The sequence below is a fragment of the Chelonia mydas genome, chromosome 16 (genome assembly GCF_015237465.2).
Source record: "Chelonia mydas isolate rCheMyd1 chromosome 16, rCheMyd1.pri.v2, whole genome shotgun sequence".
In the NCBI taxonomy this organism is placed as follows: Eukaryota; Metazoa; Chordata; order Testudines; family Cheloniidae; genus Chelonia; species Chelonia mydas.
This window is the reverse complement of record NC_057857.1, coordinates 24,271,376-24,415,554: the sequence shown is the minus strand read 5'-3', so window position 1 is coordinate 24,415,554 and position 144,179 is coordinate 24,271,376. Positions and strand designations below refer to the sequence as shown.

The 144,179-nt window shown below is 46.6% G+C and overlaps 1 protein-coding gene across 21 annotated transcripts; it reads right to left on the bottom strand.

The window, feature by feature from the left end:
- Positions 1–23,576: 23,576 nt before the first annotated feature.
- Positions 23,577–123,872, bottom strand: MVB12B (multivesicular body subunit 12B). 21 transcript variants are annotated; one of them, XM_043530137.1, is made up of 10 exons: positions 123,760–123,872; positions 110,285–110,407; positions 100,569–100,676; positions 97,483–97,579; positions 93,677–93,806; positions 93,246–93,368; positions 76,741–76,838; positions 40,896–40,951; positions 38,454–38,513; positions 23,577–29,504 (listed from the first exon to the last, which is right to left on the bottom strand). In XM_043530137.1, the coding sequence occupies exons 1-10, from the start codon at positions 123,847–123,849 to the stop codon at positions 29,418–29,420; spliced, it is 972 nt and encodes a 323-aa protein (XP_043386072.1). In that variant the 5' UTR covers positions 123,850–123,872; the 3' UTR covers positions 23,577–29,417. The 21 variants fall into 21 exon arrangements, with proteins under 21 accessions (XP_043386072.1, XP_043386073.1, XP_043386078.1 ...); XM_043530138.1 differs by lacking the exon at positions 123,760–123,872 and adding an exon at positions 123,016–123,318; XM_043530143.1 differs by lacking the exon at positions 123,760–123,872 and adding an exon at positions 122,744–122,801.
- Between the last annotated feature and the right edge of the window lie 20,307 nt (positions 123,873–144,179).

The window sequence follows — 144,179 nt, the reverse complement described above, 5'->3', positions numbered from 1 at the left end:
GATATTCTTGCCCCTTCTGCCTTTCCCAGATATTTCAATAAAACCCGTTCAATTTTTAGTTTGTCTCTAAATTGGATGAGATCTTGTTCATGAGAAGCACTGTGAAATCATGAATACACCATTAGAATTGGCTACAAGAAGAGGTGGGGATTATTTTAAACTTGTCAGTAAACAGGAGCAGATTGCATTTTTCTTGGAAAATAGATAATAGCCACAGGCTTATTACTGTGTAAAACAGCCATGTCCCCAGATCCCAGTCAAGGCCCCTTTGCACCAGACACTGTACAGACCTGAAGTAAAGAGACAGTTCCTGCCCGAAAGAGCTTATGGTCTTGGTAATGACAAGGTGCCACAGGCAGACAAAATTTCTCTTCTGCCCCATGGTGCAGCGTGCTATGTGTTAGTGGTGGGGGAAAGAATGGCTGCATGTACAAATGCACAGTCTGTCAGTGCTTCGGGATCCTTCAAGATCCCAAATGGACAAACCCCAGTCCCCGAGATATCCATTCCTGCACGGGCATGCCATCAGAGCTGAATTCTACCCTAGCAAGAGAGGCAGGTGGGCTAAATAAAAGCCAAGATATAAGTGACTGGTGATTTTCAGTGTTCAGCTTCAGACCCCTTAGAAGGGCCTGACTCTCACAAAACACGGAGTGCCAGCTCCCTGAGAATCTGCCCCCTCGAAGGATTTTCAGGGTAGGCACCAAAATCACCAGTCACTTTTGGAAATCTTGGCCAGTAGTAATAATGGGCTACCATTATTAGCAGTTTTCTGTCACATCTTATGGTAGAGACTCCTAGGAGCGCCGGGTCACTAGACGCAAGAAGGGGTCGGCTCATCCTCGCCAGCTAGTAATTTTTCTCAAGATTTCTGAAAAATATTCAGACTGGAACACATTCTATCTGCCAGCAAGAGAAATGTTTGTTATGCTAAAGCATACTCACCCTCCAGGGGAAAAAGGGAGGAAAAAGAAACATTTATTCAATTTTTGTTTTCCATGGAGGGACCAGTCCTGCCAGTCCTTTATGTGTCCAATGGCTGCTAACCCCAGTTAATAATTCTGGGGCCTGGAGGATCAGGTCCAAACAGAGTAATTTGTATTTCCTGTCAGTTTGAGTCAGTAGCTTTTTAAAGAGATTAAATAGTAGGAATGAGATCTTCAAATAAAGAGAAGGTATTAACAGCCTCTTTCAGGTTTCTGGAGCTGCCAGTCACAGAAAGGAGAAAATCTTAAATAAATTCACTTATTTTATCTACGCATTAGCTTCATTTTCCACTGTTTTGTGGGCACTTGTGATTTCTGAATTATATTGACTGTTTTTCCAAATATTCTCCCAAAAAGGCCGGGTATGGTGTTTTTATGTTTCATGTTAAAAGACTCTTAGTAGAAGGGGAAAAATATTGAAACAGGAATCATAAAGGCAAATGTAATTAGGAAACATATGAGAAGATTCAAAAAAGTTCAAAAGAATATGAGAAAGGAAATGGATAAAAAGTAAATAAAACACATTGTTTAAAAATGTTTCATATTAGACTGTTCCTATAAATGTTTTAGCTTTTTATTTTATAGATTTCATGCTATTCTAATCAAATTGATTTTTGTAACTTCACAACTGAAACTGCAAACCGTCCAGCCTGTTTTCACATTGCTGGGGTGGCCTGTCACGCTTTTATATTTCTCTTGCTGGGGAAAAATAAAGTCAGTGAAGTGAGCCAAAAAATTCTAATTCCAAATCTTTTATAGAAACTTCTACTGAAGAAACTCAGGCACCACCTCATGGAAAGAGCATAACAATTGGGTCAGAACAGTTCCAACTCCCGGGCAAATCAAAGCCTGACTTAGTTTACTCTTGTTCATGAAGAGTATGTAAACTTGTAAAAGGTAGTAATGAAAGTATAAACTCGTACTGAGGAAAAACAAATCTTTGCTGGAGAGGATTTGGGTATTAAAAATAAAGCAAACACTGTGTCAAAATAGTAGAATTAGAGTTGCCAGGGTAATCTAAAAAACAATTTAGAGATGCAAGGGTTTTGCTGGCCAGCAGTCATCTGGACGAAGGTCCAATCTCATCTTTACAATCAAAGAGTTAACTGTGATGTCCCAGCACACAAATAAGTAAATGTGGTATAATTAGGAAACAAATTCTTCAGACATCTTGAAAGGGGCTAAAGACCTTTGATCTTTATAGAAAAGAAAACATTACAATACAGGCTAGCTTTTGGGCTCTGTACACATTTTATACCAAGGCAGAGGATGGTATCTTTCTTAAAAATCAAGTAACACCTAATTCCATCATACCCTAATTATCGTAACTGATTTCATATGTCGAAAGGTATTTTACCAGAAGATTAGAGTAGAAAGAGGGACTGACAAAATAATTAAATATGCAATTTGCCAACCTTGGGCAATATGGCTTTGAAATCACCTTTCCAGGAAGGTTTACAGCTTGTTCAGTGACATATGTATTGCAGCCTTCACATTCTTATTTAAGCTCTTTTGATTACTTTAATGGGTTAATACCTGAGTACCATCAGCGTAAAGACTAATACTCAAGCCTGTTTCTAATTTGACAGACGGCACTAGTTCCCTTCTGGTGTTATGACAAAAACTATATATGGACTCCTGACTTTTTTTTAAATCACAAAATTCCACTTTCCAAAATAGTTCTCTGAATATAAAAGTATGCCTCTATCTAGTGTTGTTTTCAGTTAGTTGACATGCTTTCCTGCACTATAAGGTTTCCGTGACCTACCCAGCATGCACACAGCCAAACGCAATATGTGGCATGGTACTTTCTAACAGAATAGTGCAGAATTGCCACTTTAATCCTTCTGGATTTATTCTGGGTGGTAGCTTCTTAATGACTCCATCGCTTGAGCTTTGCAGCAATTCACAGTTCTAAGGCACGTGCCAGTATGAAAGTATGCTGATTGTGCTGCAGTTTATCAATACGCTACTGAAAGAGGGAAAGAGTCATCGTATGGGAAATTGGTTCTGTTTCTGTCTGCAAAGGGACGTCACTCAGACTTGGCTTACAAACAGGCTTGTCTTCTGGGATTGAGGAGACCAACCCACAGCTTCCCAAATCAGGCGTATTTTCATGTTTTGTATTAGGGAGTCTTTCCAAGTCTGTGTTTGCATTAGAGAAGGCTAGTCACAGTATACCCCTTGTATAGCTCAGAACAGTCCCGGGGGATGTACAGCCGTATTTTGCCATGTGTTTTCAGTATATTCTGAGCTTTGGAACCTGAGAGACAAGTGGGAATGTGTAAAGTATCTTGTTTTCCTTGTCTGTGAGCTTCTGATGAGTGTTTCTCTGCAGATAGATGCTGCGATATGGCCACCGTGGCTTTGTGCCATATTAGCAGATTCTGGCCGTCAGCGGTTGTATCCAGTTCTGAGATGATCACTTCAGTACAAGGGGGATCCTCCAGTGGCAAAGAACCAGCCCCTGGCTCCTATGGCGTCCCCCACCCTGCTGCCAATATAGCGGGCTTGGCTGGAGGATGCGCCGATATGGCACCAAGCCCTGGCTGCTCTCTAGCCCCTTGGGGCTGTTAGCCACTGGTCTCAGTTAGACCAGCCTGGGGTCTGCTCTACCCTGGCCAGGGGCTGGCCCTGTACACAACATATTCAGGACTGGGAGAGGGCAGAGGGGAGCTACAAGCCACCTTTCTACCCCAATGCACACTACACACTTCTATGCTCTAGCCAAGGATCTGGCACAAAGGTGTCTTTTGCCTCTCAGCTGGCTGGTAGCCCCAGATTAAAAATAACAATTTCATTTTGTATAATGCATTAATTGTACGAATAAAATTTTGGTAGAGTTCCTGCATTTGCACGCATGCCCCCTCTCCTTCCCGCCACAAAATTATGTGCACAAGTTTCATTTATTCAGTGTCCAGAAAACTGTTTTTTCCTGAATGTTATATAACTATGAAAGAAAATGCTAAATGATAGAAGCTGATAAGAGTGAATGTTTTCTTTTTTGTGCCAAGGACATTTAGAGATAAAGATGTTTTTATATTCTTTTTAAAATGAAACTAAAATATTTAGCTATGTCCCCCCACACACTATTTTTAGAGAGAATAAATTTGCCTCCATCCTTAGTTGTGATATTGCCAGGCTCCTCTCTAATGCTGGGCATCATCAGTTCCCACAAGCTGCCCAATCAGCCTCTCAGTTGTGTGTGTAACTCCCAGGGATGTCTGAGGGCGCTGCACATCCACAACTGGGAGAATGAGGAGGCCCAAGGCATTTCCAGGTCAGTTCCCCAGTCTAGCATAGAGAGAGCGTCTGCTGTAAGAAGACATGGAGTTTCCCCAATACGTGTAAGTGGTGGAAACACAGCATTTCCGGTTTTTAAATTTTGTATGTTTAATGGCACATTTGCAGAACAACAGCGTCTTTCACTCAAAGATCTCAAAGTGATTTGCTAACAGAGACTGCTCACGCATTACAAAACCTCTGTGAGGTGCAGTTGGTCAGCATTATTATTGCATAAAGGGCCACATTTGGATCTCATTTACCCAGGTGAAAATCAGGCCTAACTCTTCTGAAATTAACAGGGGACAACTAAGCGAGAGCAAAATGCAACCCCAGAGGCGTTACGTGATTTGGCCCTGATCACCCAGAAAGTCTGCAGCCAGAATAGAAGTCCTGAGTCCCAGTTCCCAACTCTGACTACCTGACTGGAATTCAGGTACAAAACCAGATAAACTAGAGTAAAGGGAAACATGCTACTAACTTAAAAGTAATTAAGTAACAAGGCTCACGCTGTGGTAATTAACACACCTAGTGAGGCGTTCACTCTGCACTAGATGAAGATACTAGTTCAAGCCTCTCTTGGAAACCAGCCTTTTGCTCCTAGTGCTCGTCTTACAAGAGCCCCCTGGGCTACTACTGGTCTGGCCTTGTGTACTCCAAATGCTGGTGTTTCCAAGGGCCCTCAGAAAACCAGGCTCCAGGCAAAAGATGCCCTGCTCACAGATCAGTTCAGTTTGGGTTTTATGACACAGAATATATTGGGCCATTTATTGTTATAGTTTTAGGATGGAAAGAGAATCTTTAAATATTCCATGTAAATAGCAAGTGAGCTCATGTTTGAAAATTCACAGAGTTCGAGTCATTAGAGATGGGAAAGTCCTCCTACTTCAGCCATTCCACCCAGCAGCCAGCACACACTGTTCTCTAACTTAGCCCAATGTTAACGTCCCAAACCATGGGACTTCCACCTCTGTTCTCAGGAGACCATTTCCCCAGCCTGAGGGAAAGTGGCAGGCAGGGTTTCCTGATCTTCCCACCTCTGAGAACACGCTCCTGGGCACTCAGAAAAGGGGAAGACGTCAGCGTAGTTCAGAAATACTTACTGGTTTGAGGAACAGAAGATAAGAACATAAAAACAGCCCTACTGGGTCAGACCAAAGGTCTATCTAGCCCGGTATCCTGTCTTCCAACAGTGGCCAATGCCAGGTGCCCCAGAGGGAATGAACAGAACAGGCAATCATCAAGTGATCCATCCCCTGTCACCCATTCCCAGCTTCTGGCAAACAGAGCCTTGGGACACCATCTCTGCCCATCCTGGCTAATAGCCATTGATGGACCTATCCTCCATGAACTTACCTAGTTCTTTTTGGAACCCTGTTATAGTCTTGGCCTTCACAACATCCTCTGGCAAGGAGTTCCACAGGTTGACTGTGCGTTGTATGAAAAAATACTTCCTTTTGTTTGTTTTAAACCTGCTGCTTATTAATTTCATTTAGTGACCCCTAGTTCTTGTTTTATGAGGAGTAAATAACACTTCCTTATTTACTGTCTCCACACCGGTCATGATTGTTTAGACCTCTATCATATCCCTCCTTAGTCATCTCTTTTCCTAGCAGAAAAGTCCCAGTCTTATTAATCTCTCCTCCTACGGAAGCCGTTCCAACCCCCTCATCATTTTTTTGCCCTTTTCTGAACCTTTTCCAGTGCCAATATATCTTTTTTTGAGACGGGGTAACCACTTCTGCACGCAGTATTCAAGATGTGGGCATACCATGGATTTATATAGAGGCAATATGATATTTTGTGTCTTATTATCTGTCCCTTTCTTAATGATTCAAAACATTCTGTTTGCTTTTTTGACGGCTTCTGCACACTGAGTGGATGTTTTCAGAGAACTATTCACAATGATTCCAAGATCTCTTTCTTGAGTGGCAACAGCTAATTTAGACCCCATCATTTTATATGTATAGTTGGGATTATGTTTTCCAATGTGCATTAATTTGCATTTATCAACATTGAATTTAATCTGCCATTTTGTTGCCCAGTCACCCAGTTTTGAGAGATCCTTTTGTAGCTCTTTGCAGTCTGCCTAGGTCTTAACTATCTTGAGTAGTTTTGTATCATCTGCAAATTTTGCCACCTCATTGTTTACCCCTTTTTCCAGATCATTTAGGAATATGTTGAATAGGACTGGGCCCAGTACAGACCCCTGGGGGACACCACTATTTACCGCTCTACATTCTGAAAACTGACCATTTATTCCTACCCTTTGTTTCCTGTCTTTTAACCAGTTACCAATCCATCAGAGCCCCTTCCCTCTTATGCCGTGGCAGCTTACTTTGCTTAAGAGCCTTTGGTGAGGGACCTTGTCAAAGGCTTTCTGAAAATCTAAGTACACTATATCCACTGGATCACTCTTGTCCACATGCTTGTTGACCCCCTCAAAGAATTCTAGTAGATTGGTGAGGCATGATTTCCCTTTACAAAAACCATGGTTGTGGAATCTCCATCATTGGGGATTTTTAAGAGCAGGCTGGACAAACCCCTGTCAGGGATGGTCTAGATAATACTTAGTCCTGCCTTGAGTGCTGGGGGCTGGACAAAATGACATCTCGAGGGTCCCTCCAGTCCTATGATTCTAGGCCTGTGTATCTGCCTGGCTTAGTTTTACTCTGTGACTCCTCGTTATTCCCCTGGGGACCCAGCACAATTCCTCTCTCTCTGTGGTGTTTACCCAGTTCAGATATCTGGAGTCTATGGTTATGTCCCTCACACTGCTGGCAGTAATCAAATGGGCTGTGATTGTGCAAACATGCACATGCTTAGCTCTAGGCAAGTGTCTTCACATTGCCTCCAAGGGACTGGTCTCATGCTTCAGGTTGGGCACGTGGGTAGGTGTTGGCAGGCCCTGGGCCTCAGCCCTCTTAGTCCTTCTCCACAATCAGGCCCAGCATCTGATCCTTTTTGCTGTTCTTTCCTGACTCTTTCTAGGGCAGGGGGTCTCAGACTGGGCATTGGGCCCCCTCAGGGGGTCGCGAGGTTATTACATGGTGGGTCGAGAGCTGTCAGCCTCCACCCCAAGCCCCGCTTCGCCTCCAGCATTTATAATGGTGTTAACTATATAAGCAGTGTTTTTAATTTGTAAGGGAGGTTGCACTCAGGGGCTTGCTCTGTGAAAGGGGCCACCAGTACAAAAGTTTGAGAACCACTGAACTAGCCTCTTTGCGGTTGCAATGGAGCGGGATTCGGACAGCAAGAGAAGCAGAATTTGTTAACATAGAAGCTGCACTGCAAATGTGGCACAACGGACTGCTGAGCAATAAGGGTAAAGCTCGTCTGCGCCAGGGACAGCGCTTTCTCGGGGGCTGGTCCCAGACTGTGGAACAAACTCTCTAGGAACTAAGGACCATCACAAACCTCCCCTCCTTTCACACCCAGTTCAAGGCACAGTTCTTTGCCCTGCCTTCTCAAACACAAACACATAGCCACATGTGTGTATAATTCATTATAAAATAATTCCTGAACAAAACTCTGCACACACTCCTCCCCCAGGGAGATGATGAGAGACCAAAGACGACACACATGCTGGTCCCATCACTTAAAGCATGGCTACGGAGTGCTCAGCTACTACAGTGATGAGCCTGGTATAAGCAGAGCCCTGCGTGGATACAAAATTTGTATCCGCATCCAAGGTCTGTGGAGATAAAGCAGATTTGCAGGGCTGTAGGTATAAGAATCTCCACAGAATAGAATAGAATCATCCCCGTCCTGATCTCTACTGACATGAGAAGCCCCAAATGCTTTCATCCATCCCAGGATTGTTTTCTTGCTTTCAGGAAGGATGGGTTTCTATTAGTTTTCTTTGTAAGTTGCCATGAAAAGAAAGAAGTTAAAATCCTCCCCTCCCCTCACAAATCGCAGCCCCAGGAATGGCCACTGTCTGGGTTAAACCTGTAAAAGGAAGGACATGTGAAGTGATGGCTGACCTGTAGCTCATCAGGTTGGGTTCCAGGTGGAGTATTGGTCACCCAGATCCCGAGGAGCCATGCTGGCTCAGGGAACGCTGCGTGTTAGTTCTCAGTGCCAAGGGATTTAACAAAGCAGCCCCAGAGCTTCGGTGATATTTGTGGCAATGCATGTGTTGCCAGGAGCCATTCTGCTCTGAGCACGGAACATCAGACACACTCAGAGAGAAGGTGAATCTCTGTTCAGCCTCTATTTTTTCTCCTTTCTCCTGATAAGCTGCCACTGAGCTGACAATGGCTCTCCTGGCACCATGAATGATCCCTGGGAGACCGATACCCATCAGCCTTCAGCAGCACTGTACTTCCCTAGGGATGGAGAACCTCAGGTGATTTAAAGGTTTGCCTGGCGTAAAGCATCCTGCATCTATTAGATAAACCAGGCTGGATCTAAGGGACCACAGTGGTAAGCATCTTCGGAAAGCCATGGGTGGGTAGATCAATAGCTCTTAAGGTCAGACTGCCGCAGGGGGGTTGCAGTATGCCTTGTTCTCCATGCAGTCAGATTTCATGAGAGCTTCACTAGCTATATTTCACTTTTTCTGCTTCCAGACCTGGCTGAAGCCAGAAGGGGCAGAGGATGGGGAAACCGAGAAAAACAATGACACTTCTTAGAACTCTGACAAATATTTCGGGTTCTGTTTGGTTCTGAGTCACTAGGTACATTTAGTCAATGACACAGATTAGGATTAAAAAGAATGGAATGTCAGAAAGCCCTCTGAGAAGCTGCAGTGAAGTAAATAAACTGCCGCCTTAAAATATGAAACACCCCCCTCTTCCCCCGTTTTGGTGACACACAAACAGCCATTGCACCACTGCCCCAAGACCCAACTGTTTTAATCTTTAAAATCAGAGACAAACAATTTAGCTGAGCGTCAATTTATCACAACATGCCCCCTCCTCACTGGCGCACACACAGACCTACTTATCAGCTGTTGTAAATATAGCCATGCTAAAATAAATCCACACATGATTATACAACCAAGTGATGCATGGCAGGAGGGGAAGTGTCGCAGAGATGCTGGACCACGGAATCCACAGCTAAATCGTTCGTGTGGGCCCACATTCCTCAGGGATGGGTGGGAGCTTTCGAATGGGGGCCTCTCTCCCCTCCCCAGCGCATGGGCCAAGCTCAGTTCAGCGGGATGGGGCTTAGGCTTTTCCTATTTGAAAGTTGCATAAGTGAGCAGGCAGGGAGAGCTGGGTAGTAAAACTTGCCCTCTGCGCACCCTTTTCCCCTTGAATATTCCCCTTAAACTTTATCTGGTCACATTTTGAGCATAAAGAACCAAACTTTACCAGGCAAGTTTTTCTCAGCTTACACTGGTCGGGTCTTGGGTCTCAAACTCTTTTAATATGACCTGTAAAGAACGTAAAGAAATGCCCCACTGTCCTCTAGAGATTCACCAATAACGAACGCTACCTCGTCTCAAAATCTGACCTGTCATCAGTTTACTCTAATCGAACTGACAATGTCTTCCAGTTTCTAAATATCCCTTCAACTAAAAGAACTAACCAAACTCCATGCACACTCCCCGATGTTGTGGCTGCCATTCCTTCCCCTCCCCTCTCTTTATAGTAGGAGCAAGTTGCCAGCCAATCTCTAGGTATGGATGGGTCCCGACGTCAGCCTTGCCAATGAGGCTGGAGCAAAGACAGAAAAGCCACCAGGGATACTTTCTATCAAGGCCCCTTTAGGATGCCCACCTTTGCATATTTTGGCTCCTGCCAGACTCGGAAAACGCCTGAGGATGAAAGTATGCCAAATGGAGAATGAAAAACGATGGGGGGTAGCGCAGGAAATTGGGTTCATTTTCAAACGAACGACAAAAGGCTAAAATAAGGTTGGGAAGTGTGTAGATTCCTAGGAGTGGAGCTAATGCGAATCATCATGGAAGATCTGGACCCAAGGAATACAGAGAGCATTTTGAATGAGTTTATTGTGAAGAGAAACCAAGTATTTAGCAGTTAGAAATGGCAGCAAATGCTTCAGAATTAGAGCTGCTAATGTTTCCCAGCAGTACCACTTCATAACCCACCTAGTCCTGTGACTGGATGGTCAGGCCTTCGAAGGACATACTGATTAAAGAACATTTTGCAACCTATAAACTTGGTGCAGTTTAAAAGAAGTCTTTTAACCTTGGAGGTCTTATTTTCATTACTAAGAAGTTGGGAAACACCTTGCTTTCCGCAGTTTGATCCGCTAATTAAGGAACTGACAATATCTCAGGAGCTGCTGATACTCAATGCTTTTAATAATAACATCTGCTTACTTCCTTCGGGCCCTTTTTAGAAGAAATTAGGTACAGGTTTGTATGCCAAGGAAACCAGGGATGTCATGAATCTGCACCCTGCTGGGAAATGCATACGGGCTGCAGAGCTATTTTTGCCAAGCTCCACAGTTGTCTCCCAGAAGAAGCCCTGGCAAGAGGAGGCAGCTTTCATTCTAATACCTGCCTCCCCTGGGGAGGGAAACGAACCTGCAGTCGCCATTCCCGTCCCAAAACGGAGCCTTCGCACTGTATTGGAAACAACGTTTTGGATGTGGCCTACCAGTGATCTGGGGATCACAGAAAGATCCAGCAGAGCCGGGCCAGATGCTGTGAAGTTTTTCTACCATTTACTTTTTGGCTTTGGGAGTCTGGGTTGTGGTTGAGGGTCTGAGGGTGTTTTGTGGGCATGATCAACCAGTTCTAACCTACAGAAATTTGTCTTTTGTCAAAGCAAAAAACATATGAGGCAAAACAACCAATGCTTTGTTCTCTGCAGTTCAGCAGAATCCTCACTAAGAGTCTCTGACTGCCCTGCCCATCCTGTCTGGGGCTTTGGGATCGCTGTCCGCTTTGTGATACCTGGCATCCCACTCCCACCCCTGCACTTTTCCTGTCTCCTGTAATCAGCAGACGAGTTCCTTTTTGGCTTTGTAGCTCTTTCTGGGGAAGGCCAGTGTTGTCTTTGAAGGGGGGGGCACTTTTGGTGGCCCACAGCTGCTGCTCAATAATCCACTTCCTGGCTATGGGGAAGGGAGCTTTTGAATATGATGCTCCCTATTGGTAAGACAAGCCAAAATCACAGAAAGTTTTACTCTAAGAAAATTCCCTCCAGCAGCCAGTTGCATTCTCTTGTATCTCTTCATAGGTTGTACCCAGTGCTAGGAGTTTAGATTCTGGTGATGGAAGGTGTGCGGGGGACACACACAAATACAGACAGCGGTTCAAAATAAAAGTAGAAACAGGCAGTGGCTATTGTAATAAAATAGAGAATAATTCAGACCAGCCCAGGTCGGTGAACTGGTGACCATACGTCTGTATGAGCATCCCATTTCCTCCCTTGATGTCCCTCCCTGTCCCCTGTTGTTGCTTGCACTCGCTTGTCGTGCCTTTCTGTAGCATGCAGCCTGCCAAATGGATCCTGGCCGAGGCCTTCGGGTGCTACCGCGATAAATAGCAATTAGTAATTATAGGCTGCTTGTACTTTATAAAGAATAATTCTTGGCTGACTCTTGCCAAGTGGGACAGTCGTGCTTTGGCAGAGGGATGGCCTGCAAAGATCGAATAGCTCATTAGCTTCGATAGCTTCACGTCCTGCTGCCGCCAGGACTCAGCAGCTCACCCCCAAGCAGAAGACATACACAATGATCATGGGAAATGTTTATAAGATGCATCCAACTTGGGAATAAAGCAAACGTCATGCAACATGTCATTTGTCAGGGACACACTCTGTATACCAGGATCACAGCTCCTTCATGGTAGACATTCTGGCCTCTCAGGCGCCTCGTGTGCGGCCCGGGACAGCCTGACAGCCCATCAGCTTCAGTGCCTCTAGTACAGTCGGTTGCACAATCCAAGCACAGTGTTCCCGCAACCTTGGGCAGTCGAAAAGCATCGAGTGCTCTGCGCTCAGACATGGACTTTGACACCTGCCTAATGCAGCAGCCTGCACCGAAGGTTTTACATGTGAAGGTGAAAATGAAACTAACACGGGCATAGTTAGTCCCACCCCAAACTGATGATACAATTTAAATTTGTTCAGTTCCACACTCTGGGAGAGTTCGTGTCCTGTGTAACACGGACCCAGATTATACTCTCGAAACAAAAGGCTCTAACTGGCAGCTCCCAAGGAGCGCACAGCACCTCGTGTGCGAGATATTAGTTAGCAGGAAAACTGCTCGTGTGCATGAGCAGGGTGTTGTGTACCTACCAGAATGTCCTTGATTGTTTCAGGGAGCAGCTGTGTTTGTGCTCATTGACCTCAACTAAGCTCCACACACACAAGTCAGTTTTCCCACTAACCTGTTGTCAGCTACAGGCCTGCTCCCCCAGCCCAGAAAGCCCTGCCACCACACCCAGAGACTGGGCAAGGCCTTTTTTCTCAGGGCTTCAGCTTTATTTCTTCTGCATAAACCTGGTAACACAAATCCTACATCGATCACCCCTTCCCCCTAATCCAGGGTCTTCAACAGGGGCCTATCGATGCCCTACAGATTTCCACACTCCAGGCCCCCTGCCTGCAGGTCAGCCACAGGCTGTGCTCTTCCCCAAGCCCTGACCCAGAAGCATCCTGGAAGCTCTTTTCCAGTCCTCCTAGAGACCTTTTGCCTGGGAGTCACTCTGCTCCAAGGCCTGCCCCAGACACCAACCCCCTTTCCCTCAAGCACTGTTCTCCAGCAGAACCCTTCCAGCTCCATGCAGCCCACAGCCCTACCTGCTGGCTTTGATAGCACCAGATCACTAGCTGATCTGTCTCCGCTGGGAGGCAGCTGATCCATCACAGGTGAGGCTGGGCTCAACTCCCGTAAAAGGCCAGCCCCACTGTGACACCCCTCTTTTACTCTTCAACCTGAGACACAGAATTTGAAAGGGGGAATTAATTAGTCATGTTGGATCTTTGGGTTTATTGCCTGCACCCTATGTGTATCTGACTCTGCCCTCACTGCTCGAAATGCACACACACACATTTTCCCAGCTCTCTCTCATGGGCAGTGGATTGCTGAATGGTTTTTCATTGGCACCCATTACAATAACAGGGCCAGAATGTGCAAATATAATATGTCAGAGACTCGGCATGAGAAGTAGCAGATGTGTGATGCATGCAGCAGAGGTTTTCTAGGGAGGAGACACAAACTCTCCCACAGCAGCCATCAAATTTCATTGCCTGTCCTTCCACTCAGTGTTTTCCCTTTGGGTATGCGCCAGACCCTTAGGTATGTAAGTAAACCAGGTATATTTATGAAGTGCCCATTTCCAAAGGGTACAGGACTGGGTTTCTAGACACAGTTGGTACTAAGCAGTAGAATTATGCTGCTGCTATTTGGCTAACATTGTTCTGAATTTTAACAAACACGTAATGTAGCCTCCCTCACTAATATCATTTCATTCACCCTGGGCATATACCTAGGCAAATACAACTAGCTACCCCTAACAAATGTATCAGCTGGCTGCCAGACAGCCAGACTGAGCCCCATTGCCTGGACAGGCATCTCCCCTTCAATTCTGGACCACAACTAAGTTAAAAAATAAAATATGAGCAAATTGAGTGAGACCTTTTTTATCAGTCTGCTATTCAATACTGAACGAGTAAGGCCTGTTTTCTTTCTTTCCTTTGTGCATGTGTGTTGATGTAATTTTCTCATGAACAGTCCAGAACTCAGGCAGCCACAGAAAAGTGCAGGCCTCCTGCTGCAGAAACCAGAAGAAAATCCATTGGCAGCGGCTTGATGTTCCTCCAGTCCACAGCAGGAAAGTTGCCAGCTCCACAAACTGCTACATCCCATTGCAATTAAAGACTTCAGTTGGAGATACTTCTACTCCCATATAGCGAACTGCTTGCTTTCTTTAGCTTGTCTCATAGGACACTCTAGATGTCTAATGTGTCATAGACAGCAACAGCCTGTCCTTCACATAAGGTTCTGCACGAGCCACGTACATTGTTTTATGTGCAATAAATAGAACATGTTGGAAACTAACTAAAAATATGCCTTTTTTTTATAATTCAAGTTTTCTTTCTTTTTTCTTAAATCCTATGTTGTTAGTGGGCTCATCAGTACTTGCTGGAGACAGCATTCTGAAAGCCCTACCTCTGGGACCAGAGACACTGGGATGGGTTAGGTTTAAACTTCATCACAGACACTTGCTTTTAACAGTTGCTCTTACAGCCCACAATAGCAGGACACAAATAAGTCTAGCAAAATAATGTTATAATATTCAAAATACCATCTAAAGGCATTTCCTCTTACCTAAGCCACACAGTAGTTCTTGCTTACACTGTGGGCTTTGGCAAAGGTAAAGAGAAGATGACTCAAGAGTAAACAAAGCTGAAAATATAAAAGCTGTGTAATGATATGTGTAACCAAAGCTCCAGGAAACAGCAGAGAGCACAAGCAGTGACTCAGCCAGAACCCCCAGTACAGGACAGTAACAGACACAGAGAAAGGTTGCCCCTTTCTTTTTGTTTTCTTCCTTTTTTTTCAGTAAGAATTCCCAAAATAATTGAGGACAATGGAAATGTTTCCCTGAGAATTTCCAGTTAATCCAAAAGCCATTGTCTGTCAGAAACATGTGTCAGTGAACCCTTTGATGGGCTGTAAGATCCCCTTGGGCATGGCAGAAAGGGTCACGGGGATGAGGGAAATTCCACAGGGCTGACCCCTCTGAGCTTCCAGATCATGATTTGCCCAGGTCGGAGGGATTTCTGAGAGGGGCTGGGGAGATGGGAATAAGGGAGTATGAAATGGAAGACTCTAGGCATCCATTGGGAAGGAGACCTGCAGATCTGTCTTGGGTAACACCATTCTGAGCAGGACCTCTGGACTTGTGGAAATTGAAGTCCTAGTTATAACAGAGAGGGAGAGAAAAACTAAATAAGAAGGGTTTTGCATATGGGGTTATGTGCATCGTGTTAGTCACTTAATGACAATGGTAATTTCTAAGAGAGGTATTGTATTATCACTAAACACGCCATCAGTACAATCTCTTAGGCCTAACACCCCACATGCGCCAAAGTTATCTGGTCCTACTTAATGTACATGCAAGTTGCCCTGAAAGCCCTCTTTGCTTTCCCGTGATAACCGGACTGCTAATAGACATAAATAACTTTAGCTTCAGCTGCAGTAAAGCTGAAGCCTATAGATCACGTCATAGGTCCCAACAAATCCTGTCTGATCTATCACTGTTTAGAACCAAAGGAGGTCACATTAACAAACAGGTGGTCTACATAAAACGCATGTAGAGTGTGCTGGAAACAGTGAGCTTGTTTGTGAAATGGCCTATTAAGGGGCAGCTTTGTTTTAGTGAGAGTTCCCTGGGCTTATGGCGCTGAGCACGGACTCAGACCTTCCCACTAATGGCTTGAGCACCCTTTGCTCCCTGGACCAGGCTGCAAGAGCCTTTCGCAGAATTTCTGCTTGATGTATCATTGGGATTAATTAATCTGTCACAGTTCCATCATTTGCTTTGCTACAGAGCGCATCAGCTGAGATGTTTTACCCTTTTGTGCAACATATTTGTTTTAAGTCTCTCCAAATGGTCATGATGGGTTTGGATTAAAATATGAGGGCCTGATCCAGAATCCCATTAAAATCAATGGACATTGGATCAGGCCCCTATAGTATAATCCTATCGTTCAAGGATCTTTGCTTCACTCGTTGCAGAACATCCAGCATTTAAAGTGGGCATGCCAAGAGTCATTAAAGTTGTGCTAAGAAAATTACCTTGGGTTTGTTTTTTAACCATCACCGCATCTCAGCAAAGTTTCCTGAGGGACATTCCATTACCTGCGCGCGTGCGTGCGTGTGTGAGAGAGAGAGAGTGAGAAACCTGCACCATGACCAGTTATTCAGCATGACAACAAGGACAACTACAATACAGTACAGGCTCCACAGTGCAGGTTGGTGGGAAGTGTGTAAAATGACGTCTGGCAGAGCAGCTGGATGAATACTCATTTTAATTTAGATCCAACACTCATAAGTCAAACTACAAAGTGGTCCCATTTGGGGTATTCTCACAGTTTTTGGTTTAATCAAGCAAAATTCTAGAGGTCAAATTTCACCTTGGGAAGAAGTATGTCATTAGACTTCCAAGATTTCTGGTGGAAAAAAAAATAACATGAACCTGTGTTCTCTAGAGAATTACACCATGATTTGATTAGACTTTTTTCCCTGACATCTAGCCCATTTTATTAACTTCTGCTTTGCTTTTAAAGGAGGCATCTACTGTTATGCTTCTCTGAAGAAGCTCATAATGTTATAATTCAAGTGTCAGGACAGATTAGGTTAAACGTACTGTATAATTCCCAAAGGAAAACAAACTTCAAAACATACTCTATTTGCCTTGTAACATGTCATGGATTGCATTAGAGTTGAACGTGTAATTCTGTCGCCTAATGTGTTAAAGTTGGCATGGATTTTATTCTGTATGCAAGGTGAGAAATTACTTAGCTAACAAAACATTTCGTTTCCCCCTCTTTGCGTTCTTTCTTTATGAGATTCTGAATGTGACATTTTCACAAAAAACCCCTGCACTTATTTGTGAAAAATGTATATTAAAACCAAAACACATCAAATGGAAAGAAATCACAGATGGTTTTATTCACAACCAGTAGAATTAATGGCCTTCTCTACTCTTTATAAATATTGGAAGCAGATGAGTTCATTACTATTTCACTCTAATAAAGAAAACCTGCTTTATTTTGAAAAAGACATCTACTTATCTAGTGTTTCTATTCAATAATAAATCTATTTTCTTTGAAAATAAAAGAAAGGCTATGAATAAACAAAAAAATCTACCTGCATGATTTGTCAACTAAATTTAAAAAATTTTCTTCATTTCTTAAAATGGAATTCAAGGGATTTTGAAAATGTCACTAATTTTCAAAATAGAAAGTTTTGAAATGTTTACTTTGTGGTTGTCTTAAATTTTTACATCTTTCAACAAAGCAAGCAGAAAAGTGAAAACATCTGAAAAGGCTTTTGAAAAGAAGAGAGTCAGCAATAGCTGGGTAAAGCTGTGGGCTCCTTTATCTTTAAGAAATCTGCACACATGGAGTAGAGTTTAAAAGTTTTTTATTTTATTTTTTTTAACTGTGCATTCAAACATTTCCTAGTTTTGAACACAAGTTATATTGAGTTTGTCAGACCTTCAAAGTACTGTTGGCAGCCTCTCTTGCAATGGAATAAAACATCTTACCCTAGGGAGGCAAAAGCTGAGTCATTTGTAACCCCAAACAACATTCACTGATGTGGTCATCTTGTTAGTCATGGAAATCCTGTGTTATTTCTATTTATGCTTCTTTCAACACTTATTAACTGAGAAGTGAGAGCGTTTTATATTAAACTGCATAAGATGTTTCCCTCTCCAGGGCCATGACAATCAGTTAGGTGGCTTATCAATCATTTCAGAGATACGTGCTAAAAAGGAAAATATCTGAAAAAATTCCCAATGCAAGTTAATTTTTAATACTATAGGAAAAACAAACAATAGTGAAAAACAAAACCAACCAAGCAATCAAATCCCCAAAGTGTGTGTCCAGGTTTCTAGAGTCCTTTGGCTGGCTGTCTCTCTAACTTTCATGCATGTAGTTCCTTGTTTTTTTTTTTACAAAACAAAGACTGTTTTGGGGTTAAAATTTGCCAGGCAGTGACATTTTTGAAGACAAATTGCAGCTCTCGGTGGTTTGAGTATTAAACAGAGCAGAAGTCTGCCTTCAATGTTCAAATTCATTTATTACATTTCCTTAGAAAGCAAACTGCAGAACCATAGACAACTCAAAAGAAGCCAGCTCAAGTCTTACTTTGTAACACTTGCTCCAGGTACAGTTCTGTGCAAGGAGAATGCAAACAAGTATTTTTAAATACTGGTGGCAATGTGGAAGATAACTAGTTCATTTGAATGCAATCTTCAATTCATTATATCTATTGATTATGGAAACTCAGAGCATTTCAGTTTTGTGTCATTAAGTGCATAGCAAGTTGTGGTATTTTGTATGCGTGCCTGTGTTTTTTTTCCCTGGCAGCTAGTATGAGGATTGCCAAGTTCCAGATCCACCAGGAGTGGAATGTGAACTGAGTTCAGCCATTTCCCTCCTGTCCAACCCCCTTAGGCAGCCACAGACTGAATCTTCCCTGATAGTTCCAGGGGAAATCACGCCTCTCACCCAGCAACTGAGCTCTGCATTCTGCTTCAATAAATCCCGCAGGGTGGAGTTTTAAAGTCTGTAGTTTGTCTACGAAGGAAGGAATTGAGGAGGAGTAATTGAAACATCAAACAGAGAATAGCAGCTGAAGGGGAGAAGATGATTCAATGCGCAGAGATTTATGGAGCAAAATGGCTTATGTTTTTATAACAAAAGACAACTTCATTCAGAACTCTGTATGTTTGCTGAAGGCAGAGAGCAGCATGGCAGGCAGGGCTCTGCAGCCCTTGTCCTGGGGTTTATCATCCCCTGCAGGTTATGTTTGCAGCAGACAGGAAAGTACCTTCCTTTCAACAGTTACAGCCTGATGAGTGTTGCACAAACCCCCATCACTATGGGAAGTATGTGACCTCACATCAGAACACAGCCACTCAAAGCTTTTCTACCACCTCACTCTGCCAAGCAAAGGACGAAGGCAGCACCATCCTTCCAAGGTGTCTCCTGCTCCCACGGAACAGACGTGCAGTTCCTAACCATGTGGTGTTGGTTCCCACTGTAGGTACCTGCCTCCCAGAAATGAACCCAATGACAACCGTAATTTCAGAACAGAGCCTCGGGGCTGAAATTGTTTCAGGGGGAAGTACTGGGCATCAGTTACTTGGGAAAGGCAGAGAGTTTTGGGTTGAAAAAAACTTCCCTTTTTTGGACGTTTCAACAAAAATGGCAACATTTTTGATGAACTCTATTGGGAAATGAGAAGAGCAGCAGGAGACTAGGAGAAGCCAGGAGAACAGAGATTTTGGTAAAGTCTAGGGTATTGCATCCTGTACGTGCGTGCAAACACAAATACAAATAAGACTTTGAATGAAAGTGACTTGCCCCCTGGCCTTTGGAGACATTACTGCATGATTCTCTGACACTGTCGTTCTGATAAGAACATTGTACTTCTATTGCCCAGAAATGCAGAACCACACACTTTGAAGGGCTATAGAGCCTGGCCACTTAAAGTAGCAAGAGCAAATTACCCAGAGGTGCTTTGATGTTCGCAGTCATTACCTGAGCACAGCACTCTTCCTAAAAAAGGTCTCAGGTTTAAAAGCATCATACGGACAGTAGGGAAGAGCTCAATCATGGAAGCGTGGGATGGGCTAATTCTGCTTTACATCCAACCCACCACCTCCTCCCACTGGCCTCCCCATTCAGCAGGTGCCAGGGAGGCACCCACAGCAATTCTAAGATGAAGTTTCTTATTTTTTGGTTGGGGAAATGGTGCTGATTTGAAAAGGGAGGTTATAAAACATATGCCTGCAGAGAATCTCAGAGAGTCAGGTAATCATCTGATTGAATTCAAAGATGACTAAATATTTGAGTTAGCAAGAGGAGTGGGGTGAAAGAAGAAGCCAAAGGTCACAATTTACTGTGTCAGGTTGGGTACAATTTAGAAGTAAATCTCTAGCATGAAAGGCAAACCTCTTTATTTGGCGTGTCTTGAAAATATTCTTGCTCTGATTCTGGGGCAGCCTGTCTCTCCAGTCCCCCGAGGTTGGAGGTTTGCTGCTGCCCATGCACAGACATGTTCCTATTATGGCCAATATAACTGATACCCGTCAGGTGGGCTGTAGCTGTGAAAGGGGAGGGATTAAGCCTGTGATGCATCTCAGTTACTCTCTACTGTCAGCCTCCTGGCTGTTCACTTACTCTGCAGCGGGGGGCTGCGGCGCCAGTGCAAGCTGTAAACACTTACTTCCGCTCAGAGCCCGGATGGAAACGGTCGGCCAAAGCGTGTCACCGGCAGGTCACCCTGAGCCCGCTGAAACAGCCCTGGCACATTTCCCAGGCTGGGTTCTGGAGCTCACCACCCGCACGGTGCCAGGGGGAAGGTTCCACTTGTTCTGAGAGCCCTGCGGACGTTCATTATCCACCCACAACACCGGTCCCAATCCAGACAACTCCTCTGTGCTGTCCCAGCACTGGGTGAAAGGACTCCGTGGAGAGCGATAGGCCACTAGCGAGGGAGATCTCCTCCCAGGCAGGGGAGAGCGTAGCCAGCGTATGGCTGTTAGTCCTTGTACTTCACAAAGAGAGGATGCACATGCAGTGCCCCGCGCATAAAGCCCTCCACCACACGCAACTGGGCCACCCCCCGCTCTGGGAGACGTAACTGCCACCTGCAATTCGCACTGCCGAGCTGCTGGCACCGGAAGCACCTGGGGAGAGACCTTCTGGAGTTGCTGGAGCGACACGGGGCTCTCCCTCCCTCTGTGACCTGGGCACGTCGTCTCTGTAGAACTCCCAGTTCCTCAGGACAAGGGACCAGGCGTAAGCACCAAGTTCTGGGCAGGCGTTACCATAGCTATTGACGGGTGTCACTGCCTGGGCCCTGGTACTCACACACCAGGGTGCTGGGACCCCTTTGGGGACAGGCTCCAGTGACGCCTGGCTGTGACGTGCCAGCCACATCCCCGCATCGGTCCCAGCTCAGGCACTCTGTTCAGGCCAAACATTGTCTGACCCCACAATCGCCTTCCAGAGGGAGGTCAGCCGGGACCTGAAGTTCCTTCTCCAGCCACGGGGACACGTCAAGCTGTAAGGTTACACTTGCCAGGCAGCGCAGCTGATCTACCAGTGCCGTGGAAGCTCTGGAGCAGCTTATTCCATTACGCTTCCTTGGGAAAACATAGGATGAAATCTGATAATCCCAATTCGAGATAAAAGATGTTAGCACCCCTCTCTCCCTCCCCAAGCAAGGCAGGGCTGTTCCATACCATGGATTTCTTTCAAGGCTTTGTTCCAACCCTGGCTCAGCAATGGGGCTTCTCCCCACACCCTTTAGGAGCCAACCGTCAAACAGATCTCACATTAGGAAATGTCCCCGCCTCTCTTCGCTCAGTGCCAGTCCCAGCAATATCCCTCTGGTGCAACTAAAACATTTTTCACCGGGGTAGTCAACAAGCAAAGTGCAGCCCAGCTCTGTGAAGCGGAAGCAGTGAACTGTAGGAGCCGGGTACTGCCCCATAACTCAGAGCGGGGCTGTAGTTCAGAGTTAATTATAAGACTCTGCAGAATTCCAATTTATAACATTTGTAAAAAGGCTTTGGAACTGTGAGCTGATTAGAGCAGCCCTTGGCCTGGAGAGAGCTCTCACATTCTGGCAGGGACCAACCTGGAGCCACCTGCAGCCTGGATTCACCGTGTCTGTCCAGTTTCAAACAGGAAACGCGGGAACAGAGAGTGGCTCTGTGGGTGGCCATTTGGGTGAGGAAAAGCCGCAATGCTGCCAAGTCACTATGTGCTGAGAGGAAGCAGTGACCAGGGAACTGGAGGAAGGTTTAAAGTTTGGACTTAGCGAATTCTTGTTGACTGAGCTTTCTGGAACGGTGACAAGCGAGCCCACCCCAAGATGCACAGAGTGCTCCCTAGTCCTTTAATTTATGTTCCTATCGAACACGCTCCATACGGAGCATGATGCATCATGCCACTTCAGCCAGTAGAAATCTTTGGCACTGTGAGGCTTCCCCAATGGGACACATCACCGTGAACTGCATTAGCGCTAATCCTGGAGCTCTGGATACAGCAAAGGATTTCAGTACAGGAGCGAGGGATGCATAACATACCCACACCCACAATGACAGAGATGCTACGTTAGAAGATTGTTTCAATTGCAAAGCCAAGCCCTGAAAAGTTTGGAAAAACCAGATTTATGGTTGCCTGTGCAACCTTAATTTGGCCCCCTTTTGGGTATGCTTTATAATACAGTTTTTAATTACAAGGACTTTGAGGTCGCTAAACTTTGTAATTAATGAAGAGACTATGCACTGGAAATACTCACCCAACACAGTTACAGCTAAATACATCTGGGACATGCCCAGTGACAGGAAATATGTAGAGGATTCACGTGATTCAGTGTTTTTCCACAGAATCCCTAAACTCTGACTTTTCCCAACTTTTGAGTGTTTGATTTTTCAACTTTGACAGTTTTTTGGGGTGCAATTTCTAAGGTTTTAAAAAAAAAGCAAATTGAAAATAACCCAGAAATTCCATCCTGCAGAACCATACTGACCCCACATGGGTCGTCAGCGGGGTTGGGACCTTTAGATCCACAGCACAAGCCTCTGCCATTGAGCTCAATGAGTAACTGGTGGCAGTAGTTGTAGGCTGTTATCAATGTAGAGCTCAGCAGCCGGAGAGCGGCGGCTGCTGGCCGAGGGCCCAGCTCTGCAGGTGGTGCCCCACGGCAGCACAGAAGAAAGAATGGCAATACCCTGACCCCCCTACAATAACCTTGCAACCCCCCCTGCAGTGCCCTTTTGAGTCAGGACCCCCAGTTTGAGAAACACTGGTCTCCCCCATGAAATCTGTATAGTCTAGGGTAAAAGCACACAAAAGACCAGATTTCATGGTCTGTGACGCGTTTTTCACAGCCATGAATTTGGTAGGGCCCTACTTATAATGTGCCATGTTGATTTGGTATAATTCTGGTTTATCAAAATGTTGTGTGGTGTCAATGCCTTACAGAAGTATTTTACATCAACACTACTGCCTTTATCAACCCAACTTGAATCTCATCAAGAAATGATAAAGGCAACTCCATGGAGCAGTGCCAAGAAATTTACACAGTGGTTCAGTTCAGAATAAGTGTAAATTCACTTCACTGCTCTCCTTGGTTTCTCTCAACTATTTTCAGAGCATTCAGATCTGGACTCTGATGTGAAGAGCGATGAGACCGATGGAGTGGAGGCGGAGAAGTGGTTTGGCACAACCTGTCCACCTTGATAGTTAGAAGAGGCCAACTGCCAGCAGCTGCAGGACTAGGAGCCTCTCACTTTTAGCGCACTGGCCCAAATGCACTCAAATAATTTGTGACCTAAAGTCTTTATTATCTGACAGCTTTTTGGAGTGGGAAAGAGGAGCTACGTTCAGTTCAGATGGCCTAAGATGTCCTCATCACTGAAATCAACACCACCACAGATGGCTCTGTGTCCTACCTCCGCAGCAGGCCGACGGTCACTGGATCTTCATGGAGCTTGATGACGCCTTCTCACACTTCAGGTTGGTTCTTCCAGGCCAGAGTCGTGCCACACGCACCTCTGTTTCTAAGGGTGGGTTAAGTTTCTTAAACTTCATATTTGAAAAAAAACAAAACATCAGGGAGAGCGAACCAGTTAAAACAAACTTTTATTTAGCAAATTATATTAAGAATACAGACTACGTTATCACACAATGAAACTTCCCTTTGTAAAATACAGGAGGGTGATCTAAAATAAATATAAAAAGTCATAACATTCTTCAGATTAATGCACAGTAAATTCACTTCCAATAGCCCAACAAAAATGCAGCATCTTAAAAACATTTCACAACTGCATAAAAGGTTTTTCTTTTCCATTTCTATAACACGACAGTTAAAATTGTTGCTGTTAGGAATTCGTTTCACAACAAACAACCCGGAAAGTTTCAACCAGTTTGGTTTCCCTGTACCAAATGAACAGACAAAATTGAGCAGCACCGCACTTTCCCTATTGACAACTGTGTCTGACTTTTATGGCTCAGAATTACCAGTGCTGAAGTGTGTCCTGTTATCCTCTCTCTTCATTGCCGCAGAGAGAGCTTTACCTTAAAGTGGTTCTTCAAGGCTCAAAGGCTGAGGTAATAGTTAATGCAATGATATGAACAAACCCTTTGTGATGGGTAGAATTCAGCCCTATGCAGAAGATCCAGAGAAGACTTAGGCACCACTTATGTCCCACTTAAGCTATTTGGAGGACATGTAGGCCTACTGCTGGCCTTCAGCACAGGGTTGATTCTGCCCTAAATGCATAATGTGAAACTCATAATGGGGACCATAAATCCTGTAGGAGTCAGTGTCAGGGACAAGGCCTGTCTCATCCTGTGGAAAGCTGGAGTTATTCTGCTCAGCTCCATGAGGTGAGAATCCACCAGCAAAGCTCCTCTCACTCCAAGGCCGTTGCACTTTTTTAAAAAAAGGGGTAAAGCCGAGTGCAGGAGGCAGCCATCTTATGGAGCTGTTTGCTCTCAGCTCTTGGGAGCTCAGGGAAAGGGGCCACAAATCCAGTTCTATTAGATTCAACAATGGCTTTGAAGTTATAAAAAAAAATCATTTTAAATACCAAACCTCACTGTTGTTCTTCAGATGGTTTAACCCCATCGTAGAAAAGCTTGGAGCTCAGTTCTAAGCCGTCTCTATCCCTGGCTCCCATCCATTATGTCGCTTCCCAGCAAGATGGCTGCCCCTGGCCCACACTGAGCCCGGCAGACAGGATCTTGCTGCTGAATGCTGGTGAGAAGCACGCCCCAGCACGGGGGCAAGCAGATATCTGGGATGGACAAAACAGGCCACAGCTCCCCTCCCATGGGGCGCTGCCACTTGGGATCAGCAGAATATCCAGTTCCTTAAGCAATTTGTTTGGAAATTTAATTCACAAAAAGTGGAGTGTGAAGGTGCAGGCCAGGTGAGGCCTGGGAAGAAGGAAAGGTGAGGGGAGTGTGGGGCAGAGGGGAGGAAAAGCAGAGGGAGACAAAGGTTGCTTGGGGGAAAGCGGCTGAGAAATGACTTTTGCCAGCCACCCCCAACCCTACCTCTCTCACGCTACACACCCCTTTGGAGATACCGGGGTGGTGGCGGGTCATGGGATTTCCGAGGCTCCGCTAACAAGCCTAAAAACTGTGTAGTGCTGTGCCCGAGTCCACTGAGACCAGCTCGGCCTCTTCTGTCTTTGACAGTTTTGGTTTTGAGAAATTAGAAGACTGGTGAAAAACCCAAATAAACTCAGCACCACAGAATACTGATCTCTAACTAGCACAGCGGGGTCACAACGGACTGTCCCTATAAAGCACCTGCTCAGCGTGAACTCCGGGCAAGGGACGCAGCAATGGAAGGAGGGTTAGGAACAGTCTCATCCCACATGAATATGGCTATCAGCTAATTAACCACACTGGCATTTATCACAATGTTCACAGGCTACATCACTCTGGGAATAAATCCTTCCCTCTCTATTACTACTACATGGGATTTCACAATCTAGTTACCTGGCTGGCCCAGGAGCTACCGGCACACATTACTGCAGTTCTGGCCTTTGCCAGGGGAACATCACCCTGGGAAATCCCAGGGCAGTGCATCGCTGTGAATAATTCATCTGACTGTAAGCAAGCCCTGACTTTCCCAACACCATCTCATGAGTAGTGTCAGGAGATTTCATGATTATTTGGCAAAGTAATTTCTTCTTCTTCCAAGTGGATGCTGCACACTCCTCAGCTTGCTCTGGGGACAGATGTGGGCTGACCAAGACACACTCATTACAGGTGGGAGGAACCAGCCCTTCTGTTTTACATCCACTCACCCCCATACCTTCTGTCAAGGAGGCCTGGTCATGACCCCTCTGCAGCCACTCCTACCTCAATCTCAGGGCTCAGTGCAGAGCAGCGGACACACTCCCTCCTCTGGGACTGTGCGGGCCAATGCTGGAGAACTCACACCTTGCGTGGGGAGTAAAACACGTAATGGGAAATCCACTTGCCAGTGGAGAGCAGCAACCACTAGGAACCAGGGCCAGCCCTGCATGGAGTTATTTTGAATAAGAAAATTACTGTTCAGTAATTAAACCTGCCTATTGAAATACTGATGTGATGCCTGCAGAGACAGAGGGGGGAAAGCGCCCCATAGCTCATGAGTTCCAAAGGAAATCACTTGCACTATTGTCAATCTGCTTAGACTGCTCCCTGCATTGCACTCTCAGCCCTCTTGTCTAAGGAAATACTCACAGCCATTCGAGCGGGTCTGAGAATGCACGAGAGGTTCTGACCAACCGTCCATGGATCCTGACCCAACAAACCCCACTTGCCCTACACACTTGTGCAGGTCTGCAGCTGCGCTGGCCAAGCCTATGGCACAGAAAATCTCTGATGTGTCACTGGCAAACTGCAAAAGCACAAATGTGAAGGTCAAGTGTTCATTTTCAGCTTTTCTTTGCAGAGGCAACCCTGAAACAGCTCTGCAAGGACTGGGAGAGGGCGGGGAGGAGGAAGCCTACATTGAACAAATCCTTGTCCCAGGTAGACAGCCTGTCAGCACCTGGAGCGATCCAGTGTTTGGCATGTATCGTGCAGGTAAAGCTGTGTGTATTGTCTCTCAGAAGGTGCTGAGGGAAAATGCACTGTCACTGTTGCGAAGCAGCTTATAGCATCGACTCTAGTTTCCGGGAGCGAAGAGCTACTGATGCACTTTAAGCTACTCCCACAAATAAGAAGGCAAAGCTCCAGATCGGTTTTAAAAAGCTGTCCCAACATTTGAGCTGCACCAGAGCTGGACGGTTTCCACAGCTCAGTCTGCTGAGCCGAGTGCGGCAGCCTCTGACAGACATTCCTAAGGGTGCCAAGAAAATGATCGGTGGCCCCCAGGATCGATCGGTGTTTGAGAACCACAGATATTGGCTTAGCTCTGATTTAGAGCAGGAGTACCCAAGCTCTATCCAACCTACAGGGCCACTGGCCTGCTCTCAGCAGCCTGTGCTGCCCACTGAAATGTGTCTACAACGGAGCAGCTGGGTCTGGCCTCTCCTGGAATGAGGAGAAGCTGTCCATTGAGACGACAGCTCCCATGTGAGACACTCCACCTTCATCTGGTAGATCTACATGGCAGAACTCTGGACCACGCACTAGCTACCCTGGTGTTAAATCACAAGCTCCCAATTCTCCAGCTTCAGTGTGTGGGGAGGGGCAGCTCTGTGACACTAACTTTCATCCTTACGCTAGGACCAACATTGCAGAAAACCTTGATCTACCTGTTACTATGTCCACAAAGCTGCCCTCAGCCAAGGAGGGAGATACAAATTGATCTACAATGAACTACAGGACAAATTACAGACAGCTGAAAGGCAGAAAACACAAGAGAGATGGATGGGATGGACAAACGACTGCAGCGTGGAGTGAATTTGAACTTCAAGTGAACCTGAGCAGAATGACCAGGCAGACTGCGCTAGCTTCCGTGATATGTTCATTGGTTGATGTCAGCACCATCAATCTAGCCTCTGTAAAGCTTGGCAGTAAAGGCTGGCTTTGCTTTCCTGCAGCAGAAAATAAGAACTAAAAGCCACTTTGGAACCCTAAAAGAAAGGAGCACCTTCTGGGAGTCACCCAGGCCTATACCAGCTGATGCCAAATATTACAGGCCTTAATTCTTGTGCTCAGACCTGACCCTTTTATAACCATATACTCCCATTCTTCCAACAATAGAGCTGGTCTCTAAGAGGCAGTTAGTAAAAGAGAGACTGGTCTGGAGAGTCAAAGCAGAGACCTGGAATCAGGTTCTACCCAGAATGCTATGGTGTTTTGCACCTATTTCCCCCCAGCAACACGGTACAGTGCTTTGAAACCAGAAATGGATCATTGGACAAGAAATATTTTACATATGTACAAATACAAAATACACAAACCAACAGTACAAAACCTACTATTAGTCAACACTCTGTTAGACTAGAGAACTCAGGAAAGTCAAAAGCAGTGCAAAGCGGGTCCGAATAACCCAAACCCAGAGCTACAATACCAGTATTTGTTACTATGGCAATTGCATTTTAATAGGGTTAGACAACCTGTCTTCTACAATACAAGAAGATGCACACTTTAACACTTACTTTTAAAAAAATGCCATTTCGCTGCTGTAACGTAGTTTTGTTCCACAGCAGACTTGAAAAGCAGCACAGAGCTAAGATGAATGCTTCTAAAGAACTTATTACAGCAACAGACTTCACCAAGACATGCACTGGACTCAGGAGTGAGTCAGGGACACCACTTGTAAGCATGCTGAGGTCAGGGTTTAATGCATCATACACTTGCCCAGTGGAACTATCTCAGCCTTGTCCAACATGGTCAGGTTTTAGCATTTCCCTCCCTGAGTGCAGCAGTGTGCAGGGACGGGGTGCACAAATCTCTTTCCTTTTAGCAGCCAGCAGGGGCAAATGTTTGAAAACTGCCAAAGTAACTGGCAGGTTCCAGTGCCGCTTTATGCCAAAGCCATGGCAAAGCTTTCAGGTGGCTGGGAGAAGTCAGGATGGCCTTGCAGAGGTCTCGCTGGCTCTCCATAGGCCAGAGAGAGCTATGCAACATTTGCCACGATCCTCTACTTCCAGGCAATGGACATGCAGCCTCTTTGTGCCAGAGAGAGGTGCCACTGAGATCCCTGTGCTCTTTGAGCTACTGCACTTTGCCAGCGACTTGGGAGAGAGCCCTAAGTGGAACTGAGCGAGCGACCCTGGCTACATGAGCTGAAAGTAACAAAAACCATTAAGGTCTCAGGTGTATTCTGGCCACAAGTGAGCTGAGGGCAGTCTTGACTTGGAGAAGCAGATGAAGGGTTTACCATAACTCAGGGTTAGCTTGCTAATCAAAGGACACCCCTGGACTGCTGAACTGATGGTTTTGTGACCCTGCACAAACCAGAGAACGCTGCTGTACTGAGCGGGGCAGCTGGGGCAGTTTATTCCGCTGCACCTCAGTTCCCAATTTAAGCTGGTGCATTTTGTGATTTGTTGACTAACTGGCTGTATCTTTAGTCTCATTTCCCCAAATGCTCTAACCCTAGCAGGGCTCGCTGCTAGGAATCTCTCCAGATTCCCATGAGCTGGGTTCATGGCGTGCAGCATTTCACTTCAGATCTGTCTGGAAGTGAGCATGCTGCGGCAGGAGCTATAAAGCAGGGAGAACGGAGGAAGCCATCTGCCAGGCTCTTACTAAGGGACTCCTGACCAGGAATTGTCCCAGCAGGGCTAAGGGGTGAGGGTGCCTGGCAGAAAGGGTTAACACAGTCCAAACCTCAGAAACAACATGTACAAAATGATCAGGGAAAGCGCAGGAAGGAAGGCAAGTCATTAGAAAAGTGTCCTGTCTGCCGAGAAGGGTTCCAGTAACACTGCTCATCAGGGCTCGCCTCCCATCAGTAGTATCTGTGCGCATGCGCCGCGTCTCCAGGGAGCCGGCCTTCCCTCGCTCCTCAGGACTGTGGCATCTGCTGACATCTAGTGGGGCTGGGGGGCAGCCGGGCAGCAGCGCTTTGCTCTGTCCTGAAGCTGTAGTCATACTAGAGAGCAAAACAAAGAGAGAGAGACCAACACGGGAGTGACAACGATGCGAGGGAGCAGGCTAAAGCTGCATCACTAGCACTAGATGCAGAGAGCAGCACGCAAGCTCTGGTCTCAGACCCAGCCTTCTCGCCACCCGGTGGGGGGCAAAATGGGGCACGCCCTGCTCCCTGGCGCGGCACTCAGAGCTGTTAACGCAGGGCAACACATTGTACCTGGGTGAGCAATGTGCCCCTTGTCTCCATGCACGCCCACAAGCCCCTCTGCGTTCTTGCACAGAGCTCTCCCAGCCTGCCCACAGCCCTGCTCCCACCAGTGCTGCCCAGTGCACTGGCCAGAGGAGGCCACTACAGGATGCTGCAAAGGGTCACACTTGCTGCCCCTTCCACCACAAACCAGCCCTTTAAGTCTGTGGCAATGCTATCTGCTGCCAGCTCAATACGTTGCACAACATTCATGGAGAGAAAGCAGGGGTGTCCCCCAAGCCCTGCTGATTCTTTGCTTTTCCTCCAAAAACTCATTTTTGTTTAAAGTGTCGAATTATAATCCAGATCTGTGCTAAGGAATAAATGGAAAAGCAATTCTCAGTTAGTGGGAACAAATGCTCTTTAGCATTCCACGCACTGCTCCATAGCCAAGCTCCCAGGGTGATGCTGGTGTGGCCAGTGGAACCAGTAGGAACACTGTCAGTGGGGATGCAGGGAATTCCTTCCTCCAGATTAAGTAGCTCCTTGTGCTGAGATAAATTGGAACATATTATCTATCACGTAAAGCATCTGGGAGCAATATTTCTCCTCTCAGGGAGTAGGTACACGAACTTGCACCAGTTTAATTAAACTGGTTTAGCTAGATGGTGCAACCCTGCAAGTAGATGCTCTTGTTTCACCATGATGCAAGTAGATGCTCTTATTTCATTATTTCAGTTTAGCTTAAACTTGTTCCTAATCGATTTAAAATAAACAGAAATAAACCGGGTTTAAGCCGGAACAAAAGAGTGTCCATGTGGAAAATCAAACCTCACATGAAGCCAGCACACTTCTGGGCAGGGGGGCCCTGGAGAGCTTTGCCATTGATTTCCCTGAGAACAGGGCCGACCTCGGCTGGGTGCGGCAGAACTCAGGCTACCCCGCAAAGAGCCGCTTTCCAACGTCAGCTCCTGAGGCCTTTCCAGCAGAGGCCTTTCCGGGGCAGTGATTTGCTCCGACACCCAGTGTGACTGTCAGCAGGATTCAGCTTGGCCGGCTGGCTCGTCTCCAGGGCACTTGACTCCAGAGATGCCCTGCCTGCACAGACCAAAGGACACTGCGCTTCCCTGCCAGAAATCCATCTTTGAACAGCAATAACAGCCACAGCCCAGGGCTTTTCCTGAGGATTTATGGCTGGCTGGGATCCTCCAGTGAACCTCTGGCCATCAGCTCCTCCCAGCCAGCATTAATCCCCAGGAAATGCCCTAGGCCTGACCATTAGTGCTTAGAGGTTTTCACTGAGAAGAGCTGTAAGTGCATGGTAGCACTGCCATCTTGTGGCAAATCATGGCTCATACACTTCCAATACCAATCAATTGAGCACATGCTCTCTCATCAATACTGAAATATTTTGCTGTTCTGTGGCATCTTTCAGCCCAGGCTCCCCAGGCAATTACAATTAGTTAAGTGGCTTAAGAACGATCATGCTAGTTGGACACACAGGAAAAACACAGCACACAGCGATTAAATGACTTACCCTACTGGCAGTTAGGACTAGAACCCAGGAGTCCTGACTCCCTTCCCCTGGCCCTAGCTCTGGTCACTAGGGTCATTCATACCCTCTTCTCCAAAGTAACCGAACAGGCAGATGATGAAGAAGCCATTCCAGACCTCCTAGTCCAGAGCAAACACCCCCCTTGGCCCCAGGCACCTAGTTACACAGCTTAAGCAGTCCCTCTACTGCGGCCAAGAAACATATTGAAGGAGGAAATACTGAATCATTTAAACTGAACCCTCACTATCACTGCTCAGTAAAATAACCTCGGCCCTGGCTAGTACATGTGACGGTCACACGCGAAGCACACAGCTAGTTCACCAGCACGCCAGCGAAAGCCCTTCGCCCTGGCTAGTAACAGCCTTGGAGCAGAGCGGAGGGCACTGACATGGTCGATAGAGGTCTGGCAGTTAAAAGTGGCTTTCACCCCACTCTTTAAAGGTCTTCTTCCTGCTGCGATGCTGGAGGGGAGCTCAGCTCAGAAAGCCCCACAGCCCCTCAGGAAGCGCCGGGATAACAGTCACTGAAACCACGAAACTGCAGCTCAGTTCCTCACGCCTGGTTCTGGGCACGTTTCCGGTCGGATTATGCCTTTCAGGCCCCCAGCTCAGAACGACAGCAGGGAACCTGCATGGACAGCGGCTCCCCCTTCCCTCAGACAGCCCCTCTGAGTGACTCTGGGAGGGCTGTGCCCGCAGCACCCCCCCCGGGAAGAGAATGCACTGGGTCCATGGGCTGCTGGCCTCGCCTCTGGCAAACGCAGACGTGGAACCAATGTGGGACACGGTGCCGTGGTGATGGGGCCTGGAAAACATGATGGGCCCAGCCTCTGGTAATGAACCAGCCCTGTGCACGTGCCTCATGACGGGATGCGTATCTGAGGGCAGGAGACTCACAGCATGATCCAGCAGAGGGGCTAAACTTGGGAAAGGCCCTAAACCTTCATACCCACAAACACCACTATTCCCCGGTGTCCGGCTGCCAGCAGTACTCAGCCAGTAACCCACAGCGCATGGTGCAAGCTGAATGAGCTAGACCCTCTTTGGTCACACACTGTCAGCCAGTTTATGCTCACATGGGAATTTCCCCTCAGCCCAGGTATTTGCCAGGCACTGTCTGCAGCTAGTTCTTTGTCTGTATCTTGTGTGTGCGTGGCTCCTCCCTGTGACAGGACAGAGCTCACACTGGGCTTCTGTCCCCCAGTGGGATTAGCATCCATCTAAAAACCAGCTTTCCAGTCTGAACCCACCAAAGGAACCGTCTCTTGCCCTGCGTCTGTACAGCGCCGAGCACGCAGGCCCTGTCAGGAGAAAACCCAACCAGTCAGTGTAGGGCTGTTTCCACAGGCACTCGAGCCAATCGACTCCTTCACTGGGATATCTGGAGGAAGCCAGCACGAAAGGGCCAAACTCACATGAAGCAAACTAAAATGTGCGCGGAAGCAGCTCTGCCTGGACGCTCTGTGGGGACAGCTGCCCAGTTCTAACTGCAGCCCTGCATCGACATCCCTGTGGTGTCTGTGCGGTGGAGCCACTCGCCTCTACACACACAATGGGTCGTTCGTGAACGTGCGGACAGCAGGACGGGCCCATTCGGGAAAGCACCTAAGCACAGGGTTCGCGCTCGACCTATGCTCGCGCTGCGTGAAGGGCTTGGTTTGTCTAGTCCACGGTCTTAGAGCTCAGTCGTGCTGCTTATCGCCGTGTGGGTGGGGGCGTTCCCGGGTTTGTACAGCTGGGCATGCACAGAGCTGGGGACTGGCCCAGCTCTACTGAACCCACTGCATCAATCCCACGGGATGACTCCATGCCCCTTCCCCTTGGCCCTCACTCACGGGTCATAAAGGCAGATATGCAGCCTGCCCTCTTGGCAGAGACCCCACTGACAAGAAGTGCTCAGAACTGGGGCAACCGGCCACAAGTACCGCCCCCCCTCCAAGCCATTGGGGGGGGGGACCCATCCTGGAGACCATGGGGGCCTGCTAAGGGGGCGAAGGGGCAGGGAGAATCCATAGGTACCTAGACTCATTTCTAGTTGTACTTGTTGGAGAGGCAGGTGTTCCTAGCATTGGGGAAGGGATGGAGATGGCTCCTTCTATCCAGAGCTACCAGCTCAGGGCCTCGTGCTAAAAGGACACTGGTCATGGGTCAAAAGGCAAGGGATACTCAAATCTCCTCCCCTGCTTGTCCATGGCCTGCCCAATCTAGAGAGGTCTCCTGTGCACCAGTATGGGCCCGTGCTGCTGGAGAGGGGGGCAGTTAACATCCCCTTGGCAACGATGCCATCACCGGCCTTGCCAATGAGCTAGCCGCTGCACAGCCCAGGGTCAGCGCCTCCAGGCACAGGGAGCCGAGCCACCCGAGGACCGACGTGGGAGGACAATGCCTGTGTGCAGGAGCTCTGAAGCTCCTCGCTGGGCTTTAGGGTTTGGCCAAGCCCAGGGGCTCAGCTGGCTGGAGCCTGGGATGTATGGGCCCACACGCTGGGCATGGACCCCCCCGCAAATCAGTGATTTCTGTTAAATCATGCAGCGTGCAGCTCAGAGCTCAGGAGCACCCCGTGGCTCCCCTGGCCTAGGGCCGGTGCTGGAAGGGTCTGAGCGCAAACAGCCTTCGCCATGCTAAAGCCACCTCTGAAGGCAGAACAGAATCATAGGACGGGGAGGGACCTCAAGAGGTCATCTAGTCCAGTCCCCTGCACTCTTGGCAGGACTAAGTATTATCTAGACCATCCCTGACAGGTGTTTGTCCAACCTGCTCTTAAAAATCTCCAATGCCGGAGATTCCACAACTCCCTAGGCAATTTATTCCAGTGCTTAACCACCCTGGCAGTTAGGAAGTTTTTCCTAATGTCCAACCTAAACCTCCCTTGTTGCAATTTAAGCCCATTGCTTCTTGTCCTGTCCACAGAGGTTATTCAGAACAATTTTTCTCTCTCCTCCTTGTAACAACCTTTTGTGTACTTAAAAACTGTTATGTCCCCTCTCAGCCTTCCCCTTTTTAATCTTTCCTAATAGGTCATGTTTTCTAGACCTTGAACATCACACCGCCCTACCTCTGACAAAGGCGCTTCCATCAGGGGATCTCATAGCACTGAATGTAAGAGGGTGGTGTCATTATCTCCATTTTACAGACAGGAAACTGGGCACAGAGAGGGGACATGACTGGCCCACGGCCACTCATCAGGCCAGGAACAAAGTCAGGACTAGAACCCAGGTCCCCGGACTCCCAGTCCAGTGCTCTGCCCACTAGATCACCCTGTTTCTCTGACACCTAAAGCCACACAAATGAAAACACATTTTTGCCATCACATCTAGATGACTGATTCTGTACAGTAAGCTATTTTCATCTGGACTGTAAGCTCTTCTAGGCAGGGGCTCTTCTTCTGGGTAGCACCTGGTGTCCTTTAGATAAAGAAATAATCATGTAGGCTTCAGGTATGCTTGTATCTTTTCTATGCTTGTATCATATCCAGCACCATGGGGCTCCAGTTCCAAGAGAAATTTTTGGGTGCCACCATCTTATAAATATTTACTACTGATCACAGAAGTGGCAAGCTATTATTTTCTAGCTGCAATAAAATGTTACATCACTAGATGGAGCTACATGACCACAAATTACTTTGTGACAAAACCTGTGATTCTTTAAAGTTAACCTTTACAAAAGGCAGTTGAAAAAAAGAAAAGTGAATACAGACAATACGGGGCTAAGGAAATTTGCTGCCTTGGCAACTGAGAAATGGGTATTTAGGTGCCAAAACCATAAGGAACTCCTGCCTTATTCACCTTATAAAGAAAGTGATCTATGGCACGCAGCTCCCAGGTGCAAATGGAATCTGTGCAAGGGAGGATGTGTCAAGAAGTCATCTTCTCCACGAAAGCTTTTTAATTGGCAAACATGTCTTCATTAATTTTACCTCAATGTCGTGATGTCACAGCCAGCACTATCAGCCCCAAGCTAAATAAGCAATAAGCCTCATTTTTCAATACACAAACACATAAAGATGTCAGCTCAAACTGTTTACTAATTAACACTTAAAAAGACACAAATTAGATATGCGTGGCTAAGAGCAATTATAATCAAGACGAATTTCTCTAGTCATTTGGGAACAGAAAAAAATGCCTAATTGCTGGAACCAATGTTTTAAAAACTGAAATCATGCCAGTTAGCAAATATGTTCATTTAAAGAACATTTCATGTGACTACACTCTGGAGAATTGACTACAAACAGGAGAACAAGGAAAAATATTTCTGTATAAAATTAAGATTTTAAACTCTTGTAGATTTACAACTTCTTCATTAAAATGTTTGCAAAGAGCAGCCTATGAAAACCTGTAGCAATTAAGTGGTTAAATAAACTGCCTTCCTTGTCAATTTTAAGAGAATGATTAATATTAGATGTTCACTTTACTAATTAGACTCTCACTAGACTTTTAGCTAAATGCCAAGTTAAAACTGAGTGGTGCATTCTGTCGAATGCTTGCGCTGAAAAGAGCTGGGAGCCCAATGGTCACACTTTATTGTTAACTATGTTACAGCATGGAGGTTTAAGGCAATATTGAGCCGTCTGATAAATTGCTCTCTACGGTCTGTGGTGTTCTGGGCGTGAATGGGGTTGAGGGCCCTCTTCACTGGCCGTAGGTGTCACTCTGACCTGTACAGAAGATGGTTTAACTTCTTGAGACCATCGCCTTCTGGGGATTTCGTTACCAATGCATTACACAGGTCTCGCTATGCAGGGGCACATGCAGTGCATGACAAACAAGCACAAAATCCCTTCCTGGACCTGAAGGCGGGAACAGCAGGGACTTTTCCGAATGTATAAATGCCCCTACAAAAGAAGTAAACTGTGCTCTGGTGACTAGGACACTCTCCTGGGTGTCAAGAGATTTGGATCCACTCCTGGCTTTGCCACTGACCTGCTGGCTGACCTTGGACAAGTTGCTTCTCCTCTCTTTGGCAGGCGACCCTCCCACCCTTTGGTTTGTCTTCTCTGTTTAGAGTGTAAACTCCTTGTGGCAGGGACTGTCTCTACAATGCCCAGCACAACGGCACCCTCATCCAGGTGGGAGTCTCTAGTCCCCAAAAAGCTGAAAGTTTGGGTTTGTTCATGTAAAGGAGAAGGCTGTTATCACAGCCTGGAGAACGGCTGGTACAGTTGGCATATTCCACTATATAAAATGAATAATCATTCCTGGAATTCTTTGGGAATATTTCTGTGTGGCATGCAGCTCCAGGGAAAATGCTCTTACTGCGGTTGGAAATCCAGCAGGTTTGCTGTAATGGAGCTATTGCTTGCAAGGGAAATAAAGCTACACAGAAATTCACAATATTTATATGCACATCTCTTTGTATGCAGACAAGATGCTTCATCAAGGAATATGGGCTGCATAATTAAACTTTTCATTACTCTGAAACACATGCGGCCTGTGATGGGAGTAGGGGATGTTGGGATGGAAGACTCCCTTTCACTGCAGCACAAAATGAGAGTGACACTCATGTTCCCTCATACAAGCTGGTTGGGGGTGGCACACTGAAAAGGCTTCTTAATCCATGACTCTTTGGAGCAGTGCTTCCATGTCTGGAGGGCTCTCCCCCATCCAAGATCTTGCACATGGTGCTGGGCTTCAAACCTTGACTTTGAAATCTAACATCTTCTTAATCTGCCACTCTAGCAAGATAGACAAAACCTACCAACTAAAACATTGGTGCTCAGTGCTGATCCTAGCAACAGATGCTAACAGGTCAGGTCCACGTCGGGTAGAGCAGCAGCACCCGACACCAATCAGGCTTTGCATAGACCAAGCTGGCCTTCCTTCTGTGGTCTTTGTGATACACAATTAGATGCTGTTCTGCTTTTCACCCAGGGTACAGTTCATCTCTGTGCACCAGACCCTGTGCACCAGTGATATCCCAGGTATGCCCTCAGACAGGAAACTACTCTATACCCTCACTCTGCCATTTCTCAGTAAGAAAGGGAAAATAAACGCATTAACCTATTATCTTATATGCTATCTGTATGCAAGTGCCCCGGAGGAGCAAGTGACTGATGGTACAGAACAGCAAGGCTCTAGGATTTGAGCTGGCTTGTCACTGATACACATTTCCATGGGGGAAATGACGCGTGGGATACTCTGAGATATTCCACAGCCAGCTCGCCTGGCTGCTAAACCCTACTATGTGTCAGGGCAAGGAATTATTCACAATCTGGATTCACCTTAAATCTGAATAACTTGTTCCTGAAGATTTGTTAGCTTATAAATAGAGTCTTCCTTATTATGGAAATAAATATGAGAATTCCTAACTTCCCATAAAAATACTTGAGTAATAAACCACTGTGTTTTGTTGTAAAGTCACCTATAATCTGCATGTGACACTCCTTTCATTTTTATGACATATTACAAATCAAAGACAAAAGGATTAGTCAGCTGTGTTTCTGCGTTGGCTACGATAGGTTCAGAAATTTTGCTGTGCCACATTGATTCACTTTGCCTTCATTCCGGCCATCCTTCAGTACAGGAACCTGTTAGCTGATAACACAAAAAGGGAATCCCAAAGGAACATGGTTCTACCAGCTCCATTTTTAAGACAAATATTCCTCTCAAAGGGAAGCTGCCTCTGAATAGCTGACGGCTTACCATCCTGCGGTACAGCGCATGCACACACTAAAACACTGCCTTAGGAAAACAGCAATTACACAAAACCAGAGGTGGACACTACTCTGGTTTGATCCTCTCTCTCTTTTGGAGGGTTCACAGTCTCTAAAATCTCAGCCTATTTGTTCCTGGTGACAAGTTATGTTCACCATCAAACTGAAAAATTATGAAGCAGTTTACCTGACACTGCTTAACTGAGTTCAATTGCTTCCTGAAATGGAAGAGGCAACCTCACACAAACAGTGCCCTGTTTGGGGAAACGCGCAGTTTGTTAATAAGCGAGAAAGAAAGGTTAAACAAAAGAGACATCTGGAATTAAATGGAGGGTGCAGATTTTGCTGTTAGATTCAACACTTAAAGCTTCTTCTGGCACAAATCACAAAAGGCATTTGTAATTTTGAGCTTACTGTTTGGCTTAACTTAATGTTGACTTTACCCACCAGCAGTGACCTGGCAAAGCGAGCTAAACTCTTTCCATAAGGGAGGGAACCTTACAGCTACGCGAGCACAGATTTGGCGGTGCCTGTGCTCAGAGTCCCACAGGGCCACTTACCTCCTTTTCAATTTCTGCCAGGGACTTGATTGTGATGCCCAAGAGATCAACTTGCTGCATCTAAAAAAACAAAAACAAAACAAAACACCCCAAAGAGCCCGGAAACATGCTATTTAGTTTTTAGAATAATTCAGCAGATACATTCTGTCACTGGAGAGTCAGAGGCACCAGCTATAAACGTGTGTGTGAAACCCTTTCCCCCAGTACACCACACCAACATAGAGGCAGGTGGACTATGGGCAGTGATTGCAATGCTTGCTTGTAACTAACCAGGATTATTTGCCATTCTTGACAGGGTCATTTTAAACTGGTAAATCCTTCGCTGTCTTCCTGACATAGAACAACGGCTATTGCATCACTGTGTGTAACACACCCTGGATTTTAGATGGCAGTGGGGACATAAGCAGGAGAGGCATTAGTTGTGGAAAAGCCTGACCACGCTGACCATCTGGTGGCAATGGTGTCACAGGAATCTTAAGGAAGGATTAGCATGGCCTAATGGCTCTCTGCATTTCTCCTAGCAGCAGGGGGATTCCAGTTCTCTGGGAGCGTGAGTGGAAGGGATGAACAACGTACACACAATCCTTTCCAGACAGCAGTGGCTACAAAACCATCACATTTTACCTGGAGTTTCTATAATCACAAAACAAAACAAAAAAGATGCAACACCAGATGCAGGACGTGAAGAACAAGACACAGAAGACAGTTCTGTGTTTTCAGTTATAATTTCGTGTTCATTGATTTTTAAAGAGATATTGTTTGAGGTACTGGCTGGATTAGGGGAATTGTAATGGAATGTGGAGCTTTTCAGCTCTAGATTACAGTCTTAAATTAGTACCAGGCAAGCAGTACTCCAAAGTCCTTAAATGGCACTTATTTGGGACTCTCCAGGAAATCCATTCCTATGGACAGGTGTTCACAAAACACACCAGCACATTAGGAACTAACCAGCACCTGCTGACCATCGCAGCAGATACACCCTGGACTGAACAGGACATGAGCCCTCTCCCTTCAGAAACAGACACAGGTCAGAGTTTAGAAACCTCAGTGCAGGGCAGCGTGAGAAGTTAACACGGTCACTGCCGGTGCCGAATCAACAGGGCTGTCCGTGCAGACCCTGAATTCACCACCAGCACGACGTTCACTTCAGAATTCAGCTGACAGCATCCTGCACATGGAAATGCAATCTCGCGTTGCTGCTGCACTTGATACACTTTGGCATATATAATCTCTCAAACCAGAGGGAAACATGAATACTAAAAACGTTTTTCTAGCCACGTTTCTATTGCCTGGACCCCAGCGGAGGTCCAGCTGTTGTATCATTAGGACATAACAACCTCGCTCAACTTTCTAGGCTGGAATTGGTAAACAGGACAGCACAGCCTCTCTCCACAGAAACGGGAATCCTGCCAGCGTAGCCATGGCAACCAAGCTACCTTGGGTCAGCTAAAGTTACTTGCACTCCACGTGCAAAATCACAAGCATTTTTCAAGATTAAGCAGCTTCCAGAAAGATGTAAGTGATGCATATTGTGTTTCATTGGAATGGAGGCACCGCCCAGGACTCTCAGCTGTAAGTGCAGTCCCAGAGCAATATTTCTATGACCCCGCGACCAGCATGTCAGGTCCTGGGAAAGCTGAGCTGCCGGTTCTAACAAAGATGTGGATGCAGGCTGGGAACAATTTTACTTTGGCTCAGCAGCAACAGGCCAGACCCACAATGGACCGTCCAGGGCTCCCACCAAAGAACTGAAAACCCCTCATTTTTAAACACAAATTACAGTAACGTGCTGGTTCGATCAAGTATTCATGGGCGATGGCAGCCCTGCCACCTTTGCTCCCGGGGAGGGCTTGAGGTGCCTTACCAGCCTCATACCACACTTGTGCAAGGTCTCACCGCAGCTTGGCATGGCTCTCTGCGGAGTTATGAAGAACAGGGATGAAAAGAACCCTGCAATATCTCTAACTCCCAGGGAGTGTCTGCAGTAGCCACAGTCGTCATTAGCATTGCACTCAATTTCTGGGATCTGAAGGAACAGGGCCACCTCTATGCAGGGAAGGGACAAAAGATTTAACCTAGACTTGGAAAATCAGGTATTTGCTCTTTTTTTTTTTTTTTTTTTTTAAACATATACAGACAGTCTCAACGCAGCCAGGAATTCACTCATGATCACCTCTATCTGGCGGTGATCGAGGGTTCAGCTAATAGAGGAATTTACTTTTAGAAATGATTTGGTGAAACAACCTAAACAGCCACACGCGTCAAAGGAAAGTATTCTCAGGTGCATCTACGGTCACTATGGTGAAATTCACCCTTGTGCGGGTGGCCAGCACCAGGACTATGCACCAGTTACGTTCCACAAGCTTAACTGGTGCCTATGCCTTGTGAGCGCCCTCCCCATGCGGGCGAGCTTTACCCTAGAGAATGACGACAGTAACTTACCCCTTCAGGAGCGCAGGCAAACTTATCTGAGATCATAAAAGGCACTCCATCCATGGCTGAAAAATACAGATGAACAGAGAGTTGAAATCTTGCATCAATATTCTGATGTCCAATAACTTACTGCGTTTCCAGAAAGATACCACGTATGAATCGCATCGACATTTGGCAATAACATAACAGGGTGCAAATCAATCAGGGCAGACCTCTCTGCTAGCTCTCCCAATTGTACTGCCAGTTCAAAGCACAGGGGGGCAGTCAGGTATATTCATGATAACATCCAATATCATTCTGGCCATTGGCACAATTTCATAGACTGTGTTCTATGAATCTGCTCCCAACTTGGTTGGAATGAATACAGAACCAGCCTCTCAAGCAGGACAGCGTCTGGGGCCCAAAACAAATGCAGCTGGCTTAAAAGGACAGACTTCCACTTGCCACTTACTGTGTAATAATAGTTTGCATATAAACTGCTATATAAAAAAAGAACCCTCATGATGTAGTACGTTTTCCTAGTGAGAGAAAAATCAAATGTTTGGTTCAGAGGACAAGATGTTTTTTGCCCCCCTAGAACACCAGGCACTAAGCACCCCTCAGGCAGACTTACAGGGGGAGGTTCGGAGAAACTTGTTTGCAATCCTTTTAAAAAAAAATCCTGACCCTAGAGATGAAATGGAGTCTCCCAGACCATCAGGATAAATGACCTTCCCTTGCCAGTCTACTACTGATGAAAACACTAGACAGCAAATAACCAAATGCAAATATAATACACTAAACACACAGTCCCCTGGAAGCAGATGCCCATGAAATCAGAGTATCCAAGACACCGGGAGTGGGGTAGCTGTGCAGTGGGCAGCCTTGAGTCACACTGCCCTGGCTCTCTTGGTTGCAGCACAACCTTAGGAATAGGTAGCGGGTTTTGAATATGCTTTGGGTTGTCTTCTCTTTTAAACCAGGATAAGAATCTTCATTGTACTGTCACTGCCTTTGCAACCCTCAAATAGAGCTCTGAAAGGCACCGTAGCCCAGGTGAGCTAGTTTATTTTTGGAACCTGCATCTCTCAGCAATTCCCATAAAATTCTGAAAGAGGCACATTTCCAAGCCAGCACACTGAGTCTTGAATAGGCTTTACAATTTATCCACACCGCTTATTTGCGTCAATCCTTCCTGCCCCTTTCCATTTCAGCTCTGAGAAAAAGAAGACATGACCATGTCCCCAAAACAAGTTTAATGCTTGCAGTGGCCTCTACCCTAATTCCAAACAGGTTTTCTTCCGAAAAGCATCAGACCCAGGGCAGTGTTTCTTGGGCTCTCATTTGAAATGCCCAGGATTCTCGCAACTCTTTGGTTTGCGTGCCTCACATCAGCCAACATGGGCGAGTTCAGGTGTTGGCTGTAGGAAGATTTTCATACATTTACAATTTTACATGCACTTTATATAATTGTTCTTTGACAAACCAACTCAGATGGAGGCAGGGTGCTGTGTGGCAGCAACACACAGCCGCGGTGTTACAACCACCAAAACATACAGAGGAGAAACGGTGCCACAGAGCCAAGCAAGTTCTCAAACCTGGGAGACTGGCAGCTCTTCTGCCAGGGGCAGAGAGATGCCTTGGTCAGCCAGACAATGGATTTTGTTAAATAAATTAAAGAAATAACCCAACACTCGTCTGTTTGTTCCTCTAACACAGCAAAACAGCCACAGAAAAGCATCACTAGGCTCCCTTAGTCTTTGAGACTGTCGTTAAAAAAATGCTGATACACAGTACAGAGAAACCCAGCAGATGAAAGGAAGGATGTGCCAAAGGCTCAGTAGCGCAATTAGCATTCTCCTAAACAAACGAGCTTCAACAGAGCTGTAATTAAGCAGGCCTGTAATTAAGTATATGCCCTTTATCATAACGATCATGCTTAAAAATGGCATGATGCATGGAAGTATGTTATTAATGCTGTAATCCCAAAGTGAAAGCAGCATACATAGGAATCAGCGTGTCAGGCCCGTCACTAGGCTGTTTGTAAAATACATTAAAGGAAAAAATCAGAAAACAATGAGCTCATTCAGCTGTTCTTTTTATAGGCAGGCACTAGACGTTGAGGATTTGAAATACTTACTGATTCAGGAGAGTTTAAACAAATAACGCACTAAGCTGTCATTGCCTGTCCCTCCACCAGTCCTAGACTGGGGGCAGAGAAGGGGGAGAAAGTAAAGTGTTTTTTTCCTACCAGCCCCGTACCTGTGTTTGACACAAGGGTCAGCGGTTTGGAGAGTGTGGGGCCAGTCCACAGAATGCACATTGTTTGGAACAGGACTGGGGCCCAGCTGGAAGCAGGCTGCTCTCCAACCAGTGTCTGTGTGGGAATTTCTCCTAACAAAACGAAGGGGTTTCAGCTGGTATCTTTACCCTGACTTCACACCTGAACTATTCTGTTGCCTGCCAAAGTAAATGCTCCGATGTGCGTCACCACTGATTTGAAGAGTCCTGCACCTTGCCCCCCCCCACCTGTTGATTTCTGTAGGTTGAACATCAGTACACAAAGCACAGGTGGGACCACAACTGTTCCAACATGAGACACCATGCGAGAGAGATTTAAAATGCTGGGGTTTTTAGAAGCACTTTTTCCAGTTTTGTGAGCGTTTGTAGCAATTTTGGGGACAAAAGCCCAAATTTTCTTGCAGGAATCTGAATCCAGATGGCTAAAGCATGTTTGATATGGGGATATTTGATCCCACCACAATATTGAGTCATGTTCAATGAATGCTCACATTTACATTCTGCGGGCAAGGATTTCCCCCAAGCACTTCCCCCGGCACACCCTGGGCAATACTGCAACCGAAATAATCATTAACAACAAAGCACAAGGGACTGCAGGGAGATGGGGAGGCAGCCAGAATGTGGGTGTGGGGCAGAATGGAGTCACTGAATGCAAGAGTCACCCCCACTTACCGAAGCCTCCCTCCCTTTTCCACAGCACAGTGCCCCCTAGTAACCCTCAGGTAGCCCAGCATGCCAGCCAGTCTCCTAGAACTTGGCAGCTGGAGGTTTGGTGGTTTCAGTCTTGTTTCCATCGAACAGGCAACCAGGAGACATGGCGCACCATCACGCTGGGACCCATTGCCACGTAGGGCCAGACTCTACCCCAATTACTTCGGCTGAATAAGGCCACACTCTGCGAGTAGCTACCAGGACGTTAGTGGCACTGCTTTGCCCAATTCGATGTTAGTGCAAGTGTGGGTGGCAGAATCCAGCCCTCAAGTGTTTTTTTTCCAAATCATCCAAAGTGAAGTTTCCGGTAACTCACAAGGGAGGGGGAGGGTTTAATCAATGTGGATGTTAATTCCATATGAGGATGTTGTTGCAACACGATGACTGAGCAGAACAAAGACAAGGAAACAGTCTTCATGACCAGAGCTGCAGCGACTATCGGCTTGAGAGGTGCAGCGTATCGGTACCTGGCCACGGGTGCGATTCACTCAAAGTGCAGCGGGAGACGATACTGAACTGTGATTTACTAGCAGCCCGTTCATTTCAAAATGAAGTAAAATGAAATCAGAAGGAGGCTTTTAATTCGATGTCCCCTGCTCCAACACTGCGCTGAAAATAATCATAATCCACAACCTTTGATTCTCTTTTCCTGGTGCTTTTCTAGAGCTCTTGGCAGTCTGTGATTGGAACAGTGCCGAGCGAAGGGTCTGCATTCCGATGGCCACTTTCAAAAGTTGTTAGCAACTCCCAGGCCAAGCCCTGCAACGTTTGCTTTCGTTCTGCCAGAGGCTGCTCAAATGTTCCTTACAGACAAACTGTGCTACAGTCGACTGTATCCAGCAACACCGTGAAGGGACAAAACAGAGGGATGCTGGAGGGTGGACAAGGAAACTCTTTCCAAAGCTAAAAGCTGGTGATTCACCATAAGAAGGGGACCCTAGGCTGGATGGTGTAAGCATTATTCACAATGGGAGGGTTCCATGATCTAACTTCCAAGTATTTATAGCCTTTATAAGGGATTCAGTTTAAAAACAAAGGAAACACCATGACCCTGCACATTGGCTAACGGCATTTAAATCACTCTAACAGGCAAAGCTTTTCAGATACCTAGATGCTCCTACATATTTTTCAGGGCTGCGTTAAGCTGGGAATGGAACAGCTAAAAAGTCAAGTAATTAGAAAAATGAAGGTTCCCAACAGCAACATAATCTCAGCCCCATTGCACACAGGACGTACAGAAGTTTTGTGTATTGCTTCTTCTGTTAAAAGGTTGCTTAATATACAGTACATGCACATGAGTGAAATTCTCCCCTAGCGCAAAAGATGGGGCTTCTGTGAGGCATAGGCCCTGGGAGAGTCTGAATCTCCCTCAAGGTATCCAAGTTAAGAGTCGTCATGGGAACTTGACCTTTGGAATTTCAGTCCTGTTTTGTGTTGCACTGGTGCAGGTTTTTAAAATGTGCATAGGCAGTGCTGCGGATGATCCTCCTTATAGCAAAGTTCTTCACAATTCTTGTTAAAGATTAATATTTTCCTTTGCTACATTTGTAGTCTGAGAGGGCACTGTCTATTCTGACAGGATTGACCCACGTCTTCCATTCCTCCTTGGCTGGCTGTTGTCGATGTTCCCCTAAAAGAATGTCAGATATCAACTCCAGAGAATCAGTTACCAGCCAGCCATCTGCTGAAGGGTTCATTTTAACTCAGACAATAGAAGGGAAGATCTAACAAATTATAAGCAGCAGCAAAACCTTAAGAATGAATTAACATCTAAGACTCTTGGATAACTGTAATATTTCCCATACAAGACAGACCTAAAATAGAGCTTATTTTTGTGCATTTCTACTTCTACTTCTTCACCCCCCAAGACTACCAAGGAAAATCATCATCACCTTGGAGATGGCATTGTACAAAGAAGGTATGGCTCCCTACAGCAGCCATTCTGGGGACAAATAAATGGCAAGTATTCAAAGAATCATAGAAGATCAGGGTTGGAAGAGACCTCAGGAGGTCATCTAGTCCAACCCCTTGCTCAAAGCAGGACCAACCCCAACTAAATCATCCCAGCCAGGGCTTTGTCAAACGGGGCCTTAAAAACTTCTAAGGACGGCGATTCCACCACCTCCCTAGGTAACGCATTCGAGTGCTTCTCCACCCTCCTAATGAAATAGTGTTTCCTAATATCCAACCTAGACCTCCCACACTGCAACTTGAGACCGTTGCTCCTTGTTCTGTCATCAGCCACCACTGAGAACAACACCCTAGCACCATCCCCTTCAGGTAGTTGAAGGCTGCTATCAAATCCCCCCTCACTCTTCTCTTCTGCAGACTATATAAGCCCAGTTCCCGCAGCCTCTCCTCATAAGTCATGTGCCCCAGCTCCCTAATAATTTTTGTTGCCCTCTGCTGGACTCTCTCCAATTTGTCCACATCCTTTCCGTAGTGGGGGGCACAAAACTGAACGCAGTACTCCAGTGGCCTCACCAGAGGGGAATAGTGGGGGGACGGATAGCTCAGTGGTTTGCGCATTGGCCTGCTAAACCCAGGGTTGCGAGTTCAATCCTTGAGGGGGTCATTTAGGGATCTGGGGCAAAAATTGGGGATTGGTCCTGCTTTGAGCAGGGGGTTGGAGACTAGATGACCTCCTGAGGTCCCTTCCAACCCTGATAGTCTATGATTCTATGAATCACTTCCCTTGATCAGCTGGCACTGCTCCTACTAATGCAGCCCAAAATGCCATTAGCCTTCTTGGCAACAAGGGCACACTGTTGACTCATATCCAGCTTCTTGACCACTGTAACCCCTAGGTCCTTTTCTGCAGAACTGCCGCTTAGCCAGTCAGTCCCCAACCTGTACCAGTGCATGGGATTCTTCCGTCCTAAGTGCAGGACTCTGCAATTGTCCTTGTTGAACCTCATCATATTTCTTTTAGCCCACTCCTCCCATTTGTCTAGGTCACTCTGGACTCTATCCCTACCCTCCAGCATATCTACCTCTCCCACCAGCTTAGTGTCATCCACAACTGATGACAAAGGGAGAGAGAGACCATCTATTATGTATGGTAAGTAAGTAGAAATAATAATAATAAATAATAATAATAATGTAAAAGACTCATCAATAAAGTCTCTGCACTAAAACATTCCAAAATATCAATTAAAGTTATTAGCTGAGAGATTAAATATTAAGACCCAAATCCTGTATCTGTGTGGCTGGGACCCACCAGGGTCCAGCTGCATAGTTGCAGAATTAGGGCCTTTGAGATCTGTCACCTGATCTATAGCATAGCATCACACCCATTGTAAATAGCCGTGAGGGGTGTGACGACTTGGTAGAGGGAACCAGCAGATCAGATAACCTCTACACAAAGGAGAACCCTGGTTTGTATGAGAGTGTCCCTAGGAATAGCCCCCAAGGGAAAGAACTAGAGAAAACAGGGTCTCCCTTGGCAGAATAAAACATTTCCCACATTTTTAAGGAGGTGCCAGCAGCTCTCTAACAACCGCAGTTCCAGGGCCTGTGCAGCCAGTTAATTCCATCACATTTTCTTTCCCTTGGGCTGGTTGCAGGAGAAACAGAGTGGCCTGAACTGTTCCCTCGGGGCATGGAACACATCTGGTGTTTGACACGGCCACCGAGAAAGACTGCTCCCACATCCGAGGTGACGTCTTTGAGAAACCAAGATAGACACTCACCCAGCGTGCTCTGTTTTGAAAGACTAAATAATCAGCGACCAATCTATGGGCAGACTGAATAGGAGAAACAACTAAGCCAAAGTTCCCAGAAACCAAAACCAGAAACTTTTATTTCTACAGACCATGCCTGTTGGCGTCACCCTCTCACCCGTACACTACTCTCTTCCTCCGCCCATCACTGGGTGCTACGTACATTTGGAAAGCTCCCAAGGAAAGCTCCCAGAGTTGTCCAAGGATCTAGTAAACTCATACTAAGGCAGTGACTGACTTTGCAAACCTTCCGGGTTCAAGCGATTCTCAGCCAACACTTGTTGAGGAATCATCGCTTAGTTATATACCTGTCTCTTTTGGGAGAGTGCTACAGAATTTAAACAGGCAAGAAATCAATAGGGATCTGCCAAAAATCAATTCTAAAGATCTGCAATATTTAACAGAGAATGGCGTTCTTTCTATGGGTTTTTAAAACTATCCTATAGAAAGCTACAGTAGGGATACCTTTTCCCATTAAATTCCTCAGGGTGATGCAGAAGTCCTACAGAAAGATTATCATTCTCTATTAAATTCTGTAGGGCTTTTCCATAACTGTGTGAAGTTCATAGTAATCATGTAGATTTGAAATGTATTTTGAGATTGTATCAATTTCAGGATCTAAACAATAACCCTGCCCAAACCCACATGTAAAGTGACTGGAATAGTGTCTTCGTCCTCAAAAGATCCCAGCAGTTAGTACAACCCCCGACCCCGACACACCCGACCTCTGAGTGTGCCAGCAACAAGTTCACTCACTGTCCCTGGACAATTCATGCCTTCCTATTTAAGCTGAAATCATCACCATGCTGGGATGGCTAGTTCACTGATGGCATGTGGCTCCCCTGCACTGGAGAGGGACCAACGCTTTTCATATATGGCAGGCTTCCAAACAGTTGTGTAAGAGCAACGACTTTTGGTTATTACTGACCAGACATGGATTGGAACCAGTGACCCTGTCACTAGAGGTTTTAAAGAACAGGCTGGACAAATGCCTGTCAGGAATGGTCTAGGTTTACTTGGTCTTGCCTCAGTCCAGGGGCTGGACTCGATGACTTCTCAAGGTCTCTTCCAGGCCTACACTTCTATGATTCTATGACCTAGCAGCGACACATATTCTGTATCCAGACACCATTTCCCTGCGTTGCCTAGTCTTTGCCTAGGTAGATCTGACAGGCATCAGTACAATATCTCTTCCTATGAGAAATGGACGGGAATAATCTACGGCTAAGGGTTTTCCTTCTGAAACAAAAGTCACTAGAAACTCTAAAGCCAAGAAACCCAATTCTCTCCTCATAACAGTGCAAATCAGGAGCCACTCCATGTGTGAAACCAGCTTGAGAAAAGAAACAGTCTCACGGTATTGGAAAACAGAGAATTTGAAATGCAGGGAGGGAAAGAAAGGATAGTTGTTTTCTTCCCTCCGTGTAACTATGTCTATGGCATCTGTATCAGACTAGTGAGGTGCCTGCACCCTTCTCAGATTAAAACTGAAAAAGCAAATAGGAATTTCAGAAAGAAAAATGTTTTCAACTGTTGTTTATTATCTCCCAGGTGTAGCTCCTCCCCAAGAGTCACATTCAATTAACTCATCCACTGGAACTGGATACAGGAGGAACAAGGAGCTGGAAGTGAGAATCCCACTCCTACAAAACACAAAATGTGATGGACCGAATTTCCCAGAGAATTCCCCCAAAAGGAAGTAGCAGATGACAGAAGCTAGGGCCAAAATGACAATCTCATTTGATGTAGAACTGCAGAATAGTGAACTCATTTTTAACGGATCTGATACGTCTCCAAGTGCAATTTGTTGTAAATTACAAAGATTTAATATTAACCTTTAAAGGGCATGTCACAAAACTATATCCTATAAATACAACTTGTTAGTTCACTTAGAAATTCTCTCTTTAATATGAAAAACCTCACCTCCCACTGTCACCCTTCTTTGCTTGCTGTACGATAGATGCTGCCTTCTTCCTAATGCTGTAGATTCCAACTAAATCTCAGTTGTCAAATTAGTAATTCATCTTCCTAGAATAACGATATTTTTAGCAAAGCTACCAGATTTAAATAATCAGATCTGCCAATGCTACCCTAATTTAACCAGGCTGACGAACTTTCATAGGCAGCATCAGCTAACATAATGAGTTTCTAGATGACAAAGAATTTAAGACTGGAGTTCACTACACTACTCACTATAATAAGCACTTTTTCTTTTCTACAATGTGCACATACAAGAGGAATCTAAATAATAATTGCTCTCATTATCTTGAAAAATATGTGGTGATTAATAGCGATTATAGAAATCTGTATAATTGTTCACTGAAACCTCCAATGATCAGATGCATTCTTAAAATGTCCATTAATAATGAACTTTATAACAAAGAGCATCAAAACTCAAGCCAAGCTTTTGACCATTTAAAAAATGATGAACATATGATTTCAAATATTTTAAGTTTTAACTCTTTTTATGTCCCCTCTGTGAAAGGTTCTGAGATACCCTCGATATGATACATATGTCATTGTGGTTCACAGCACCAAGTTCAACCTGTTATTTATGCAAATAATTAATTACTCTTGTAGCCATCTAGCAGTTTGTCATGACACGTTAATGACTTGATAGACTTCTATGAACTAGTGAACACAGAGCAGCAGAGCGCTTTTATCGTCGTTTAATTTAAAAACGATCCTGTGTGAAATTATCTAGTCGTGAGTGATGGAAGCATAAAGAACAGACTCAGCAAAGCTTCTTTTGGATCATTGCTTTATTAATGGTAACGTCAGGGAAATGAAAAATGCTAACATTGTCATATTTAGCTCCTGGGTATAGATGAATAGCTGCTTTAGTGCTTGGAGGGTACAGTGTGCACACTGCAGTGAGCACTAATCCTTCACACCACTGTGGAGGGAGATGCAGCCACGGAGGAGTTTACGTCCCTAGAGTCCCAAGGAAACAACAGCCACTTCTGCACTGAAATTCTCACCCTAGGATTTGATAGCTTTGAATTTCTTTTATTGCTTCCTTTTCACAAACTTTTATACAGGAATTTTCAACAGCTGATATTAAAAACCTACAAAAACGTCCCTCCTGATTGCGTGAAAATTAACCATTAAATTCAATTTAAAAAACCAACAACACTGAATATATTGCTGCCACTTTTAACACTTAAGTTACCTTAGCTTCTACAACCAGCTTCCTGCAATAGTATAACAGTCCGCAAGCCTCTCTCCAGCTCCGAAAGCACCGTGCAGGGTTTGTGTTTCACGAAGATGAGGATCTCAGAAAATAGCTTCAAACAGTCTCATAAAAATGGCAAAGCTCTCCTGGCTAAAGACCACATCATTTTCAGCTGAACAGCTAACAGAGGGAAATAATGTCTTCACTGGTTCCCCCGAGAATTTGGGACTACGTGGGAACAAGTTAATGATTGGCACAGGACGCGGGCAACCCAGGAGTTCAAATCTGGCAGCTCCCCACACAAAGGGATCACTATCCAGCGTGAAATTAAATGAATATACATTATATATTATTAAATAATATATATTAAATAAATATAAATGAATTTCATCATCAGAAAGACATGATGCTGCATTTGCGGATACCTCGGACAAATGCTAAAAGATACTGTATCGGATACGGTAAAAGACCGCAAACTCAACGTATTGCCCAAGGACTTTGGGGTAAGGACTTAATATGTTTGTGCAGCGCCCAGCACAATGTGGTCCAGATTTTGGCTGGCATCTCTTGGTGCTACTGTCATATAAATAATCAATCCTATTAATATGGAAACTTGGCCATGAGTTGTCTGAGGCTTGGATTTTCAATGGGAGCTAAGGGCACTATGTACTCAAATCCCACTGCAATTCAAATGTGAGCCAAACACCTAACTCCCTGAGGGTCCTTTGCAAATCTCAACCTTGGCGTCTATTCTATGGGCAACCAACAGCAACGGCGTATGTGGGGCGTGTGCAGGATTCAGGGACAAGTGCCACCTCCTGATAAATCTGCTGTGAACATGCAGATGGTTTTCCCTTTAGAAGATATATACTCTCTGTAATTATGATTATTAATTATGGGGTAATGACAATGGGCTCAGTGCTTTACAAGGAGCTCACAGTCTATGGGACAGACCTGCTGGGGACTCAGAGGAGGAGGAGAAGTGATGTTTCCAGTGTAGAACAGGTCGGCTGCCTACAGACACATGCTAGGATAGAATTGTGTGTGTGAAACCTCGCTTCTGCTAGAGGCAGAAGAGTCTGACAAGCAAGGATACGCCAAAGCCGGGCCCGGAGTAGTCCCTCCATCTGATGCCAACTGTGCCCTCTCTGCTAGTTTTCACGCACACCATTCCAGCAGTGGCGGTTATTGGCACTGCTACTGGAAGGAGACCAACTAGCCTGTGTTACCAGCTGGAGTTGAAAGTGAAGTTAGCAGTGTGAATGCCAAAGGGGAGCTGGAGAAGGCAGGAGCTCTAAAGGGCCAAGTTCTGCTCTCAGGTGAATGGCACAGACCCACTGTCTGGAAGTAATGTGCCTGGAGCGCTAGTGACCCTTATGAGCGGGCTCGGGGTAACAGGGTGTCACAACACCGCCCATGCTCACCTTGCTAAGGAAGCTGCACTGTATTCAGTGTGTCTTGCATCCTCTGCATTTCTGCTGCTTGATAATTATCCTTGCACAGCATTATGTTTCTCTAAGAAACAGAAATGTCCTGTCCTTCCTCTCCAATGCCCTCTGAATCCTGCAGGGCCACGAGTCCTCTCAATTGCAACTGGACTCCAGGGAGCTGGGGTCATTCAGTACCAGGTAGGATCAGGCCCCCTGCCAAAGCAACGTTTTAGCAGCAGTAAGAACAACAGGCTGTGCAGGGCAGGGGAAAAGGAGCAGGGGCCACCCCGTAGATCTGGCCATCACTCACAATTTTAGAAAATGTTTTGTTTTTTTCTATTAGCACATGAGGTTTTGCAGTTGGTGGGCGGAAGCCCCTCACAGCATGGATTGGGGCACACTTGTACTTTATGCTTTGGCTCGTTCTTACCCACTGCCCTGTAGCTTTTCGTCATTTAAAAGACTGCAGGACTCAGCAATATTGCTCCACTTTGCCAGGTGAGTATTGTCTGTCGAGAAAGGCGTGTGACAAGACTGATGGGAACGCTTTCCTTCTGCAGCATTCCTGGAGAATGCAATAGGGACAAAGCCAATAGGGTTCTACAGAAACTACTTTGGAAAACCATTAGAATTTAATGGAAAAGAATCTTCTCTGGATGATAAGCACCTTGGGGCAGGGACCATCTCTTTGTTCTGTGTCTGTACAGCACCTGTGACAAACAGGTCCTGGTCCATGACCTGGCTCTTATGCCCTATGGTAACACAAATACTAAGAGCTTTCTTTTCAAGCCATCCTAGAGGATTCAATAGCAGAGACATGATAATCTATTAAATCCCAAAGAATTACTCAAGAACTGAGAAAGAGGTTAAAATTCCCATTGATTTCTATAAAACTTCTCTATAATCCTTGTCTTTTGGAACAAAGTGTTTTATTGCTACGTCTGACACTTTATTTAACTTCCAACATACCCAAAACTTTGGTTCTCATCAGTGCATTTCTACCTCCTGCGCAGAATCTCATTTTTAGCAGAATGTTATCCTTTTTACGAACAATGCTTTACTAAACACATGGGAGATTCTGCTGCACACCAAGGTAAACGATGGGCAAAATGTCATGTGATCTCTGTACAGAGGAAAATTATTCATAAATGTGGAAAAACACTTTACACTAGCCTGCAATGGGTCGCGAAGATCACAGGAGTATTTTGGAATGAGCCACATTTTCCATCCTGTACAGAGAAGCCCCCTACCTTTGAATTTCTGTCCATAGTGGTCAGAACATCAAGCCTGAAAAGTAACACATGTGCGTACAGGATGGAGAATGTGGCTCATTCCAATTGCACATTTGCACATCACTAACTAGAGCAAAAGAGCAGCAACCTCCACCAAAAATCTGGCCCAACCCTCTCCCAATAAATTCGCCTGTCATTGCCAGAGGCTGTGTTCGTTGATGGATGGGCTGAAACACCTCCCCACCCCCCACCTTCAGCTTTTTTTTTTAAACAAAGAAAAGTCCCTACATGTTAAGAAACTGACCCCTGTTTATTGTGGCCTGTCTCCAGCTTCTCTCCCAGCCAACAGAGCAGACATACTGTAAATAATTTCTCAGACCAGGAGACGGAGGAAAGACAAAGTTACTCCCTAACCCAATAGGCTTCCATGACATGACAAATAAGCTGCAGCCTGACAATGTCTCCAAGACATATTGTAGTTTACTTTGCCGTTCGGGCCGGCCATCTGTGCCATTCCAACAGAGGCTGCCTTCACAGGCTGCTGGAAGAGGACTAGCGAGAGTCCATCAGTCCCCGAACAGCTCAGTAGACTCCTCCAGTCATTAGTCAAATGGCCTAATGAGAGCAAGTGAAAGCAGCCCCCTACCACCAGGAGCATTTTGGGAGGGGAGGAGCCCGTGACCTGTACTAAGAGAACAAGGACAGCCCTGTGCTTTGCATGGTGAGGAGAACAGGGGGTTCTGATCAGACGGGGGATGCTGGTGAGCTGTGAAAGGGAATGTGAGGTTTTCTCCCGGGACACCTGGGTTCCTTTTTGTTCTGGAGATATGTAAGGCCAGGCTGAGTTACTGATGTCCTGGCCCCAGAGCTTGCTGGTCCTCTGGCCCCAGTGGAGGTTAGAGCAGCAGGGCCAATACCCTGGCACGAGGTTCACAATGGACAGGGAAGGATCGGGGGGCGGGGGGGGGGTGAAGTGAGCTCCACAAATCCCTCTCCTGTCCTGCTTATGTCCCGCCTCTGGAGCTCCCCTGACCTGGCCTCCCTCCCTTTACGCTGGGGTGGCACAGCCCTCCATGGGCAGAGAGCTTGCCCATGCAAGGGGAATTCCCCACTGGCTATTTCAAGTAGTTGTGCATGGCACAATGTGGCCTCAGTAGACCAGACAGCCTGGCCCCAGAACATGAGTGATAGAAAGAAGACGGTCAAATCCAGACCTTCTGTTCTAACCCACGGAGACAGGCGAGCATTCAGAAGGGGTTGGATCACTACAGGTTAAGAATCTCTGCATCAGAGCACCAGCCTGCTCAGCTGGGGGCAAGTTGGCAATCTGAGATGGGGGAGAAGGCATGAAATGAAGCAGCTTGCAGCTCCTGTGGAGGAAGAGGAGTGTTCTCAGACAGTGAGTGTTGCATGCTCGGATCCCCCCTCTCTAAAGAAGGTGGCCAGGCCTCTCTTGTTAGAGCAATGTGGGCTGGGTACAAGGATGGGAAAGACTCCAGTCACCCCAGCCATAGGATAAACACATGCACTTGCTTGTTATTCTCTCCTTTAATCTTAATACTGAATACACTCACAGACCATCTGCCCCAGGGCCCTGCTTGGTAGGCTGCCCTTGTGCACCAGGCAGCGAGATCTGAAAGTTTAGCGCCGTGCTACTGAGCTCAGCCTGTTCATTCCCTTACTCCCACACTCAGCTATTTGATGTCCCTGGCATCACTTTTGCCTACACCGTTTCAGAACCTGCCTAATGCACATACAAATTAAAGCGCTGAAACTTTATGCAAGCCCCGGGCATGGCATTTCCTCTTTCCGGTTCAGCGGAGAACCGCCTGCTCTGCCACGGTGGCAGAGTGTGATCTAACATGGGTTTTGAGTCAGGAGCGCGGCAAGCCTGCAGTGGGTTTTCTGGTTTGTGACAGTTCCCCAAATTAAAATGAGCCCCAATCGGACTCTTCCCTCTCTGAGACAATTCTAACAAGGCACTTGCTGCGCCCCAGAAGAGGAACAATCTTGGGCCAAGATTAGTGGCACTTTTAAAGGAATTCCCTTAGACTATAACCTCAGGAGGAGGAAAGAGAATCCTTATCTTCACATGAGATATAAAGCATACCTTCTGTAATTTCTAATTCCGGAAGCCAGAAACCCATTGGTGTGTGTGTCCTGCACATTAGGAACAACAGAGAATACGAGCAGACAACTCACGCCGTGACTAACAAGCGAGAGCCACACCAGGGCTGAGGCCTACTTGGCAAGCTCTTGTCCAGTCAGAAACAGTAAACTGGAGACGCTTCAGACTAGTGGATGTTGCTAGCTCACCCCATGCCCACGCTAGTAACTGTGATGAATGGATGCCTTCACGGTTTTGGAAAGAAGGCTCAGTATGGAGATAGCATTGGAAGGTCTCTGTTTTACTTGGAACAACGTTAATTAAAAGCAGAAGACGGGTGTTTTGTCCCTACCAGACTGCATTATTAAAATTATTAAAATTCCTTTTGTTAATTTGAACTCAATCCTTAGAATTTCTCTACATCTTTGCTGGGTTTTGCCACTAACTTGCTGCAACATGGGAACTTCCGTGCTGAGAGATCCAGCAAACAAAACTTTTTTTAAAAATACACCTGGCTTTGATTTTGTTAAAAAATAAAAATGTCAAGGGCAGAATGGGGACAGCTAAGCAACCCCTCCCAGCTGTGGCTGCACCAGCATCTGCAGGAAGCAGAGACACTTCAAATGTGTCCTTCAAATTGCAAGTGTTTACAAACTAAGATATTGATTTTATTATTTTTTAATAAAACCTTCTTTAGAAGTCTTCCTCAAATACTGAACTTCAATGATCTCACCTGGGGAAGTGCCACTTCCTGGCAACAACTGTTAATTAATGACACCAGAGCAGGTACAAAAGAGGCTAGTGGTACTGGACGCTTGCAGAGTCTGAGAGATGGAGAGAGAAATGGTGTCTTTGAGGGCTAAGTGAGCCTCTCCCAAAGCGGTATGAAGCTGTGCATTTTCCTCCACTTCTGATACATTGGGCTTTGAGCTGAAGGAGAGAATAGGCATTTTTCAATTACCATCAGCTCTAAATTTAATGAGACAGAGACTCGTTGGAACTCATTAAACATGTAAATATCTGTCTGTATCATAGGCACATAGAGCTGCAGGCACGTGCAACTTGGTCTGACACCTGAAAAAACAATATCAAGCAGTGCCCAGAATAGCAGTAGCGTTTCACGATTTGAGGTGACAAACACCTCTCTCTGATGAGCCTTTACCTTGATCAGTAACGGCTGCTTCCTTACAGAGCTCCTGGCTTTTGCATTTGAATTGTTTTCAGCCCCTCGGTTAGAACTTAGGCACATTTAGGGAACATGCTGCATTGTGTGATAGTATCGTGCTGTGTGGGCTTGGCTTTTCCTTTGCTCTGACAGACACAGGATCATGTAGTGCCTTGCTCAATGTACTTCTTCCAGGGAGATGCTGCATGATCCAAAGCTCATAATGAAGTGCTTGGAACTTGCCTTTGAAGTGTCTCATTAAACAAGGGATAAATTTGTACGATGAGATGAAACAAGGCAAAGTATTAACAGTGGCCACCGTTCTGTTTTATAGAGGGTCTTATACCACTCTCTTCACACAGTAGAACAGCCCCTTCTAGCCATGCATTCAGTGAAGTGACTTACGGCCATTACATGTGGTTCATTCTCAGATCCTCTCCCCAGGGGAGAGCTGTGCGTGCAGTGTAGCGTTTTGTTTCGGTAGGGCTTTATTTTGGAGGATTTCATCTTCTGAAGTGTACGTGCTGTTTGGTGTTTATGGTATCGCAGACTTGTGGGGGAAGACTGAGTGGCTGCTGCCTGGAAGTATCATGCTACAGTGAGCCAGACAAAATAGAGGCAGGCCTTCCGCAAACGTGAACGGGAGGAAAAGCCAAACCTGTTTCTCCCAGAGCAGCACTGAGGATTAAATGATCCCTTGGTGGGAAGCATCCTGCTAAAAAGCGAGCTGGTCTGTGACATTATCAGAGCAAGACCGGGGTGCTTCCCATATCTCTGTGCTGATTGCACCTGTCCAGACACATTCCTGGGCTAGCCCAGGCCTGGACTGCCATGCAGCAGGGAGACCCAGACCCCCTTCCCAGGAGAGCAGGAGTTTTATTTATTTACATGTTGCCATCTGCCTCATCTTCAGCACTAAGGTTGCCTCTGCATGGAGACAGACAGAAAAGTTAAGGCAAATCAATTAAAAAGCGTGAAGCCAAAACTCAAAGCACGTCAACCCCCTCCCTGTGGATACTCTCATTCAGGAGTAGAGAGCCCTCAGATTGCTTTACCTTTATCCTCCCAAGAAGGATTAAATTACAGCAAACTAAGGACACTTCACTCCTGAACAAGAGCATCCACACTGGGGCTAATGAGCTTTCACTTACACACATTGACTTTTCACCGTCAGCTGATTTGCCTTCGCTCCCCTGACTGTCCCTGTGTGCACAAGCCAAACAGCATGTGGGCTGTGTTGCTATGCCCTTTGGCCTTCCTCACTTCTCCCCTGGCCTCCTGTGGGCAACTCACCCATAGCATCCTATCTAAAAATCCCCTGGGGAGCCAGTCATGGCAGGGACTTAGTCTTTCTAATTGCTCTGTAAAGCGCCCAACACACTTATGGGTGCAGTAAAAATAACAACAGTCAAACAAGAATAGGCGCACTTCGTCCTTTAAACACCCAGGCTTTACCAGGGAGCAGGAGACATCCAATGAGGCTCACAAAGTGAGATGCTAAAGCAAAAGCCTGTTGGGGTGGCCAGAATGGTGCCATTCCAACCTCTCCCTCACGCCAGGAAAGGAAAGGCCTGGTGAACAGAGCACCTATCCTGCAGGTTCTGGGTTCCTGCAAGCCAAGGCAGGAAGGACCAATCGAGGTGCTGGGCCTAACCCATATGATGGGGTTAGAGCCCGTATAATCTGAATGCAACCAAAATGTCATAAAAGGCCTAGAGACTAAAAGTGGAGATAGGTCAGACTCGGACAAGCAGGCTTACCTCAGACAGTTTTTTCCAGAACCTGGAGATCCACATGCCCATGAAGCAGCTATGAACTGACAAAGCACTCTGGATAATAGACTTCAGAATACCGACCCCACCCACCAAGCAGCTTCATTCATATTCAAATTTCTATAACCATTAAAAACAGTTTACAGTTACGAAGTGTCTCTGTGAATGTCTCCACTCTCAGCATTTGGAAAGAATGACTATAATAATATTCCCCCCAAAAGTCTGCATGTAAGTCCTGTCCCATTAGAGCCAAAGTTACAGTTGTGTGAATAAACAGCACTGCACAGGAAATGCAAGCAGCACCTTTCACACTGACAGAGCAGGCACGGCCATGAGCACCGGACACCTGGGTCCAGGAGCATGTGCATCAGTCCTGAGGGTAGAATGTACCCACTGGAGGAAAACCCCTGACAAGTGCCCCGAAGAACACAGTCTGCACCTCGGGAGAGAGAGGAAGTCAGCAAGGCCGTGCCACATCTCTGATGTACAAGGGGCTCCCGAGGCAGAGCGGCGGCAGAGGGGGCTGAGGGGACACATGACTTTGGGAGGTAGGTGGGTGGATTTTCAAAGATCAAATAAAATCAATGCTGGGAGCTTCCCAGAGTTGGGATGTGAACACCCTGGCTCCCTGGGGGTGATGCCATCCTCCTCCATCTTGGGCCCTCTGGCCCCACACAAGCACCCATGCTATCCAGTGCTAACATTTCCTCACGGAGGGAGAGTCACCTAAAGTAAAAGCAAACTGCAAATCAGACATTGGAGTTCTGAAAGTATTTTAATTTTTAAGTGTCTGAGTCATTAGAAAGGCCACATATTTCTATCAGGTAAATCTCATTTGCATATGCAAATTATATCTAAATACTCCGCACCATTAATATGATTACTAATTACATAATGATAGTCACCGGTCTTCACACAGATCAAACTTACAGTTTTGTATCTATTAGGGAAATTGTGCTTTGTAATTAAGATAATCCTCATTTCCAGATGCTAATTATCTATATAATAATTAGCCCCTTTTGCTAATGCAAATTAAGGATTTTCATCCTTATTGGTAAAGGAGTTGCTTATTAATTACTTAAAGGAAAGACACCCCAGAAATCCTCCCCACCCCACTAAAGGTGAAAAGGTAACTTCATTTTTATCAGTCTCATTTGTGAATGCAAATCAACCTTGATTAATCAAGTCAGAGATAAACGCGCCCGTCTCATAGCATGGATGGCTGCCTATTGCATCTTTCCTACCCTCAAAGGAAAAGGAACATTTACAGCCCACAGCCCACAAAAATATTTCAGACAGATGCAGCAATTCATCTCTCTGTTGCAAAAGCAACACTGATACCTAGTGGTGCTTTGCTAGAACACCTCCCAGAACCCCCTGGCACCAGTGGGGAGTCTGAACAGAATTCTGCCTGTTTCATTATCAAAGACCTAAAGAATCAGCTTTTGTCTAGGTAGGAAGAACAGATTTTGAGAAAATGCTTAAAGAAAACAGGGACACCGCAGTTGCTTGTATTATTAAGTTTTCTGTGCTCAAAACAGCAATGAAAATAAGCTGGCACCCTCGCACGGTGACTAATGAGGTCTACCTGCGTAAGAACAGAAGGGCTGACAGCCAGCAAAGCCTACTTGGCAGGATCCAACCTGGGCTGCGATACATTCATCATCCGCTAAACCAATCCACCAATTCCACACCACCATTTGTCATTAATTATGCTAATCAGCAAACCATTACTCTCTGATGACACTAGAGCACTTATTAGCTAGTTATGGCTTTTCAAATGCACAGCTTATTGTGTATGCAAGGGCTGTGCATACATTAGCCCACAGGGAAGAAATGTCCAATTATGAAAAGAAGAAATTTGCTATTATCTTCTTCTAACAAACCAATTTAGTAATTATAAAAGTCTCTGAACTCAGAAGGGTTTTTTTTTAAAATAGGAGAGTTTAGCAACTGAAACAAGAGAATTTTGTTTGCAATAACTCTCTGAGGGTTGGAAATAAAGTGACATTATTGAAATGAACAGATTTTGTTACTTATACATAATCATAATTTTTGCATCCACACTTTAAATGATCAAAGGCTTAGAATTTTTTAGAAAATGGTCTTGTGTTGGTCTGTTTTTTAAAGTAACTAATTTAGTTCTATAAATATACTCTTGTTGCTATGAGCTGAACAACCGTGTGTAATGTTTTACAGTTCGTTTACAGCAGGTGCAAGACATTCACAGAGGGAGGTGAGAAAGCGTGGTCCCCTATGTCATATGTAATTATATGAGAAACAATCATCTCTGCTAACTCCTAACATGTCCGGGAAATACAACATCTGATAAAAGAGGATCTGAATGACCTTGCCGAGGCCTGTGTAACGTACACCATAGGAATACGTGGAAATTTACAGAAGCAACTTTTAAAAAAGTGAGACCACTGCCAAACCCTGAAAGAGTTAACAGATTCAGGAGAGTATTTCAGGAATCGATTACAAATAACCAACAAAAACAATGTTCTTGGATATCCAATCCCTTTACAGATTCTAAGTTGTTTTGTTCACTCTGAGAGTCATACCTCTAGTTTTAGAAGCTTAATATGTGTTAAGAGATCATTAATATCATCAGAGTAAATGGGCCTATTAAAACATCTTTAAGCAATATCTGCACATAAATCTCCCTAAACTATATTTAATGACTGTACTTAAGATACATTATATGCAAGTCTTAATGAGACATTAGATAGCATTTTAAAGATTAAAATTAGAGAATTCACATAAAGTCTGTCCACTCAATGTAGCCTTAAGCTATGCTGATGAAAAGCATTACTATCAAATTATTACTTCATTAGAACAAATATTTTCTAATCATTTCTGATTTATACCATTAATCCGATATATAATAGCTATATACAAAACAATTTTCCAGTTGCAGGGGAGACAAGTGAAATTTTAAGCCTTTTAATGGCTGAGTTAATTACTTGTCTTTAGTGAGTTAAAAATAAGCACTCTTTTAAAGACCATTTGCTGTACCCCTGATTTTCTAATTTAATTGGGAAATTAAATTCTATAATCTACATTTTAAAAACGTTTGCTGTTTTACTTTTAAAAGATTAGTAAGATTAATTAAATCCAACCATGAATATACCTTCAGCCTCTTTATAAATGTCGAAAAGGTGACCATTAAGGATTTTATGCCCAAATTTGGCCTGTGTAATAAAAAGCAGAGTTATTTTCAGGCCACACAAAAAACCAGTGCTGTTTGCGCCCACTGCTGGCCCACACCGGAAGTGAACAAGCAGACTGGCTCAGAGCTGAGAGAACATTGGCTGTTTTTTTCGGCAGAAGGCATGAGAATTAAAAACAAAACAAAACAAAACCAACCAACCAACCACCCTAAAACTTGTCAAATGGAGAGAAAAACCAGCTACCGCCCACCGACGTCAATGGGATTCGTATAAAACACAGTGATGAGAGCCACCAAAAGAAAAGGCTCATGTCCTGCCTGTGGGCGTAGGACAAATAATGAAAAATAACAAGGAAGTTACACAGACTCTGGCATTATTCTCTGACAAACCTACTACAGCAGACGACAGAGTATGAATGAGAACCGTGCGCTTTGGAGCAACTGCTGTGCTACTTGATACTTTAGACAGATGACACCTCCCGCACCTCCCTAGGCACTGTCCAACTTCCACAGGGAAGTGACAGCCACCTGCATTACCAGCAGGCTGTGTGGGGGAAGGCTGCTGCCCTGCTCCCATCCCCGCCGCTCCTGGAAGAGCCGACCAAAGGGAAAGGCAGACCGGGGTGCCCAGCAGCAATCCTGCTGCGTATGCTGGTATCTCAGATGCTGACGGGAAACCAGTGCCGTGCTCTTCGTGATAATCTGACAGTTTAGTCAACATTCAAAGTGAATCACAATAACCTTCTTAGCAAGGGGGGTTTGTGTGTGTGGTTTATTCTGTATAAACAGCTTTCAATTAGATAAATGAAACCCAACAACCTTTATAAATGCTTTTCAATTATGAAATTATGCCATTGAGTGATCCAGATTACGTTAATCAGGGAAAACGCCACCATTGACACCTCTCAGTAGGGCTCAGTGCATGCCACTCGGATGACTGCTTCTCCTAACAAACCCCCCCCCACAATTTAACTGCACCAGTCATTAAAAAAAAAATCCTTCTTTATTAGGTGAAATCTGTAGCAACAAGGCTATTTTCATTTGTTCTGCCCAGATCTTCTATCCAAAGGAGAGAGAACATCTCCATGTAATAATTTTGCATTTTTAACTGTGTGAATTATGCATTCTTCATAAACAACAGCCTGGTTCTCTACACTGGAACTCCTTTTTATTAGCAGCACAGTAACGAACAATGAGCAATGTGTTCTATTATTCTTTGTCAAATCACAAAATGCTCCATTAGAGTAACTGTGCTGGTCAATGTAATATAGTAGATTAAATTCAACTTCTGTGCAAAAACCACTGTAAAACAGCATGATAAGAAGGCTATAAAAAATTTAATTTTACTCCAAACTATCACCAAAAAAAAATGGTGTGAAAAGTAATTTTGCATAATCAGTACACGCCATCTGGAACAATTAACTGATTTCTATAGAACTATGAGGATCAGTCATATCTGCTTATTAAAGATCAGAAATTATACAAGTAATAAATCCTTGAAAAAACTAAGCGTACTCCCGCCTGTCAACGCTATTTTAACTTCAAATACTGAAGAACGCCTGATAAGGCTGAAAAGAAGAGATTAATATATGCAAATTACATCCAGCATTTAAAATCCCCAACAACTGTCTCCAGTTTTCTGTCCCTTATTGCTGCCTTTATGTTTTATTCATACACCAACTCACCTGTCACTTCATAAGCTATAATATTATGGGGGTATTATTAAACAGCATAAAGCCGTGCTTTAATTGGAAAGCTTCATTGCATTTTCCAATTATTTGGAGTAAATTAAAAGCAGATGCACATAGTTTAATAAGGAGTCTAATATCAGTTCCGGGAAATCAAAATTCATTGTCATTACTATGCCGTGATAGTTTTGCAAACCGTACTCAATTTCAGAGGTTTTCAAAAGAAAATCTGTCTATGCAATCTGTTAATTGTCATTCGGTTAATAACTGTTTAAATATCCAAACTACACAACAGCTTTTGATTAAAAAAAATTAAACTATGGTACTCATACAAGCAAAACAAATACACTGCAGCTCCTCTTGAAGGCTTCACTCCTCCAGCAACTAGTACAAGATGCAGCAGCCTGTCTGCACAGGGATATGAGTAGCAGTGAGCACATCACACTGGTACGCTGGCTCCCCACTGACTGCAGAGTCCAGTTCAAGGTCTCTGTCCTAACAACCAGAGACTGGGTCCGAGTTGCCTCCATGGTCATTACTTGTCTCATTGTAACTATGATGCACTGGAAAAACCGCACTGTTGGTCAACGGAGGTAGGCTTATGCGAGTGCAGGAACTGGCGTTCGACTCCAGATACAAGAATGACCAAGGACCTCATCACCTTCGGAACTTAATGCAAAATCCCACCTTTCCAAGTTAGCTTTCCCTCAAACCAAACCTTATAAACCCGCAACCTTGGGAGGAACAGGGAGCTTATCATTATTTCTGTGTGTCGGTGTTTATGAGGTGCTCAGACACTGCCTAGGACTGGATCGAGATAAATCCCGAGACAGAGAGAGAGAAGCAGGCAATCCCTTGAAGACATTATAAGCACTGGAAAAACGGACAGAGACACTAGGAGTGTAGTTGTGCACTCACACCAAACCTGTGGCTTCGTGCATGAGCCGAGACGGAGCTCTGGAGAGAGGCATACAGGGAGCAGGGCTGTAGCGAAGGCTTTTACAGTTTTGCATAACTTAGGAAAAATGAACCTCCAAAGTTTACCTGTTTGACATAAAAAACAGCTTTTTCACTGAATTAACCAGAAAATCTACATGTTTGAAAAATAATATTGTTAACAGCAGACCTTGGAGCTCCACCATTCACCAGCTGGTCACTGACCTGATTAGAGTGTTGCTTACTTTTTGTGAAAGGAGGACACAGAACATTACTGCACATCAGCAAGCAGACAGAAAACCATACGCAATAGGAGAACTGATTTTAGAAGGACACACTCTCTCTCTCTCTCTCATATTTCCTAGTAAATACATGTCTATACTTTGTCTAAATAAATAAGATTTTACATTTTGAAATATGCATGTGCAGCCTTTTACACAAGACCTCAGCCTCCCTCCACCAATTGTTGGCAATAAATGGAACCTTTTACACTCCTGAAGATTGTCCAGGACTCTCTCTAGCCAAAAGGGTGGAAATTGCAATAGGGCAAAAGCAGAGGCTGACTTGAATCTTGGCCCAGTGGGGTTTCAATGCAGAGCCCAAGCCATACGGCTAATGTCACAACTGGTCTGTTATTATGGACCTCGCTGATTAAAATTCAGTGTCACAAATTTAAATTTGGTTCTGCTTCTCTTCTTGGAGAGATGCATTGAGTTCAAAAGCTGGGATGTCAAAATGCAGCACAGGGCCTCGCCTCTAGAGAGCGGAGTCCACTAAAACACTTGAACGTAAGAGGGTAATGCAAAACAACCAGAAACTATGTTCAACGATGAAGATAAAAGCAATTCTTGTGCAGTGATCCAAAAAAATAGCATCTTTCTTTTTTCAAAATTACCTGTTTTAATACAGCAGACACACTGTGCCAAGTGAACCATTTAATTATCTGCAAAAATGATGAATCAAAACAATAGTTTGCAAAAATAAATGACTAACCTCTGATTAAAACGTCTGTCCTCATTACATGCAGATAAAAGATACAATACCTTAAGCAAATGTATATTGAGGAGACGTGGCCGTACTGTGGCATGGATAACCTGACGTTTTATAAAAGGAAAAAAGCATGGAGTGCTGAAATGTAAGGAAATTTTTAATTTTCCTCTCTTTCTAAATCTGGAAAACCAATTAAAAAGAAGGGTTTTTTTAATGTGGCGTAGACATCGAGCTCCTGAATCCTCTGAGCCAATCACAATTCCAAAGTAGGCACTGACAGAGAGCAAAGCCGTCACAGGCTGAACTGTTTGTAGGGGATTTGATTCTACAAACGGACCGGGCTATGAAATTCAGGTCAGGGTCTGTGGCAATGGGATGGCAAACCCTTTCAGAGGTGTTTCAGGAGGAAAAGGCACATGCCAGACTCAGAGCAGTGGTACAGAGATGGGCTGTGGGAAGTCAAATTGTTTGCAATGGATGACGGCATGTGGGAGCAGACTAGTGTGAGGAGCAGAATAAAACCCAGCCTCTGGCAGTGACTTTATTGTGCAGGGACTCCAGACCTGTATGCATCTAGACCTGTATGCTCTATTTCCATTCCAAATGCCTCCTGAAGAGAAAGGGGGGCAGCTATTCATCCATCTGTCCACCCAAGTTTTTAAGAGGTTACCCATCACCGGAGTATCTGAGCACTTTCTCTCAAAGATCACTGGATTTAAAAGAAGTTTTGAACACTTAGAGCCCGACTGATTCCTGTGCTAATGCCCAGGTTGTTCTTTCCTTCGGAGCATACGTTCCACTGATGCCTGAAGTGTTCCCAGAACCCGATAAACTGCAGCACACCTGGCAGAGGGAATTCATAGTTACCAATTGCCAGGATCTCCATTATCTAGCCAGGAAAGGAAGTTGGCATTTATTTCAGGAATCCATTTGCTTTGATGGTTCCCCAGATCATAAATACGATGAGTTTCCAATGTCTTTGCTGTCTCCGGCACTCGCAGTTATAGAGCTGTGTTGGGATTATCACTTATGCCTACGTCTGATTTTATGCTCTTCCCTCCACAGCACTGAATTGAAGCTTCCAAACTTTTCCTACTGCAAACACCCTGACGACAAAGCTCAGATAACTGCAGCTCTTGCTCCAGAATCTGACTCTGGTTAGTGAGTGCGGTGTGGGCTTCCTCATGATGCCAAAGTGAGACCACCAGCCTGCCCTGGCTAAGGACAGTCAGAGAGAGACGGAGGCTGGAAGACCTGGGTTAGCTCTTCACTGGCTCCCCTCTATCCTCAGCAGAGCTGGGGGTGCAATTCACAGCAAACTGGGCAAAGTTACCCCTTGGTCTGTTTCTAAGTTAGCTATGAGCAGACTAAGGACCTGGTTCTTCTCTACACCTGAGTGCAGAACAAGGGGCAGCTGAAGGGAGCAAGCTGCAGCTCCCGCATTCAGGCCTGCTCAGTCCTGGCGTACACTAGGGCAGCAGGTGCCTCCTCTAACGCACAGTGCTGGTGCAAAGTCCCTTCTTCCAGCAGATGATCAGGCAGAGCAGAGCTCAGCTCCCCCCTGCCCCTGCCGTGCCCCTTTCTGCCCTGACCCCAGGGACAAGGGTCTATGCTCACTCTACCAGTTCTCCTCCAGCACAGATTTCCCTTATAATGAGGACATTTCCCCTGTGGAATCTCTGGCTGCTTTAAGGCCACCATGTGCTGTGCAAACAGGACTTAGTAGATTGGAGACTCCAGCCCTACGAATTTCAGTGCATTTGGCATGTGAAGTGACTTGGCGAATGCTTTGTGTGAACATGTGTCACCCCATGGGCTGCTGGCCCGCGGTCTGCTGAGATGGTTGTTTTGACAATTTGCTATCAGTAAGTTGCTAATTGGGCAAGGTGAGCAGTTACCTAAGTGACACAGTCAGAGTTGTTTCTGCTACGTGAATGGACGGCTTATCGGTCCACAATCAATCCCAGAGAGGGCCCATGTGGAATTATGAGGATGTTTTTGCAAACAAAAATGTCACTCACGACTGTCACGGAACGAGGAGGATGCTGGAGAGTGCCGGGAACTCCAGGCCCTTTTCGGAACTAAGATTTATGGACATTTTTTGCAGAATTTGCTCTGCTTTCCTTCTTAACCATGTATGATGTCTCAAGAATTCAGATGATGCCGTAACCAAAGGCGTCATAGCACCAAAGCTAGCCATGAGGGGAGTGCCAATATCTCATCTCCCAGAGCTGCTGGGACAAGCTCCCTTTTCCTGGATTTGTCAGGCTTTTAGTGACCATCACTCGGTCTTGCCAGTTGAATCTGGTGCTAGCGAGTGTTTACTATCCTCTCAGATGTTGTATTTTAGTCAGAGAAACCAGACATCCCACAAGTGATTGTGTGAGCACTACAGAAACCAGGTGTAGCATAGACTGGAAAACCCTCCCCCTCCACTGCTCCATTTCTTGGCTCCTTCCAAATGGGTCACCTACAGGTGATGCACAGGGCAAAAAATGGCAAGTGCAGCTGCTTCCTTCCAATTGTGAATGTTACTTTACCGGGAGCTCACTAGGTCTTGGATGCTATAAAACAAGTCAGGCATGCAGAAAACAGTTCTCTGCCTAAAGAAGGATTTCAGCTCTGCTAGAGCTTGTGTCATTCATTTTCTTACAGACAACTGTAAAACAAATCTGTAGAATAATGAGCCTCTTTTCAGGATGTGACAGATCGATTCCATCTCAACTCTGACCTACAAACCACCTGTCCTTTACATTAAGCTGGTTGAGACCTTCATCTTCAGTTAACTCCCCCCCCCCCCCCCCCCCGCACCCTCCCGGCACCCCAAAAAATCCCCAAACAAAGAAAACAAAAAACCTGTAAGTATTCAAGAACAGAAATGGGCATTTTTAGAATACTGCAACTAAATCCAGGATTACAGCCGGAATGAAATAAAAGTGGGGTTCAGAATAAAATAAGGAAATATATTTGACTGGTACTTAGTTGCAACCCACTTCACATGCAGGTATTATGCTCTAACGGCATAAAACATTCTGAAGTGTAAGTTTTGGTCTAGGCAACAAAGAACTGGGATCAAGATTCGTTGTGAACTCCCAGCACTTCAGAACTCTGAAGGATCTAGTGATGAATCAAATTACTAAAAATAGCACTCTTACCAAATACTTTTAATGCTGGCTCCAGGGAGGTGGATTTCTAGAGGATCTGTAACTAAATCAAACCCTTCTGCAAATGTAGAATTTAGCAATGATGTCAATTTCTTAACCCTATTTTTTCTTAAAAAGGTTTATTTAGTAATTTCTTCCCTTACTGCTACTGATAGGCAATGCACTTCTGGATCCTGTGTGATGGACTAACACCACCACAGACACCGTCCGCATGGCTGCCACAATGACATCAACTTAATCCGTTTTAAAGGACACGCACCAAAATATTTTGATTGTTTAGGGCGGACAGCTGGCGAGTGCTCTTGAGAAGTTATCTGACCAACAATGGATCAAAGTGCATGTCTTCTGCTGCCTTTCCACAACCAGCAGTTCTCATATTTTATCCTTCAAGAGCAACAAACGCAGCTGTGGCCAAGGCGAACCATCATCGGCATGTTTCAGAGCAGCAGCCGTGTTAGTCTGTATCAGCAAAAAGAGAAGGAGGACTTGTGGCACCTTAGAGACTAACCAATTTATCTGAGCATGAGCTTTCGTGAGCTACAGCTCACTGCATCGGATGCATCAGCAGCATGGTACCTGAAGGTTTCTTCAAAATAAAAAAAATGCACAAGAGCAGGATTTCACTCACTGAAACTAGAGTTTTGGCTGAGATAAAATCAGTTGCAGTGATATCTGTAAGTTTATGGCCTTCACAAATTCACACAAAGGGACTTTGGCTACATGGTAGGCACATTCTGATGGCTCCTGCGCAGGCTTTAGCTGATCGCCATATTTGGGGTCAGGAAGGAATTTTCCCCCAGGGCAGATTGGCAGAGGCCCTGGGGGTTTTTCACCTTCCTCTGGAGTGTGGGGCACGGGTCACTTGCTGGAGGGCTCTCTGCACCTTGAAGTCTGTAAACCATGATTTGAGGACTTCAATAGCTCAGACATAAGTTAGCGGTTTGTTACAGGAGCTGGTGGGTGAGATTCCGTGGCCTGCGTTGTGCAGGTCAGACTAGACGATCATAATGGTCCCTTCTGACCTTAAAGTCTATGAGAGTCCACCACATTTTGCATAATACTGTCTTTATATGGACACCATGACAGCAGGTGTTCAAACCCCAAAAGCTACAAGCATTGCTTAATGAAGATCCATCTGGTGTGTGGCACAGGATGATGTACAAACATATCTAATATATAAATACATATATAAATATATTTCCATCTGGGTGCATGACACAGGGTTTTGTACAAACTGAGCTTGTGTGAAATGTGATTCAGAAGTTGCCTACAGAGGAATTTCACATAAAATATAAATGATAATCCTACGCAGTCACTTTCACCAGAGGTGACTTTGCCATGGCTGGATTAGCAGAGAGATCTCTAGCTATGATTACACGTGTCCTGTTGAACTCCCCAAATATACAGCAAATTATTTTTCAGAAATCAGAAATAATTGACAGAATGTGGCTTTGCCAGGTCAGCCATTGGCTAGTGGCACAAAACACTGCCACACTCCCATGTCCACCTCTGCTCCTGAGGGGCTGAAATGGTAGGAGTTTTTAAAAGCTGGTGCAATTTGTGCAGCGGGGTGCCAAGCTCCTAAAACAGATAGCGCTGTGTGTCCTATGCATGGCTGACTCTAACCTGCCCCACCGCAGGCCTCTCTTTGAGCAGGCAGATGTCTTCCGTCTCTAAGCAGAATTTGAAGAGGGCTTTCTATGGAGTATCTTGTAATTCAAAAGGTTTATGTTTCAGTGGCACTTACACAGCAGAAAACTTATTGGAGGCAAGAACCCCAAGGGGCATCAGCATATTGGCCTGAAACACACTGTTTATTAACTTCAGTGAGATAGCTACAGTGGTATTAAAGCACATCCAATTAGCGAGGACTGCAGGAATATTTGCACTCTTAAATCTCTTACTTTCTGAAAGGGTTAAAGCTTATTATTAGCATATAATTTACAGGTCCTTTCTCCCAGGAAAGAAATAATGCACAGTAAATGCCACATTCATTTTAATAATACATGTTACAGTCTGTGCCCAACATCTGCACAAAGGTAAAGCAGACAGATTTTTGTGACATGTCCCACTCTGCCATCCAAACACAGGCTCTTTGTTTCTTAAGTGACGGAAGGTTTAATCAAGAAAGCAGGCAATTCATCAATCGAAACAAGGCTGCTTGCACGGCCCTGACAGCACACACATGGTTTTATACAGAGAAAACCTGGCCACCTGTCAGCAGCACCTTTTACATCAGGATATACAAATACGCAGGGCGATCAATCCTTCAGCCCTGCCCATTCATTTCTTAGTTTTCTTATTATATTTTTCTTTATGCTAGATGTTGTTCTCATTCTTCGCAGGGATAGATGGTGAGACAAGGCGAGCTATGGCTGTTTGTACACTATCATAAAAATTTATATACCCTTAAAGTGACTTATTTCCCCTCTATTTGAGCACCATTATTATAAATAATTTTTCACCTCATTCAGGAATTTTCCCTGTAAGCTATTATCTGTGGCTGCATGAGAGGGCTCTCTCTCTCTGTCCTTGTGGCTTTGATAAGCCAAAGCAATATGCTCAGGGATGCTGAGGTCTGAAATGAAGGCAATATGTAGTCACAACAACATCTTAATTAAATTGAAGGCTATGAAAAAGGACTATGTTGTAAAATACTGAGCAGCATTTGTCGATGGATCTGTCTGGAATGAGGCATTCCCTGTCCTAATGGGTGGTCATTTGAAAACGTATAATAAAACTCGATCCACTGTTTGGTGCCATGCTCCCAACAGCACAGGAGACCCTTTGCAGATCCAGTCATATATAATCCTGGCTATAAAGACGGGTGCTCCAGTCCTGGGGTGTGACAAGGCGGGGAGAAAACATCTTGTGTGTGAAAAAGAATAAAGCGATTCCAGACAGAGGCCCTGATCCTGCACCAGAGCTCTGTGCAGGGAAACCCCGAGCAGCATTACAGATTTGGGGCCGTATTTTTCTATATACAGCAAATCTTGAAGATTAATTTATTGCTCTAACTTGCAATCAAGAATCTTTTTTATTTTTTTCTGTCACCCAGCATTTAACTGCTGAGAGTGAAAATATCCAAAGATCAACCAACCAACTTGCAGCTCTATTTTCACCTTAATTACAGATCTGGAGTCATTTAATTATTACAGAGATAATGGCCAGGTCCAATGTTGTCATGCCAACTTACACCATCTGAGGGCTGGGCCTGGCTCTGTACGTTCAGAATATGCACTACGTGTGCTCTTTTTTACCCTCCTTGGTGTAACATACACAGATTCCCTTCCACCCTCCTTTAAAAAAAAATCTATACCAATTGGCTGAAATTTTTAATATGGGTGACGGAGATAATTATACATATTATGAAATTGATTAACTGCCCATCTGCTATTTAAATGAGGACTAAATTAAAATTGCAATGGCAGGGAAGCAGATATTCAAAAATCATTAATTATTTGGAATTGCTTTTGCTTTCCTAGGATGTCAGAATTGTGCAATAAGAACAACACCCATTTCAGTGAGCGCCAGACAGCGAGCCAGCGCCTCTCCATCAGCAGCATTAGCCACCTATCGCTTCTGTACCACTGCTAATGGGAGCTTGCAGAAATCAGCAGTGTCCCATGTAAGCTGGCCTCTACAGGGGGCTGGAAAACAAAAGTACAGCCCAACCAATCAGGGAGCCTCCACCCTGGCTCCATCCTCCTGGAGGATTTCTCTCTAGGCAATCTGACTTTCCCACAGCAGTTCCTAGTCAACTTTCCGGAGTCGCTGCTAATGCCACACGAACTGGAACTGCCAAGGCAGCAAAGGCTCACTGTACCACACTGCGGCGCCAGGCTTTCACCTGAATAACTGCTCATTAAGAAAGATGCAGCAAGCAAGCTTTCAGAGATGCAAATGTCCAATTATTGGATAGCAATACAGGGACTGCAGACTGGATTAGTCCCAAGGACCATCTGGCCCAGTACATGGTCTCCCACAGTGGCCAGCACTAGACTCTGCAAAGGAAGTTTTAGTGGTTAGAGACTGGCTTAACCTGTGAAAGAAGGACATTGCATCTCCCTTGCACCACTCTGCTAGCCATCGTTATATATTTTAGGTAACAATCATGATGCAGCAGGCAAAGCCACACTTGGGAGGTTCTTAGTAAATCCCTAACCCTTTATAAACTAGGCATTTTTAAATAACTGACTGCCTGGTAATGACAAATCATCAACACAAATGTGTCGCTCAGGGCTGCAAGGGACAGAAACGTAAAATCAGTCTGGGATTATGCTAAAGGAAAACCATGACACTATGGCAGAAAGCAATCCGACTTTCCTGGCTTTTAGTGGTGGTGTCTTTGCTCATTACAACTTTCTTGCAAGTGGTTTTTTTTTTTTTTAAATCCTTCATTTACTGATAATCATCCTGAATGAAGTTTTAGGTCTGGGAATATCACAAGCTAATGACAGAACCCTGCACTGGGAGAATACAGAATTTCCTTGGCTCTGTGGTTCAGGGAAAAGCCTGGTTATTGTAGGTAGTTAGATTTCACAGATGCCTATCTGCCACTGTCCCACTGACTGCTTAGCAAAGCAGTATTTAGACCCACTAAATTGTTCAGATAGCTACATTTCTGCTAGTCCTAAGAGGCTTGAAAGAACAATGCAACTACCTGTAAACAGAATTACCTTTAACCAACTGAAAAGAAACAGGGAGTCAGGCTCACATGTGTGCAGGTCGGGAATGCTACAAAGTTAGCGACTGGTGAGGACTCAGACTCCCAGCGAAAGGTGTTTGATCTTCTCAAATACCGCAGCATAATGCTCTGCTCCTCAATAGAACTGGGATCCAGGGAGAGCCTGGCATATAGCAGCTACCAGCATGTGGAAACAGCACCGAAGCGGGGGGCTACATTTGCAGAACCCCAAATAAGCAGCCGGGGACACAGTATTTCCTTCTAATCCAACGCTGACCTGGCCCAATAAAACATCCAGGCTCTGTAACACCCTCCCCGACACTTTCTAGAGTAGCAGCCAGCCTTGACTTTCAGTCTATTTTGATTCCCACCCAACAGTTCTAGCCATTCTCCTTTGAAGGATTCTGCTTCACTGCCAATATCTACTGCGGTCTCTCCTTAGACACAAGCTCTTAAACTGCAAGAAGAGAGTACAAGACCCGCAGCATGTCACAATCAGTATCCTACCTGTGCAAATCTAGACCCCAGCAGAGTAATCAGGTGTGTACATTCGTAAGTTTCCTGTTACCATAGCCCTGTAGCAAGGGACTAACACTGTACTGTAGATAAAACTGACTGACTGCAAATTACATAGACAAGACATTTTTGAATGGCTACCACCGTGTCCGGATGCTAAACGTGCCTTTGTAATGCGAAGCACTCAGAGGGAATGGTCACAGACAGCACCTAATCAAGGCTGCCGAACAGGCAGCGATGGTCAGGCGGCACACCAAGACGCCTGTCAACGCACAGGAGGTTTCACATTACTAGAGCTTTTCTGTGGAAACGTTCACAGCTGCAATAGCCATTACAACAAACAGAAGCACTGCAGCTTGTATTACAATAGGCCTGGAGGAGGACTGGCAGTCAGAAAAAAAAGTTACATACTTTGATTGAAATTTGTGCAAACACTGAAGCCTATTGCTTTGCCTGATTTTATAGGCTTGTTTTGCACTTTGCCTGTAAACATCTGGTGAAATATTCAGGGTCTGTATAAAATAGGTCATCTTTCCATGCTCATTCTGCTGCCGGAAGCAGCAGTCCCCAGGAATTCCTACGACCAAGGGGTCTCTCCAGCAGCTTTCAGGCAGAAATATTGCTTCTCTGCCTGCGGGCGCCTGTTGGGCTCATGAGGTGTCAGTAAGTGAGAACTCATGACCTTCCCTTCCTCCCTCTAGACCGGTGTGATGTGAGCACAAGAACATGCTTTCCCTTACAGAGCCAAATCTATTAGGGCAGAAGAATAATGAGAAAAACCAGTCCTGACATGAATTATGCCATTGTTATATTCCATACATTCAGGAATCTGAAGCTGCAGTTTTAGCAGGAGATTACCTTTTAAATAACCATTTGATGATGGTACATGAATTAATGCCATGTTCCTGTGTTAGAAGTGTCACTCACCATTAACAGAAAGGTCCTGTGGATGGCACAGGTTTGCCACTTTTTCCTCCCTTACAATGCGCAAGCACAACATACTCTATCTTACACCCCCTGAATTCGTGGCTGGTTTTCCTGGGGTCCCAATCAGACCTGTCAATCCACCATAATCTAGTGAGGCAGCCAATTTCCTGGCCAGATTTTGGCACAATAAATTTTAAAGCCAGATATTTTCTTCCTTTTGTGAAAGTGACACAACTAAGGGAACACTAAGGCTAATTAGCTTTTCACCAAGGCTACCAGAACAGTTTTAAAGGCCTGAAATTAGTCTAGGGAAAAGCACTTGAGAAAATCATTTAAGTCTGATATTATTCTGAACCGTAGCGGTTAGTGCAGGATATGATTTTTTTTGTGTGTGCACGCGCACACACACACACACACACCCTGTATGTAGATAGTTAACATAAAGAATGCCATCTTGGCACATAATACGTAACATTATTCAGAAGTTTGTAGGACCACTACATTTATTATTGCTGTGGACTACAAATGGCTTCCAGACTACACTGCTCTTGGCTCCACAGTAACTCGCTCTGTGAGATTTTATATTTATAAAAACTCCCCTCACAACCTCCTAGCTGCAGCCAGGCAATTCCAGCCTTGTATCTGAGTGTCAAGATGGGTTGCCAGGGAATAATGTGATGGGCAAAAGTATAACAGGGCTCAAAAATGAATTAGAGAAGTTCATGGAGGATAGGTCCATCAATGGCTATTAGCCAAGATGGTCAGAGATGCAACCCCATGCTCTAGGTGTCCCTAAACCTCCAACTGCCAGAAGCTGGGACTGGATGACAGGGGCTGGATCACTCAATGATTGCCTGCTCTGTTTGTTCCCTCTGAACCATCTGGCACTGGCCACTGTCAGAAGACAGGATGCCGGGCTGGATGGACCAATGGTCTGACCCAGTATGGCTGTTTCTGTGTTCTTTCTGGCCCAACCATCACCACAGAAATAAAGAATCTGTAGACAAAAGTCCTCCTGAAATGGGTTTGCACAGGAGTCAGCATGGGCCGAGCTTCAGGCCCAGTACCGACACGGGATTGTGTGCAGGGACCGAAATATGCTGTGCTGGCTGGTTATTTTCATTTATACACATGCATGGTCTTGTTCCTGTTCATGGTATTTACATATGTATTTTAGTTGTTCTTTCATTTACATGCATACTAGAGCTAGTATGAGGGGAAAAAAAAAAATCAGGAAAAATATTCATTGACATTTTTTCCACATTGAAATTTGGAGACTTTTGACCAGCTCTAGTATGCGTAGGCCGGCCCCAGATGGCAAATAGTGCCATTTTCTGAATAAAGAGTCAACGTGTGCTCATATCACATATATGGTTAGTGCACGGGATTCTGGTGTCTCTCTCCTCCAGTATCCAAGACGTCTGGGGAAAGATCATGAAAGGCCCCAATGCTCCTGAAGAGAGTGAGATTAAGGCCACTCTGGAATTTGCAGATAATGGAGGGAAAGAGGAGTACGCCCCCCACCCGCAAAAAAAGCTAGAGAGGTTCTAAAAGTAACAACCCCCTTAAAACCAAAGAGTGTCTAGTTTTTGATTTATCCCAGAGGAGGTGAGGAAATGTATGCCGTGCCTGCACACGACACACTGAGTGTGCAGGAGTTCGGTTATTTTATTTTCACTATGTATGTGGTGGGTTTGTTTGTTTTTTGGGTGGGGGTGGGAAGAAACCGGAGCAGTGTCTATGCGGAAACCGGGCTTATCACACTGAAAGAAGTGTCCTGTAAGCATGGAAAGAAGCTATGGGTTTTATGAGGTAAATAAGGGGAGGTAAGCTAAGGATCAGGGCAAAGGGGAGAGGAAGAAAGATAAGTAGAGGTGTTAGACTGACAAAAACTACCTAGAAATCCCACTCCTAGCACCCATACTCCCACCGGGCTCCATTGTTTCCAGTGAACAATGGCACTCACTGTTTGTAACAGTTGTGCCTGAACATCCTCTGGAACTAATTCGCATCCCACATGTTTTTGATGCTTGAGTGACAGAAATCTTGGAAGTCCAGTGCATGGATCCCACACCTCTTTCCTTTTTATGCAGCCAGGACTGCTCTATTTGGTTAGACTTTCTGATTAAGCTGACAGAGCATAGTATAAGAGAGAGTCATCACTGCATACACTAGCTTACCTGATATGGCGTATAAATTTGAGTGCTGGTGTTCAAAGTCGAGTCGGGAGTTGTTACTTTTGCCTCGAAAGCTCGCGGGAAGCGTCAGAGATATGTGCCTGGTGAAGAGAGGGGGGAATGGAGATGACATTATTACAGAGCAGGAGAATCATAGAATCATAGAATATCAGGGTTGGAAGGGACCCCAGAAGGTCATCTAGTCCAACCCCCTGCTCAAAGCAGGACCAAGTCCCAGTTAAATCATCCCAGCCAGGGCTTTGTCAAGCCTGACCTTAAAAACCTGTAAGGAAGGAGATTCTACCACCTCCCTAGGTAACGCATTCCAGTGTTTCACCACCCTCTTAGTGAAAAAGTTTTTCCTAATATCCAATCTAAACCTCCCCCATTGCAACTTGAGACCATTACTCCTCGTTCTGTCATCTGCTACCATTGAGAACAGTCTAGAGCCATCCTCTTTGGAACCCCCTTTCAGGTAGTTGAAAGCAGCTATCAAATCCCCCCTCATTCTTCTCTTCTGCAGACTAAACAATCCCAGCTCCCTCAGCCTCTCCTCATAAGTCATGTGCTCTAGACCCCTAATCATTTTTGTTGCCCTTCGCTGGACTCTTTCCAATTTATCCACATCCTTCTTGTAGTGTGGGGCCCAAAACTGGACACAGTACTCCAGATGAGGCCTCACCAGTGTCGAATAGAGGGGAACGATCACGTCCCTCGATCTGCTCGCTATGCCCCTACTTATACATCCCAAAATGCCATTGGCCTTCTTGGCAACAAGGGCACACTGCTGACTCATATCCAGCTTCTCGTCCACTGTCACCCCTAGGTCCTTTTCCGCAGAACTGCTGCCTAGCCATTCGGTCCCTAGTCTGTAGCGGTGCATTGGATTCTTCCATCCTAAGTGCAGGACCCTGCACTTATCCTTATTGAACCTCATCAGATTTCTTTTGGCCCAATCCTCCAATTTGTCTAGGTCCTTCTGTATCCTATCCCTCCCCTCCAGCGTATCTACCACTCCTCCCAGTTTAGTATCATCCGCAAATTTGCTCAGAGTGCAATCCACACCATCCTCCAGATCATTTATGAAGATATTGAACAAAACAAAATGAGAAGATGCTGTTATCACCCCATTCCTTAACCTGATGATAATTCCTGTGAGCTCAAGTGGTAAACTGCGAGCAAAAGGCAGAGCGGGCCCAAATCACAGGAAAGTGATAGAGCTGGTGACCCACCCACCCACTCGCCCCTGAGAGCAGCATGGAGCGGTATGGGGCAGGTGTCAGTTTTTCATGAGCATTCCCTTGACTTATACAAGTGTCCCCATGATGCAGTACTAACAGTCTGCAGGCAGGCACTGAAGGAGCTAAATGTGTATCTTTCAAGCAGTCAGTGGATGTCTATTACAACTGTGGGTCTGGATTTCTCTGTAAGATAAAGCCCTGTGACCTTGCTGCATCCACAAATACAATCCCTGGGCAGATGTTTTTTTAAACTTGACAGCCCACTGCATCCTCCCCTCAGCAACTCAGGCTTGACTGCTCCAAACAGAACCCAAATGTACGAGGTGGTTTCCTCCAGCCCCACACTCGGAGAGGGACAGCAGCATTTTCCATCTCACCCTTTCCATACTGCCCTTGAGAGACCAACTAAACCCTGCCCCAGGAAAACGCTCCACAGAGCTGCACGTGGTCGCCAGCAACACAGGCCGCGGCTGGTAGGGGCAGCAACACGAGGCTCCCTCCCGCCCACTTAGTTAAAAAAGTTTAGTTAAGCCTTAACTTCAGCACATGCTGTAAATAAAACAAGCCTGCAGAAATGAAGTCAGGGCCATTTCAATAGCTCAGCATTTATGAACTATTAAAAGAAAATCGCACATGCTGTAGGGAATGGTGTAGAGAGTGGGCTAGAGAATGCAGGCAAGCTTCCCAGAATCCCCGTCTGCCACAGGCCAGGAGCTGGAAGTGATGCTCAGGGAGCTCCAGTACCAGTAGGTACCAGGGCCAGAAATGCAAGTTCTGTCTTGTGGTCATTTGCATGCAGTTGATTTTCAAAATCTGGAGTCTGGTGGTGTGATTATTCACACAAGCTGTTTGGCAACAGAGAAAAAAACCTAAACCTCCAACCTGACAGCCACTAACCAGTGAGGGTAAGTTTTTAGGTTCCATGCTCCTTGCACTCCCTGTTCAAGAAACCAGGCAGGGAATCATGGCCCCATGACATCTGCTTCATAATCCTGTGCTGGATCCTATTTACCATCCAGGCCGCCTCTATTAACGGCAAACTGACCAACTCTCCAATTTACTATACTTCGGGTGGAAAGGAAGAGAAGGTCACAATTTCTCCTGCCACCTGATACGTCTAAGTGAACGCAGAAGAAAATTTTATTTTGTCCCCTAAACCAGTCTTCATACTTGGTTAATTAATGTGGTCACTAAGCTAAACTAGAGAGACAGCTTCATCCAAAGCCCTTCAGTTACAGAATACATTTTATTAGGAGATGATATTTGCTAGCTATAGATTTATATGCTTTGATGGGAGATTCAAGCTTTTCCTTTTTAATTTAAATCTATATTTTCTACTGCTGATTCTAGGTCTGTGTGAATTTTTATTAAATGTTATCATTAATCTTCTGGACCCAGTTGCCACATGTAATGAAGATGCTTCTCTCTTCACAGCAAAGACTTAGTCTAGCATGAAGGGAAGAGGCAGCAGCTGTCCATTTCATACATTTAAAAGCTACATAAACAAGGGAAGATACTTTGCAGTGCCCATTTGCCAGAAAACAAGGTAGTGCTTTCCCCATCACAAATACCATATTTGTGGGGGGAGGGGGGAAGGAAATGCATCATGTACTCTCCAGCAGAGAATGTCTGGCCTGTTTTCCAGGCCAAGGAATTTTTATTTATTAGATATTTGTTGGAAAAAAGCTACCTTTAAAAACAGGACGCACTCCTACAAACCAGAGAAACAGCTTTAAAAACAATGATAATGGTTGTGACCCTCTGGGATAACATTGCTTTGAATTAGTGTGTACTTCCAAACCTATTTCCAAGTAAACATTAAAACAAATAACCAAAAAGGCCATGTGAAAACATTTTCAAATTTAGCCAACAGTTTTCTATTGAAAACTCTGACCATGTGGGGCTTTTTGCCAGTACCAGTCCCAGCCCAGTTACACCACTTCTATGCGTTATGCACTTTCCCTTGAGTTTTTAATGAAATTGTCCAGGAATTTACTGATGAGCCACCCAGACAATTAACAGTGAGGGACAACTGAATGTCTCTTGCTTATGTTGGAGGTCTGTTCTCTTCTTCCGCATGCATAAACAGTAACCCCAATGGGAGATTCACAGGGAGAAAATAAGTCACACCTCCAAAGGGCACATCTCTGAGCAACACAATTTAAAGGCTTACTGTAGCCTGATGAAATCCAGAGTACAGAGCGCATGGAAGTCACCAGAGATTAACAACGTCTGTCGACAGAGATGCTGGATCTTCTCCATGGGGAGATTACTCTTCAGCAAAAAGACCTCAAAAGAAGACAGAGCCAGCCCACGCTCCAGAGCCAGGACGTGCATATCTTAGCAACCAACCGGGCTAAAAACGATGGGTTTACCAGAGTAATTCATAGTACACATTGTGAAAGCAAATTATGAAGTTGTTGAGACTGTAACCTTCTACATACCTAAGAACCTTCAAATAAGAATTTCATTCAATCCTTGGGTTGGGACATACCCAATGAACAAAGTACCTGACTATCACCACAATTTCCTGGCAATTCACACCAAGCACCAGGTTTCATAAGTGCCATATGCTAAGATGGTGTATACATTCCACCAGCGTAATTAAAATGAATTGCTCTGACTCAAACAGACTCAGCCCACATACACTTGAGCATGGCAGTAGAGAAGCACATATCTAGCTCTTGGCTCGTATTTCAGCACCATCTCCAGTTTATTCTTAATCTTAAACACATCGAAGTTAAACTCTGAACCTAGAGCACTCAGCCACACCTATGATGAATAAATTATGAATATTAAAACTGAACCTACAATTTGAAACTTCCTTTTGGTGAGCATTCAAGCCCATAACTTTCTTTTCACATGTCGATGTGGAGCGATGGCACCTCAAATGTTAGTGGAGTATTCATTTAATAATACTGAATCATGGGCACTGTCAAATAGGAGGAGGTTTTCAAATAAATACAAATGTTTTTGGATTCTCTCCCCCTTCTTCACTCAGCTCTTTTGTGAACATCCATTCTTTCTGATAGCCAAATGGGATTTCGTCATTTAGAATAAAACATGGTGCAGGGATTGGAGTATCTAAGGGCCTCTCCAAGGAGGAAATTGAGTTTCCAGACCACAGGACAGGAGCTAGTGCCATTTCTAGTGCAAGATCAGAACTTTAAATTCTAATTTAAAAAAAATGTGACGGGGGGGAGGGGGAGGGAAACACAGTCTAATTTATTTTAAATTAATGCAAACATTTGGCCAGGATCAATATAACTCATACCTACTAACTTGATTGCATAATGAATTTTCCTTATGGGTTGTGAAAGCCAAATCATTTTGCATTGTAGAAAGAAAAAAAATAGACTGCCATCGAAAAAAGCAAGAAAATCCCAATTACAAACTCCCCAAGTTCCTAAACACGTATCGCGAAAGCATGTGCAGCTCTGTGGCATATGGCAAATCAATTACTAGTTTAAATTTTAAAACAAAAACATGGCAAATGTGTTGCAGAAATAATCAAGAACAACGGTTTGGTTTAGATTACAGTGGCCACTAGAGTTTTGAATACAATTAATCATCATTCCAGGCAATGGGAAGCCATATTGACACTTATTCCTCATTTGAATATTTAATTAGGGTGAAGTTCTTCATCAAATTATCACAGAACTGGGAGGAAAGCCTAGAAGATTTAAACAATTAGACTTTAACCCATTAGCATCTGCTCACCTGTGAGCTGAAGAACTTGCACCCCACTCCTGTGAAGGAAGAGCACGTTCAGACAGCAGAACAGGAATTGGGTATAATCCCTTTATTAGAAATACAGGAGGAAAACTCTGTGGGCACTTAACATACTGTGGGTCCTATTCGGAGACGCCAGACGGAAGGCGGTTTCTTGAACTCCATTCATGTTAATCTAGAGGGCTTGGACTTTTATTTAGATATTGAGAGTTTCTTTTATGCACAGCCTGACTAAGGACATGGGCTCCCTTGTAATGCACAATTGGGTTTGTGTTGCTGTGATTGTTAAATGCCTTTCGGCAAAGGGAGTGGGGAGCCCACTCTTGGCAGATGCCCAGGCCACGGCAAGTAGGTGCTAGCAGGAGATAAAAGGATAAACCCTGGGGGCAAGAGAAGGAGTTTCTTGCAGCAGTTGCCACCAGGGATGAGTCAGAGAGACCCCACCCTGGCTTCACACTCCCTTGAGGCCGGGAGCAGAGATGTCCCGGCAGGGGACCGGTGGGTGGGAGACAGATTGTGGTAATGCTGGTGCTCAGCAGCGGTGCCCGGTCTGGAGAACACAGCCACAGGCTTGCCAATGGAGCCAGCGTGGCGACTCTCGCTCAGGGCAAGGACGCAGAGCCAGCTGGACACCCTGAGGCCGGCCTATCAAACGCGACAGGAGCTCGGAGCACTGCTCTCGGACACTCCTCTCAGACACTCACTGCTCTCGGACGCTCCTTGACGGGGACAGCCACTCTCAGCACCAGCGGCTGCTGTGTAGCAAGCGTCGAACTATGCCTGCTCTCGGCTCACCCTTCCTGGCAGGGCCCGTAAGAGACCGCTACACTGCAGCTGGGAGGCGCGACTCCCCACGCGGGGCAACGGACGCACGCTAGCCCCGCTCGAGCTAGCGCAGCGGCAGCAGCTTGGGCTAGCCACTTGGAGCTAGGGAGTCAGGTGGCCTTGGATGGGTGGCTAGCCCATGCCACTGGCCTGGCCACAGCCTGGTATGGTTAGCACGCTGGCCCAAACGGAGCTGGCGAGAGTCTGTGCTGGGAGCAGACACACCCAGGGGCTCAGCAGGGTGCAAATCATGCTTAGCCACCAGAACCAGTGTCCCGAGGGAAGGACCTGGGATTTCTGACCCTTCATTGCCCTTGTTCTGTCTCTCTCCCCCCTATGTGGGCTTTCAAACCTGCTCTCAGAGGCTTTCAAACCTGCTCTTCGCACCAGCGTCTCAGGGCTCCTCACTCCCACCCAGGCTGAGGCTGCAGTGCAGGGCGCACAGCCAGGGCTGCAGAGCTTGCACAGCCTACGTCCTCCCTCTTTGCAGAAGCCAGCTCCTCTCTGGAATTCTGAAACTTTCCTTCGTATGTTACATTAATCCATATAAGAAAATCTCTTTTAATGAGGAGTGATATAGTTACTAACTCTCTAGAGCCACAATTAGAGCAAACTAATTGAACTTGTGTTTTGACACACTTTCCCAATTCACGGGTGCTGCATGACATATTCACAACAGTGTTGCTGCACAGCCATGGCGACAGCAAAATCATTAGGCTAATAACGCTTATTTGCATTCTTATCGTGCCAGCAGCATGCCATTAAATACTGTTTCAGCCATTGCTCGTTTACTCTGAAAGTTTCCACTGAAAGATATTAACAGTAATTATTAGTACGTTAGTGGAATCTCTCCTATTAAGGAACGACAACTCACATTAACAAACACGAATGCCAATTATTTTTCTTCAGCATCTCCACACCCCCCCCCCCCCCAAAAGTCGTCCCCCTCCATATTATAAAGTGACAAAATGGACTTTGGAGAGTGAGGAACGCCTACTCCATTGAGACTGGAAATCAGGCTTTCAACACAATTCTCTTGAACACTGGCACATGAAAGCAGATTGATTTAACATGGGCACTAAAATACACAGATTCTGGAAAAACATTTTCTCAAACAATTAAATATTGACAATTCCAGAACAATCCATGGTGGTATCAAACAACAAACAACAACAACAACAATTCAGTGCTGGTTTGCTTTAACCAATCTCTACTTTAGATGCTCTTTTACTCATTAAACTCATGGAACAATTCAACAAACGGCAGCAACAAAAATGGCACGTGACAGGCGAAGTCGCCAGAGCCCGTCAAGAGGGAGGTATGTGTAATGCACATATAATGGCCAGTTTTCGGATGCGTATTTTAGAGGCACTCCCACAAACAGGCCAAGGGATGCCCAACAGTTCCAAACAACAGTTATTAATGACTGTCTGCAGAAAGGTGATGAATTGCTCCTGAAGTTAGGGAGCAAATACTTATAAAAAGTAACAAAGGATTGTGAGGGGAAATGCCAGAGAGCCAAGGAAGCTTCAGAATTCACTCCAAAGCATCACAATGGACACCAGTATAAACAGTGGTGACTTTAACTTCCAATCAGCTCAGGTGCAATGTGGTATAGAAGTCAGTCAAGACACAGAGCTCTGACTCGTGCTGTTTGGTAAACCAAACCCATGTTGTGTAACACTAACGAGGAGCAGTGCTGTGCTTTGGGGTGCCGTGTGCACTTCCATCATTTATTTTATATGCACATAAGGACCTGTGATGCAAAATTTGTAGAGCCACACAGAAATACTGCCAAATAATACTGCATCATCTTCCACATTCAATGACTGTTACCAGAAGTTCTCACCTCATTCGCAATGCAGGACACTGTCATTGTGCACTTGGCTACCAAAGCTAAAAACCCACCCACCCACAAGATAATAGTTTCAAGCCCAGCGTATGGACTGGGAAAGAGTTACGTGTTGATGCCACGTGGCTAGAAGTCAAAGGATTCCTTAAGCAAGCGCTCGCTTCTCAGGATAGGCGTCTCAGGTTACAGTTTGAAGAAAACATGAAAGCAGATTTCCACCGTATCCAAAAACCACATCTACGATATTTATTCACAGCCCTTCGCTCTTCTTGCACATGAGCATTGCAATGCTACAACACCTACCTCACAGGTGAAAGAGCTGCAGTGAGAAACAAAGACTGGAACGCGGAGAATTACCTAGGGAACGGCCTTCATTCCAGACAATCACATAAACCCAAATATTTAAATACTTTCTGACGCCTCACTGACCCTTTGCCTAAAACAAGCAACATATGGGCCCGGTAAGTATTTCATCTCATTCCAAACTGCCAAAATATCCTATTTCTCAAAAAATCACTGAGCGTTGGGGATGCCAGACTCAGATTTAGAGCCACCCCTCTGCATGAGAGTGCAGAGAAGGGAGTGAGTGATTCTTCCCACTGAATTGTAGATTTACCTGCCACTCTCTCAGAGCTGGGCAAGGGGGAGAGGCACATGACCAGAGTGTCGGCACAATGCACCTTTATTCAGCATGACCTCGCTTCTGCTCACACTCGCACACTGCGTACATGGGACACTAGAATCACGATTATTTTCCTCAAGCTAAAATAATCACTTGTAACAGGAGTAAATGGAACAAAAATAGACAGTCATAACAGGGAGTGCCTGGTTTAGTGTACGAAAACCACAATCCAAAGTATAGGGCTCACTGCAGAGTGTAGCTCTTACAGCTTGCTCTATATGGAGGATTTGTTTATGATCAGATACATTTAAAAAGCAGAATATAACAGCTGCCAAACAGGGAGAAGAAAAAACAAATCCCACCAACCCTCTGCATTTAATTTACCCAACTTGAAAGTCCGAGCTGGAGCCCATTCAAGTACTGTAAGTTGAGGACTGCATGAAAGCGCTTAGACCTCAGACTGTAAATACGAAGGGCTTAGGAAGTTGTTGTGTTAGTTAGATGTACAGTCTGGTGTCTCTGGAGGCTGCAATGGGAAGCGTGCGCAGCTTTCCACAGCCTTCGTCTCTAGAATTAGTAGTTTTCAACTCTATGGAAAATGAAATTGGGTTCAGGGATGGGGACAGAAAGGAGCAAACCGTAGAAATACTCAAAAGATCAAATTATGCACCGTAAGCTTCCATAATGAAGATTTAAATACTATCAAATCAGCCATAAAATAACAAAGCCCAAATTCACAAGCCTCTCTCAGAACAAAACACTTCTGTTTGCAAAATACACCATGAGTCTGTTTGAAGAGGAGAATATTGGCCTGATCCAAAGCCATTGACGTCAATGCAAAGATTTCCACTGACTTCAATGGGCATTGCAGGATCAGGCCCCAAATCACTAGAAACAGCAGCCTCATTCCCACAAAGCCTTTTGAACAAATGCCCAACATTTACAAGGCCATTTCCCCAAGAAATCACACACAGGCACCTCCAGGAAGAGCACTGCCAGGCCTTTAAATAGTCACTAATGAGAGTCTAAAACCAATAAACTCTAGAAATGTTTTGAAGAAAAGTAAAAATGGTGAAAGTGATTGATGGAAACAGCTCCTCCCTGAACATACCCTCACACACTTTAGGGTGAAAGAACAATTAGATCCACAGTGGCAGAGATTACATTAACCAGAGGAAACCGCTGCAGTTTTAGAAACAAAACTTCCCCAATTCCCCAAAAGGGCTTATTTAACAACTAAGCACACAGCTCCTTTGCATGAATACTACAAGCCGTATTCAATGATACCAAATGACATCACAGTGGGAGAATGCCTTTAGGAAGAGCGTTCTCTAAAGAAAAACAATACTGAGAAGTCCCTAATATTTCTCCCGCCACCCTCAAAACGAGCTGACTAAATCAAACTTCTCTTAACTGCAGTTAATGTTTTTCTTTCTCAGCTGCTTTGGGGGATTCTTGGGGCTAGGAACTGCTCAGACTGTTTCAACATTTCTTCCTAATCACCATCTACCACTAAAACATACTGGACTTTAACCCATTTTTTGCACTTCACGTGGCAGAGCCGGATGCAAGTCATGCAGGGTTAGTTCAAGTTTCATAACAAACCTTTAACAGGAAACAATCCCTAAAATGACCGTATGCCAACCTGCCTTCCCATCCTCTGCTCATGCAAACTGTTCTCAACATATTTCTTATGCAACGAGGGCACACCTATCACGGACGTGCTTCTTTACAATGCACTTCCTACTGTGCCACCAAGTGGGGCTGTGGAAAATGCTTCCTCCTGGAAGTGTACAGTCTCTCGTGTTCTCATCTCACCAACCCTGCCGGTCTTTGTCTTCCAACAAATCCAAACTGAGCTCACCTGCTCGATGGCTCTTGGACCCATTCTCAACTTGACATATTTTTAGAATAAGTCAGTTAATAAAAGACTAAAGTATGTTCCCCCGTATTGTCACAATAAATGTGATTTGAACCTTTGGCTCAAAGGATATACGAGCTCATGTTTGATAAGCTATATAAGCTCAGAGAATGGGTCTGAAGTGCATGAAAGAGATTCAGATATTGCTACCTGTAAATAATTTGTGTTGATACTTTTTAAAAAAAGATTAGGAACAGTTAAAGGCTTTCCTCTTCCATTCAATTCATCTTCGCCCCAGAGAGACTGGCTCAGTATTACCCCGAGTTTAGTTCTCCGATGCACCCCATCCACTGGTAGCATGTTATTGACTCCCATCCTGTATACTACAACTTCCCTACAGAAAGCCAAATGTTAATCACCTTTCAGGCTACATGCCACAGTTAAATGCCATCAATAAAACAAAACAATTAAAAATCAACAGACCCCAATGCCGGAAATCTTTGCAATCCTGGTCACAAACTCAGGTATGTGCAGGGGAATATGAGCAAAACATGTACTTTTACTACAAGGAAGTAACTCAACTATTCAAAATATAAACAGTAGCAAGGGCAGAAAATTCACACATGCTGCTCCTGTTCCAAGAATTTACATCAAATACTTGCCACTCTCTCTTACCAAAACCAGACAGAGCTCTCTGGGTAGAACATCCACACCAGCTCTGTATTTCATTACAGCATGAAGCACTCAAGGGCACAGACCTGTCTGTAGTCCAAGCAAAGAGGAAAAGGCATGCAGGCTGGAGGAGGCTGCAAACCCACTGCTAGGAAGTTACAACGTTCATTTCATCGGCATTGCTACAGGTCTCCGATTAATTAGCTGTAACAATAGCTTGTGTTCTGGCACTCCAGCCCACTCGCCCCCTACAACAGCACTAGGTATAAAACCTCCAGGATTTTCCCAGGGAACGTGCACACTCACCATTCACTGGTGAGAGCGGCCCCATGGACTGAAGTCCTTTATTGGCAGAACAGGAACCGCAGGTTAGCAGCAGTGCACTCCCCCCCCTCACAAATCTCCATTGCCCTTCCATTGTGCTGTACACCCCACCCCAAGAAGAAAATTTAGCCTTCACGACCCAGTTGATCCATGGCCTCTCAGCTGAAGCGGCCTAGGCAGGGGACCTCTGCTGGTGATTTCTGTAATCTGTCCACCAGGACCAGACAGGCCCCTGCTAACAAGCTTCTGCCAAGGAGTGACTGGGCTAAATTTGCACCAGGGACCTAGAAGCGAAAGGCTCCATCTCTCCACACCAGTCCCTCGCTCGTTTTTAATTCAAGAGGAGACTAAACAAGTGTTCCAGATACCCCAGGCCAAACTGCCTAGGAGGTGGAGAGGGTAAGCTCTGAAGGTGGATGGAGGGCTCAGAGCCCTTTTGGCCTGAATGCTCTGTGAGCCCAGCAGTGGTGAAGCATGATCTGAATTCAAGATGATTGCAGCACGATTCTCCTTTCCCCTAGTAAGCCATTAACCTTTCAGATGACAGCCCTGCAATCGGAATGACTGAACAATTCTCAGGGTCAGCGCAGATCTACATTCTCAAAACCTGACAGCAACATGCAAAAGTTGTGACTGAATCGCGGTCTCGCTGAGAGTAAGATTAAACGTGTGTGACACATCTTTTGCAATCAAAGTGTTCCATTTCCCAAAGTATCTGCCACAGATTGATAACATCCACGCAAAAAGTTAAGTGCAATTATGTCTGTCATTGTAAAACACACTTCAGCAGCACTGAGTGACATCTTGCTGGAAGCTGACAAACTGTTAGAAGACTGTTTGAATGACTGTGGTGGAGGCTCTAGCAGCACCTTGGGAAGGAACTTGGAAGGCGCTGGCTAACCAAGAAGCCACACACGCTGAGGGAACATAACGGCTGTGACAGCAGCCGATACACGGGCCTCAGCAAGCAAGATGGCTTTGGGGGAGCTCTGCCGGTGCTGGCAGGAAGTCAGAGCTCCCCCCAGAAAAGCGGAGGTTAGATTTAATGAGAGCACAAGAGCAGGGCAGAAAGCTGAACTCATACACAGTTGCTATGCGGAACTACAGGCTGGGGCGAACTTGTAATTAAACTTTTGCCAGTGCTTATTCCCTAAACACCAAACTTGTGACTCTGACAGTCTCTGGCACACACGGCAGTGCCCAGTGATCCCCATGCCATTCACACACAGCAACTAAGCTGACGTCCTCAGAAGGCAAGGCTGAAATATTTATCATTAGCACCTGCTTTTGGGAACCCCCACTCCAAGTGCCCTAAGGTGCAGCGATCACTGTGCTGTGTTAGCACTAACTTATACAAGTGAAGTTACTCACAACAACCCTTTCGACAAAGCTGCTTTTATTTGCTGAGTGCTAGGAAACTGCCCAGCAGTGCACAGCAAACACCTAGGAAAGCAGTTTAAAGCTCCATGTGCAACATTCCTGCTACAGGCGACTCAAGTCAATGGAATGGATTTTTAACACTCGCCTCTTGGATGAGAAACTGCAGGTGTATTTCTCCACACTGCCCACAGCACAGAATACAGGGAGGAAAACCCTGGGGTGACTTGATACCGCATCATCCTACAATGCACAAGGGCAGCTCATCAGGTCGCACTCCACAGCGCAACATCTCAGCCTCACCGGCATACGTGGGCCTTGGTCTAAGAGACCAGAAGCCCAGACACTTGTAATGGGGAATACCAAGGACAAGAGAGAGCCAAAGCGACACGAACATCCCCGCAAGAGGAAACATGCAATCCTTCCCCCTCCGTGCTGGCACGAGGAATTGTGCTCAACCCTTTGCCTCTTTCTGCTCCGCAGTTCTGAATAGATGCTCCATTGGAATCAATGGTGTATTACCCCATAGTAGGAAGAGGGGTGTATCCTGGATGTTTCAAGCATGCTAGCGAACGGGGAGGTCCTTAAAGAAGAGCACATAGGTTTGTTTCCACTGCAGGCATCACTTTTTGAGAAACCCAGGATGCTGCCAGCCAGGCACTAAATACAAGCGCATGAGAAGACAGAGACTAACGTACTTTGGTACAGATTTCTTCTCTCTCTCTCTCAAAAGGGCAGGCACAAGCATAGTGTGAAGCCCACATACCCAAGTCACTGGCCACCTCTATCTGAGGACATTCGAGAGCAGACTATTTAGAAAAAGCTTTTGTTCATTCGATACCGGTACAGAACTGGAGATGGAGTTCCAAGTTCCCAACAAATGAGCAAACCCTAGTGCAACAGAGTCCAGTGACTCCTTAATCCCCTCCCACTTTAACAGGAGGGGAGAGGGAAGTCCTGATGCGGGGACTAAGCAGAATGTGAATGGCCTGAACAGAACCTCAGATGGACGAAGCAGCAATGCTGATGCACAGTAAGATGCCGAGTGGAACCTCTCCCAGAGCCACAAAGCATGTGTGATGGAATTATGACACGCCAGCATCACTAGAATCAATAATTAGCCAGTTTGCTGAACCTGCCCGGCACAGAAATGAAAACTGACATATTAAGAAGCCCTCCCATATGGAAGGACTCAGCTCTGCAGTAAATTACTGGTGTGTTCTGTTGTCTATCTGTACATACCTACAGTGTTAGCAAGCATTCCGAAGCACTGAGGACTCACTGCATATTGCCCTGATTTAAAAGGTATTTTATAAAAACGAGCCAGAAACTGAAGAGAATCCTTTCAAATATCTGACCAACCTAACAGCTAAATAGTACTAGTTGTGTACTGTGCTGTTCAGTGATTCTGTCTCGGCGTTCACGGTCATTCAGAACAGACTTTTGCAGCTACTGTTGGAATATGCCAACATGGAATAAAATGGCAAACTGGCTGCAAGTGTGTTCTCTTATCTCTGTGGTCATGTTAAAATAAAAAGTTACTCATGACTACAATCTTCCATGGACATTAGGCTTGAATAAATTACTACCCTGTTGATAAAGTGTTAAAACAGCCGTTCAAGTAACATATGTTTCCTCTAATAAGAAATGTTTGCAAGGAGCATCTTTATATACATTTCTATTTCTAAAAAATATATTGGATAATAAATAATCAATGTAAAAAAACCCAGACATGAATAGATGCCTTGAATGATTGGGCTGTTTTTATTCTGGTGTAAAAGTTACCTGTAAATCATACATGGTGCATGAGAGTAGGGCCAGCTACAGACAGGTGGTTTTTACTAGGAGGCATTAATGTAACATTCAATTATTCCACCGCATACTGGCTGTTTTAACTCAGCCAAATTAGAATACATTTTATATTGACTATTTTGACATTTGTTTTATTTGGTGAGTAAAACAAAACTGATCCAATTTCCTTGCAGCCATTGTAACCCATAAACTGTACAACAAGAGGTTATAAAATCTATAAGCCTTGTAAACACTTCTTTTCAGACTGTCGCTGATGCTCTGAGCTCCAATTCTGGCCCTGTTCCTAACAGCTCTGGGGCTATTCTGCAGCCCTCCCTGCTCAGTCATAAAGTGACCCTTCCACACTTCGTGATTAAGGACAGCCACTGACATTCTCTTGCTAAGATAATTTTTCTCTTAACCATGGAAATTTGTCTGCATGTTTCTCACAGACAGAAAATGAAGACATCTACTGTAAAGACAAGATGTCTTGCTTTGATCTCGCAGGGTCTTTGTTATTTATGCAGTTTGTGCCTAGTGCAATTTTGAAACAATACAATGGTTCCAGATAAAACAATCTGAGAACTCCAGCAGGACTCCTGTTTCTTATCTTATTTCTGATATCCCTGCTCTGAGGCGTGACCTGACGGCTCTGAATGGTGCATGGGTGCAAGTTGGGATCTGCAGCAAGGACTCCTCCCAGATAGCACAGGAGAAGAGATCTAGCACAACTTTTCAGTGAAGTGACTTGTCAAAAATAAGCCACAGAAGACGGTTGAGAAGTCACCACAATACACTAGGTTATAAGCACACTTAGGGTCATGGGCATGCCTGTACCCAGATACTGGCCTTAACCAGGATAAAGTTACCACATAGCCCCATTAGAAGCTTTTTCAGGCAATTTTAAGACTACCACTCTTTAAAACACACGGAAAAGCAAAATAACCAAGGATATGGGTAGCATCTTCTAGCCAAACAATACACGGAACTTTGGACAATTTACAGTCTCCATGGAATTCCCACCTACCAATCTCCTCAGAAATATAAATCCCAAGAATTTCCTTTAATCCGCTAGATGTATTTGCAATACACTGAATGTGCTAACAAAACACTGACACTCCAAATATGTAAAAACCCACAGAGAACATGTTTCCCAATCGGGCTTGCCCGGACTATGAGTTCAGAGCAACTCTCGCACCATTGCGTGCAATGCTGCATTTTCATATCAAATGCCAATAATATAAATAATTCAATTCATTCTCTGCATGTGGGGTTGTTTAACAACACCCCCACCACTGGGCTTTGTGCAGGAAAATGTGGTAAATAATTGTAAGCTATAATTATACTCCTGTTACTATGACATATAAAATACACACTCACATATACTGCAAGAGCAAACCCATGACCTTCGCAGCGGCTCTACGGCCCTGCTGCCACAGTTCCTTGTGTGATGGTGGGCGGCTGGGTCTGTGCACAACGAATGGCAGCAGCGGGGCCTAAAATCACAGGTTTGGCCATGACAAAGAAAAGCAAACCGCAGGCTTCAATTCTGGGGACTGGAAAAAAAATTGTTCCCCACTCTTATATAATAAGCCTGCAGAATCCACCAAGGGCATGAATGCTCCTGACTACCCTTGCCCCACTTTCCCGGGGGGGGGGGGGGGGGGGGGGGGGGGATGGTGAGAGTAGCAGTCTAGCTACACCACTGGCCCCAGAAAGGAGACTCCTAGGCACTCAGGTGAGACCAAAGATGCTTTATATTCAGTTAAAAACAAAGATACGGGGCACCTGTGAAAAGCTCCACGACACTGTTATTGTTTGCTGGGTGTTGACAGTGTGCTCTTTGGTATACAGGACACAAAAGACAGGCAGTTTCATGCTTGGAACTGTTTACCCTCTGACCCAGGCCGGCAGGCTAAACAGGACCACCGGGCAGCCCACAGTGAATGCATTTTTGTTGTTGTTCTGTCAACTTTGCTACCTTCTCACCCCCATTCCATCCAGATGCCATCGATGCATGACATCCGCATAGCTTTCTGGGGACTAGCATGTATTCCCCCATCATATGAGGGTGGACCATGTAGTAATTTATACGGTGACAGTACCCACTGGTCACAGTCCCACTGGTTTGAGTGTTCTGCTAAAATACACAACATGGCATGCCCAACCAGGAGAGAACCATAGAAAACACTGACAAGTGGCAGAACCTACCTAGGAAGGTTAGGAGCTGGTGTTGAAGCTGGTACTTGGGAAGAAGGTGTCACGGGTTGCGAGGAGTCATGGTTTCGTGGAACCCTGCCCATTCGGTACCAAATACCCATATTGTTAAGTTCCCTTTGTAAGTAACAGAGAAGTCATTAATGTTATTAGCAAATGCAGCATGCACACATGATATCAAAGTTTCACCAAGAAACATCTTGTGTAATAAGAACCAGGCTAATTGCCACATAGGATCAATTAATTCTCACACCAAGCAGAATAATACTTTAAACTTATATAGCACATTCCCTTCAATGATCTCAGAGCTTTTTCACAAACATTAACACTTGCAAACCCCCACTTAATTCCTGTAGGAAATTACAGTGCATGGGTTTGGTACATGCTGCGGTATGGGAATGTACTCTTGATGAAGTGCTACTTACCCAATGAACGTGTACTGTGGAGGGGCCTGCTTAGATCTGCCCAGGATTCGGATATCACAAATAGCAGCCTCCGTAGAATCTCGAGGGATGAATTTGATGCAGAGCCTCTTCTTTCTGAAAGCTATTTCTTCTGTGAAAGGAAACCAGGATTAGAGGCTAGTTTTTATGCATGACCAGGGTATAAAAGTTATTTATTGCATCTTCAGATCTTATGCAGATAGTTATGGCAGGAATAGGAGGTCGACAGCAAATAAGTGTACAAAGCCATGCACTGACTGAGAGGAAATTTTCTAACCCTAGTCCTTTTGTGTGGCATGCAAGATTTGTTATTCAGCAGTACTTCTCTCCACACTATCATCTACAGAGAAGATTAGATACTACATACCACAAAGAATTATAGCCTCTGTAATAGAATTTGTCAGGCTGTTGTTTCCACGTCCTATATCTCTCATATGATTTACTTCACTTGTCTCATGGTAGCATTCACCACACCAGCCGGCAGAGCAATCTCTTGGGATTGCTGTGACGAACACTGTTTGGTTGCACATATGAAAGTCACGCGCATCATTGGTCAATCCAGGATCAAGATTTTCTTCACATGGCCATTCGTGCATATTAAATTCTCCTAAGTGCCCCCTACAGCCAGGCTCAAATTGGGAGCATTCAGCAAAGTGCTGTCACTTGGTGAGACTAGAGCGGTGGAGATGGAGGAGAGACTGGACCCCAGAGGATGGCACAGAAGAGGTTCATGCACTCAGACTCAGATCTCCTCAGGAACACCTCAACCAAATGCATCCAAGACCCTGTCTACACTGGGCTCTTTGCACCAGTGTAGCTCTTGTAATGGTGCAACCCCCCACTGTAGATATGCTGCAATGGTACAATTTACCCCAGGAAGTTACCAGGGTAAATTGACCTGGCACAAACCCCATTTTGTGTTCATGCAGTGTATCTGTAATGGAAATTTGCCTGGTATGGCTACACCAGTGTATATTTCCCTAGTTTAGCCAAGTTCTAATTGTACCAGAAGCTTCAGTCTTAAAGAACCGAGTTAACGGAAATGCATGCTCACTCTCCCAGCTGTGGTTCATTTTGCTACCACATGCTGGCCCTTCTAATCTCTGGAAGTCCGTGTACATTTCTTTGCCCTTGCTGTTGTTTATAACTCCTTCTGCTTTCGTATAACCTCTGAATCTCATTAGCTGCTTTAGCTCTATTCTAGCCTAGCAAAATATTTAATAAAACAGGATTTCACAAGCCTCCTGCACTCCTAGCCAAACCCATCTCAAGCCACTTCCTTCCTAGTGTCTGGCCATTGGAAGCACCATACTAATCTGCGTCCCAGAGCTGTACAGACAGTGCAGATTGTGACCCTATAGGATATAAGGCACACCATTCAAAACACCACAGCCAGCATCTTTAAAGGAGCTTAGCCACAGCTCCCAGTCAAGTCAGATGTATTTGTGGGTGCTCTGCTACTCTGAAAATCACACTTTCATTTAGGTGTCTAAACATGGATTTTTGAAGCCTGGCTTTTGACTCCCACATTTCTAAACTTTGCTGAGATGGCCAGGGAGCAATACATTTAGTGTGTTGTATCATTAGCCCAGGAGACGACAAATGGAAACACGTAGCCACAAATTTTACTTTGAACAAAATGAGAGGCACTTGTTATTTTCCTTTCAGAATATCACAAAGCTGGTTTTATTGGCTTGTCTGCCAGGCTCCTCACACTTTGCTAAATTCCTCCATCTGTAGCAAACTCAGCGTCGGAGCTAGAATGGCTAATTACACGTGCTCATGGAGGCAGGGGAAATGCCCCACTTCGTTTATACAAACAGTGCATGGACTGCTGCACAAGACACGGTAAATGAATCACGCAGGCCTCTCCCGCTCTCCTCAGCCACACATTACGTGAGTGTGATTTGGTTTAAAGTTATTCTCCAGCCACAACCCCATGGTGTTTCCTTGGTAAGCGACTGGCTCTACTCTTGCTCCGCTTGTGCTCCGGAGCGCTCGGGGGCAGTGGCACTGGGAAGTCAGTAATGGGTTACAGAATCACACATAAGTCAATCACAGGCTGACAGTGACTGAACAACCACCCCCATGTGCTGGAGATCCAGGTTAATTATTCACTGTGAAGCCCCTCGCATTGAGCCCCTCCCTTTCAATTTACAAACTGGTCTGGATTTCATTACTGGCTCTGCAAAAAGGACCTGCAAGTAAGTGCACTGGCAGAGTGACTGCAGCCCCTTCCCACAAGCTCCAGCCACTGGCCTGAGGGTGGTTTGCAGAGCTGGTGCTCAGACCCCTTTTGTAGCATGCAGGGGATGCAACAGTCAGGCTTAATTGGTGCAGAGGGCTTGGGGCGGAGTGGATTTTTCTCCCCCAGATTAGGTAGTGTATCTGGAAAGCTGTTTTTCCCTTGCAGGAATGAAGGGAGGATTTTCTGGGCATTCTCCTTCCAGTTCATCTTGGCACTGATGAGAGAGGCTTATGTGGATCCCAGCTACCCAGTGCATGGGCACTAAGTTGCTCATATCTGAGTGCTATCAAGTCATATGTGTACAGTATAAGCACCACACACAAAGCTCAATACCACACTTAGCAACGGCTCCCAGAGAACCCTCCCCTTCAAAACTCCAGGGGGAATGAGGGGCTGATAAGAGAGGTGGGGCAGTGGCCCTTCAGCCATTTAGATACCTGGTGTCATCCCTTGCGTATCTAGGAGATCTAACACATTAGGAATAGTTAATGAAAGCGAGCGAGATAAGGACTATTACACAGCTGCATGCACCAGGACACATGCCGGGGAATAATTCAAGGAGCCCTTTTTAAGTGACTAATCCAGCTTTTGCTGTTTAAGTTTGACTCATCACAAAAGGTTCCTTTACAGCACTACTCAGAAGAGGAAAAAAAAAAAAAAAGAAAGGAGTCTTTGTGGCATCTTAGAGACTAACAAATGTATAGGGGCATAAGCTTTCGTGGGCTAGAACCCACTTCATCAGATGCATGAAGTAAAAGATACAGGAGCAGGTATAAATACATGAAAGGATGTGGGTTGCTTTACCAAGTGTTATGTCAGTCTAATGTGATAAATCCATTAACAGCAGGATACCAAGGGAGGAGAAATAACTTCTGAAGTGGTAAGAGAGTGGCCCATTACAGACAGTCAACAAGAAGGTGTGAGAAGAGACTCACCTTTTCCCAGCAGCTGAGCTTGTTTAACAGGTAACCAAAAGAGAGGTTCTGCCAGGTCTTTAAAAAAGCAGCTCTATCTTGCCAGATAGACCCCCATGGGTCACCTGACCCCATCGCATTGACCTGCCACCAGGAGAGTTTGCAGCAGGGTCCTGGTGCTCTGCCCCCGGTGAAATCCTCTATCCCAGCTTTGCTGGGGTCACCAGATGGAGATGTGGGGCAGGAAGGCTGGGAGCCTGCTGAGCACCCAGCTCATGATCAACATTACCACACCGCCTTTGGCCAGACACAAGATGCCTTTTGGGCCTCACCTGCCCGTGCAAGATCCACCCCCGCTGGAAGGCGCAAGGCTCCTGTGGGCAGTCAAGGTAGCTGCACTGAAAAGCCCACAGCACATTTCTGCACAGCACAGCTCGGGCCCAGGCTCAATCTCACACGGCAACAAAACGCCATTTATTCCTCGTCTGGCACCATCCAGAAAAATGCGGACACAACAATGCTGCCTGCCCTTGCCCCCTCAGCCACTGCTGGAGCGGTGCATGGGGCGCGCGTGAGCATGGAGCCCGCTCCTCACAAAACCTGGCATTGTGAACACACACACTTACGTGTATCGACTGTCTCCTGGATGGGGATGAAGCCCACAGGAAGCGTGTCCTTGATATCAATCAGTTTCATATCGACCAGGACATTGCCTAAATGGCTCTTTAGAGAGAGGAGAAAAACAGGTGACTGTCACTCTTAATAATTCAGGTTCTTCTTGTCTTGCCGATTTGACTGGAAGCTCCCTGTTAAGCAGGGTGTTTTAGCAGAGAGGGCGACTGAAGAACGAGTAGCAGGTACCAGGCTAACAACTCAGACCTAAGGCTGTGGTTTTGTCAGAGAGGTGATAGAAACCGTGAATTTGAATCTCGGAAAAATGGCTGTCAAACCACATGCGATTAAGCCCCCAAACTGGGTCGTGTTGCCACCTAGCACACGGGGTCACAGCACCACTCAGGTTTGGCCCGTTCTCCTGTCTCGATGGACGGAGGTGAGGCTGGGCCAAAGCTGAGTGGTGCTGTAACTCCAGGCACCACGTCACAGCGCCTAGAGTGGGGAGCCGGGCTCAGCCCTGCAGGACAGGAGCCGCCCACTGCGCGGTGAGAGCAGCGTGGGCTTGCTCTCCAACCCCGCCCTCCATTTCTGGGACTTATCAACTTTTTCCTGAACCTCTCTGTCATTAAATTTACGAAAAAAGCCTGTGCCAAAATTGTAGCTTTACTCCTGATGGCCTACTGCACAGTATGAACACAGCCCACACAGGGTCATCAGCTAGGATATTACAGGCACCTTTGTTTATTCAGGGTCTTCTGTCACACCCATCACTGTAATCCCTTAGTACCTTGGAAACAGAGACCACACTATTCTCCTGGAAAATCCCTGGTCCCTACCCAGTGAGCTAAAGGAGAATCACCATCGCCCAGTGAACTGTAAGCCTACAAACCCTATGCACGGTCCAGCTGCGAAAGCCACATGATGTTTATATGGTTGCAATGGTGGGAAATATAAGGAAAGACATCTAATGTAGACACAGCCAAAGTTATTACATGCTTCCGCTAATTAATATTGAATACATATGGTGCTAGTTCCAAAAGCAGACAAGCTAGCTCCAAAAGATCACGCCATTTGGAATGATAAATTTCATTTGGAATCCATATGAATTCTGAACCAGTGCCTTGTCCTATTAATCAAGGATTGAAGAGCTAAAAAACAATTTAGCATGACAGCCTCCACAATTGTTTAGAGACTTCATTTCCTTTGCAGTTCCCATTAAAGCCAATATTCTGGATTCACACGTGGAAGGAAAACAAACACTCTTTCGTTGCCACGTGGCTTTTATGAACAGAAATGCAAAAAGCAATTAAAATGTCATTCTAAGCTATGAGACCCCATCAGTGTATTTTATCATTACTTCCTGAAAACTGCCATACACAGTTTTTATCTGGGCAAGCAAAATATTTCAGACAAACCACTGCTTTCTGATCACTGTGTGTATATGAACTGGGAGGCTTTGAAATAAGAGCAGGTTGTTTAGGGGCTTCATACCTTCTGAACAGCCCACAGTTGTTTTCAACTTAACAGGTCCATAGCAATACCCTGCAATCTAAATACTATACAGTGGTGATGCTGAAAGTGAGTAGTGCTGATTTTCTAAAATCCGAACATGTCAGTTAATATTTTGTCTAGGCACAGTGACTGGTGGATAAAACGGTCTTTGCTAATGCATCTTTCATGTTGTATTATTCCTACTGTCTGTCTGTTTTACACTAACATTCAACGTCTGTAAAACTGATGATTTTTCTGCCACATCAACACCAGATAGTGTGGTTTTTTCCTTCTGCCTAAGTTTATCAGCTATTGAAATGGCTGGAGTCAGTGCTGATCCAATGGAGTGTATATAAGAGTGCAGCAAACAATTTACTCAGGTAAAAGTGTTAAAGAACCGACTGTCCCCAACACTTAAACACCAAGACATGGAAAACGTCAACATGTTGGGAAATGAGAAATTCAAAGATTTCTTTACACAGTTGAGAATGATGCTCCCAATAAACATCACCACAAATTAGCCCTACAGTGAAACTCAGAGACTTAACTAGGTTAGTTCTGTTAACTAAACCACGGACAAGGTGGGTGAGGTTATATCTTCTATTAGACCGACTTAGGTTGGTGAAAGAGGCAAGATTTCGAGCTTGAAAGTTTGTTTCTCTCCCCAACAGAAGTTGGTCCAACAAAAGATATTACCTCCCTCACCTTGTGCCTCTAATATCCTGGGACCGACATGGCTACACCACTGCACCCAACGAAACCAGTGTCATTCATGTCAAAATAGTGTGGTTACGGTTACGCTGGAGAGCTGACAGCGAGGCCGGGGGCTGGAAGCTGGTGGATCCTTTGACTTTCAAGTCAAGATCCATGATCAGCCTCCTATTATTAATTATTATTATTATTATTTATTTGTATGATAGCACCTCAGAGTCTAAGTTACGGACCAGGATCCCACTGTGCTACTGGGGGCTGCCTTTCTCTATCTCTGTTATCAGCAAAAACACTGAAAACTGAATCAATACTGACATTCAAAACACAGAGAGCAGCAGAAGTACCCCCTATATAGAGTGCTCTCACTGCACTTGGAAAGCAAAATCTAATATTTTTCCTCCAGAAAATATAAAGTTTTTAGATTATATTCAACTGACAAATATAAACAGCCAGTAAAGGCATCAGATCCTGGGCTTTCCCAGACTAACCGCTCCTTACCCAAGTGACAGTCTAGACCACAAACCACAAAGGCTGGCTGGATTTAGTTGCCCGCTGTCCGCTGGAGAGGCACACCAGACAGCTGCTGCCTGCGCACAGCGAACAAAGTCTGACTATCCACGTTGGAAAATGTGATTCTAGAGCAGACACACACAGCCACTGAAAACCCTGGGTGAGTGCTAATCTTTCAGAGAGCTGCTTTCCCCATGAACAAACAGCTGATTAAGAGAACGAGCGCACAGCAAAGATCCCATCAGTGTAGCTTGGCTACAGACGCACCTGGACTTGCTGAAAAACCTGCTTGAATTATCCTGGCTCCCCAAACTGAATCAGTTTAGGAACAAGAACGCACCAAGCAGAGTCGCAAATTGTTCGGTCACTCGGCAAATGGACTTACATTTTCTTTCGAAAATGATCTTGTGAAGCACAGGTATCTTGTGACCTTGGATTTAAATAAGCCATCTTTCCAGAGGTCAGCATCCAAGCCATCTGCTGTTTGTGCAACCTGGAAAGATGAGACAGAGGGAGAGACAGGACATGTGAGCCAAGATACAGTTAGTGTATGTGCAGTACACCTTCCTCGCACCTATTCTCATTAATGCTGGCCCGAATTCTCTCAGCATCTCATTAGTTCATTTCACAAGGTAAAGTCGAGGGATAAAAAAAACCCCAACTTCTAAGAATATTGTCTCGAGCGAGTCAGCTGATCAGTTTTTGTCAGGGATTCTTTATTCTAATAAGGAAACGGCAGCTTTGGAAAGTCAGCACATTACGGCACTCAGTACCATTCCATCACAAGGGGCACAGCATCTGCAAACATGGAAAGAAGGCTACATTTCAGGGATGCAGGAAATTGCCCTCCAAAAGGTGCCCCAGCTCCAGTAGTTGGGCCGGAGCCTGCCTGAATGGTACGCTCACATGCCCAGCAAGTGGGGCTGGGTGGAAGCAGTGAACAGTTGTGCAAATGTTTTTTACCAAGTTCAGAAAGCACCTTGTGCCCTGAACATCCCCCCAACACAATACAGAACGCAGGGTGTAAATCAGCGCAGGATTTGACCCATCCTATCCTATCCAATCTCAATGCATCTGAACACAGAATCTCTGAAAGAATTAAAGTTTCCAATAGTGAAAGACACAAACATCTTCACAATTTAATTTCTGTTCACAGCAGAAGCCCCACCTCTTACTACATAAGAGAAGTGTCCAGGCTCTCTCTGCAACCAGGCACGGAGAGCCGCCATTTCAGCAGGCGTGAAAGTGGGCTGGTCCGGTCTGGTCCCAGCCCGTACTCAGCTGACGTTAAAGCACTGTCGCAGCAAAGGACCCTGCTAAAAGCGCGGCCATGGCAGCACTTTCACGTCCTTGTCCTTTGCCCCCCCGGGCCAATGACGGTGGGGGGGGGAGCAAAAGGAGCAGCTGCCCCAGGGCTGTGATTTAAAAGGGCCCAGGGCTCCGGCTACCGCAGCAGTGGCCAGAACCCCAGGCCCTTTAAATCACAGCCGGAGCCCTGGGCGGCATGGGCCAGGCAGTGCGGATGGGCTGGCTGGGGGACGCTGACCCCCAGCCCGGCCCCCGTACCGGTAAGTGTTAAATGTTACTTTCACCCCTGCTCTTCAGAGAACAGGTGTATGGACCATCCTGAGGAGTGGTTCAGGAGAAAAGAGGGAAGCAATAATCAGATCCTGATAGGACGATCAGCGACAGGCCTGGTAACAGAATGAAGCGCGATTGGAGCAGCCCAGGTATCTACTGGAGAGCACTGTGTCAAAGGCACTCTCTTGAACTTGGGTGTCCCTAATCACCTGATTGCCACAAGCTGGGACTGGACAACAGGGGATGGATCATTTGACAAACTGCCCTGTTCTGTTCATTCCCTCTGGGGCACCTGGCCCTGGCCACTGTCGGCAGACAGGACACTGGGCTCGATGGACCATTGGTCTGACCCAGTCTGGCCGCTCTTATGTCCTTAGGATCGTCAGATGGATATGGCCAGTTGCGTCCTGCAAGCAGAACCGTGATCAGTCCACATAAAGAGCTCACTCTGATGTGCAAGGCGTTTGCGAAGCATAACGACAGAGCTTGGGGATATTGGCGCAGGTGAGCACCACACAGGCTGAATGCACCCAGGGGCTTCAGGACACGTGGAAAAGTTGCCACTTCCCAGAAGGCAGGATTCCCGTGAGGCTTTGCTGCAGGCAGCGTCTGACTGACGCTTTCCCATTCATTTCATGCTTCAGATCAACCCCTTATAAGCCACTGAGCATCGCATCATTTTTTTCCTATTCTTAAAAAATCCACACAGTGCAGCACACCAACCCTGCCATCTGCAGGTCATTTCGCTGTGATGTGGCTGGTCAGAGTTAAGATTCACTCGCGCCTGGATAAAGCGGTGAACATTCAGCAGTGTCAGGACAGCAGCCAAATAAGCAGCTATTGCAGAATAAGTCTGCAATTACATAGAACTGTTGGTGAAAGTTAACCACACAACTGATAGGACATTGAAACCTAAGCACTGCTTACTGGCTCAGCGTGAACTGTGCTAAGAATTCAGGGCCAATTTTCCCCTGCCTCGTCTCTATGTGGAGGAATAAAATCACTGGCATATTGTTATTTATTCCAGATGACAGGTATGTGGTCGCCTCCTGGAGTATCCCACAGAAACAGAGTACCTCCCAAGGTTCAACTGGCCGTGACTCTGAGGCTGCCGGGTGTGGCCTGCTGCACGCCAGGTCTGCTCCCTGCATAACGAACACGTCTCTGTGAAAAGCAGCCCTGAGAGGCCATGGGAGGCATGCACTCTGAGCAGCCCAATGGTTTGGTAGTACAAGCTCACACGGAGAAGGGGTCAATTCCTAGCATCATGGTCCAGTGGGCTCCTGACAAACTAAGTTTGTGCCTTCTGACCTACTGCCGCATGCCTCTCTCCAGACAACCGGCGTAGCCTGGTCTTAAAGAAAGACACAAGATATCAGCTGCAGAACGTGCTTAGCTCCTGTACACAAGCTCTTTCCTGGAGGCACCAGTGCCCGTTCACTGTCGCTTTCTCTGTGCGAGCAGCAGCACCCCAGGATCACAGCGGCACTAAGGCCTGATCTACACTGGAAAGTTAAATCCACACTCCTGACCGCTGTCGCAAGCTGACATAACCACCAGTGCAGACACAGCTACGTCCATGGAAGAAGGCTTCCACTGACACAGCTCTGTTCAGTGAGCGGGTATCGCTTCACCAGCCGACAAACTTTGGCAGTGTAGACTGCATCTACGCTATGGGGCTATGCTGACATTGCCATGCCGGTATAGTCTCCAAGGTGCAGACATCCCCTAACTGAACTCGGCTGCAGCTGCCAGAGCCCGTCATGCCATAGATTTCAGGAGATCTTGGCCAGAGATCATGCTGTGTCTCAGAGCTAGGCAGCTCCCAAACTGCCCACCACTTGGGGCAGGAGAAGGGAGAGCAGGAGACCAGAAAAGAAGTGGAGCAGAAAGGGAGAGGCAGACGACATTAGGGGGCCTTATTCTGCAGAAGCTGTAGAGACAGGAGGTGTGGAAGGTTTGAAAGGGAGCAGGAGAGAAGGCAGGATTTCCCTCCTGCGCTCTTAGGAAGCAATGAGCAGGACAGAACAAAAAGAAAAGACAAAGGAATGAATGCAAAGACAAAGAAAATGTAAGACGTCCTCCCATTCCCCCAGGGAAAATGCCCTCCAGGATCAAACCCCAAAGCCTTCTCTTTAGATTTGCTTCATCCAACAACCATCCCTGAGGTTAAACTCTGCACTTTGAGAAAGAATTTTTAGTCTCTTTTGCTATTTTGAATTCACTAGAATTGAAGCCAAGTCATTTTCCTGGGCTCTCAGGCTCTGCAATTGTAGGAGGACTCAAGACAAGCAGGTGGCTAGAGTTTCCTTCCACAGACCCACAGGGAAAAGGGAACCCCTGGGGGAATCATGTTCTTTTAAAATGCATGAGATTGAAATAGAGAGGGTGCCTGAGGGAAATCCGAACGACAGAGCCAGAATCAACAGCTGCACATTTCTCTGTCCAGGCAGGAGAAGTCCCCAGTGAGGACAGCTGGGCAGGGGCCATCGCAGGTGCAACCACCATGGAGCGATTTCAGTCCGAAGGACAGACACAGGAATCATTTGCTGCTTGTTCTATGTCACCTATTTAGCACAAGCCTAGACAACGCCTCTATTTTTCACTAGTTCTCATTTTGGAGGAGGAAGAGGAATTTGTTGTGGTTGATTTTAATTGAGTTTTTAGGCATAACATTTAGCTTGCTTTGGGGCGTTCATTCTCAGGCCTTTAAAAATATCTATGAGCTGCGTAGATAATGCTAAAATCTGTAAACACCTGGGTCCCTGGGGGCAGCAAATACACCAAGGAGCTTCGGTGCAGGCCGATTTTAACAGCTTTTAAGTATCCCTCAAGAGTAGATCCAAAGAGGGAAAATTAGTTTGTTTCTTCCTCTCAGATGTCTAAAGGAGTTTAGAGGGTTAACACTGCTGTAAGTCTATACCATGAAGGAATGTCTGTAACATGTTCATGTCTTATGCAGATAAAGAGTGTAATCAAAAGGGGTCAGGAAACTAAATTCCAAGGAAAATAATCTGTCAGAGTCAATGGTACAGAGGAATGTACTGCAGTCGCTGGCTGTGCAATGCTCAGCTTGAGAGACACGCGATAGCGGAGATGGAAAATGGCCTGTCGGGGGTTCTGCATTCAGGAACAAACTTGGGGGCTGAAGTTTAAGAAGTTGCCTGGTCTGGCCATGCCTCTCTGAGGCCACCCCTCCACCCCCATCAGCTGAGCAGGAGCTGTTCTCAAAACACACACATTAAACCTCCCAGCAGCTTCCCAGGAAATCCCATTTCTTTCATTTTCTTGCCAAAATCGAGCAAAAGCTCTTCCACCCTGCAGTCACTTGCTGGCCACGCACAGAGCACCCCTCTCTGCGTGTCCCAGCCCAAGCTGAGCCATGAAGGAGCATCCCACATGTCTGGTGAAAAAGCGGGGGGGAAGCACTAAAAGGAGAGGACCCCAGCGCTGTTTTTTCTGGTCAATGTGCCCCACATCCTGCCTTGAGTCACACTCACATGACAGATGCTCCCTCTTGGGGGCTCCCAGAGCTGGGGCTTCTGCCCAAGCCCTGATGCATACACTCGTTTCTAGCCCCACGGCCCGATCCTCTCAAGCCGAGTTAGCTGAGCTGGGCCAGCCGGGGTGTTTAATGGCACTGCAGACCTACCTGAACACTTCTCTACCGCGTATGGCGATGCCCAGCGCGCATGTGAGAAACGCAGGGCCTCCTAGCGCCCAGCATGATGCCCACAGCAGGGCAAGGAGAGTGATCAGCTGTAGGCGACGGATGGAGATTTTGTGCATTTGGGAGCAGCTCACCTCTGACAGGGTGTTAGTGCTTGAAACCAGCTGCAGGCCAAGACCCAGGGTATGTGCCAGGAGAGTCTCGTTCATTCCTGTCCCAGGGGAGCGCCTGAGCTCTCAGACCATCGCCTCAGCTCCCTTGCACAAGCCAGGCCTGGTCACCCTGCCACCCTCGCCTTCCCCCCTCTCTCCACTCTCCCAGCGCAGCCCTTCGCACCCACAAACCACTCACCAACACTGGGAAGCTCATTCCAAAGCAGAGCAGGGGCAGGCCCCTTCCTAGCAACCGCCTCCCTCAGTGCACGTGTTCGCTAGTGGGTGGCCGTGTCGTCTCCTGGCGAGCGGAGGGGGCAGGACTCCTGTGGGATCTATTCCTGGCTCAGCCACTTATCAGGAGCCCGATCCAAGGCCCACTGAAGTCAACGAAAAAGCTCTCCTGGGTTTCCTGAAGCATTGTGTGGCCTGGAACAGAGACTTCACCGGTCTGGGCCACGATCGGTCTCATGCTCACCACAGTCACAGGGCATGTGGGAAGCTTAATTAGGGCTGGGCTATCCTAGACAATTAGGTCAGTGAGAAATCCACTCAACTGAGCAGGTAGTTAAGCCGACTTAAGTCCCCACGTAGACAGTGCTAGGGCCGGCGACAGGAGAATTCTTCCATCCACCTAGTACCGCCGCTCGGGGAGGTGGATTACCAGCAGAGAGCCCTTCCCATTGGCGTAGGCAGCGTCTACATCGACATGCTGCAGCCGCTGTAGCATTTTACGTGTGGACAAGCCCTTAGTTAATCCGATACGCAGATCCCCAGATAAGGTGCTGTGCAGAGAGAGAGGCAGCTGGGGTTAACATGCCACTGACTGAAATGCTGAACGGAAACGCCCAGGCACTGCTGCCAGCAATTAATCTCTAATGCTGGAGCACCAGACTAGCCTTTCACAGCCTCTTTCAAGCCCGAAGAATGTGAGCCTGCATTCGCTCGTCAGGAAACCCGTGGCAGGAAGAAATAGACTAATGTAAACAGGAAACTTCATACATCATGTGCAGGGCTCCCTCCCCATGGACTTTCCAGCACTGCACTGAGATCAGAGAGAGCCCGAGCCAATCCTGCTTTGCCATGGGAACTGCCTCTCGCCAGGGGAGCACCAAATGGTGTTCGCCCCAACACAGGGCAGAGGGAGGAGCTGGCTCCCTGCAGGCAGGCACAGAGCCGTAGTCTCCCAAGCACAAACTCAAACACGTCACAAGGAAAAGCGTACAATGGAAGAGACTATTTGGCACCAAACACAGTGGTGACTAGCACTGTATCAAACTTCTACCACTAGATCGGCCCGGAGATGGGGAGCGGGGACTGTGCTCCCAGGTCTGCATTTTGACATCTGGGCGCCAGTCACAACCTGCCTGACCTCTGCTTGACTTCGGCAGGCCTGATCCAGCCAGGCTCTCAGGGTTGCCTAGCGGATCACACACATCAGAAGAACAGTGTGGACTAGGGTTGTCAACTGTCTAATCACACAACCCCCCCCCGCCCCACCCCTTCTCCAAGGCCCCGCCCCGCTCACTCCATCCCCCCCTCCCTCCGTCACTAGCTCTCCCCCACACTCACTCACTTTCACCGGGCTGGGGCAGGAGGTTGGGGTGTGGGCTCTGGGCTGGGGGTTCGGAGTGTGGGAGTGGGCTCCGGGCTAAGCCTGAAGCAGGGGGTTAGGGTGCAGACGGAGGTGAGGGGTGTGGGCTCGGAGGGAGTTTGGGTGCTGGAGGGGGTGCAGGCTCTGGGAGGGGGCTCAGGGCTGGGGCAGAGGGTTGGGGTGCAGGTTGGAGGCTCTGGCCGGGAGGCGCTTACCTCGGGCAGCTCCCGGGCGACGGTGCAGCAGGGCTAAGGCAGGCTCCCTGCCCCCACGCCACTCCTGGAAGCAGCAGGCACGTCCCTGTGACCCCTGTGGGAGGGCAGTGGGCTCCATGCGCTGCCCATGCCCGCAAGCACCGCCCTGGCAGCTCCCATTGGCTGCAGTTCCTGCCCAATGGGAGCTGCGGAGTCGAGTTGGGGCAGGGGCAGCGCATGGAGACCCCCTGCCCCTTCCACCCCCCCAGGGGCTGCAGGGACGTGCTGGCTGCTTCTGGGAGTAGCGCAGGGCCAGGGCAGGTAGGGAGCTGCCTGAGCCCTGCTCTGCCGCCGGACTTTTAGCAGCCTAAAATCTCCCGGTTTGGCATCAATAGCCTCCAGGAGATAGAGCCCGATTCCAGGAGACTCCCGGCGAAACCAGGAGGGTTGGCAACCCTAGATTGGACCCAAAGCTGCCCTCAGGAGCTGCGGCGCTCAGCACCACTGAAAATCCACCAGGGAGTCTCATTCCAGGCATGCAAAGACGGGCCTCGGCATTGGTCAATGCTTCGAAAACGTGCGTGAGACACAGCGGTCAGGCCGCGGGCAGGAGCATCACACACAGATGTCTGGGGGAGGCGAGTGCAGGCAGCCAGGGGTAGATTTTGGCCTGTAGACTTAACGCCATCATTCCCCATCGCTGTAGGGGCCAAGCATCTTTCGGGGTTAAGGGCACTTTGCCAGACAAGGGGGCTTCTTGCCACAGACGGCATCCCACCAAATTCGCTAGAGCGCTGCCCCTGTGGCTTTGGCTTGAGGGGGTTTCTCCGGACTTTCTGCTGCTCCATGTTGGCCATGAGCAGCACGGCTGTGAAAGTGACGGTGCGCAGACAGGGAGAGGCGAGGGGCCTGATCCCCACCTGGGAGGATGCAGACACAGCAGCTCCTAGGATCCCCTTTCCCATGGTCTCTGGGCTCACTGGGAGCTGTGGACAGAGTCTGATTGCTCATCTGCCACACCTCAGGCTGGAAGGGAGCACAGGAGGGACAGAGACAGGAGACCCGCCCTGCTTCCCCACTGCCTGGGGCTGGGGTCAGAGAACAGCTAAACATAAGAGAAGGGACAAAACTCGAGGAGCGACAGCTTCATGCCTATGCCCCCAAGGAGAGAAACCCACAGCCATAAACACAATCACAACCCCACAGCACCTGGAGAACCCACAGGAAGGAGTTTTTAGCTCCTTTACTCTACTCTGCATTAGTGTCCTACAGGCCTGTTAAGCCACTACCAGGATAAGTGCCCGACCTGAGCAGTAAGTCACAGGGAATGCAGCACACGGCTAATCACACAGCACATTGCACTCCTCATGCAGGTGACAATCCCTCAGGCTCAAATACCTCCAAGAGCCCACAACTGCCCCACTCCAGCCCCTCCACCTCCCCACAGCTAGCCTCGCTCCAGGTGATATTTAATTCTGATATCCTGGGAGCTCAGGGAGGTGGTGCAGATAACTCACTCACCTTCCATCGGGATGGGCACACAAGGGCTCCTGCTGGGAGGGCTGAAAGGGTATTTGCCTCTGGTTCAGAGAGGGGATGCTGTGATGCTGTCACAGCGCGGGAACATGATACATTATGCACCAAGCAGCAGAAGTTGCGAGGCCCTGCCTAGACCATCCATCAGCTCAGCCAGACACTGAGGGAGATGCCACTCAAAGCCATGGTGAGGGGCTGCACGCAAACAAATACAGACCAAATATTCCCCAAGACCTACTGGACCCCTCTACTGCAGAGGCACTCTCTGTCTCCTTGCGTTTTACCATGTCGTTGGCTCATCAGTTACATCCGCTGTTCCAAGCCAGGTAACCTGTCAGATGCAGCAAGTGTGCTGTGATGCTCGTTGGTACCCAGTTATTGTACTTTGGTGTAAATAACACTTGAACAGGAGGAGAATGCTCACAGGGCTGCCTCAGAGGAGGATTCACTTGGCTCTGGGAAAACAACTTTGCCTGAGCCCTTCCCTTCCCTTTTACATTTTATTGACCCCCAACCCAGTGCTTTAAAAGGAGCGAGTGGCGCCAAGCAGGTAACTGGCCTCTGCTGGGGGCTGCTGATTGGTCGCTGTGCTGTACTGTGGAAAGAGCAGGAGGAGGGGAACAGATGGACCATTGGTCTGCCCTGATGGGGTAGCTATGTTTGCAATTTACAGCTATACAAGTTTAATATGTTAGAATCTTTCACTGGTTTGGGTCACTAGCCTTAGGAAAAATTCTTGTTCTGGTTCCAGAGCAATTTGACCAATCGACCTAAGGGCTAAGCAGCTGCTAAGTACCCACATCTGTCTAGCCATGAAGATACTTCTATGGCCTCAACACTGCAGTACCCAAGTACCTCTCCCAGCTGCCCAGCTTCCTACCAAAGTCCAGTTTACAGGGTAGCATTCTGCTCGCTAAGTTCTCCCTGCAATTTCAGCTGGATGTAGAATTCTTTGCTTTCCAGCCTGAAGAGCTGCACCGTGTTGAGGTGTGACGTTAAACAGCTGATACGGGATTCATTTATACATAGATTTAATCTGTACCATGCTTTGGAACCCTTCAAGATGGGTGTTACTAGGATTATTAAATTTGCATGCCACATTGGCCAGCTGTTTCTGGAAAGCCCTCCTCCAGGTAATTACACTTGCGCTTCGCATGATATGCCAGTGGCGGGGAGGAGATGCACTAACATGACTGCACATGGAAAGTATTGCTAAAATACTGGAGGAGGGTGGCTGGTAAAAAAAAGAACCCCCAAACACGTTCTTCAAGGTGAGCACACAAACAGCCTGCCTGTTCTCTGGAGGATATACTGCTCTCTGCAAAGCAAAGGACAAACTAACCATATTGCCAAGGCATTATCAGCTCTACTTACTACGTCGTAACCTGTCGGTGCCCGGTTCCGAGATGCAACCACTCCAACTCCTGTGATAGGATCCATTGGCACATCCGGCAAGGCATCGGAAAGGTCTCGGACTTCAGGCATTATGGACTGTGCCTGAAACAGGGAGGCAGAGTTAGAGGGCTACACAGCAGCACAGCCCCTTAGACAGAAAACCTAGCACATGCATAGCCCGCCCGCAGAGCCCCCGTGTGCTGGAGCAGCTCCTGCTATGGCCACACACACCTTCAGCATTTTAAAGTGCTCAAGCTTTCAAGGATTTTTAAAGAGGCATTTGCTTTTGATAAGAACTTACATTTGCGCCCTCTCTGATAAGTCAGGAATTCAGGCCAACAGCCTCTTCTGAGATTAACTTGATTGTTTCCAGGACACTTAGCCTGGGCTGGTCCCCATCGAGTGCCCATAAGTAAAACTTAGCCCATCACCCAATGAAAGGCAAACTGACCCCTGTGATTCAACTGGGCTCAGGTGGCTCTGCCATTCCTGGAGGGAAGGAAGCTACTTTGAATGACTCTGTTCCAAGGTTCCCCCTTGCAGCTCAGTAGCAGACAAGCAGACAAGCCGAGGATTGCACTGTGAGCCTGCTTCCCTTCAGGGCTTAGCGAGAGCAGGTTAGAGACCTGGTTTACATGGCACCTGGTTCACCACGTACCTGGCACTGTACAGCAGCTGGGACACAGAATGACATGCCTGTCCCACACAGCTGAGACACCAGGGAGGCGCAAACAGGCCCATGGCCTGGAGACTTTCGCACGCACACAGCGTAGCTGGGTTTGGAGTGACTTCGAGGGGCGGGGTGTGCCAAGTGTAGCAGGGGAGCGGGCCTGAGAGCCTGAGGGAGCAGTCAGCGGATAGGTCACCCGGAGCGCGCGGGTCCCAGGAGTAGGTGGGAGGGCTGGGACAGAATTCTAGCCGGGGCGGAGTCCAGGCAAGGCTGGGGGAACGGTGCCATTGCTTGTGGCATCCTGCCAAGAAAGCCGGTCGAGGCAAGTCCTCTCTTGCTTCCAGGTAGGAATGCGCCAGGAAGCCACCCCGACGCCAAGCGATGAAAAGGCAGCACTGTGTAAAAGAGCGTTGCTGCTGGGAAGCTGGCCAGACAAGCCGTGCAAAAAGCTACCTCATTCAGTTGCATTTTCACAGCAATTAAACCCCAACCTCTTCAGGGCTGGTTGCTTATTGCTTCTCAAACAGGCAGAGGTGAGTGCTGGTGTGCGCACTTCCTACTGCCGCGTCATGGTGCAGGCAATAAAAGGTGACTCTGGTGTCCGACAGAACCGTGCTACATGGAGAGTGAGCATATCTGTAGCACCCCCACCCGCCAAAACCCCAATGGTCAGCGTCCGTCTACGATGTCAATGAAGCAACCACACTGGTGTCAGGAAGAGTACTGCTTCTAGTTTCTTGAAAATTCAAAGAAACGGAGATGCAGCTCCCTTCATTCTCCAGACAACTCAAGCTTCTAGCAATCTGGAGACAGGAATTTGCATTTTGAACCCTGGCGTTTTCCCCTTCTGTTTCGCATACAGATTCCTCAGCTTCACACAGTCAGCGCAGGAGAATGAAGGCAGCCCTGAGAATGGAGAGACTGCAGCCCACCCACAGCCGGCACCTTCCAGCAAAGATGTTTCTCATGTTTAGTTATATACAACAAACAACCCAAACCCAATGCTGTTGCTTGGGGTTCAAAACACTGCAACCTACCAACCTCCCAAAATGCTTTGCAATTGACAATTCAAAACTGAACGCATTATGCTGTGCAGTGCTGACACAGCATAATGTGAATTAAAATACAGAATACGTAAATCTGCACAGAGATGTGTAGATACGTTTACTGATAAACACACTTCCAGGTTGCTCGCAATAGCTTCGTGACCTACTGATGCCCATCAATTTCTTTTGCTATGTAACAAATATTGATGTTAACGTCCCTTAGGTGAATCCACACTGTCCTTCAAAGAAATAATGATATTCCCTAGTTCACAACAGGAAAAGAGACCCTCAGCAGATTTCGAAATGGCGACTGCGATCTAAGCAAAGGGGAAGGGTGTCTATTCCGCTTAAGTGTTTCCGTTTCACCAACTATTGCTGCATCCAAACGCGACAACAGAGGCAGGTACCACAGTGGCAGCGCTGACTGGCAGTAGGCGAACCCAGGCTTAGCCTTCAGGACCAGTGCCAGGACTCGACATGCTAGAATGTTGGGATGAAAAAGTCTTTCCTTCCTTCCATTTGTGGAAAACACCATCCCAACTGCCCCCTAAGCAGCTGCCCCATAAGGGATTGGACATCACGACAGGCGGTCCTCCGCTGGAAGGCTCACAAGAACGGAGCGGACAATACCTTTTCTCTGAAACCCACAAACCAGCAAGGCCACGATTTTCATAAGTGACTGGTGATTCGGGGAGGCCTCATTTCCAGCAAGCGCCGAGCAATCGCCCTTTGAAAATGGACACCCATCCCTTTGTGGCGACTCACATTGGGTGTCCAAAAAATCACAGCTTTTGAAAATCTTGGCCCAAGCCATTTCCTCTAGGCAGCTAACAAACCAGCTACCTGTCCGTGCATGTGATTTGCCTGAAGCAGCTTCTCCTCCTCAGAACCTCCCAGCCTCTCTAACACACCAACCCAGGAGTCACGGGGATGCAAACCATGCCACAGTCCCATCCCGCCTCCGAAGAACAGCTGGCCCCAAGGAGGAGAGCTGGTATGTTATGTAATACTGCACTAAAGAGCTGGGGAAAGCCTGCCCGGTCACACTGCACAGGGACAGCACGCGTGATTTAAGCACAGATGGACTTTCCCAAAATGGACAGTTTTGCATAAAAACGTCATTTCTTTTGAAACTTTCTCGCTTTTCAACGAAAAACTAGAACCTGACAAATTGGGAGGGAGGGGTGTTAAAAACCCAGAAAATTTCTGTGAATCTTTCTGAAAACGTTCGCCAGTCTCCAGCCAGCTCTACCCCTGAACTAAAGAGTTCAGCCACATCACCACTGCATCCCCTCGCCTCCCCCCAAGCTTGCACAACGTTTAGCTTCAGATTTTAAATGTACAGAAGTCAGGAGATGCAGAATACAGTTTGTCATCAGAACCCTCCACACTTCTGAGTTACGCTGGCTCGTTTCACTCAGCCCATCCCAGTGCCCTTTTTAGAGCAGGGCACGGAAGGGTCAACACTTCCCCCCATCCCAGACGGCTTTCTTTCTTTCTGTGTCTAGCGGAGTTCCTCAGCATTGTCTAGCTGGCTCACACAGAAATGTAGCTCAAGCCGCCTGTAGCTCTTTAATCTCAAGAATTACAGGGCAATGCTGGCCCCGGACGCTGTTTATCCCTGAACCGCAGTTTTGGGTTCCCATGGAACTAAAGGTTTAGTGAGAAGCAGCTGCGCAGACGGAAGATTGCTGCAGTCTATGAGAGTTAGTGAAAACCATGAACAGAATTTTTTTTTTTTAAATCGAAAAAAATCGGCCCTCGTGAGCTGTGAGCATCTAAGGAGAAGCCAATTTCCCATGCAATTCCAGCATTACCAGGGCTCCTCGTAACCACGGTTTCTGGTGGAGCGGAACTTTTTCTGGTGTGCCTCATGAACAATTTGTGTAGTCTCCCTAGGCTTCACTCGCAGACGCTGGCTGAAAATACTCGTTGCTTTATTGCACCCAGGACCAAAAATACACTTCTGCTTATTAGTAGCCCTCAAGTCTCCCCACATAGAGTTATTTTGCTCTGGACGCTGCCAGCAGCTGCCGGACCCTGAGGAGATCACGGTTTAAGAGAAAACATGAAGTTCCAGCTTCTGACACACGTAAAGGAGGGACCACTTCCTCAAAGGCCCATGGAATGCTGCTGCGTGGTTTTGGTATTGCAGGATGCTTGCCAGGCACACAGCTCAGCAGTGGGAGCAGGGTAAAGGAGGGTACAGAGAGCTCAGCGTAAAGGCAAACGGCTGCAGTCCCCCAGCCCAAACCTGACTAGCCAAAGCCAGTAAGCCCCTGTGCTGCGTAGCTGGTCTCGGAATCCAATGAAAGCCCAACTCACCCAAATGGTACTGGACGTCATGGGATCCGGGCACCAACTCTCCCAATGTCATTCTGCTAAGAACCTGGCCTGCAGCTCCACCCCTCGTTGGGAAGGGGCAGTTCTTGGCATCTGACTCTGCTGGCTGGCCACAGGAGCTGGGTCCCGGACAGAGGGAAAAGCATTGCAGCGACTGAGGAGCAGAGAACAGGGCTTTGAACTCACCCACTCTTGGACAGCACAGGCTGGGTGCTCAGCACCAGTGAGGAGCCCCCTTGATAGCCCCAGGAATGGGCTTCATGAAAGTCCCGTCCAGCGCCCTCTGCCTGGGAGCACGCTGGCTCAACGGCGAGGCTGCTGCCTGACTGGCCCTGTCAGAGAATCCAAGTGTCTCCCAAGAGAAACAACAGCAGCATCAAAGGTCCCTGCCCCTCCTCTACCACCAGAGCACTGGGGAACGGTGCGCAGCTCAGAGGACTCTGCAGGGGAAATAATTCTGGGGAATCATCCAGATGCCTGGGGAACTTTGCATAGTGGGAAAGATGCCCAGGGATTCTAAATACCAGTATTTCTCTGGCCTTCTCTCCACCGGGACGTTGGCAGTGCTGCGGCCAGACTGGTACGGACCATGCTGCACTGAACAGAGACTTGCCAGAGCATCTGTAAACTGGGTTCTCCTTCAAGACCGGTCACCCTAGAATTTAGCAGCCCGTCGTCTGACTTGTAAGTGCCAGCCCAGTGGGTGTCTGCAACCTTTAGAACAAGTCACAGATCCGTGCTCAGTGTCTGGAGAGAGCTACAGACACAGGCAAGAGCTTCTGTATGTACCCTGGGGTGTAGCTCAATAAAAATGCACTTCTCATTCCATTAAGGCTGACACGAATCTGCCCTCAATTTAAGGGGGAAAGGTGCCTTTGTCAATGAGGTGCCGTGTAGCAAAAGCACAAAGCTGTTTTGTGGGTGTCTGACTCACAGCATGGTGGGCAGGGGGCAGGAAACAGCATCAATCCTTACTTTGTCACTGCTCACACAAAGCCTTTTTGTATGGGTAACAGCAGAGGTTAAGAGCTAAAGAAACAGGCCTTTCTCCTTTGAGATGGCAGGAGATGGAGGCTGCTGGGCTGAGTCACAGATGTGACACTGTCTCAGGGGGCGTGGGAGATGTACGCACACAGTCAAAGGAAGGCCAGAGCTTGACTCCTATTCCTGGTGGAGCAGCACAGCGTGGCCAGCTCGACACATTCCCTTCTAGCCAGGTTCCCCCATGACGCAGCCAATGCAGACATGGCACTGTAACCTGGCAAACAGGCTCCAACAATTATCCAGGGGAAGCATACCCAGACTGGGCTAGACCCGTGCATAACGATACAGGCCCGATCCTGCTCCCCTGGGAGCAGGACTGCATAGACTCGGGCCCTGGCTCCTTGAGCCAACAGGGACTAGATGTGCATTTGACCACAAACAGGGCTCCATTGTGCAAGGTGCTGTACAACCAGAGGGATGTGTTGGCTTCACATGAGGCTGAGGGGATCACCTCGGGGAAGGGAGTGATCTTAGAAGTTCCCTTGCCTTTGTGCCGTCTTTCACAGCACCTATAGGCCCACCACGGGCTGCCAATCAGCGTGCGCTACACTTCCAGCCTTCCCTCCATCCCAAGCCTCCTGAAGACCCAGCTGCTCTGGGAAACATTCCAGCTCTCCAGACCTCACCCCACCGAGGGCTTGGGCTGTGCCCTCAGACGGCTAGTGCCCCGGGGCGGGGTTCGGCTGTCACACACTGTGCCTAGCGCAGCTCCTACAGCTCTGCTGCCAAACCCTGGCTCACATCCTACGAGCATGGAGTAGGAGCCCTTCCCTTCCCAGCACGTGTGCTGCGGTCAGATTTAGCTGCAGTCCTGTACTCTGCTACCAGGGGCGCGTAGCTACAGCGCCATGTCACAGAAGAACTAGGATTATTCAGACAGCTCTGTTGGGCTGCGGGTTGCCTATTTAGGGCAATTTCTCATCTTGGGGATGGTCCTGGGATGCGCCTGGAATGGGTATGGATGGGGAGGATGTCCACTGGGAATGCAGATAAATATTTTTGTGAACTTTAAACAGGTCACAGAGGAGACCCTGGCTGGGCGAACACGACTGGTTACACTTCATTCCTCCCTGGGAGGCATTAATGAAGTTTGCTTGCTTTACATTCATGTGTCTGAACTCGTGATTTTTTTCCTTAACAATAAAAGAGTGGATTGAATAAAGATGGAGGATTACGCAAACATTTCTATTAGACAGCTTGTTATTACAGCGAGTTTCTCTTTGAACAGTGCAAGGCTGACCTGTAGCCCTGGCTAGACGCTCTGCAGCTGAGAACTCAAACCAGCTGATCGGGAGGCTGCATTTTATAATCCCATTTGATACCCTCAGTATTTGTATAATTCTGTATGGATAGGCCCCCCACCCCAAATCCATCCTGAGCAGGGTCGCTTTGGGAACAGATCAAATCAATTAAGAGATTGCTTCCAGCTAATGGGAAAACATTCTCCCTTTAGGTCAGTCCAAACGCCCTGTGCACACCCAGTCCATGTTGGCTGGGAGACCGAAGATGCCGAGCTCTAGGAGGGCAGATTCAAATCACTGCTGTGGGCACTGCTCATTAGGGAAGGAGGGGAGAGGGACTTTGCCGGCCAAAGAGCTCACTTGCCATCCCTCGCACTCCAGTAGCACCGGTACTCTAGGCACGACCCACTGCACCGGAGGACTCGTCCCTGCCTGGAAAGCTCAAAATCTAGGTCGACAAGCAACGGGCCAAGGCTGGGAGAATACGCTTTTGACAGACATTGTTCATAGTGCTGATTTTATTATTAAATAAGTCCAGAATGACCATCCCCGACTGGCCTTCAAGCTGGCTATTATTTGCTGGCCAGTCTCTTGTCGGCATCACAGCAGAGAGAGGTCTTGAGGAGGGATTTGGAGGAAGAGAAGATATTCCACATATAAAGGAGAGCGTGGAGGGAGGCACATAGATGGTTGGGGAGAAGTAGACAAGTTCTTCCCTGAGATCTCCACATCACATGCTAGGGAGGGAGGGTTTCTCTATTTGCATCAGCAGCTCACCCTGAGCAGGATCATGCATTGTTATAAATAAGCCAACTCTTAATTTTCCTTGTGTCATCGTGGCACAGAGGAGTCAGGCTCCCACACTGCGGAGCAGACGCAGCACGGGCAAACACCTACATTCACCCAGGAAATGCAAGCACTGCCATCCTGATCCATCACTATAATAAGGAGCCTGACTGCTTCTTGCTAGTTGGTTAGTGGGAGCTCTCTCCCCACAGGGTTCAACTCATCAGAGTCAGCCTGACCATCCCTTCACTGGAAACATGCTCCTACCACTGCCTTGTGGTGAGTTCTCCAGTAAGCCTAAGGGGCAGCAGTGACCCAAACAGTGCCCCGCGTTCTGAGAGCTCCCCAAAGCTGCAGGGGCATGGAAGAGGAAGAGCCTGATCCTTTGGGAGAGACTCACAATAACCTCTGAAAACCTCATCATTCCCCCCATGCTACCCTTTGTCACAGCTAGAGGACTCTAACCAGCGTTTCAACTCCATCCTGCTGCAGACAGCTGGCCTGGCAGTGCTCTATGGGGCCATGCAGCAGAGATCAACCTTGGGACTTCCCAACCGCAAACCAGCAAAGGGTCAAGATGTCAGAGGTTTTACCTGTGGACACGACATTAATCAGCTGGGCCGGACTTCCTGCGGCACTGGGCTCTGAGCCAATAGACTGCTGGCCTTTTAAAAGAAAATGGACAAAGTAGCCCACCGCTTGATCCTGGTATATCCCATTCTAGAGATATCTTCAGCCTTAAGAGTGGTCAACACAGCAGTGAAGAGAGGGAGGCTGGAGGCCAATAGCAGAAGGTGTATCAGGACAGAATATTTCAAAAGGATGAATATCAAACAAGCATTCAGTGGCAAAGGTCACCCAAACTGAAATAGGATCCCGAGTCGGAGGATCTTTTGACCCCTTTGTACAAACGCACAGACAATATTTAGGGGTTTTTAGCTCTGGGTCCATCTTTGGAGAGAACATTGCTGATCACCTGGGCTGAGGAGCACACAATCCAGGAGACACTAACTCTATTCATGGGACCTGTGGACTTTAACTGAGAGCCTTTATCTTTATCTAATACAAATATTCCTCTCAATTGGAAGAAGCAGCGTGCTCTCAGGTAACATGTTCCAGTACCTTAGATTCCTTCAAAAGAGTTTTCTGAGTTTCTTGAAAAACCCAAGATCCCTGAGGGGGTTGCTAACAGTGCTCATTATTGAAACAAGTTACATTGTCCAACCAGGTCAAAGCCGAGTCTAGTTCTTTTTATCCTAGCTTCTCCCGTAAGACTTCATTTCACAGCCTTTGCTAACTTCCCTTAGGTCACAGATCAACAGATATACAAAGCTCCCCTTCTGACTGGTATCTTAATCCCTTGTGTTTATATCTTTATAAACACACTCTTTCCCTTTCTCCTTCCCTACCTTTCTCTCCCACCTTATTTTCATTGTATGTCATCTTCATTTGTATTGGTTTACCCTACACGTATAATAGCTTTATTGTCCATTTCAAGTATTTCATTAACACGCCCTGACCACAGGCACAGGAACACTAGAGCACAGGACAAATATACTTGCATACTCTAATGGTGAATTTCTGTTAGTTTAAAAAATGGAACACTAAGGTAAACTAGAAAACAAAGTTTTACAAATTCAAAAACAAACAACTTAAAGAACAAATTGTGTGAGAGTGGAGCAAATCTGATCATCTACTTGGTAGATACACAACACGCCATGAGAAACCAGCACAGCTCTAAAGCTGAATGGCAGGGAGGACAATTTTATCGTTTCCTCCTTCAACCACATGCGCTGCACTTCTGACGCTAACTTGTTACCGCAAAGGCAGAATGACATTCAGCAAAGATTAAACTGAAAAATTAAAACCTCTTACTGACTTCCTGTACCAAAGGAGAAATAAAGCTACAAAGTCTATGGAGAGAGATATTACCGTAGCCTTAACTCAAATACCATTGGAAGATTGTTTGCAAGTTCATTCTAAAAAGCTGTAGCTATTAATAGCACTCACATTTACACAGCAACTCTCAGCACAAAGGGGATTGCACGGCACTACAAACTGACACACAGTCACGATCCCTTCACCCACCTCCAACTTGGGGCGTGATGTAGCAGCTGCTCAATAGCTCACAGCCAGTTTTACGACAGGGGAGAATTTTAGGCAGACAGTTAGATTTTGGCCAGGATACTGGGTTCCAATGCCGTGGAAGCTTTGATGGTCACAGGTAGTCACAACTTCAGTTTCAAACGTCATCCATGAAGAGAGCTATCGCTTTGCATTAGGTCCTCTCTACCCTGGAGCTAAGGAAGGGCCCCACTTTCAGTACAGCTGCCACCTGCACAGCGCAGTTACTGTCTGCAGCACAGACGGGAACTTGGGCTGGTCTAACCAGGAACAGGAACTGAAATAATTAAATTGGTTGTAACTTACATCTGCAGTTATGTCAGTGCAAGTCCATTTGTGACACTTGTTCTGGATTACCAGTGCCCTATTTCAATTTCTCTTAAATCATTAAAAAAAAATTGCCAAAGGAAATTGAAATAGGACACTCAATCCAAATAAAGTGTCCACACAGGGACGACTTGCACTGAAGTAACCTAAGGTTTGGATTCCATCCGAGCTAGTTCCTTCTGAGTCATTTTGATACCAGGGTGTGTGTAGACAAGCGCCTTCGCGTCACGGGAACTGAGCTAAAGCCTTAGATTTGGTGTTGGAGACAGCTATGCATAATGAGACCAGAATTGACACATTATGTTCAGTGCCATGACCCCATGAACTACATCAGATTTTAAGCTTTAAATATCCTACTGTACCCAGAGGAAAGTTGATGGGTAAGGCCCAGTCTTGGCTAGGATTTAAAGATGCATTGTTAGGTGATGTTAGCTCTCTCAATCTAACACACACTATCATTCCAGTCAAGACAAGGCCAAACTTTAGCACAATAGCTCTCAACCTCTCCAGACTACCGTACCCTTTTCAGGGCTCTGATTTGTCCTGTGTACCCCGCAAGTTTCACCTCACTTAAAAACTACTTGCTTACAAAATCAGACATTAAAATACAGAAGTGTCACTGCCACACTGTTACACGTTTTTACCACACAATTATAAATCAATTTGAATATAAATATTGTACTTACATGTCAGTGTACAGTATACAGAGCAATATGAACAAGTCATTGTATGGATTTTAGCTTGTACTGACTTTGCTAGTGCTTTTTATGTAGTCTTTTGTAAAACTAGGCAAATATCTAGATGAGTGGATGTACCCCCTTAGAAGACCTCTGCACCAGGTATGCATGCCCCTGGTTGAGAACCACTGCTTAGCACATGCTAACTTGGTTGAGTTGAAACCTAGTGGGGAATCTAAGCTTTACCTTGACTACCTTGGTACCTGCTGAAGTACAATTTGCCTTGTCTTGACAAGGGTGTTAGGCCTTGTCTACATTTAGAGGGTTCTGCAGGTATTGTCAGGCCAGTATAGCTGAACACGCAAAGCTGCCCCAAGTGTGGACATGGTTATACTGGTATAACGGTGCTTATACGGGGTCAGGGAATTGGCATTAGCTATATGAGTGTAAGAACAGTTATACTGGCATAACTACAGCCATGCTAAGGCTTATACAGGCATAGCTGTGTTAATAAAAAGAAATCGCACCCCTGATCGACAGAGCTTTACAGGTTCAACTGAAGGATAGACCTAGCCTTTCAGAAAGTGTAAATTAGATCATGTTCGCTGGCCTGACCTAATACCACATCTTTAAATCCTAGTCTAGACAGAGCCTAACACATGATAAGGTTGAGTGAAGCTGGGTGAACCTTCCCAAACACCAGAGCAGAAATACATCACTGGGACTTGCGTAAGTTGGAGGGGAATAAAGAAAGCTGCCAGTCACCAATGCCATTGCCCAGCCCATGTTCCAGGAGGAGGAAATGCACGTTATCAGCTTGGCTGGGGAGAGACCCCTGAGAATTGGGGAGGGAGAAATCAAGAAATACTAAGGTGTAAGCACCTGTAGCAAAACACTTCACCTCACATGCTGCTCTTTCACCACAAAGTCCACTACTTCCCACGGACGAATCGGCAGGCCAAGGTCGCCAGGACTCTAGATCATCTTGCAGATTATTGGAGCTACTATTGCAACTGACCCAGCAGATCAAATAACTTAGTTTATCTACACAGGTGGTTGGGTGCTGCACTGAGAGGGTCTCCTCCAGAACACAATGCTAACACACACCCAGCGACAACGAACCCTGTTGCCAGCACCGAAGAGCACCCAGTCCAAACTGAGAAATTCACCATGACTTTGGCGAGCCCCGTGAACTCACTGCTGGTCTCCCTTGGTGCAGGTGGTCCCTCAGAAGGCCAGAAATAAGACCATGGGACAACTCACGTATCTAATTAAGCATAGGCATAAGCGTTTGCAGAATCCAGGATTGTACCGCAAGGCTCCACGGACTGCAAGTTCCTGACTTCGGTCCCCAACAGCTTGCAGGTGAGCAATGAGAGGGGTGGATGGGCTTCTTCTCAATCCCCAGCCAGAAAAATGGTGGCCAGGACAGGGGCAAACTGGAAAATCATTGTCGCTCTTTGTGGTGCAGGCAGAGAGGCACAGGCAAGGTAGGCAGCCCCCCTCCCCACCCCCCAATTGTGGCTGTAACTGAGTGCGCACAAAGGCAGAGGTGAACATAAAAGCTGGAAGCCGCCCTGGAAAGTGTCTGTTGTTGACTAGCCCCGTGAGGCTTCTGTGCCTCGCCTGGGAGCGTCTCCTCGCCCCATTGTTTGCCAGCGCAGATGGATTTGCGTTACCGCTCTTGGGGGCAGGGGGTGTGTTTTGGCTGAAGGCAGAGGACAAAGCCCGGCTGCTCCCGCCAGCGTCCCCGGGACTCCGACCCGCCCTAGCCCCGCAGCTCGCCGCCGGGGCGGGGACACGAGCGGGCCCCGGCCCTGGCGCCCCGGGGCGGAGGCTGCCCAGGCCGGGGGCCCCCAGGAAACCCGCCCCGCGACGGGCCGGCAGCAGCGCGACCTGCCCAGCAGGCGCCCCGCCAGGCCCGCACCCTCCCCGGGCGGCGCGGCCTGGCCGGGCGGAGAGCGGGGCGGGGGCCGCGGCCGGGCCGGGGACACTTAACTGTTGCCCGGGCGGCGGGCGGCGGCCGGTCGCGCCTGCCCCGTCGCAGGCAGAAGCAGCTGCTCATCGCCCGGCGCGGCGCGGCCCGGCGGGAGGCGGCGGCCGGCGGGGCCCGGCGGGGCGGGAGGCGGCGGCCGGCGGGGCCCGGCGGGGCGGAGAGCGGGGCGGCGGCGGTGCCTTACCCGGCGGGAGCGCGGCCCCCCGGCCCCGGCGCCCGGACCCCCCGGCGGAGCTGCGGCGCGGGCGGCGGGAGCCGGCGCGGCGGACACAGGCTCGGAGCCGCCGCGCTGCGCAGAGCCCCCCGCCCGCCGGAGCCCGCCCCGGCCCGCCCCGCCGGGGCTCCGCGCCCCGGCCCCCGGCGCCCGCTCCAGGCGCGGCGCTCGGCGTGTGCCCGGCGGCCCGGCCCGGCCCCGGCCCCGGCCCCCGCCCGCTGCCGGGCCACACGGCGACTTACCCGAGGCGAGCCTGCTCGCACCGCCGCCGCTGCATCGAGTGCAGAGAGCATGAATGGGGAGAAGGGGAAAGGTTCTGGCAATCGGTCCTGGTTTTAACAGCGCTAGCGGTGCTGGAACCAGAGACGTATTTTTTAAATGGCATATAAAACCCGTATCCGTGAAACAACGCCTCAGTGCAAGAAAGCTAAAGTTTCCGTCTCTGCAGCATGGTTTGTTTACTGCTCGGGGAAGCAGGAGAGTAGACTGGAAGGAAGCTGAAGAGCAAATCCAAAGAGCAGCATCTTCTAAGGCCAACATGCTGCAAAGATTTCCTACCTAACTGTAGGGAAGTGAGCAGTCCGGCTGACCCCACCTAATGGAAACCTGCCCACAAGATACTTCTCTTCCACTCCTGCACTTGGGGCGGGGGCTACAGGAAGCTACAGGTCCCTCCAGGCAGGCCTGGCCCCACTCAATGTTAAGAGCAAGATGCCCTCGGTGGGAAGCCCCCATCCAGGTCTGTCCACACTCTCTCCCCTTACAAGGCCAAGAAAGGCTGGCTGAGCAGGCAGCTCATTACACTGTGCTGCTTCCCTCTTGTTACAGGCTGGTCCTCTGTATCTGATCCTCTAGTCTTAATTACATGGCTAATGATCAAATAATCCTGATTTCCCCCGTCTGATTTATTTTGCTCATGATGTGTCTGCCCTAACTCACCCTGTCAGGTGGCCCTTTATATTCTGATCTTTTTTCACCTAACTCACCCTGTCAGGTGGCCCTTTATATTCTGATCTTTTCTCACCTAGAAAGCTAGTTCCCTTTTCTAAAATCCTTTTTGAATTACTCTTTTTCATTACAGCCCTGTAACCTCTCTGTGTATCTGCCTTGTGAATAGCTAAATAACCCTCTCCTTTTCGCTGATAGGTTTCTCTGCCCTCACTTTTGCAACCGATTGGTTTCTGTTACAGATAGGCATACAGCTCAGCCAATCAACAGCTCTTTATAGCCCAAAATGTAGTTTAGGGTTGCTGAGGTTAATAACTGACCTGCTCCAGCTGTGCTGGGAGTCAGGCCAGTTCGTGGGTTCTGTTCCCACTTCTGTGACTGCTGTCTGATCATGTCCAAGTCCGTTCTCTGTCTTTAACATAGCTAAGATAAGATCACCTGGCAGAGGTCCTGTGAGGTTTAATTCATTAGTGTGTGTAAAGTATTTGAGATCCTTGGATGAAAGCTGCTATAGAAATGACAATTATGATTATGTTCCTGTGAACAGTATAAACACAATATACTTCAAGAGCAACTAATGTTCATGGTCTTCTTATTACCACGGGGCACCGCTCTGTTGCATTGGGACCAGTCCTTTGTGCTACCAGTGTTATTACCTTTGTGGTTGGTCACCAGAGACAAAGCTCAACAGATGGCAGTGTCTGAACAATGATAATGCCAAGGTATTTTTGAAAATGTTTGTATGGGTCACGGGATCTGGTCCAAGAGGTGATTATAGTGGAACCGCTTGGTAATAGTGACCATAATATAATTAAATTTAATAGCCCTGTGGGGGGAAGGGGCAGAAACACCACAGCAGCCCACCATGTAGCATTTAATTTTAGAAAGGGGAACTACACAAAAATGAGGAAGTTAGTTAAACAGAAATTAAAAAGTACAGTGCCAAAAGTGAAATCCTTGCAAGCTGCATGGAAACTTTTTAAAGACACCAAAATAGAGACTCAAATATATACCCCAAATTAAAAAACATAGTAAGAGAACCAAAAAAGTGCCACCATGGCTAAACAACAAAGTAGAAGAAGCAGGGAGAGGCAAAAAGGCATCCTTTAAAAAGTGGAAGTTAAATCCTAGTGAGGAAAATAGGAAGGAGCATAAACTCTGGCAAATGAAGTGTAAAAAATATACTTAGGAAGACCAAAAAAGAATTTGAAGAACAGTTAGCAAAAGATTCAAAAAGTAACAGCAAAAATTGTTTTACGTACATCAGAAGCAGGAAGCCCGCTAAACAACCTGTGGGGTTACTGGACGATTGAGATGCTAACGGAGCACTCAAGGACGACAAGGCCATTGCGGAGAAGCTAAATGAATTCTTTGTAACATTCTTCACGGCTGAGGATGTGAGGAAGATTCCCACACTTGAGCCATTCTTTTTAGGTGACAAATCTGAGGAACTGTCCCAGATTGAGGTGTCACTAGAGGAGGTTTTGGAACAAATTGATAAACTAAACAGTAATAAGTCACCAAGACCAGATGGTATTCACCCAAGAGTTCTGAAGGAACTCAAATGTGAAATTGCAGAATTACTAACTGTGGTATGCAACCTATCATTTAAATCAGCTTCTGTACTAGATGACTGGAGAAGAGCTAATGTGACGCCAATTTTTAAAAAAGGGCTCCAGAGGTGATCCCTGCAATTACAGGTCTGTACACCTGACTTCAGTACCAGGTAAACTGGTTGAAACTATAGTAAAGAACAGAATTATCAGACACATATATGAACATGATTTGTTGGGGAAGAGTCAACATGGTTTTTGTAAAGGGAGATCATGCCTCACCAATCTCCTAGAATTTTTCAGGGGGGTTAACAAACATGTGGACAAGAGTAATCCAGTGGATACAAAGTACTTAGATTTTCAGAAAGCCTTTGATAAAGTCCCTCACCAAAGGCTCTTAAGCAACGTAAGCTGTCATGAGATTAGGGGGAAGGTCTTTTCAAGGATCAGTAACTGGTTAAAAGATAGGAAACAAAGGGTAGGAATAAATGGTCAGTTTTCAGAATGGAGAGAGGTAAATAGTATGCCCCAAGGGGCTGTACTGCAATCAGTTCTACTTAGCATATTCATAAATTATCTGGAAAAAGGGGTAAACAGTGAGGTTGCAAAATTGGCAGATGATACAAAACTACTCAAGATAGTTAAGTCCCAGGCAGACTGCAAAGAGCTACAAAGGGATCTCACAAAACTGGAGAACAAATGACACATGAATTCAATGTTGATAAATGCAAAGTAATGCACACTGGAAAACATAATCCCAACTATACGTATAAAATGATGGTCTAAATAAGCTGTTCCCACTCAAGAAAGAGATCTTGGAGTCACTGTGGATAGATCTCTAAAAACATCCACTCAGTGTGCAGCGGCCATCAAAAAAGTGAACAGAATGTTGGGAATCATTAAGAAAGGGATAGAGAATAAGACAGAAAGTATCAAATTACCTCTATATAAATCCATGGTACGCCCACATCTTGAATACTGCGTGCGGATCTGGTCGCCCCATCTCAAAAAAGATATATTGTAATTGGAAAAAGGTACAGAAAATTGCAAAAAAATGATTAGGGGTATGGAACAGCTGCCATATGAGGAGAGATAAATAAGACTGGGACTTTTCATCTTGGAAAAGAGATGACTAAGGGGATATATGATGGAGGTCTATACAATCATGACTGGTGTGGAGAAAGTAAATAAGGAAGTGTAGTTTACTCCTTCTCATAACACAAGAACTAGGGGTCATCAAATGAAATTAACAGGCAGCAGGTTTAAAACAAACAAAAGGAAGTATTTCTTCACACAATGCACAGTCAACCTGTGGAACCCTTTGCCAGAGGATGTTGTGAAGGCCAAGACTATAACAGGGCTCCAAAAAGAACTAGGTAAGTTCATGGAGGATAGGTCCATCAATGGCTGTTAGCCAGGATGGGCAGGGATGGTGTCCCTAGGCTCTGTTTGCCAGAAGCTGGGAATGGGCAACGGGATGGATCACTTGATGACTACCTGTTCTGGTCATTCCCTCTGGGGCACCTGCCATTGGCCACTGTTGGTAGACAGGATACTGGGCTGGATGGACCTTTGGTCTGACCCAGTGTGGCCATTCTTGTGTTCTTTCCCAGTTCTCTCTCTCTCTTCAAGTACTGCATCTTCTCTTCTCTGATATCATTATTCCAAAACAGATACAGCAACAATCTTCCTTGTATGCATTCCAGCCACGGCACACTCCCCTCTCAACAAGACTCTTAAATCTTACTGGCTAGATAAATTTCTAATTGTTATTTGATGTGGTGAAGGCTTAGGCTCTATATTTACTCAGTATGTTAGTAGGACCTTTTCTTCCAGTGTCTAGGACTCAAACAACTTTGTTACTACAATAGGCTCACTATGTATTTTTGTACAAATTCCTGAAACGTGACTTAAATGAGAACAGCCATTAAGTAAATCCACTGTCAGAAGACAGGATACTGGGCTAAATGGACCTTTGGTCTGACCCAATATGGCCATTCTTATGTTCTTATATTCTCTTTGTCCAACCAATGCCTTTTTTGTTTCCTCTGAGTGCATCACTAATGGCTGGTACTGGCTGCTGTATCTAAAGATTAAAGAAGATTATTTTGAGTGGCGAGGAGTAGAATGCATTTTTTGGTTTGGAGAGTAATTTAGAGAGAGAGAGATGATGCCTGGTGGAAATGAGAAATATATGCTCCATACATAATATATGCCCCAAATGCCCTATTACAAATACAGAAAGATTTCCTGAACTGGAGAAGTTGGTACACATTACAGTGTGTTAATGCTTCCCTAAGGAGACGCTGATACTGAGAGAGTCTTTAGTGTAATAATATTAAAAAACTCAGCGTTTCAATAAGACCCTCCCTGCCCACCCTAGCCGTGTGAAATCAATTGATTCCAGAGGAGGAGTCTAATTGCTGCTTAGTATCCAGAAAATCTTCCAAGATGTACTCGGTGCATGTTTCTACGTGACCTGCAATAACCCTTTTCCAAGGGGAGTAGGTGGTGGTCATGAGCCTGTAGTGCTACACAAGAACAGCTTAGTTACTTCCTCTCTGGCATTATACTCACGGAAACGGTAAACTCTGTCGTGTAGCCATTGCCTAACGAGCGTATTGCAAATCCAAGAACAGCAACTGTTCCTGCTGCGGCATATGGAGCCCTGAGCTGCTCCGGGTGGTGACAATGAAGACCCAAGAACACTCGCAGGGCTGGAGACCTTTAATCTGTTGCAGATTATTAGGGTTATGGAGAAGGAGCTATAGTGCCCTTTCATACTGCATAATCCCGGGCCCTTAATCTGCAAACACTTGCACATTTTAGTAATTTTAGGTACATGAGCAGTCCCATGGAGTTCAGTGAGACTGCTTGAGCTTAAAGTTACTCAGGTGCGTAAGTGTATGCAGGTATATATATTATGTTGCCATTGTACTTTTACATAATCCCTTTTCTAAGTACGTTTACTTATTTCCTTTTACTCAAACCACATTTGTGCAACACACCAATGCTGCAATCAACTGGATTTTATCAAACTTGTGTGCAGATTACCAGTGTCTTCTCTTCTGGGAGTTTTTCACAAAAACACGTTGGCTTAGAGAATTTCTGTTCCTTGTTGGCCTTGATTTGTGGCTGAGTGAGACTGGTTTCCTCTCCACCTGATTTGAAGGGCACCTAGATTTTAAACTTCCAGAAGAACTCTCCAAAGTAATGAATGTACTACTTGGGTGTCCAGACTGCTGTTTCTGAGAAAGGGCCAAGCCAGTCACCGGCCCTACAGCTCCCGCTCCTTGGACTGCGCAGCACATTCTGCAATGTCGTGTGTGCTATTTTCATCATTTGGACTCGTAAAACACACCCAGACATGAAAAGGCAGCAGCCGCGCTTCAGGATGAGGCGAGCACTCTCAGGGCATGGCAGAACAAGGGAGGTGATAAATAAAATGACCCGTGGGTTGGCCCTTTGGGGAGAGTGGGCTGTGCCAATCGGAGTCTGCAGCCAGGGCAGGCCACCCACAGACATGCTGTGCAAATAAAATAGGGTTCGGTTACTGACAAAGGGTGAAACATTCTAAAATATATAAATAGTCTCAACCTGTCACCACGTTTTTACAAGCCAATGAATCCAGCAGAATCCCTTCTTTGATTGCGCTCAAAGAGGAGAATGATCCTGTCTCTGTAGGGGCTATCCAGCCTGCAGCCTCCTGGGCAAAGGGAGGGTTTTATGTTAAAATCATGGTACTGGGGTTCCCCCCAGGAGAAATACAGGAAAGAACAGGTTATACCTGGGCCCTTACAGCTGGGGTCAGTGCTGCTAGTGAGACCCCTCTGAACAGGGAGGAAGGAATGTCAGTCTCTGGAGACGAGTCTTATAGCCATTGCTGGGTAGGAAACGTGCGGTGGGGAGCTTGGAGAATCCACACAGCTATGGGTACAGATGACATGGGCCCTATGCTGTGGGGCAGGCACTGTGTGTTGGACATATGGCTTCCCTGTGCACAAACACACATGCTTGAGAATCCACAGGAAGGTGGAGTGCATGGCATAGATCCCCAGAGAGGCTCTCCCAGTCCTCCCAGGGCAGGGCGAGGGCTGTAAACTGTATACAGGTCCTTCCCCTGACCTTGCCATGGCAGCTCCGTGCTCCAGTCCCTGGCTCTCCTTGACAGGTTACCCCTGTTCCTCGCAGGAAGAGTGGATGGGCCAGTGCCCTGGCATGCAGAACAGGAGTTCACAGTAGCATGGTTTTGACAGCACATGCCGCGTGGGCCTCCGCCCAGGGAGCAGCTCCAAAAAGAGGCGAAATAGCTGGCAGGGTGGAGTCACATCCAAGACAGGAAACGCTCCCCCGGTGACAATGAGCCGCCACGTTTACATTTCAGGCAGCTTCTAAAAATAAAACGTTGGTCTGTCTGTTCTCAGGAAACCCCTGGGAGAGCCCCCAGAGCAAGACCTGCGAACATTGTGGGTTCCTATGGTTTCAGCAGAGAATGGATGAAATACGATTAGCCTATTTATTATAAACAGAGCTGGGCTGAACCTCAGCGCGGGACTCGCTACGCTGCTCGGGATGAGGTCATTGGTAGCTCTGGCCCATTTGATAAATACCAGGGTAGGTAGATACTGTACCGGTCAGGGGGAGGGCAGTTTGCTGGCAGCTGCTCCAGATACATGGAGTCTCTGTGACTCCTAGTGGGACGCAGCACTCATCTGGCCACAGCAGGTGAAAATGCCGAGATTCAGCTTCACAAATGATCCCAGTTTGTGGGGAAATACTGTAAAAAGCAAGCTGTGACAGAAGACAGAGTCATGCATTCGCTCAGAGATGTAATGCCAGGACACTGTTTGCGTTACTCTTTTCTGGTGTGCAGGAACTCATTTGCCTCCCAAGCCAATTTCATTTGTGTGGTGAGACGCTGCAACATTTCTCAGGTTTCCAAGTCTGCCTTTGTGTTTGGTACCAAAACAAAACAAAGAAGAAGAACTTAGTGTCTGGTTTCAAGCAGGAACTGCTGCAGGGTGAGCTTCAGGTGCTGTCCTGTACTTCAACTGACTTCAGCACCTGCTTAGCCTGCTCTTATGTAGCTTTGCATAGCAAAGTGTCTCCTTTCAAGCTACCGTTTTCCTTGTATGTTTCTACTTTAAACTGTGTTTCTGAAAGACAGATGAAATGGTCCCTTTGCATCCGCTGCGCAAACTCTGACTAGGCATTGCTAACAGTGAAAATGGTGTTTCTGTTAATGACATATACACACATTTCCCTCAATTATTCCTTACGGGAAGACAGAAGCCAAGGGGTAGAACAAGGGAAGTGCAGAAGTTATTGGAATTTCACTGTGGTTCGCTATCATGTATCAGCACCTAGATGCTATTGTGATGGAAACCATTTTAGAAATGCTGCTGAATTAGATGTGTTACTTGTAACATCCAGGAAAGATCTCCTCTAGATTCCTGACCAGCACTCTGGGACAACCAAGGATGAGATCTCACCCACTGAATCTATCTCCGAATGTAACGAGTGCCTGTTGCACAGTGAGAGGGGCCTTGGGAAGTTTAGCAGGTCCTTGTAGATGTCCATTCAGTGTTTACCGTTATGTGTCTAGCAAACCTGACAATTACTTTAATACTGAATCTTACTGCATTGATGTTCAGAGCTTCCAGTAACCTAGGACACTACATTGCCCTCTTAGAAGGTTGAATCTAATAACGTATTCCCCATCATATGTAAACTAATGGGTTTTTTTCCTGTAAAAAGCAGATGATAGAGTTAGAGAGATTTAATTTTAAAAGAATATTCATAGACGTTGCACCACAGCCCAAAAAACTCCACGTCTCTAGCAGACACCTGCTCTCCCCTGGGATTCCCACGGCAATTACTTTGGGAGGTGGGTGACTAAGGGAGTCAGAGGGAAGAGGGAGCATTACAATGCTCCTGATTAGATCAATACACAGCAGGGGAGCAGCTACATTTCAAGGGTTCCCTCTGTTGAGAGATGTATTGGAATTTACTTCTGGTTGACAGTCATCCAACCACTGACCAGATTCCTCTGCATTCTGGATGCAAACTGATTTTGCTGTCTGCTCAGTTTTATTTTGAGCTTAGTTTTTTGTTCTTGTTTCAGAAGCCATTTGTAACTTTCAGCTAAGACAATGGCTTACTGTTGAAAAACAGCACTGATGGTTAGTTTTTGGCTTGCTATAACTTTTTGTGCTTCGCAGCTAGGCCAGCCCTCAGCTAGGTTAAAGCGGCATAGCTACACTGAAGTCCAAGGAGCTACGATGATTTAAACCAGCTGAGAATCTGGCCCTGGGCTCTTTCTGCGAAAACTCCTAGCTAATGGATGGGTGTCAGAGCAGCAGTGAGTGTGGGGGTTGCCTTGGCATTTTCCTCTAATAACAGGAATCAAGAGTTGGACTTAAACCAGATTTAAAGAAACCTGTTAAAAGAAATGAAGTGAAGTCTGCCTCTGCATTCTCACCTCACCTCTCGCGCCTAGCTCACGCCTAGTTACCGTGCACAGCGCAATTCTCACCCTCTGCTGGTAAGGAGTGAGTGAAGTGGCGTCTTGGCACCCTGGGTTTCAGTCAATTTAACGTTGTTTCTTACTGTGTGGTCTAGTGGTTAGAATACATGGCTGATAGCTTGGGCTCCTGTGTTTCATTCTCAGCACAGCCATCAAGTACTGTAATTGCAAATCTCTTCCACACCCCAAACCTCAGTTTCCCCATTTGTAACATAGGTCTAACAACATCTACTCAGCAGGAGGCCATGAAGTTTAATTAGTGTGTTACTTCGGCTATGTCTACACTACAGCTTACATCAGTATATTTTATGTCACGCAGGGCTGGGAACAAGCCACTCCCTGAGTGACGTAAGTTGCACTGCCCTAAGTGCCGGGGTGGACAGCGCTATGTGGGTGGGAGAGCTTCTACCCTGGCGTAGTTGCCATGGCTCATTGAAGGTGGATTCGTTGAATCGACAGGAGAGCTCTCTCCCACGGGCGTAGAGCGGCTCCACTAGGGAGCTCATAATGGTGCAGCTGCGCCTCTGTACCCTGGCGAGTGTCACCATGGCCGTGGCCAGAGTGCTGCGAGATCCTGGGCTCGGACGAGTGATGTGCAGAGCGGCGTCCCTGCTATTGCACTACTTGGAGGTTTGCAAGGCACAGGCCTTCATTTAAAACACGAAGACAGAGTGGCAGCACACAGCCCACTATTTATATATTATGGATCATAATATTTAAGTGGTCTGGCTATAACCTGTAACTAGTTTTCCCTGACAGATACTGCTCAGCACATCCTAACAGCTGTCTGTAAAACACATTTATGAATTGTTCATAAATTTCCTGACAGTTGCAAACAGTGCGCTCAGGGCCCCAGTGATAGCCTCCAAAAGAGGTTCCAAGGAGTATGAAGATTTCAGGGAAGCTGAAATTTCTCCCTTGTTACAGGAGGCGATGCTAACGAGGCTCCCTGAGGGGGTGAAGTCAGGCTGGCTCTAAAGAGATCCAGCTACTTGCAAGATTACTGCAAGAGGTACATTCAATCAGGATTAAGTGTCATGATAGTGGTCTGGGTTGACACAGTTTTCACCCTATCCATTTACTGGAGACTATATAAGTGGAGTAGACTGGGCCTGTCATATTTCACCTTAAAAATATGGAACTTCCTCTAGCAGTGTGGAATAGTATTAGAGGTCATGTCAGGCCTCAGCGGGGCCTTCGTCAGGCAGCAGAGGGTGGGAGTAAATAAGGTGAGAGGTGTGTAAATATGCCACTTATTCTAGCTGATAATTGCTTTCAACCATGAGCAATATGTTAACTTTTTTTTAGAGCAGAATATACTGAACTGTGAACAAACTGAAGACCAGGTCCGGGGAAAACACAAGGAGAAAAATGGAAGCATTATATCATAATCATTATGTATTATGGATCACAATTCCGCAGTGGCCTGGCTGTAACTAGTTTTCCCTGACAGAACCAGTACTGCTCAGCACATGCTCACAGCTGTCTGTAAAACACATTTATGAACTGTTCATATATCTCCTGACAGTTGCAAATGCTATGCCTGGGGCTGCATCTTTCAGCGTGGTGTCCCTTCTCAAGGACTGGGACATGTTAAACGCGGGTCTGTGAGACATACGGCCTAATCGAAGGGCCGTCGCAGTTAGGGGATCACGGCAAGATGCAGCATTGTGTGCAGAGAAATGTTTTGGCCTCGGAACCTAATCCGGGCAGAGAAAAGCAGAAAGAACATTTTGTCCAGCTTGCTAGTGTGGGACAGGGTGGGGAGATGGCTCGAGGGATGAGCGCAAAGAATGAATAGTTCCGTTCATGGAAATAACTTGCCTCTTTCTTGGATTTATGTTCTGTTCAGTTTCCCGCCCTGTCAGGTAGAGAAGATGCCCCATGAACTAGGTACATCACCCAGAGTAGTTGTCATGCCTCTCTGCCTCCTGTGATCAGTGTGTGGCTCCTGCCCACAGTGCCGGGTAGACCTGGGGACACCTACAGCAGCTGCCACAGAAGCCGTGAGAACAAAACAGTTTATGATGCTTACTGGAAATGATTCTCCATTATCCCATGACTCAGAAAAGAACATGCTTAACTCTAAGCATGTGCCTAAGTGCTTTGGTGACTCAGGTGTCAAGCCTCAGGGGCTGGGCCCCTTCCATTGAAATCAATGGCAAACCTCCCAATGACTCCAGTGGGAGCAGGGCTGGGCCCATGTCCCACCCCTTCTTACTGCAGTGAAACAGTCTGAGTACAAAAGCAAGTGATCCCTGGAACTGTCCCTGCTCTGGCAGCAGCCTCCCACCGGGAGTTTAGGGCCCTCTTCTCTCTCACCATCACTCCTGCTAGCATGCTCATTCTCACGGCAGGGAGACAGAGAGCTTTACTTATCTTCTAATCTTTCATGAGCTACAGCTCACTTGCATCCGATGAAGTGAGCTGCAGCTCACAAAAGCTTATGCTCAAATAAATGTGTTAGTCTCTAAGGTGCCACAAGTCCTCCTTTTCTTTTTGCGAATACAGACTAACACAGCTGCTACTCTGAAACTTGTCTTCTAATGACTCCCTGGTCTAGTCCAGTAAATTTATTTTTGATGCAGGCTTCTGCTCTATAGCTATTCTGGTAAGTTTTCAAGTGTAGCCAAGTTCCTACATTTTCTTTGTTATTGTACAGTGAGTTTGATACTTGCTATTGCAGTATTATTTATTAATTATTTGAAGTGTTGTTGTAGCCCTGTTGGTCCCAGGATGTCAGATAGACAAGGTGGGTGAGGCAATCTCTTTTATTGGACTAGCTTCTCTTGGTAAAAAGACAAGCTGCCTGCCTCAAGACAATGGACAACACTCTGATATCCACCCCAGACACATCGCCAAGTTCAGCCATTTCATCCTCACCCATAACAGTTTTACATTCAACAACACTTTGTCCAAACCAGGGGACAAAACCAATGATATGCTTGAGATACATCAGTGTTATTTTCATCTTCTACCTAAATTCCCTCATGGATTTCCACCACAACTTCAACCATCACCACCTGTCCATCAAACGCCCTCTAGAATACTTCCGTACCAGCATCAACTTCCTGGACCCCATGATCAGCTTCAGCAATGAAATCCTACAGACAACTATAGACAAGAAACCCACGGTTCACCACACCTATCTTCATAGATCCAGGAACCACCCCAAACACACACAAAGATCTCTGTTATCTACAGTCAGACACTCACACACAATAGAATATGCTCCGAGGAGAAAGGGATACACACCTTAGCACACCAAAAACTGCCTTCATCAAACAAGGACACTCCCCCAGAGAAGTAGATCACATCATTGAACAGGCCACCCAAATATCCTGAGAGAACCTGCTTTAATACAGAAATAAACCCTCCTCTGACTGCACACCCCTAGCTGTTCCTATTACACCACACTGGAACCCATCTGGGGAATCATAGAATCATAGACTATCAGGGTTGGAAGGGACCTCACGAGGTCATCTAGTCCAACCCCCTGCTCAAAGCAGGACCAGTCCCCAACTAAATCATCCCAGCCAGGCTTTGTCAGGCCTGACATTAAAATATATATCTTACTATATATTCCATTCTATGCATCCAATGAAGTGGGCTGTAGCCCACAAAAGCTTATGCTCTAATAAATGTGTTAGTCTCTAAGGTGCCACAAGTCCTCCTGTTCTTTTTGCAGATACAGACTAACACGGCCACTACACTACTAGTCCCCCATAGGCTACTTCCTGCCAGATCTCTCGAAGCTGTGCTCTGGGTCTCCAAGCTCCTCGGTGTGGGTGGCTCCCGGTGACTCCGATCTCCCTCGGGCGTCCGCAGGAGCCTGGGTATCCACATGGGTCTTGGTGCCTCAGGCTTCCACAGTCAGGGGCTTCAGCAGCTCCCAGGATGGAGCCTGCAACATGCAGCCTCCCTCCTCAGCAATCAGCCCAGACTGAGCTGTCCTGCTCCCTTTTATACTGGTGCTCCAGTTGGAGAATGCCCATCAGGGCCAGGCTTCCTCAGACCAGAGCATGGGGTTAACCCCTCCTGGTCCAGTGCAGGACTGGCACACCCCGTCACACAGGCCACGTCACCTTGAATGGTGTCTTACAGTATGCTTATATTAAACAATCTGTCCCACCTCGCATTTCGTGGTGACACTCAGAGTACCTTTCCCAGACCTGCAGAAGAGCTCTGTGTACCTCGAAAGATGCTCTTGCTCACCAGCAGAAGCTGGTCCAATAAAAGATATCACCTCCCCCACCTGGTCTCTCTATTTATTCATTCTAATCTGTGGTAGTTCCTTGTGGCCCGAACCATGATTAGGCACCATTGTGTCTGGTGCTGCCCTTACGGAGTAAGAGGCAATTCCTGCCCCCGAGAATTTACAGCCCAAATAGACCGGCCAAACAAAGGAGTTTTATCATTCCCATTGTACGGCTGGGCAGGGGGGCCCAGAGAGAGAGAGGACTTGCCCAGGGTCACACATGGAGTCCGCAGTAGTTTTACCAGCATGGAAGTGGACTCAGAGCTCTTGCGTCCTAGCTCAGGGCCTTAAGCATCAGACCATCCTTCCTCTTTCTGCAAGCATCCATATTAGAAATAAATTATCAGTGTTATACTCATCCAGTCAGGGAACAGAAACAATGCCATGTGATTTAGATGGCCAATCACAGCAACGCAGACAGCTTTTCAAATTTCAAACCACAGTATGACGGAAACCTTTGCTTGTGACTGAAGACTACCCTGGGGAGAACCGTGTTCTGCTCAGGGCCATTCTTGGATGAAATTCCTCAGCTCTGGAATTTGTTCTAAGCTCTTTGCCTGGCTCTGCTGCCATAGTGGATCTTGTCAGTCATTTTCTTGAAATAAGGAGAAATTCTCTGAGCCAGACTAGACTTTCCAGGGAAATCCACTAGGAAGCCTCCATGCTGGTTTCTTTCTCTTTGGTGCTCCCTAGAAAGTGACCAGTAGTAACTTGGGCCTTCAGTCTAGCCGACAGCGCTCACCGCACCAGAGAGAATGCATGAGCTGCTTTGTTCTAGGTTCCATGCAACTCAGGTCAAGTGAGCAGGACCACAGTGTCCTCCCCAGAGCATCTGCTGACTGCTAAGATTCACAGCCCTACAGCAAGTCCCACACTGCCTGAGTTTGCTTTGGGATGTCAACAGATAGGAATTAGAGTTCACAAATCAGGGACTCTTCCCCTTGGCTGCCCTGATAAATCTGGCCCCATGCAAGACACTGAGGGATTCTAACCTGGCCCCATGGTTTCCACTGTAGACAGGAAGGATGGTGGCCTGGCACAGATGAACTGGTGCTGACATGCTGAAACTGATCCCTGCAGCAGAAACGAGGCATGTCCTCCAGGCTCCCATAGTTACTACCAAGCACTGGGGGTTCCTGGTTTCCAAGGGCCCCCCACCTGGTTCATGATAGACAAGTCCTCGCCACCCACTAGCTGGCTGCACCCCTCTCACTCCATCACACTCTCTGCAGAGTCATCTGGTCTGATCCTGTGTTAGGGGAGACTGACACTTCACGGAATAGTCGCTGTTATCTCCCCACTAGAGCTTGATTTATAAACGAGCTGGAATTATAACAAGCTGTATCTGTGTACAAATAAATGCCTGCACAAGTTCTCTCATTTAGAGAAAGGCCATAATAAATTTATCTGAGCATAAATTGGTTTCTCCTTTTAAATATTAGAAACTTGTTGCAGCAGTTACTCATGGCTAATGGCCCCATTAGTAATCGATTAGAGGCTGGATTGGCCGTCTCCCTCTGGCAGCAGCACTGCAGTGAGGTGCAACATGCAGCCTCGTCTGCAACTAGTAACTGACCAATTCCATTCACCCAGGCTCCAGCAACCGAGAATACGCGTGTCGTCATCTGCATGTGCCTGCTAGATCGTGCAGGCTGTACGCATACAGTCCCGTGTGCGAGGCCTTCTCACACCCAGACCCAGTGGGATCTGTGCTGCTCTGCTTCATCTCCAGCTAGGAGAGCAAGTCCCCAAGGCAGTTTCACCGCTCTGAGAACAGGGCTGGGCCAGACCCTAAAGCACACACGACCACCTTCCTGCCGCACACTGCTCTCTGCTGGAGACTGCCAGGCCCATGTCTCTCCCCGCTCCAGGGAGACCTGTGTTTGTTTGATATTCAGTCGTGAATGCGTCAGCTGGACTAACCCTGCACATTTCTGACTGCTTGGAGGGTTGTACTGGCTCTCCCTTTGTGTCTGTGAAAGTCCACGCAGGCAATAACCACATCAGCATCATGAACAGAGCTATAAACACAAATACCTTTGCCTGGCACAGGAGTCTCTGCAATAAATGCTGTTTAGCAAAGCGAAACACCAGGGAGTTCACATCCAGGGATACCAACCCGAGGAGCACCCTGGCAGAAAGCCAGTAACTAGGAACAGCTATGGGAGAGGTAAGGTGGACAGTAGGAAAGGGACCAAGACAAATAATTTTAAAGGGAATGAGCTCAGATGTGGACCTATGTAAAGAAATGGCCAAGGGGCCCAGTGGGAAGAAGGATCCAGGGGAGCAGATTTGCCAAGGTATCCAAGCATAAACCTGCTGTAAAATCCCCGATTGATTCAGTTAATCCTGTGATGCTGGGACTGGACAATCTTGGAGCACACTCTTCCCTGCCCACACCAGGCCCCCAGTCAGCACCTTGCATGCGCCTTCGTGCTAATAAAATCCTCAACAGCTTGTTTAAAACAGTGCCAGAGACTTTATGCCCAAGTTCCAGCTCCAAACCATGCCTCCACCTCCCGGCTGCAACGTGCACACGCACAGCAGTGCTAGGTCACACAGACAGTCCCAGCCCCTCCTTTGAGAAATCCATCGCCCGCACGGCTCTAATTCCCAGGCCAGCTGGCAGCATTAGAAGCTGCAGCTTGTGCCATGGCTGCTGCAGCTTGTGCCCATTAGCACCCCAGCGAGCTTGTCAGTCTTCGGACAGGACTCAGTACAGATAAGGATGTCAGAGTCGGTAATAACTGGACAATCTAAAATAGCTCTGGGAGACCAGAAAATTGGAATCCGAATGTCTTTGATGATGGGCCAGCACTGGGAGAGAGATGCTCCTGTTTTATGAGTGCTTAGAATAATAGGGACCTGATTCTGAGCTGGGCTTCTGGCCTTTACTGTAATATAATTATAACGGATACTATGAACATCTAGATTGCAACGGCTCACAAGTGAGAGCAGCTGCATACTCAGAACGTGCTTTCATGCCCTTCCAGCTTTACCAGCACTTAGAACCCTACCGACACACAGTTCTTTCAGGAAAACACACTCACCAATCCTTACAAGAAAGAAGATAAAACCAAAATGAAATGTAGAAGCCAGTTCCCTTGGAACGATTTCTGCATTCATGGGAAGTATAAGAAAGTGGGTTTCTTGTGATGGGAGAATTTACAGATCATCCAGCCACACTAAAGAGAAACCATTCCATTTCATTTGCTTTCTGGCTTTGAGTTAATTGCTCCGTGTTTTAACTTTTTTGTTCCATAAATGCAATCATGAGCATCCCTCAAAGATACCCTGGCAGAGCAGACACAGCTGAGGCAGGACCATTCTCCTGCTGCTGAAATCACCTTCTCTGCTAACCAAACAGAGTTTCGACGCATTGCAAAAGCACGTGTTCCTTTCAGTGTTTGGAGTGCGCCTCGATAACGCAGTAATGAGCTGACATTCAAGAGGAAATAGCCCTCATAGCCCCTTTCTGGCTGTGAGGGTGCTTAGCCCAACTACAGCGTTTGTATGGAAAGTGGCGTATTTTTTATGTAAATATTTTATAAGAGCACAAGCGTTTCACAAGAGGACTAAGAAGCTCACCCATATTTTAACAAGAAGGGGCCTGCTCATTGAATCCCTCTTTTTTTCTTTTACAAAGCCAACAGCAGAATGTCTCCCCGCCCACCCACCCCTTTAATCACTGGATTTATTATTATAATTAGGCATGATAACAGCAGCTGTTTGTGTGTTGCTCTCTCTCTTTCTGGCCATGGTATCCTCTCTCTCTCTCTCTGGGTGAAATTCACCCCTGGTTAGAGGCCCGCGGACGGTCTATACGCCATTCCCCGTAGGACTGAAATGCGACTGAACGAGCACATAGGTCTGTTGCTAGCCCTGGGCCTGATCCAAAGCCCTTTGCAGTAAATTAAAGTTGGCTTTGGATCAGGCTCCCTCTTCACAGGGGTGAATTTCACCCTCTCTAGTCAATGGAAGCAAAGGCAGTGATGGGGGGGGGGTGAGCGGAGCTAGGGGGAGGGGGTGATTGATTTTGTTCAGATGGTCTTGCTGCCATGCTGACACTGCTGTTCCTCTGAAACAACTTGCAAGCGTCCTCACTGGTGACAGAGGAAGAACTGTCACTCTAAGGGTTTTTCTTTTGTGGAGAAAAAACATAGAACTGGGGCACTAGGGTTACAGGCCTTGAAGGGAGGGTGCCGTGCAGGTCTGGAAGAAGAGATTCCTTTCTTCGCACACATGCCATGGCCTCAGGGCCCTGGGGTTAAACTCGAGTTAGCCAAAAACCTCCACAGTTCAAAATTTCAGGGGAAGCGTTTGGTGAAACGTCAACAACAAAGCAGCAGAAAAAAATGTTGGCGAAATGTTTAGTTTTCTGAGCAGTTCTGTACCTAGAGCCTGGGGCTGAGGTGGGAACAGGCTTCCCGAAGTGGAACAGCCTTCTGTTCAGCTTCTCCTTTCAAACAGTTTGGCTTGTGGAGCAAACCTCAGAAATGAAAAGGGTCCCAAAGCTGATGCTAAATTGTCATTGTAACAAGGCTGGTGCCAGGACAGCCTGTGTTCTGATCCTTCTGCGGCCTTGGGCAAATTGCCAGTCACGGTGCTAAGCCCTCTGAGATCTCAGAGAAGGGCAAACTTCAGAGTGAGCACGCGAGAGACTCCAGAGGAAATCGCTCAAGGGAAGGCTGGGGCCGGGAGGGCCTGGAAAATCTGGATTCCAGGTGGAAGTTATTGTGGAAGCAGCAGTTGTGGTGCCACCGTTAAAGCTGAGTTGAGTTTTGCATCAAAGCAGAGATTCAACAGCTTCATTTTATATGAAATGTCCCCCCCAAATTCACAGCACTTACTCTGAATACAGAATTTCTGAGACTTTATAAGCGAATTGATTAATTAGTTTATGAGTTAAAAGTCATTTTACAGAGGGTCATTTAAGAAATGTAGCACTGGCTCTCTGGCGACTTTTTTGTCCCAAGTAATCTTAGTACCAGGATAATGTAGTTCGATCTCTCTGACATCTCATGCACTGGGTACATTTGAAGAATTCTTCTAGGATCAAAGGCAATTTTTGTAGTTATTTTTCATAACTGAACATTTCTCCTTCATCAGGGCTGACAAATAATGTTATCAAACTGAGAATTCCATGGAGAACTGACCTCTTTCAAAATGGCTGCCATCTCTCAAGCTTGTTCTCCATGGGACTGAAGCCACGGGGGCTTTTTTTGTATTTTAAAAAAAGGACATTTCCAGATAAAAACTATGTTAAGAAAACATAACTGGTCGTGTCATGAGGAGGCAGGGGAGGGATAAAAAAAATCTAAATGTGTCTTTAAAAATCAGTTTAATCTAATCTGGGTCTACAACCTCCGGTATACATTAATCATAACTGTACAGTTATTGCCTGGCGTGACTGTGGGGCGGAGCTGGGTGCATGAGCCAGGCGTTTCCAGACTTGCTCATGTTTGTTTGGAACACTTCTTTTGGGGCTAACAGTAACATCCCTGTGATGTCTCCAGCCTCATGCTGCTGCTGTGTGCACTCCCCTGAGCTTCATCTTAATGTAGTTTTTATCTGAGAATAGGCATAGTCATTAGCCACAAAGCTCAAAGCCAGATTCACATTTTCCTTGTGCTCAGGATTATTCAGATTCTGGGTAGGTTCAGGCAATCTAAATCCTACTCCTGACACCAGCTTGATGGGTGCTGAGACAATGATTTATCTGCATGTTATTTACTTCATCACGCTGACCGCTCCTGCGGTGGCAAGTGTGTACTTAGGTAGTGTGTGGGAGAGTGAAGTTTGGGCCATTGTGAGCATTACTGGTGCCCTTTGCACTGTTACGGTCTAGTGCATGAATACACCCTTTCCAGAGGAGTTGATAAGAAACATAAGCAGTGGCCCTTTTAAACAATAAATAGCACAACTTGACTAGATGGCCTGGCCTTGCTTGCCAAGCTGTGAGATCCACTTTAGGATGCAAAAGGCATTGGGGCAGCAAATAAGAGAGAAATGCCTTATCCTGTTCCCATGTATTTCTTTTCTTCATTTTCAGAGTGACAGCCCAACAGCATTCATGCTACGGTGACGTTAGCAGAATCACTGCTGCAGGGATGCCGCCTGCTTTGTGCTTTTCAGTCAGAGGCTGCCAGCAAGAGATCAAAAACTGGTTTTCTGTTGCCTCAGAACTGTGTCAGCTCAATGAGCCACCCAGCCCTGCAGTGACTGAGTGCGTGCGTCTAATGCTGTTCTGCACTTGGAGCGTTAAATTATTGACAGGATGCTGCTGGTGAACCTGCAGCCCTTCTGACCTAGATACTCAGCGTCACTAACCCTGAAAGACAGGAGCCTCCGAAATGTCAAATTTGCTGAAATATTCATCTGGTAAATACAGGCAGCATGGAATCGTCAGCGAGGTCACAGCCCTACGTATTTACCGGTGTCAGCTCCACCACTGAGCAGGTATTAGTCACAGCCACTTTATTCAATCCACAGGCAATAGGAGGAGAAGGACACACAGGACTGAACTGTCCTCAGGTTACCCAGGCAGCTTGCACACGTTACTGCTATGAAGGGCAAATGCTTCTGTCACCCTTCTGCCCATCAGAGTTGGCAGCAACCAGGGCCGGGTTCAGTATCTAGGCGTTCCATTCCAATAACACAATGCAAAACCGGCTCGAGCCTCCACCCAGTGACCTGGGACAAATATATACCACCCCTGCTGGGTGCCTCCAAGAGGCAATACTTCCTCTCTCGCAAGCACAGAGTCTGAGTATAGCAAAAGCCTTTTAATAACAGAGAGAAACAATGTGGCATTATGTTGGGGAAACATCACCAACAGGATTCATAGCACAACCCATGAGCAAAAAACCCACCCCAAGGAAATTGGGGCATGTTCTTTCCCTTTGGTTCTTGAGTCCAGCAACCCAAAGTCCCAAAAACCCAAAAGTCTCTGTCTCTGGTCAGTGTAGCACCAGAGTTTGAAAGTTTATCTGCAGAGTTTTACCTCCCAACCTGGGTGGAGATGGGGTTTAAGGGGCACCTTGCATGGTCCAAAGCGATTGCCCCACCTCTCCATGGGGCCCCGCTCCACTCCACCAGCCGTCCCACAAATTGCTCCACTCTGCCAGCCTCCCCCATGAGCTGCTCCAGTCATCCCCGCAAACTGCTCTGCTCCAATAGCCACTCCAACTATCCCACAAACTGCTCCACAATATATCTTCAGGCTCCCCCACTACTTAACACAACACTTAGTGATTTCAGCTCTTAGTAAGTTTAGCTCTTTTGTGATTTCAGCTTGTAGTGGGAGCCTCAGTGCTAGTGCACCATTAGCCCAAAGTGAATTCAGCTCAGCAGCCTGTCACTAGTCTGCTAATGGAATCAAAATTAGCTCTGATATTCTACAGTGGAGAGAGGAAGAAGTGTAATTAGCAGGTAAGGCCCTCACCAGGGAACCCATACCACCTATCCCCACCCTCTCTCCATTCACAGAGTTTTGGAACCCATGTCCCTTGCCTAGCGAGTGCTACTTAGTTGATGGTGAGTCCCTCCATCATAACAAAAGGCCAAGTACAGTTCCACTGTCCTTGATTCACATAATCAGGATAATAACAATTTATTTTTCCTGCCCCAATAATAGAGAAACTGGGGATCCCACAGCAGTCAAAGTGACCATTTGGGCAGCTATGGCCCCATGCTAGGCGGGGTGGGTGTGCCTATGCAAATGAGATCAGCCCCTGAAGTTCTTTTCCACAACTTGCCACACCTCACCACCAGATGTCAGTGTGGAGTTCATCCTGACTCTGCTTACAAACTTGTATCTGTCCCAACAGACTGAACCTCAACATGGGCCTACTCTGAGCTCAGCTCCCATCCACTTGACAAGGACTCATCTCTGTGTTTGTACAGTGCCTAGCACAATGGGGTCTTGGGCCATGCTGCAGTTGTTTCTACACTTCAGAGCCAATGTGAGCATGGCCCCCCAGTGTCGACGTAGCGTATGCCGACAGAGGGAGTGTTTCAGACCACACAGTACCACCACCACCCCGAATGACGTTAGCTACACTGGGCACAGCTGTGTCTGCACTGCAGGGTTACTGGCCTAGCTCTGTCGGCTGAGCTGTG

What these genes read in the sequence shown, in the direction of transcription:
- MVB12B (XM_043530135.1), bottom strand. Translation starts at nt 123,849, where the DNA reads ATGAAAAAGAGTAATTCAAAAAGGATTTTAGAAAAGGGAACTAGCTTT. An exon ending in GATCATTTTCGAAAGAAAAT is followed by an intron (nt 97,580 to 100,568) that starts GTAAGTCCATTT and finishes CTCTCTCTAAAG; the next exon opens with AGCCATTTAGGCAATGTCCT. An exon ending in AAATTTATACGCCATATCAG is followed by an intron (nt 64,385 to 76,740) that starts GTAAGCTAGTGT and finishes TATGTCAAACAG; the next exon opens with GTAAACTTTGGAGGTTCATT.